The sequence below is a fragment of the Labeo rohita genome, chromosome 4 (assembly GCF_022985175.1).
Source record: "Labeo rohita strain BAU-BD-2019 chromosome 4, IGBB_LRoh.1.0, whole genome shotgun sequence".
Lineage (NCBI taxonomy): Eukaryota > Metazoa > Chordata > Actinopteri > Cypriniformes > Cyprinidae > Labeo > Labeo rohita.
In genome coordinates, this window is record NC_066872.1 from 31,721,851 (window position 1) to 31,839,876 (window position 118,026).

A 118,026-nucleotide genomic window follows, 5' to 3' on the forward strand; every position below is an offset into this window, starting at 1 on the left:
AACAGTAAGATTTTTAATGTTTTTTTTTTGTTGTTTTTTTTTAAAGTCTCTTCTGCTCACCAAGACTGCATTTATTTGATCCAAAGTACAGCAAAACCAGTACAACTTTGAAATATTTTTTACAATTTAAAATAACTGCTTTCTATTTGAATATTTTTGTAAATGTAATTTATTCCTGTGATCAAAACTAAATTTCAGCATCATTACTCCAGTCTTCAGTGTCACATGATCCTTCAGAAATCTTCTAATGTGCGGATTTGCTGTTCAAGAAACATTTTATTATTATTATTATTATTATCATCATCAATATTTAAAACAATTAAGTACAGTTTTTCCAGGATTCTTTGATGAATAGAAAGATCCAAAGATCAGCATTTATGTGAAATAAAAAGCTTTTCGTAACATTATACACTATACCATTTAAAAGCTTGGAGTCAGTATAATTTTTATTTATTTATTTGGGAAAGAAATGCATACTTTTATTTAGCAAGGATGCTTTAAATTGATCAAAAGTGATTATAAAAGGTTTTTAATTCAGAAAAATGCTGTTCTTCTGTACTTTCTATTCATCAAAGAAACCTGAACAAATTCTACTCAGCTGTTTTCAACATAATAAATAGCCTAATGTTTTTTTTTTTTGTTTTTTTTTTAGCAGGAAATCAGAATATTAGAATGATTTCTGAAGGATCATGTGACTGGAGTAATTTTACTAAAAACCAGCTTTGAAATCACAGGAATAAATTACATTTTAAAATATATTCAAATAGAAAACAGTTATTTTAAATAGTAAAAATATTTTAAAAATTTACAGTTTTTGCTGTACTTTGGATCAAATAAATGCAGGCTTAGTGAGCAGAAGAGACTTCTTAAAAAAACATTAAAAATCTTACTGTTCAAAAATGTTTGAGACTTGTAAAACAGAATGATATTCAACACAATAATCAGAGTCATTTATATATTATTTATTAATATTTTAATATTTAGTTTAAGTTGCACTAATTTCGCTTTCATTTTTTTATGAATTACAGCAAAACAGAATTTTTTACAATTTAGTTGTACTCATTTTAATACTTGAACTTATTTTAGTTAGTTGCTAAAGCAAACTCTCTTTAAGTTATCCATCTATTAATGGTTTAATATTCTATTTTAGTTTTATTTCAATGACCAAAAATGATTTTTAATAGTTTTAGCAGTAACAAGACAGAACGTCAACATCAGGTGTTTCTAAATCCCTGGTGGTCAGACGCGGTACCGCAGTCGTTCAAATTTCCCGGCTGCGTTCTCTTCCGGACCGCAGTTTCCTGCGCCTCTCCGTTTATCTGCTCTGAACTATTAGGAACGGAGGAGGCTGTCGGTTCCGCTCATCAAAAATGACCCTCCACACGTAATCGCCGCATGCTAATGCCTTCATCTAAGTGGACACCTGGGAATCGGGACCAAAACATTGCATCGACCCTGCCAAAAGAGCGATCATAATGCCTCAGTGCGCGTGTCCAGAGCCGCTGTCAGCTGTCCAGCTCAAGCGCCTGGAGGAACACAAGTACAGCGCGGCCGGTCGCTCTCTATTCGAGCCGCCCTGCCAGATATACTGGAACTGGCTGGTCCAGCAGATCCCGACGTGGGTCGCGCCGAACACGCTGACCATCATCGGACTCCTTGTTAACATATTAACGACGGTCATTCTCGTGTATTACGGTCCCACGGCCACGGAGGAGGTGAGTGCGGACGCGAGCGAAACTTTGACTGACAGCGTGACGCGTTTCATTCTATTTAAATGCCCTGCCACGTCAGTTTTAAAAATAAACAATCACATTTAGGACCTCACTGCTTTCGGTGGTGCTGAACAAAGACTAAACAGTCTGTAGGAACGCTACGTGCCTTCATGTGTTTGTGCATTTCTGGTTTCTTCTAGCACACAGGTTTATTGATTCACGTTGAGACATTTATGGATTATGCCGTTTTGAAAGCACTGTATGCAGCTAGCTGCTTTATCAGATTTATTGACTGTGCAGACCATGCAGATCACTATTTGTTATTTTAGCTGTTGGCCCTCTCTATTTGATTCAGGGCAGCACTGTGACCCCATGTCACAGTGTCTCCGTGTGTATGTGTGTACATACCCTGTGTCATATTTCCAGAATCAAAGACTATAGTCCACTGACAAAGTCCAGATTCCTCTGTTTATTGGTAGGCAGTTGTGGAGATTGTGGCTGAATGCACAACTTTAACCCACCTGTTGCCAGGCTGGAACACAGATAAAGGGGCTTAGAGTGAACTTTGACCCAGAGACAACTGATTTGGTCAGGCAGCCATAGTAATAACACAGTTATTACAAAATAATATTATAAAGATATTATAATTAAGCAATAAGGTAGTCACATCTGCTATATACTACTACAACACAGTTACGAGGGCTTTTATCACCTTGACTTTGAATCAAATTAGAGGCCTGGAACTCATTTTTTCCTAAGCTTAATTAGTAAGTAGTGTAATTACAATTTTACTGTAAACATTAAGTTTTGCCATTACTGGACAAAGTTACATTTTAATGTACGTGTTGAAATAGAAAACTTTATTTTAAATTTTAAATTTTAATAATATCTCACACTACAGCAGCATCTATATACTGTACATGTTATAGTTATACATGTCATTAATCATAAAAGGCCTGATATTAAAGGGATAGTTTACCCAGCAATGAAAATTCTGTCATTAATTACTCAACCTCATATTGTTCCAAAACCGTAAGACCTTTGTTCATCTTCAGAACACAAACTAAGAAAGCTTTCTGTCCCTGTATAGACAGTTCAAGGCCCAGAAAGATAGTAAGGACATTGATAAAATAGTTCAACTGTAATTTTATGAAGTTACGAGAATACTTTTTCTGTGCAAAACTATTTTTGTAGCTTAGTAAAATGATGCGCACGGCGCAGGTGCACTTGGGGTGTGCCCGCATCCACTTTTGCTATTTTAAGGACGGGAAAAACAGTCTAAAAGGGTTGTCCCTATTCTCTTAATGAGTCATGGGTGTGTTTTGGGCGTAAGGTGCATTAAACCATCAGAGTCTGATCTCTCATTCCCTTTAAGAGCCAACTGTGCTCGCGCCATGATTCACTATTTACACAGCGGAATTTGTAGAACAAGGACTGAACCCTTCCTTGCTGAACGTGATTATTTTCGAAATCGAAAGTGAAACCAAAAAAACAACTCGCATAAGAAAGAGATCGACTATCCATTACGACATGAAGGCATTTCTTTATTTATGTACACAGTAATACACTTTTACATTGTAATCCTTTTATTTTTAATATTTGGCACGTTTGTGTGCTGCCGCACATCCCTGTGTGTAATAAGAGTGTATGTGCATTGTTTACCTGCTTATAGGTGCATATTACTAACGCGTTCTTTAAATAACAAAACAACACTGCGCCACTGACTTTAGACCAGGTTTCAGTTGGTCAGTGGCGCAGTCTATTTCAGTTGCCTCAAAATAGCAACACGTCTGGACACACCTCGTTTCACAAATGGGCGCAAATGCATTTGCTATTTAAACGTGGTGCAGGACATGAAAATGATAACTGAAACTAGCAATAAACACTTGCGTCGCGCCTGGCGCCGCATTACGCCAGCTGCATGATAGGGCCCAATGACTTTAACATATTTCAGTTAGCTGTTAAAGTAAAATTTCTCATTCTTTTTTTTTTTTTTTTTTTTTTTTTTGCCATTTTTGCCTTTATTATGATAGGACGGTTTAGAGCTGACAGGAAGCGAAATGGGATTCGAACTTGGGATGACTGTAGTGCAACAGCGCTGTAATTTTCGTTCAAGTCTTTAAGGAAAATTCTATTTCACCGAAAACAATTTTTCACAGTTTTGGTTAACAATAACAAGACTTAAGCTTAAACAAGACAGAAATCTTAATTTGTGCTGTAATGGGTTTGGAACGACATGAGGGTGAGTATTTAATAACAGAATTTTCATTTTCGGGTGAACTATCTTAGTTGTGTGTCCTCTTTTCCTAACAACAACCTGACAGATTTAGGACTCACATAGTACAGTAACCGACTTAAGAGGGAAAATAATTTCACATTAAAGGCCTTCTGTAGTTTTATGAATAACAAATACTTAAGCTACAACTCAAACACACAGGGGGTTTATTCTGTTTTGTGAATGTGCAGTGAAACCAGATGGCCTGCTTGTAGTCTCTCTGGGAAATCGACCTAGTAGGCCACATGGACCTTTGCCCATATCAGACTGTTACACACACACAAGCTGCCCTTGATAAAACAATTTGTACATTGTCTTCGCATTTTGCTTTATCCACAATTACAAGTCATGTTTAAACACGTCACAATGTCATACTTGTTATTCAGGGTCATCTTTGAACACTTATTATTACATCTTTTGCCCTTGTCACATGTCTGTTAATGTACTAAAGCTTATATTCTGAATGTAGAGGTATGAAATGAATGAAAGGGAGAATTAGTCATAGATAAGCAAGAAACTGAGCATTAAAATAAAGGAGGCAACAATCTAGGGCAGGCAATTACGCCAGACTCCTCTAAGGAATTAAATTATTATATTATGTAGCTACATTTCCTTTTTTTCCACATTATTTGATTATTCTCATTCCGTTACCTTTAAATACTGCTAAAGTGCCTAAAAGCAAGTAAAAGTATGGCAAAATAGCAATGATAACCATATCTATTAAAGGAAAGGAGATAAACCAGCTCCATTATGTCCATATTTGATAAGTTTTCCTTTCGCTCTCGCACAAAATAATACAAGCCATCAGTATCTACAGTTAGAGGTCAAAGTTTCGTCTAAGGTTTTGTTTTCTCTCTTAGCACAAAGCCCTGAAAGCCTGAGTAGCTGAATGCAAATGAATCTCAAAAAAGAACATTTAATATAATTTGTTTGAGCCCAGGCAAACAAGAAGAACCAGGTTAGTCTTGATCAATGTCAGTGTACTGGCCTTTATGTTTTCTTTCATATCTGTCTTTTTCAGCCTCCAGGTTGGGCCTTCTTTCTCAGCGCCTTAGGTCTGTTTATCTACCAATCACTGGACGCCATTGATGGAAAGCAGGCCAGAAGGACCAATAGCAGCTCAGCTCTTGGGGAACTCTTTGACCATGGCTGCGACGCCGTTTCTACAGGTATAACAAGCTAGACAACCTTTCACCATTTAGTTATGAGTAATAATTAGTAGTGTATTTGTAAAGCATCACTATTACTGTTGATCGGAATAAACATCTTTTGTCTCGGTCCAGTAAGCAGCCACCTAGCAACATCTCAGCATTCATACATGTAAATCAAATTGTTGCTTACAATAATAGTTTTTTAATTAGCAGTAATGCCATATGTAATAAAGTAGGTATTAACAGCACCCTAATTGAATTGCTCTCTTAGTGTTTGTTGCAGTGGGAACGTGTATATCCTGTGGGATCGGGACTTACCCTAACTGGATGTTTTTTTGTGGCTTCGTGGGCATGTTCATGTTTTTCTGCGCGCACTGGCAGACATACGTGTCTGGGACACTCCGTTTCGGATTGTGAGTGCATTCACGGCATTCATTGAATTTATCGAACTTGTCTGTGTGATGTTTTTTAAACTTGTTTTGTATTTTTGAATTTTTCTGCAGGGTTGACGTGACAGAAGTCCAGATTGCTATTATTATTATGTATTTGATGACAGCATTTGGAGGAGTGAGTCTTTGGGAGACTAGGGTATGTCATTCACCTTCTTTAGCATCACACTGAGCCTCTAAATTTTTTTTCGCATTCATAACAGTTATAAATTCACTCCCATTATAACCACTGAAGCTGTGCACTGGAAGAGTCCATTGCGGACAATCACATATTACTATCAATTGATGGACACACATATATTTTTTATGGAAGCCTATTTTTAATGTCGTTTAAGCCTATTATTTTATATCTGTTTGAGTACTGAATAATTTTTTTTTAAATGGTAATTGTGACTTTTTATCTCACAGTTCTAACTTTCTTGCAGTTCTGACTTTTTTTTTCCCCTAACTCATAATTTAGACTTTTCAGAATTGTAAATTTATCTCCCATTTGCGTCTTTTTTTCTCACAAATGCGAGTTTGTATCTCACTTTTTTCTTGCAATTGCGAATCTCTTTCTAGCAATTCTGAATTTTTTCTCGCAATGCTGAATTTTTTTCTCAGAATTAAGAGATATAAACTTGCAATTCTGAGAAATGAAGTCAGAACTACGTGATATAAATTCGCAATTGCATGTTATAAAGTAAGAACTGCGAGATACAAACTCACAGTTCAGACTTTTTTCAGAATTGTGAGTTTATATCTCCCAATTGCGACTTTTTTCCTCGTAAATGCGAGTTTGTATCTCACAATTCTGACTGTTTTTCTTGCAAATGCGAGTTTGCATCTCACAATTCTGACTTTTTTCTTGCAATTGTGAGTTTCTATCTATCAATTCTGACTTTTTTCTTGCAATCCTGACTTTTTTTCTCAGAATTAAGAGATATAAAGTCCAATTTTGAGTTATAAAGTCAGAATTGCGAGACGCAAACTCACACTTGCGAGAAAAGAGTTAGTTGCGAGATATAAACTCGCATTTGCAAGAAAAAAGTCAGAATTGTGAGAAAACAGTCAGAATTGCTAGATAGAAAAAAAAGAGTTGAGATAAAAACTTGCATTTGTGAGAAAAAAGTCAGAATTGCAAGATACAAACTCGCATTTGCAAAAAAAAAGACAGAATTGCGAGATACAAACTTGCATTTGCGAGTAAAAAAAAGTCATAATTGTGAGACAAACTCCCATTTGTGAGAAAAAAAAGTCAGAATTGTGAGATACAAACTCACATTTGCATGAAAAAAGTCAGAATTGCGAGATGCAAACTTGCATTTGTGAGATATAAACTCACAATTGTGAGAAAAAGTCAGAATTGTGAAATACAAACTTGCATTTGCATGAAAAAAAGTAAGAATTGCAAGATACAAACTTGTATTTGTGCGAGAAAAAAGTCAGTTGCGAGATATAAACTCGAAATTGTGAGAAAAAGTCAGAATTGCGAAATACAAACTCGCATTTGTAAGAAAAGTCTTCTAAAAGTCTTCTACAAATTTCTAAGAAAGTTTTTATCTCGCAATTCTGACTTTATTTCTCACAGTTGTGTTTATATAACACAGTTCTGAGAAAAGTTATTTATTCATAAAAATAATAATGATAATAATAATAATGCATTTAAGTGAAGATATCACATTTTTATTAATAGTTTTCTTTATTTACATGTGTTTTTACAATATTAACATAATAATAATAAAACACTTTAGTAAATATCTTTTTTTGCATATTTATTCACAATAAAAACATTCTAATATTAAATATAACATAGTTGGGCGCTTCCAGTGTATACACAATGTTAGACAATTCTTTTAAAAGGGTTCTACAAACTTTTTGTAAAATTTATTATTAAAAAAGTAATATTTTTCCAAATCCTCCAAAATGATGAAATCATAACAGAGCCCTATTTTTGAATGCGTTCTTTAAGTAGACCTTCTATCTTTTGCTCTCTGCCTCCTCTTTGAGGACAAACAGACTGTGAAAAGGTAAATATAGGTAGGCTATTATGGCTACCAGTCACCCATAGACATAATCTTGCCAAAAAAAAAAAACAAACAAAAAAATGCAGATGATGCCAACACGCACATCAGTCTTTTCTAACCTCTCCCCATTTTATAAAGCATGCTCAGAGCTTCAGATCCGCCCCTTCCTAGCACCCCTGCTCACATGAGACACAAAAAAAACAGCAATTCTCATATTGAGAGATTGATTTCTCATTCATTCACCCAGATCCCTGTTCTTGGTGTGAATCTGCAAACCTTTCCAATTCTCGGCATTATCGGTGGGTTCCTGTATTCAACCTATAACTACTTCTACGTCATCCTGAACGGTGGCGTAGGCAAGAATGGCTCAACCGTTGCAGTAAGTGCTCTCCAGCAGTGTATGCGTCATAGTTAATAAAGCATTGATTCTTATTGCATTCACGATTTAATGTAACACAAAGTTTAAAAAAGTGATCTTTTCAAGGTAAAAGTGTAACAGTGCACCTGTCTTTCTTAGGACACCAGTGTATTGTCTCCCGGTCTACACATTGGCCTCATCCTCTCTCTGGCCTTCATCATCTTTAAAAAGTCCTCCAGTCAGCTTTTTGAGCACCATCCTTGCCTTTATATACTTACATTTGGCATGGTGATCGCCAAGATCTCGAATAAGCTGGTGGTAAGTGCTGCTGATGGCTATATGAGAAGTCCAAATTGGTATTTGTCCCTTGAAATTATGAGCTTTATCATTTCCATTAGGGGTGGACAATATGACTAATTTTATTTTATTGTAACAATATATACATCACGATATACAGTTGAGGTCAAAAGTTTACATACACCTTGCATATAGTCCACAAGAGAAAATAATAGTTCAATTTATAAAAACGACCCTGTTCAAAAGTTTACATACACTCGATTCTTTGTACTGTGTTGTTACCTGAATGATCCAGCTGTGTTTTCTTTTGTTTGTTTTTTTTAGTTGTTAGAGTCCCTTGTTTGTCCTGAACAGTTCTTCAGAAAAACCCTTCAGGTCCCACAAATTCTTTGGTTTTCAGCATTTTTGTGTATTTGAACCATTTCTAACAAGGACTGTAGGATTTTGAGATCCATCTTTTCACACTGAGGACAACTGAGGGACTCATATGCAACTATTATAGAAGGTTTAAACACTCACTGAGGCTTTAGAAGTAAACACAATAAATAAAGAGCCAGGGGTGAAAACTTTTGAACAGAATGAAGATGTGTACATTTTTCTTATTTTGCATAAATATCTTTTTTTTTTTTTCATTTAGTACTGCCCTTCAGAAGCTACAGATGATACTTACATGTTTCCCAGAAGACAAAATTAGTTCAATTTACCCTGATCTTCAATTTCAAAAGTTTTCACCCCCCGACTCTTAATGCAGTGTTTTTTCCTTATGAAGCATCAGTGAGCGTTTGAACCTTCTGTAATAGTTGCATATGAGTCCCTCAGTTGTCCTCAGGGTGAAAAGATGGATCTCAAAATCATACAGTCATTGTTGGAAAGGGTTCAAATACACAAAAATGTTGAAAAACCAAAGAATATGTGGGACCTAAAGGATTTTTGTTCTAAAGACCAGCGGGCAGTTTAACTGTTCAGGACAAACAAAGGGACTTATCAACTATCACTAAATAACAAAAATAAAAAAAACAGCTGTGGATCATTCAGGTAACAACACAGTATTAAGAATCAACTGTATGTAAACGTTTGAACAGGATCATTTTTATAAATTCAACTATTATTTTCTCTTGTGGACTATATGTAAATATCTTTCATGTGAAATGTCTTATTCAGGTCAGTACTAAATAATAAACAACATGCATTTTCCCTCTTATTTTGATAAAATAATTAACATTTCGCAGATTCCGCAAGGTGCATGTAAACTTTTGACCTCAACTGAAGTTATTTTTGCTGTAAATAAGAAAGAAATGCTACATACATTGTATAAAGTGAGCAAATGCATAAAAACACTGCATATTCTTCACCGTGTAAATTAAATATATATTTCATCTTACTGAAGCTAAAAAAGCAATTTAGTCAAGCGCAGTGAGAGAGATTTTTTTCTCTTTTGTTGTTTGATTAACATAACTGACATACAGAAGGAATATTAGACTGCTGTCACTTTAAGAGCTGCCTGGATCCAATATACTATTACATATGTGATTTCTTCCTCAGCTGTTTGCTTTCACTTTAGACCTAAATTACTGTGTTTATGAGGATACTTGCAGACACAGGCACTTTGACTCAAACAAGTCTGTATTTTTAACCGTTCAAGGCCTATAATGTGGCAAAAAAAAAGCCTCGCTGACAGGGTGCATATATTACGAAATGAATTCTTTTACTGCTAATTGTGTTTCAACAGCTTAAAATCTATTTAAACCGCAGTGGTTAAAAACACATGGAAACAATACATCTTTGTGACCACGCAGCACAGCAACATCACGTGTTTCTACCAGCTGACAAATTTCTACTGGTTAAACGTGTCCACCAATATATCACCCACCCCTAATTTCCATAAACAGTTCCAAAACGCATCAGGTGTTTTCAGGTATGATTTCTTCTACAGGTGGCCCATATGACCAAGAGTGAGCTTCATCTTCATGACACAGCCTTCATTGGTCCTGGACTCCTCTTTCTAAATCAGTATTTCAACAGCTACATTGATGAACACATCGTGCTTTGGATCGCCATGGTGAGCCACAACCATTACTAGGTCAAACCACTAGTGTGGCACCCCTGTGTTTATCCTTTTCAATTGCTTCTAACCACAGTTTTCTGAGCGTGTCTATTTTCCATCTTGATGTTTAGGTGCTGTCCCTGGTGGATCTGCTGCGTTACTGCACAGGCCTGTGCCTGCAAATCGCCTCCCATCTGCGAATCCGGGTTTTCAGTATCACCCCACAGGGCCACGCGCATAAAGACTGACAATTTGCCCGGCGGGAGGAGGAAGCGGGATCTAAAGATGAAGACATTGTCCCGCTTCTCAAACTAGAGCAGGAGAGCCCCACCAACCAAAACCACAATGGCCTTGACAGTGTGACCACCACAAACTAACAGAACTGAACGTTTTGCCAGGTTTGACCAGACCAGCTCGTATTGTTTTTTTAACCACACTACTACTGTACACTAGAATATATCACTGGATGAAAAGAAAGAGTTTAGACAACAAAATGTACAAAACGTGGCCTTGGGGGCCTGAGGGCGAAGTTGCCTTGAAATGGTTCATTCTGTGCACGAACACATTAGAGATTATTGTTTTATTTTGTTTGTTTGTTTCAAAGGATAAGGAAAAATGGGTGGGATTTGAATTGGCCAGCCTAGAATCATTTTCTAAATATAAACCATTTGGATGAGCAAAAGGATCAAAAATAATGGAGGGAACATGTTTGTTTCACAATAGATTTGTACTTTGTTTTTTGGGTTTGATCATGTTTGTCAATTTTTAACTAAAAAGGGAAGCTACAACTGTTTGGGCATCAGTTGCCCAAGTCCATTTTCTACATTGTAATATCCATTATTTCATTCAGGCCCAATTTTATACGTCCGATATTCATAAATACAACAGATGTAAGTATTACAAACATATTTCTCTGATATAGTCGCCAAACTGCCAAAAATACAATAGTTTACACCACAGAAACTTTTTTACTGTTCAGAATTTTTACTGTTGTCAAAAAAGCAGCTATTTGTAGATCATGTGACACTTTATAGAAAAAAAAGCTTCAGAACAGAAAACTGCCCAAACAGCCGTTGTAGCTCGAAGTAAAAGAAGACTTCTTGTGATTGTCCAGTGATTACAGTGTATGTATTTATTTTAATAATCTGACTGAATTTAGTGTGAAATTAAGTCAAGCCTGTTTAAAACAAAATAATAATTGAAACAACTTAATTGTCAAGGAATTGTGGCTGTGTGTTAAAACAGACTCATCTCTCTACCACCCCCCTCCCCACTCACCCAATCCCAGTTTGCTCAGACTTCCTAGAGCTCGAACTGTGCACAAACAGAGCTACAATACTGTTTTAAGGGATTTTGGGGAGGGGGTGGGGTGTTTGATCTTGTGTGCCTGTTTTATGATGCACTCTCTGCCTGCTTAGAATCTTCTCCTCCCTAAAGGGCTAATAAAAACAATAAATTTTGTGTGATTTGAATAAAGCACTGTCTAAAGTTTAGTTCTTTTGTGGCCAAGTAAATTTTGGCTGTATTGCAATATACAGTACATTTTCAAAATCTACTATATATATAGCCTGACCAGTGTTGTCCAATTCAACAGAATTTGTGCAAACTGCTGTCCCACAACCAGAAAACACATTTCAAAAGCATTCTTCTATTAGCTACTGAAACAATACAATAATATTTAAAATATCAGTAAGCTTAATATATATATATATATATATATATATATATATACACACACTACCGTTCAAAAGTTTGGGGTCAGTAAGACTTGTAATAGTCTTTAAAGTAGTCTCTTATGCTCAACAAGGCTGCATTTATTTGATTACAAAAAAAAACAAAAAAAAAAAACAGTAATATTGCAAAATGTTTTTACAATATAAAATGTTTTTTATTTTAACATACTTTAAAATAGAATTTATTCCTGTGATGAAAAGCTGAATTTTTATCAGCTGTTACTCCAGTCTTAAGTGTCACATGATCCTTCAGAAATCATTCTAATATGCGGATTTATTATTAGAATGATCAATGTTGGATAATATCACCAGTTGTGCTGCCAAATATTTTTTGGAACCTGTGATTTTTTTTTTTTTTTCAGGATTCTTTCAAGAATAACAAGTTTAAAAAGTACAGTGTTTATTCAAAATATAAATATTTTATAACAATGTAAATTATTTATTATTAACTTTTAATAAACTTTTAATTATTAACTTAATACATCCTTGGTGAATAAAAGTATTAATTTCTTAAAAAAAAAAAAAAAAGAAAAAAAAGAAACAATAAAAATGTACTGACCCCAAACTTTTGAACGGTAGTGTATATATATATATATATATATATAAATAAATAAATATAAATAATTATTTACTGGGTTGTCCTGAACCCTAACGCCCAGATTTCAACTTTGAAAATTTTTGCACTTCCATTCCATTGTCAAAACATGTTTATTTTTTTTTTTTTAAAAGTGAAGTTCAAAAAAAATAAAAAAATAAATTGTTCTATATTTACTTTCCCTGCTGAAAAAAAAACCTGCTAATACCAGCCTAAACTGGTTGGCTGGTCTCCCAGCCTGGCTAGGCAGGTCAGGTTAGTTTTAGCTGGTTGACCAGATAAGGAAGTGGCCAAAACCCCTCTAAAACCTGCCTGCTGATCAGCTATGACCAGCTAAAACCAGCCAACCATCTTCGTCTGGTTTTTAGCTGTTTTTTCCAGCAGGGTTGAAATCATGAAACTTTGTGTCCTGCATTTTTGTCACTGTATGTTTTAGTCCACTGACTATGACCCGCTAAATTTATGATCAGGAAATATTCCTGTGTCCTCCTCTCTCATAACTACAAGGTGTGATAGGTCCCATAATTGTGAAGCAAATGTATTCAAAAGTCTGAAAACCTGTGTGCAACTTTAAAGAACATTGCTACCAAACACATTTTTTCTGCAATTAAAGGGTTACTCCACCCCAAAATGAACACTGTGTTCTTAATCACTTATTGTGACCCCTATGTTGTTCCAAACCTGTAAAAACTGTTCGTCTTCGGGACACAAATTATTCTGTGTTCTTTGTCAGCTGCACCATGCGTATACGCTGTTTTTATTTAAATCAAAGCGTAAATAACGTAAACAGCATATCCGCATGGCGCAGCTGACACCGAACAGCATACGCTGTTTGCGTTCAGTGGATACACTCCAAAAATTGTGCTAGGTGTGACACGAAGGAGACAAATCATTATTTTTGTTTACTTTGTGTACAAAAAGTATTCTTGTAGCTTTGTAAAATTAGGGTCAGAGAGCTGTCAGAATCCAACAAAAATATCTTAATTTGTGTTCCGAAGATGAATAAAGCTTTTACAGGTTTGGAACGGCATGGGGGTAAGTGATTAATGACAAAATTTTCATTTTGAGGTGGAGTAACCCTTTAAGCACACTTTTTTGAGAGTTATAACATAAAATGTAGTTTTTATGTGTACAACTGTTCAGAACTGTGCTAGCTTACTATGTGCTGATTAGCATCTTTGATCTGGGCACAAAAATATCTAAAATTATCACTACTGTAACAGTCATGACTGAAATGTCATAATTGTTTCGGAAGTGACAAAAGCGAACACATTATCCTCTATTTGAAGGAAATAAACTAAATTTTAGTATGTAAATTTTTAGTAAGTATTTTTACATTTTTAGCAATTTTTAGTTTTAATATGCAAGTTAGAATTCTGTTATGTGATGTAGTTGCTATGATGTGTGCAGTCACAACCAAAACATGGGATGTTTTGTTAAAGATAAAGTCTACTGAATTATCAGCTAAGATGTTATGATGGTGTTTGGTCCAGTGTATGTTTAAACTAATGAATCCCTAACTTTGAAATCACTATAATTAACTTTAAGCCTTTACAAAGAAAAACTAGATTCAAAATACAACAAATCTCATAAACTACACTTTAAATATTGTTTAAACTATAATTGTTATTGATTTACCTCTAAAAAGCATATTAATAAAATCGCAAAAAAATGTATTTACATGGTAGATGTAACCAAAATGTAACCCTTCTTATTAGATTATATATTACTGTGTTTCAGCAGTGACAAATTTGGGGACAGGACAAATATTCCAAAACTTTCTGAAAATACAATATGAGAATTAACTGTACAATTACTAGAAATGTGTACCTTGGATATTATACAATTTGTATACATAAAAATAGCCGCATATATCATACAAACTTGATATACTGCTCAGCCGTAGGTCTTGGTACTGTAGTAGGTACATTTCCTCCTCCTGAAACCAAATATCTGAGACGCATAACAGCTAAAAATGTGATTCAACAGGAACAGCTATAATATTAACCCAGTCAATGAATCTATTAATGCAGGCATGACTTTGAAAGACTTTTAATAACATATTTGGCTGTTTAATTACGGTCAGATTTCATTCTTATTTCATTATCAAATGAGGCACCTGGATAAATTTACAATTGACACAAAAGTGAACAAATTTTAGCAACATACATTTCCAAAATAAAACCAAGATATGCTTGTACATTACAATTACGTCTTTTCCAACACAATAAATAAAAAGTAAACAGAGAAATTCATCCCAGAACAGCATCCATTCATCACGTTTCCTAAACTCAAGCCTGTCTCGTCAAACGCAAGCGCCCTGCAGAGGTTTGGGGTCAGTAGTTGTAACGTTTGAGCAAGCCAAAAAACAATTCCCTTTAAAAGACAAGTGAAGGTGAGGAGTTAATTAATACACACCAGGGCCACTGGCGGCGGCATCTGAATTTCAGACAAAGTCAGTATTTAATGTCCCACTAAGAGACAATCACGTGAAAGACTTCAAGCAAAGACGACATGCAGTTAAAAAGAGAAAGAGAATGAAACGGCTCATTTCTGATGATCCTTGCTCTGATTTCCAAGATTGCCGTTCAGTTTTAAAAGTTTTTGTGTTGCTTTGGAATAAGCAAGAGTGAGAGACAAAAAGCCAAACGCAAGGCAGAAAATGCAGAGTCCGCCGCTTTCATTCATGTGGTAAAGAAAGGCACTGCAAGGATGAGGAAGGAAAGACAGAGAACAAGAAAAACAACCTTTGCAGGTAGTAATTCTACCGTTGACATTCCCTTATAAATTAAAAACGTAATTATTACAATTCAAACACTTAAGGTAATATGGCAACACACTCAATATGGGCCATTGAGTTCAGTTCACATTCATTACGCAACCTGGAGTGTGACGCAGGCAGAGAGAAAGTCGCTCGCCTCGTGGGCCGCAGTGTGTCTCGCTAATGCCCCTTTGTGGAGGAGGCCTGCATTTCGAAGTTTCTTCATCAACTTCATCCGGTCGCCTCCAAATGGGCAAGTTTATCTGACGGCATTTAGAGAAGTACAACTCTGGTACTTCATATTCACGTGACACAACTGCAGAGAGAGGAGTAACCTCAGACCCGCTCAGGGTTCGCATCCTTGGTGACCCTGCGTCTGGGGAAAAGCCGCCGTTTCAACATGATCAGCTGAGGGACAGAGAGAAAAGGAAGAGGAAGGAGTGTCAACCAAACTTGTTATGAATGCTGCTGGGTAACTTGTGACAGACACGTGACGCACACACAGGATAAAGACCAGATCAACATATGATTAAAAGAGGGAAGGAAGAGGAAGCACAGATGAACAAAACACTAGCATTCTCTACTCTTTCTCTATTCGATCTACTCGTTTTATTTTTATTGAAAAAAAAAAAAAAAAAAAAAAAAAAAATCTATTTTTTTTTTAATATAAAAAAATGACCCTCTAACACTAGCGTTCTCTCTTTTTCTATTCAATTCTTTTATTTTTATCTATTATAAAAAATGGCCTTTTAGCACTCGTGTTTTCTATTGTTTTTCTGTTTGATTAACTTGTTTTATTTTTATTTATTATAAAAAAAAATGACCAACTAAAATTTGCGTTCTCTATTCTTCTTCTATTCTATTGACCTGTTTTATTTTTATTCATTATAAAAAATGACCCTCTAACACTAGTGCTTTCTATTCTTTTTCTGTTCTACTTGTTTTATTTTTATTTTTTATAAAAAATTACTAAAACTAGCGTTCTCTATTCTTTTTCCATTTGATCTACTTGTTTTTTTATTATAAAAAATTACTCACTAATACTAGTGTTCTCTATTCTTCTTTTATTCTATCTACTTGTTTTATTTTTATTTATAAAAAAAGACCCTCATACACTAGCACTCTGTTCCATTTCTATTCTGTCTACTTGTTTTATTTTTATTTATTGTAAAAATAACCCTCTGACACTAGCACACTCTATTCTATTTCTATTCAATCTTTTTATTTTTATTCATTATAAATAATTTACCCCTCTAACACCAGCATTCTCTATTCTTAGTCTATCTACTTGTTTATTTTTATTTTTTTATTATATTAAATAAAAAAAAAAAATCTAATGTCCTCTTGTGCAAGTCATTTTGGATAAAAGCATGTGCTAAATGACTAAATTGAAATGTTATGTAAATGTGTAATATTTCTAATATTTCTAATATATAACATAAAAACAATAGAATATTAATAATAATGATTGTTTTCACTGGATTTTAAGTGGCACTTCAATCCCTTTAGAATCCCTAACAAATAATACATTCAAAAACAATAATAATGAGATAAATAAGTGCAGGAATTCCATCAAGAGAAACAGGAAATGGCTATACGAGTTAATGAGGAGGCTATAAATCTGTTCTGAATATTGTAATAAAGCCTATTAATGTGCTTGTCTGTCAGAGATGAGGATGCAGCCAAACATGCCATGCCTCCACATGCATGTACGGCAGCAGAGGAAGCACCCACTGATACTGTATCGCCTCCATATTTGTACTTCTGGTGAGTGTTCACATGACTGTTCTGTCACTAAGGACAGATGAAGACACACAGGTCTTTTAAAAGGTCACCGTGACCATTAACCTCCAAAAGCCAGAAACCTGACCCTCCAATTACTACTGCGACTATTTGTTGCAAGCTGTCTGGTTGATCTCAATCATCAGGATGATATTTTTGCCTTTTCCATTTCCTTAAAAGAACACTGAGGGTTGCTGGGTAAAATCTGATATATTAATTGCTAATGGTAATGAGATTAGCCAGACTCCACTGGACTCGGTATGCATTTCTGGGTGTTTGTTTGTGTGTGTGTGAGAGAAAGCGCAATGAGAACAAAAGAAAGTGGACAATGGGCATGTAAGCCGAACCGCACTGACCTGCTCAGCAAAGAACGACATGACAGTGAAGACGACTAACGTCACCAGCACACAGTGGGTCCAGAACTTCAGCTTGTCCCTGTATATTCGCCTGTGAAGCAAAAGATCAAGGCTGGTTAGTGTGGTCCATTTAGCCTGTCACATGGTAGATGCTATAGAAAACACGATTTGGATCCAACAAGCATTGTAATGCATTGACAACCATTCGAAAGTGTTTTGTAGTCTGATGAAATACAAATTTTAACTGCATCGGTTTTAGCTGTTGTTATTTCAAATAAAGTGTGACCTAAAACTCATTGCTCTGAAACCCCAAAAACGAAGGAAATATAAGGATCGATGTCAAATACATAAAAACATACACTACCGTGCAAAATTTTGGGATCAAAATGTTTTAATGTTAAATCTTTTATGCTCACCAAAGTTGCATTTATTTGATAAAAAATAAAGCAAAACCAGTAATATTTTGAGAAACATTTCAAGAAACATCTCTTATTATTATCAACGTTGAAAACAGTTGTGCTGCTTAGTATTTTTTGTAAAAATGTGATGCATTTTCTTCAGGATTCTTTCTTTTCAAAGCATTTATTTGACATTTTTGCAATATAAATGTCTTTTATGTCACTTATGAACAATTTAATGCATCATTGCTGAATAAAAGTATTCATATAAAAGAATATTAAATATTTCACATTATTTGCATGGAGTTTGATTATTAAGTTTATATTTGACCTTCCCCAAATTGTACAAATGACTACTGTTATTGAAATGATTTCATTTTATTTGTATTTTTATTAATGCATTCATTTTGGTTTATTTTTAATTTATGTTTGTTTTGTTTTTTGTTAAAAAAGGAAAATTGAATGGCAGAGAAGAATGTAACTACATTTGTTTGAAATAATGTTCAGTTGTTTAGGCTGCTATATTAAAAAATTTCAAAAAACAACAACAACAAAAAAAAAAATTAAATATTAAATAAATTAGAAATATATTAGAAATATTAAAAATCAAAACGTGTGTGTGTGTGTGTGTGTGTGTGTGTGTGTATATATATATATATATATATATATAAAAATACATTAAATAAATAATTAAAATATATAATACAATACAATACAAGCATTCACATATATATAGTTAAATAAATATAAGTTAGAAATACATTATTAAATATTATTCAAATCTGAACTGTAATGACTGTAAAAATGTCTACTATTATTTTTTTAAGGTAAATGTATTTTATTTAAATTCTAAAATCTATTTTCTATTCAAAAATCTATTTTTTCTATTTTATTTATTTTAAGCAATTACATTTTTAATTCATTATTAAATATCATTATCAGATTATCTCATTTCATATCAGATTTGACCTTGGCATGCGGCTCTGCAGTCAAACATTATATGATTTGGTGAATAAGTTATTACATATTAATAGACAATTTTGTTAAGTTTTAAAACTATGAATAAACACATGAATAGATTAGATTATTAGTAAAGGGATAATTCACCCAAAAATGAAAATTCTGTCGTTACTTGCAATTTTTTGGAACACATATGAGAATATTTTTGATAAAATCAAAATGTATAATACATAATACATAATAAGAGAAGAGATTGCTGAATAAAGTCATTATTTTTGTTTTCTTTGCACACAAGAAGTATTCTCATAGCTTTATAAAATGAAGGTTGAACCACTGATGTCACATGGACTATTTTAATGATGTTCTTACTACCTTTCTGGGCCTTGAACATGTCAGTTGCGTTGCTGTCTATGCAGGGTCAGAAAGCTCTTAGATTTAATCAAAAATATCTTCATTTGTGTTCAAAGATGAACAAAGGTCTTACAGGTTTGAAACGACATGAGGGTGAGTAATTAATGACAGAATTTACATTTTTGGGCGAACTATTCCTTTTATATAACAGATAATTGAACATATCCCCGTATAGTAACGGTGAGCTCATTCACTGCTGTCAGCGTACAAGGGCAGGAATGGTAATGCTGTCTTAACTCTTGCCAGATTCAAAACAGTATATTTATCAAGAGCGTGACTGACAGTTCACAATGACTCAAGATCTGATGTCACCCCGCAGGCTGTTGGAGGTGAGAGGGTGACAAGGTGACATCATCATCTTTGAGGAACACAGTCCGTTACCCTTTTGTCCCCGGCGTGTTTGTGTCTAACAGAACCAATCTGCAGACACAGAGCTTTTAAAATCAGCCTATGGGGTTGCTCGATCCCAGCAGTGCCCAAAAATAACACCCTGCCCATCGGCCCGGGCAGGTCACACGCCTCTGATGGGGCTTTATGGGGCATCTGGGTGTAACAGAGAACCGCTCTGGCTGGTTGAGCATGAATGGCGAATGCACTAGTCATAATTTCCAGCCCGTAACCCTCCAAAGGATCGACCGATACATACACCCTTCTTCAACCACCTCCCCATTCCCAGAATTCCAGACTGTGTTGACAGCTATCACCCAACTTCACACAAGTGATGACAGGAAGAATCGTTTACCAGTATTCACAGGAGTAAAGCAACAGAAACAGGCTATAAATCAAACACAACTTCCCACAACAAATGTAAACAGACTCATTACAACAAAACCAAATATAACTCTACACAATAAATCATTATATTCAGTGGCTAATGATCATGATAATGAAAAGTTGTGGAGACAAGTTACAAATCATTTAAAAGCTTAAAATTCACTCAAAATGACTGATGAATCAATCAGTGATTCAATTCTCTCACCCTAATGTTGTTCCAAATCCATATGACTTTCCCATATGGCTCTCTTCCATAAAACAAATGAATATATTTTGTAAAATGTGTCAGCTGCTCTTTTTCATGCCACGAGTGAGCCTTAAAAAGGCTTAATATCTGAAATTTTACTACACCTATGTGTTACGTCATCAGCTGGAATGCCATTTTCTCGTGAACACCTGTACGATAGTTAGCGGAAGCTAAAGATACGGTTCATAAAGTCTTAAATATGGATACTTTTCTTACACAAACACATTGATTCACTTCAGAAGGCCTTTACTAACCTCCTGGAGCTGTGTGGAGCACTTTTTATAATAGATGGATGCACTATAATGGATTTCAGAATCACAACACCCATTCACTGCCATTATAAAGCTTAGAAGAGCCAGGACATTTTTTTAATATTAAGACATATATATATACACTACCGTTCAAAAGTTTGGGGTCAGTAAGACTTGTAATAGTCTTTAAAGTAGTCTCTTATGCTCAACAAGGCTGCATTTATTTGATTACAAAAAAAAACAAAAAAAAAAAACAGTAATATTGCAAAATGTTTTTACAATATAAAAAATGTTTTTTATTTTAACATACTTTAAAATAGAATTTATTCCTGTGATGAAAAGCTGAATTTTTATCAGCTGTTACTCCAGTCTTAAGTGTCACATGATCCTTCAGAAATCATTCTAATATGCGGATTTATTATTAGAATGATCAATGTTGGATAATATCACCAGTTGTGCTGCCAAATATTTTTTGGAACCTGTGATTTTTTTTTTTTTTTCAGGATTCTTTCAAGAATAACAAGTTTAAAAAGTACAGTGTTTATTCAAAATATAAATATTTTATAACAATGTAAATTATTTATTATTAACTTTTAATAAACTTTTAATTATTAACTTAATACATCCTTGGTGAATAAAAGTATTAATTTCTTAAAAAAAAAAAAAAAAAAAAAAAAAAAGAAACAATACACACACACACAGACACACATATACATATATACATATATACATATATATACAAATGATTCATGAACCCGCACCGAAGTCCCGATCTGAATATCAAATGATTCATGATTCATGCACTGAAGTTCCGATCTAAATCAAAAGTTTTGTGACCCATGATCTGGACTTTGCAGATCGGAAATCATTTGACTTAGATCGGAACTTTGCATATCGATTCGTGAATCATTTGATTTAGATCAGGACTTCAAATTGCGTATCTCAAATCATTTGATATGAATCATTCAATTTGCAAAATGATTCACTAAACTGTTCCGATCGAAATCAAATGATCTGCGACCCATGCTCTGAAGTTTGTGGATCGGAAATCAGCTGATGTGGATATAGACTTCAAATTGTGTATTGCAAATAATTTGATTTGAATTATTCAATTTGTGGATCGCGAATCATTCGACTCAGACCAGAACTTTGCATAACAATTAGTGAATCATTCGGTGTAGTTGGGACTACAAATCACATGTCGCAAATCATTTGATTTAAATCATTTAATTGGCTAAATGTTTCACAAACCCGTTCCATTCTAAATCAAATGATTCCCAATACGCAAAGTTCCAATCTAAATCAAATAATTTGCCATCTGAAGCCCCGATCTGATCTTTAAGCACCCTATATGAACCCTGTCATAAACACCTAGGATAGCTTGAGGGTGAGTAAATCATGGGGTAATCTTCACTTTTGGGTGAACTATCCCTTTAAAGCTCTTCCTGTTGAGAGTTTCACTAACCTATTCCTCTGTTCATACTTCAGATTTAGTAATAAGGTATGTACACAGACCTGTTTGACTTGTCTTTGTTAAATGCTTATTACGTTTCTGTACTGTGTGACTGTTTGTGACCGAATTCTTACCACTCCTGCAGCTCTGTCATGTGGAGGAAACGGTTTCTATATTCTCTAGGCAGCTCAAACTGAGAGGACAATGGGAACATCGACTCATAGAAGTCCCTCAGTACAGCTTTGACTGTGCTGGCATCCTTATGGCTGTGGTCAATATTGTCATTCAGGCAGATAAACTTCCTGTATGCAAAAAAAAGGGGTTAAAAGTGAGATGAGGCTTTCTAAAGTGCTCGAAAAACAGAAGCCTTTGAACGTACCTAGGGTTCTTCCTGATGTCATCAAGCTGTCCTACTACATGAGAGACGTTGGTCCGTATCATCTTGAAGGCGATCTCCTCTTCACCCATAATTTCAAACCTGAAAAGAACAAGAGCCTGCATAAGTAACCCAGGCTCATAAGAGATGCTGAAGAGCTCAGGCTGAAGTGTAATGAAAAGCCTACTTGTATTTATTCTGGTCCCTGAAGGCTTTGTGAATCCTCTCTGTGATGGGTTTGCAGTGGACTACTAAACCTTTTGTGACAGGCGGCTGTAGGAACATCAAAACACAGATTTTATTCACAGTTCCAACATGTACAGAGACTTTTATAGTGTACAGCCTAAAGTTATGCACGAAGAGAGGTGCTGATCACTTAATAAGATCTAATATTTGACCTGTATAATTGTGTTGGAAGTTTTTTTGAGACTTTGATTAGTGCCTCTTACCATGCTGGGGTCGTAGTAGGCTTCCTGGGTGGGGCTGACGGTATGGAGTTGCGTGAGATTGGATGGAAGAGTCTTTGAGCAGTTTATAAGCATCTGTTCCAGACTGGTCAAATCCTGTTTACAGTCAAATGAACAGACGTGCCTTTCCTCAACACATGGGTAAGACAGACAATCATGTGGTGCCAAAAAAAAAAAAAAAAGGTACGCATGCCCTGCGTTCACTTTTCAAAACCACTTCCTGAGGTTTTGTTGTGTACATTTTTGACTATCCTGCTTCATTTTATTTGATATAAATGTAATAAAATAAATTAATTAAATCACAATTTACTTTCAATTTATTTAAATAATTTAAATTGAAATAAATTTAGCAAAAAAAACCAAAAATATATATAAATTAATTAAACAATGTACTTTTAAAAAACTACTAAAAACTATTAATGATATTTTAAATGGAAATTTGACTAAAATTTAAAAACAAATTGGAGTACAATTAAATTAAATTAAAATTTACTTTCAAATTATTTAAATAACATTTTAAACGGAAATAAATTAGACTAAAATTTTAAAACAAATTAGACTAAATTAAACTAAAATAAAATTGTAAATTAAATTCAATTAAACTACACTATATTTTACATTTACACATGTAAAATTTTACATTTTACAAACAAACTGTATTACATATTCAATTAAACAACTGCATTAATATTAATGCCTGAGGTTTTGTTTGTGTACATATTTGACTGTCCTGCTTCATTGTTAATGGTTTCATTTTTTAATTTAATATAAATTTTATAACATATCTAAATTAAATCACAATTTACTTATCAAATTATTTAAATGGCATTTTAAATGGAAATACATTTGATGACAATTTAAAACCAAATTAGACTAAATTAAATTAAAATTAAAGTTTAAATTAAATGACACTAAACTACATTTCATTCAAATTCAAATTAATTAGACTACATATTTAATTAAACTACACGTTAAATAAAATGAGACTAAATTTTAAATAAAAACATTAACTGAGGTTTTGTTTGTGTACATATTTGACTGTCTTGCTTCGCTGTTAATAGTTTCATTTTTTAATTTTTTTATTCAATACATATTTAATAGTATAAATTCATTACATCACAATTTACTTTCAAATTATTTAAATGATATTTTAAAAGGAAATACAATTTAAAAACTAATTAGATTAAATTAAATTAATTAAATTACAATTTACTTTCAAATTATTCAAATGTCATTTTAAATGTATATATATTTGACAATTTAAAAACTAATTTGATTAAATTAAATTATAATTCAATTTTAAATAGAAAAAAACGCTAAACTACATTTTAAATTTAAAGAAATTATATTACATATTAAATGAACTATATTATAAATAAAATGAGACTACTTTTTAAATAAAAAAATATATTAACTATATCAAATTAAATTAGACTGCATTCAAATTCAATTAAAATATACAACATTTAAAATTAAATTTACCTTTAAAAATAAAATGAATTAGACTACATTATAATACTAAAAGGGTGGTGTGTACCTGAAGGCTTAAGGGGAGTTCATGGATACGTGTGGCCAACGTGCGAATCTCACGATCAGACAGCACGCCAGAATGATCCGTATCAATTTCATCAAACACTTCAGAAATATTGAGTTGCTGCACCGCACTCATCAAGAAGTAGAAATAAGAAAAGGCAAACTGCATGTCCTCCGAGTGACGCACACGGTGGGACGAGGTCTTATCAAACTCCTGAGGAAAGCTGAAGGAGCAAGATATCAAGACCCAAAAAAAAAGAAAATTACTTTTACACTGAAGGAACTTTCAAAGATATCCGAATTGTGACCCTGAACCACAAAACCAGTCAATAAGGGTCAATTTTTTAAAATTAACATTTATACATCATCTAAAAGCTGAATCAATAAGCTTTCCATGAATGTATGGTTTGTTAGGATAGGACAATATTTGGAATCTAGAATCTGAGGGTGCAAAAAAATTTAAATATTGAGAAAATTGCCTTTGAAGTTGTTGAAGATCTTAGCAATGCATATTACCAATCAGAAACTAAGTTTTGATATATGTATAGTAGCAAATTTACAAAACATCTTCATGGAACATGATCGTTACTTAACATCCTAATGATTTTTGGCATAAAAGAAAAATCGATAATTTTGACCCATAAAAAGTACTTTTGGCTATTGCTAAAAACATACCCGTGCTACTTAAGACTGGTTTTGTGGTCCAGGGTCACAATTTCAGTGCTCAAAATGTATGTTTTTATGTGCTGCGACTCTTACGTGTCCTGTAGTTCCTGCATGATGAGTCTGTCAATCATGTGAGGCATGTGGGCGGGCACTTTGCGGGAAGTGAAGCCGAATTGAGCATTCAAGAGTCTGTTGACATAGCGGAGTGAATCAGCAAAAGTGTCCCGCAACCTGCGTCCAGTGGCGGTCCCGTCAGCTGCATACTGCAGTTCTATCTCTAGACGCTCTTGTTCCTGTAATGCATAAAAAAGGTACATACAAAGACATAAGAACGGGAGAAACTGCAATTCTCAGTGTGGCAGCAAGAGGTCCTGCCTTTCACTTACAAGAACCAATTGGCTTTTTGTTTACTTTAGAATAGTTGTTCTTAACCAGAAGGTCAGGGCCCACAAGGTGACCTCAGAAAACCTACAATGGCATAGTGGGATGACATTAAAATTTGATTAAACAAACTATTTACTTTCAATAAAAAAGTATTATCGTAGCTTCATAACATTACACAGTTGAAGCACTGATGTTAAATGGACAATTTTAGTGATGTCCTTACTTCCTTTCTGGGCCTTGAACGTGTCAGTTGCATTGCTGTCTATGCAGGGTCAAAAAGCTTTCGGATTTCATCAAAAATACCTTAATTTGTGTCCCGAATATGAACTAAGGTCTTACAAGTTTGGAATAGCATAAGGGTGAATAACTAATGACATTAAAGGTGGACAATTACTTCAAAACTTTTTTTCAAAAATTTTTTTACATCTCAAAAAACAGTGGTCTGTTTATGTGTGTTTATTTACATAGGAAGTCTTCAGTTAAAAAAAAAAATTTAGGAACCACTGTTACACAACCGTGTCTCACCTCCAGCAGATCCTGAAAGAACTTCCTCTTCTCCCATGGAAGGAAACCCCGGTCCAAGCTGGAGGTGTAATACTGGAGTTTACGACCCACTGGACGCCCACGGAGGTGGGCTACATTTTCCGAATCTCTCTCCTTAGACCCGTTCCCCATCAGAGTGCCGAGAAGCTTAGATGCATGGGGTTTCTCAATGCCAAATGATCTTGATTGACCCTTCGGCATAACACCATCGATCTGGACTGGGACAAAAGTCGGAGGAACACCTGGATCCAATTTAGAGTCTCTTTCCTCATCTTCATTTGCTCTTTTCACCCTTCCAGCTCTTTCAGCCTGATGTTGACTGATTAAAGGCTTCTGTTCTTCATTGGAGTTTTTATTGTTTAGTGAAAACTCAGCTTTGTCTTTGTATGGCCCCAGTAGCACTGCTTTGGTCAAATTAAAGCCTTTAATAGTAATGTCACCTAATATTAGCTTCTCATTCAGCTTTTGTAACTCAAGCCTCACTTCCTCAGGCAAAAGAGATTCATTTAATGCAGGCACCTGCACAATCTCTACATCATCATGGGCTTTCTCTCTAACTCTTGGGCCTTGTTTTTCTTTGGGAACATTTTCAAACACAACCACTGGTTCTGAAGTTACTACGGTCGGTTTGGGTTCCTCGTCTTTCTCCCGTACCGGATCGGACACGTTTGATTTGGGCAGCTCTCGGGTATCTACGGCTACAGAGAAAGTCATGGTGAAGTCGTGGTTGTCAGCGCCCTGAAAAGTGATGTTGTAGTTGATCTGGGTGGCATTGTGTCCGGGCAGCAGCAGCAGGTGGATGGTCTTCCATTTGTTGGCGACGGAAGTGTGACGGAGCGCTGGGCTATCAGCAACCTGTGCCTCGGACACGCGGTTAGCCAGGCCTGAGAAGCTAAAATACGGTCTGAGCTCTCCCTGAGGCAGGGTGTAAAGTGTCCGGTTCCTCCGAAGGACGACACGGTGCAGTTGGTTGAAATTATCTAATAAATGCATAAACAAAGAGAAAATTAGTTCAATCAATTACTACTAGAGTTGTTTGCTTTGTGCATTTGCTCTGATCAGGAGTGTTGCATTGAGCTTGACATTGGTGGGGACATAAAACAGCCCTTAAAGCAATTTCTTGTCATTTACAGTAGGGAGGCTTCTTAATGACACCACTAAATTCTATACCTTCAATAGTTCAGTTAATGTCATATGTATACATTTATATGGATGGGCCTGTTGTGTTAGAGACTTCAGGTCAAAATTGTTGAGAACTGGTCGAGACTCACCTTGTCCGCAGTCACCCACGTCGAATCCACAAGCAAGAACATTGCACGCCTGGTCACAGAATTTATCTGCCAACCAGGAGTTAGCGCAGCCTTGGTTACAGAAGGACACGCCACCCAGTCCCCCGAGACCACCTCCGAACTGCCAAGGCTGTCCGCCTCCGATCACGGCACCGGCCGCTCCTCCAAATCGACTGTTGCCTGCAGTACCTGCCGGGAAAAATCAAGAAATTATGAAACCGACATAAGGATGGGATCAGAAACATGCAATTGGTTCATTAAATTAAACTTGAGGGTGAGTGAGTAATGACTGAATTTTAATCTTGGGGTGAAATGATGGCATCAAAGTACCTTGACAGTCTCCTCCATCCCAGTCACATGCAGAGTTGTTGCAGGCCTTGTCGCAATAGCCGTCTTTGATCCAGGAGCCTGGGCAGCCCTCAGCACAGTTCGGTACAGGCCAGGTGAGATACACCTGTGAGCAGAGAAAGCATCAGAGATTATTATTAGTTGTAATGGAAAGATTATTTATTCATATTTATTATGTTAGAATTTTTATAACGTAATTTAATTTGCAAGACTACATATTTGATCAAAAATACTATAAAACGTTGTGAAATATTATTTCAATTTAAAACAACTGTTCTCTATTTTAATAATATTTTAAACCTAATTTATTCTTGTAATGCAAAGTTGAATTTTCAGCATCATTACTTTAGTTTTCAGTGTCACATGATCCTTCAGAATATTTTTAATATGTTGATTTGGTGCTCAAGAAACATTTATTATCAATGCTGAAAAAAAAAAATATATATATTTTTGTGAAAACCATGAAACATTTGTTTTAGGATTTTATTTTGTTTTTATAAGTACATCTGTTATTTGAAACCGAAATCTTTAACAATGTAAAATGTCTTTACTGCAACTTCTGATCAATTTTAATGCATCTCTTTGAATAACAGCACCTATTTCTTTAAAGGGAACCCAAGGTATTAAGACGTGCATGGCTTAATATAACATAAGTAATGAATTTTACTGAAATATAAAATATAAACGGCAGAGAAAAGAAACACTTGATGCCATCCTGGCAGGATGTAAACATGCCGACGCTCGTCATGAAGCCACAGCCAATGAAGGAGTTTCTCAGAGGCAGATTTCACTCGATATCCATGGGCATTTAAACTTCTTGTGGGGAAAAATCGATGGTACGACATTTAGTCTATGCCATTTAATATTATTTAATCTATTGCCACCTGTAAGGTCTATCAGTAGCTGGGGTCAATGTATCAGTATTTTATTTTCTGGGAGTTATATTAGGCCATACAAGTCTTAATACCCGGGGATTTTTTTAAAAAGGAACCCCAGTGTTTTGAACGGTAGTGTATGTATTCATAGATTTTTTGTATGTATGCAGAATTAAAATAAACAGTCTTTCTGACAGGCAGATAGGCAGTCTTTCTGACCTTTTGACCTTTGGAGTGGCTGTAGAAGTCATCAGGCCACACATCCTTGCCAAACATGACATCATCATTGAGGTAGATGAACTTTTGAGAAAGTCCTGGGATTCGGTGAATGTGGGTCTCTATAGCAGGAGAACTGAATGTAGGCAGGTGAGACTCGTTCTGAAAAATGTCCTGAGAGAAAAACACAAACAACAACATATAAGGCTTGTCAGTTACTGAAGGTTTTACACAAACACACCCAATATTAGTAACAGAATGCATTATAGCACATGCAAAGAAACAAGGCCATCCCTTTTGGAAATTATTTAAAAACGTAAATAATCTTTACTGATCACCCAACAGTTTGCAGAGCTCACCTGATGCGTGATCACTGAAACACGTGGGTTATCCAGGTTAAGCCAAGATGGTATCTGTCCGTTAGTTACGATAAAGATATGCCGCACCCATGGTGCGTGTTTTTCGATGGACCGTAGTGAATAACGCAGCTCCTCATTGTCTTCAAAGCGACTGGCAGATACATCCTCATCCTGTTTAGACTGAAAAAAAAAAAAAAAAAGATGTTTATTTATTTATTTTTTAATTTAAGTTAAATAATCACTTATCAAGCAGACATCAGCTTAGTTTTCTCCCATATGTGAAACTGCAGTGACGTGTACCTGTGAGATGGCGCTAAGGTCCCAGAACAGGTACGCTGGACTGACTGTGAGCTCTTTTCCTTCCAACGTCAGGTTCTTCTTGGCCTGCTGGGTGAGGTCAGTAAAATCCTGTGCTGCATTTAGGTGGAGAAGCGCAATACTAGCCTCCGAGTACAGCTGCAGCTGAAATACATACATATACACAGTCACTTAGAAGCACAGACTAGTTTATGCAATATCTCAATATGTAATATGTGTAACCCTAAATATGTGCACTAGTGTTCAAATGTTTATAGTAACATCATTATGCAAAACAGCATATTTGAATGATTTCTGAAGGACAATGTGACACTAATGATCCTGAAAATACAGCCTTGCCATCACAGGAAAAAAAACCCAAATTAAAATCTAGTAAAACAGAAAACAGTTATTTACAAATGTAATATTTCATATATATTTTATAAATATTGCTGTTTTTACACTATTCATAACTGATCAAACAAATGCAGCCTTGGTAAGCATAAAATATATATTTTTAAAAAACATTAAAAAAAAAAAAACAGGGCTTCCCCAATAACCTTATGACAGTCTTATAAAATAGCTTTATACCCAGCACTGAGTAAAGCTTCTTATTTGCTTTTTTATTTTTTAATAGCTGCTTATCAAAGCCTCACAATTTGTGCCCAGACTTTTTAAATAATTTCGGTCCCACTGCTAAACCTACAGTATTCACACACACACACACACACACAGTAAATTGCACAGAACTAGTTTTACTCTTTTGTATGACGTTAATTTTCCCATGACTTTAAACTTCCTCTATCACAAGGCTTAGAGACACACCACAGCCATGTGACTGCCAGCATGCAGACCAATTCCTGTGATGGTCAGTTTGCTTGTACGATCAGGTTTCCCTCAAAACAAATTTTATCACTTGTCACAATGCTGTTTACAAGCACAGGGTCCTCATTGTTACCGTTCCTATGCCTCCAGTTAATGCCAAACGAAGTCTACAGAGAGTCAAAATAGTTTATCTATCAATAGCATTTACAAAGAAAATGTGTTTCCAGGAACGCCATCACTGACTTCTGAAGAAGGCCTTTTCATTCAGGCAATTCTAATGCCGTCATCACATTAAGAAAAAATGACCTGCACGACACAAATAACTAATGGAGAAATAGGAAATATTTTGTGTTGATATGTGCACATTTTATGCACAGACTAAATGTTTAAAGCTTAAGTAGTTAATTGCTTAAGTAGTTATTACTAACAAAATCCTCTGCATATTTATAACTGAGATAATTCATTTTCCAATTGAGTATATTCCCAAAGGGACAGTTTGCTAGATTTAGCTGACTTCGGGTGACAAATTTGTCCTCAACCTATAACTAAGTAGATTCCCCCACACACGCTGCACTGACAGTATTTCTTGTATAACAGTGTGTGCATTGGATGGAGGTCAAGGGAGAGCTTTCATCAACATTGCAAACAGGCTAACACAGACTATAAATACTAGCCATCTCTCAACGTTCAACTTCTCTCTCTCTCTCTTTCTTTCTTTATCTGTTTCTCCTTTGCTATATTGCCTTACGTCACCCACATTTAGATTGTAGATAAATACAATACTAAAAGAAAAATTTCTCGCCTGTCTTTCTGGAACACAATAATGAGCTGAACCAAACATGAAGGGAAAGTTGTGGAGCTGTTGAGATTTCTGATAAATGGAGGGAATAAGACAAAAAAAGTTTAAGGTAAGAGTTACATATGGTATGCAAGTAAAGAAGCAAACAAAAACAAGAAAGAACAAAAGGAACAAACAAAAGCAAGAACAAACTTTTGCAAGCAAGAATAAAGAAAAAAAAAAAGAGAAGAACAAATTCATTCAAATGCAACAAGGAACAAAAGCAAGAATGAACAAAAGAAAACCAAAGTGAATTAAAGCATGCAAATTAAAAAGTGAGACAAGAAACAACAAAATCAAGCAAAAACAAACAAAAGCAAGAACAACCTTATGGAAGCAAGAATAAATTAAAGAACGCATAGATGAACTGAAGAACAAACTAAATTTAGAGAGGAACAAACTAAAACAAGCAAAGTCGAATAAAAGCAATAATAAATATAAGCAAACAAAAGTGACTGAAAACAAGTTAAATTAGAGGTTAGGTAAGAAACAACAAAATCAAGCAAAAACAAATGAAAGAAACAAACAAAAGCAAGATCAACCATTTCAAAGCTGAAATAAAAGACAGCACAGATGAACTCAAGAACAAACAAAATCAGACAGGAACAAACTAAAACATGCAAAGTTGAACAAAAGCAAAAATAAATAAAAGAAACAAAAGTCAGGCAAGAAACTAAATCAAGAAAAAACAAAGAAAAACAAAGGAAAGATCAATCATTTGAAAGCTAAAATAAATTAAAGAAAGCACAGATGAATTCAAGAACAAACAAAGTCAGAAAGGAACAAACTGAAACAGGCAAAGTTGAACAAAAGCAAGAATGAAAGCAAACAAAAGCAAACAAAGTGATTAAAATCAAGCAAAGTTGGACAAAAGAATGAAAAACGTGAAAAGCAAAATTGAACAAAAGCAAGAATGAAAATAAGTCAAACAAAAGTGACTGAAAACAAGACAAATTGAACAAAAGCAAGAATGAAAGCAAACAAAAGTGATTGAAATCAAGCAAAGTTGAACAAAAGAATGAAAAAAGTGAAAACAAGCAAAGTCGAACAAAAGCAAGAATGAAAAAAAAAAAAAGCAAAAGTGACTAAAAATGAAAAATTGAACAAAAGCAAGTATGAATGAAAGCATCAGTGATTGAAATCATGCAAAGTTTAAAAAAAGGGAATGAAAGCAAACAAAAGTGACTGAAATCAAGCAAAGTTGAACAACAGCAAGAATTAAAAAAAACAATCAAACAAAAGTGAATGAAAAAAAGAAAAGTTAAACAAAAGCAAGTATGAATGAAAGCAACAGTGATTGAAATCATGCAAAGTTGAAAAAAAAAACAAAAAGAATGAAAGCAAACAAAAGTGACTGAAATCAAGCAAAGTTGAACAAAAGCAAGAATCAATGAAAGCAAACAAAAGATTAAAAAAAAAAACAAGCAAAGTTGAAAAAAGCAAAATGAAAGAAAGCCAACAAAAGGGACTGAAATCAAGCAAAATTAAAATTTAGGCAGGAAACAACAAAATCAAGCAAAAACAAACAAAAGAACAACTTTATTGAAACAAAAATACATTAAAGAAAGAACAGATTAACTGAACAACGAACAAAATCAAAGCAAGCAAAGTTGAACAAAAGCAAGAATGAATGAAAGCAAACAAAAGTGATCGAAATCAAGCAAATTCAAAAGTCAAAGAACAAAAGCAACTTAAGCAAGCAAGTACAAAGCAAACAAACAAAACAAGCAAGCATATAAAGTATATGTGAGATATACAGAGCTCTGTGGGGAAATAGAGGAGAGGTAGAGATAGAAGGTCATCTAAACCCTGATGCCTTTTCCAAGCGCAGGCTGGCGCCGGGCCATTTCAAACAGTTGTTGTACTGCTAACCCCCCCGTCAGACCACTCAAGTGTCACTGTAATACCCTGAGCTCTTATCACATGACCGCAGACAGCAGGACGGAGCCCACACACCGCCCTAACAATGAGACAAACACTGAGATCCACAGCACACAAAACACTGATTATTATTTTATAGATCAATGGATGAAAAACAGTTATGCAGCTCGACAGCAAGCAATAGTTCAATATGATAAATCTAGTAACTTCAGTGGGGTTCCTGATGAATAAAAGTTCTCTGCAAGACTCAAACTGGAAATACACAGACAGCTGTGGCTTTCTGATGGATTTTACAATCTTGTGTGCCACCTTGTGGTCATTTCAAACACTGGTTGTCTTTTTGAGAGCTTTTACCTGTTGGATTTTACTGGTCACCACAGCTGGTAGTTTAACCCTGAGCTGCTCGGTTTCCTTCAGTGACGCTGGGAACCCGCTCAAGTAGGCCAGAGTTTGCATGCGGACCAGCCCCGGAGCCTCTTTATCAGTCGTCTGTCATAGAAACACGTTTAGATTCCATGAGTTTCACAAAGACTTGTTTTAAAACAAAACCTTTGCGTTTTACACAGAGATGATGAAAGGTATAATGAACTGAGTTTCAGATAAGGGACATCTATAAAATGTACAGTAATGTGGGTTGCCAGGAACAGGCTGAGGAAGGCAAATAAAACATCAAATAGACATTGTAAAAAAAAAAAAAAATAAAGTTCCTCTTTTTGGTTAAAGCATTACCGTAGATATCATACAGCAGACATCACAACAAAAAAAACACACAGTTCCCTTTTCTGTGAATGACATTGATTGGTAAAGCATCATGAGATTTTAGTTTTGTACTGTTTTACTTAAATGTGGGTGTGGGATATTCCTGCACATTTTAGCAGTTGCAATCCATTGTTTTGGATCATCAAAATCTGTATAATTTTAGTATTATTTATATACTATTGCAGTATTTCTTAATATTTTGAATTAGGTTTTTTATTTTGATTTTTCAGTCTTTATTTTAGTATAATTTTAATTTAGATTTTGTCACTTTTATTAGTTTTTTATTAGCTTTTAGCTTTAATTCATTTACATTTTTATTTCAGTTTTAGTAAAAAGCCATGAGATGTTAGTTTTTATTTATTTTTTAACAAACAGGTGTGGAATTGAAAATGTTGTTTTGAACGAAGTAACAAAATACTAAATAAAAAAATAGTAGTTGCAGTAATCCTCTTCAAGAAGTAAAAAAAGAATTAATAATTAATTTATCAAATGATTAAATAAATACCATCAAATTAACACCATGCAAACATTAATACATTATCAATAAAATAAAATAATAAAACAAAATAAGAGAATAGTATTATGATTAGCACTAGGGATGGTAATAATAATAATAATAATAATAATAATCCTGACCTAAAATAAAAAGAAACCTTATATATTGTTTCTTGTACTATTTAATAATCCATTGGCATGCAGAATTTTTGTACTTATTTAATTTAAATTTTTATTTACTTATTTTCTAAGTTCGAGTTTTAAGTTTTCGTCTAATGTTAACTACATTACGTGTACTATACATCTCTGTTTCTGTGATGTCATATATGCACATCTTGGTGAAGCTGAAACAAGTTTTTACAAGAAGCGAGTTGGAAATTCCAGTGCTCAGAATGACATGGAAAGCAGAGTTAGTCGATAAGAAATGTTAGTACAGCAGTAATTTTTCTCACCAGATAACCTCTGTTGATGGAGTGTGTCAAAGTATCCTTCAAAGCATCTGTATGGGCTTTTTCAGCTGCAACAGGACATAAAACTAACGTTAGACTAACACTAAATCAGTTTTGTTTCTATTAATGGACTATAACGTGTATATAATTCTTAAGAGGTTGCTTATATAAATAATATTTTATTATAAATTTAAATGATATAAACAATTCTATTTTATTCCCAATTCCGGTTTAAAGTGAGACACTATGTGACTCTATATAGTATGTAGAGTCACACTCTATAAAAAAAGTGAGAAGTATGTTATGAGTGTACCTTCACTGTGGGAGTGGAAGAGCAGAACAGACACGCTTGTAGAGGGTTGGAGAGGTTTGGCCACCTGTAAGATTTGTTTTGCAGTGGAAAATGCTGCTGAAAGTGTTGGCAGCTCCTTTAATGTGATGTTGGGAGGAAGCGCTGGATCCAGCACCAGCACTGGGCCCATGATGCAATGGGACAGCAGACATTCTGGCCTATCACAGGGCATACAGACTGAATTAAAGCTCTAGTTAAGATCTAATCTTAATGAGAGATAAGGTCATTCTCACTATTAGTCTTTAGTGTAGCAGCTGTTTCTGACACAGGAAAACGCTGGTGGCATAAAAAACAACTGTGGTTGTGACAAAGGCCCTGCTCACTTTGAAACAGGAAATGCACTAACCGCACAACAGTCAGTTTGCTTCATGACCTGCAGACATATTATTATGATGAGAATTAAACCACTTTGGATAACTTCTATTTATTTAAAACACTCACCTTCCCTTAGGAGCTTCAGTTATTTCAGATGCATTTTTCCCAAGACGCTCCCTTAAAAAAAATAAAATAAAATAAAACACTTTTAAACATCATGAAGCAAATTTTGCACAGCCAATGGTACCAAATAAGGATGGGTGTGTCCCACCATACTTAACATACTAAAATAAAGGCCACAATAGGTTCTGAATAGAAACAGCACATACAAATATTACAACTATAACTTTATTTATATAACTATAAATATTTTTATTTGGTTAAGCTTTGGATGCATGATATCAATTACAGCAGTCAAATCTATAAAAGCTATGAGATGTTAAACATTTGACACTAAAAAAATAATATATAATAATAATAATAATAATAAAAAAAAATAATAATAATATATATATATATATATATATATATACACATACATATACACATATATATACACATATATATACACATATATATACACACACATATATATATATATATATATATATATATACACATACATGAATAGAAACAGCACATATTATTTACATGGGCAGGTGTGGAATTCAGAATATGTTGTTTTGAATAAAATTACAAAAACAAAACATTAAAAAGTATTAAATAAAATAAAATAAATTAATAGTAGTAGTAATCCTGTTCAAGTAAACAAAAATTAAGAATTATGATTTTTTCCTGTCTGATTTAATAATGAATTTATCAAAAATATTAAAATGATACCATCAAATTAACACCATGCAGAATGTTGCAAAGCATGTCACTGAAAATGCACTGCTTTGAATAAAATAAAATAAAATAAAATAAAAATGATTATTAGCAGGGGTGGCAAGAATAATAGTAATAATAAAATAAAATAAGAATCCATGAACATTTTAAACAATGTGTAATTCAAAATACAATGTTTTAAATAAAACAAAAATAAAATAATAAAATAAATGAATAATAGCAGTAGTAATAACAATAATAATCCTGTTATAAAGCAAAAACAAACATTGATTTTTATTTTCTTTAAGGTGTATGAACCTATTAACCAAATGGTTAAATAAATCAAATTCCCACCATACAGAATGTTGTAATTCAAAACACGTTGTTTTGAATAAAACAAAAATAAAATTACTTCCTAAAATAAATTAATAATAGTAGCTGTAGCAACATAATAACAATCCTGATCTAAAGTAAAAACAAATATCATGATATGTATTTCCTTTATGATTTATTAACTCATTATTCAATCACCATGCAGGACATTGTGAACCATGTGCAATTGTTTTGAATAAAATAAAAATACAATAAAATACTAAAATAACTGAATAGTAGTCATTAGTTCAAGTCATGTTAAGTTCATTAGTTAACATGAACTAAGAATGAACAATACTTCTACAGCATTTATTAATGTTAAGGTTAATTTCAGCATTTACTAATGCATTATTAAAATCAAAAGTTGTTTGTTAACTGCAAATTAACTTGAACCAGCAATGAATGACTGCATTTTTTATCAACTAACATTAACAAAGATTAATAAATAGTGTAATAAATGTATTGTTTATTCATGTTAGTTAATACTTTAACATTAACTAATGGAACCTTACTGTAAAGCGTTACCATAGTCCTGTTTTTAGGAAAATAGGACACATCATTATTTATTTTCCTTTAGTGATTAAACAAACACTATCAAATTTCTCCTCAGTCCCAGTCTCTCTTCCGATGAAGATAAATAAATACAATGCTAATGGTGTGTGTGTTTTATGGGTGGGATACCTCAGGGCCTTCTGTTCTTCTTCCAACCGCTGTCTCACAGCACGAAGATCCTTCAGCAGGTCCGTGTCTGTGCCGTTTACCCAGGTGTAAACCACATCAATGGGCATAGGCAGGCAAAGCCTGGAATTGTATAAACACATGTGCATCCAGAAACATACATATGAAAACATGATTGTTTTTTAAATAATGCATTAACACAAATAAATGACAATAATGACCGACTGACACATCAGCTGAGTCATTTTCAGATAACAAACATGAGGTAACTGTGACCTTGTGATCATTATGGCTTTACTACTATGTGTGAAAGAATCAGTAAGGCTGGTTTCATTGATCTGCTGCCCACCTGGTCTGAAAGGACTTTCCTGCAACATTATCTCTGTAGGAATCAAACAAAACATGGTACTGATCTCGACTCCACTCTACCACAACCTGCAAACCAGACAAGACCAACCAGCCAGTTAATACACAACACCAACATCTACCTAAAACTGTCCAAGTTTGATATGCAACCTCTATGTAACAGGTCAGAGTCAGATTGCACAATTGGCTTTGATCAGTAATCAGTGATTGACACAGTGTGTGCAGATAAGAGGATACATGCATGGCCTAAATGCGAAACCCATTCAAACAGTATACTTATGTCATATGAAACTTCCCCTAGTTGGTGTACGTACCTCTCCAAACTGAAAAGCAGATACTATCATGAGGACTAGTCCTCCGAAACACAGGTAAAGTCCATAGCGGTGAGACAGACAGGTGTATGTCTGCCGCTGCAGCAGTTTCAACACCGAATTAATTACCAACATGACTCTCCCCGGCCATAAACATCTCTTCCTCCATAAACATTTAATGAAGACGCATGTTTCCTTCGGTGATATATAAAATAACTCAATTACATTAAAAAATACTGTCACATGATCGCATTCTTAACAATCAAACACTGTAGTTCCTCATTGGTAGTGATCAGGTGATGATACGACGCTCAGTTCGTGTAGATCCACATGCGTGACAGACTCACTGCCGCCTCCTATTGATTAGGAGGACGAACATTTTATAAATTAAACGCTTTTAAATTACATTATGAATGAAATGTTATACAATTAGTTATATTTTTTAAATGTATAATTTAATTTAAATGAACCATGTCATTTAAAAACATAACGTCATTAAAGGGAACATTTAGATTCGCCTATGTAAAATAGTTTTTGTTATTTAACAGAAATTGATACTTCATAGAAGCAAAATAGTAATGCTTATTTAACATATTGTTTAATATAAAATAGAAAATGAAGAAATATTTACATTTATATAACTTTAAAACTACGTGTGTTGTGAACGAACAGAAAGTAGACAGAATAATAATTTAATGCTTTTTGTTTTAATATTTTTCTGTGTTCAGCAGTCACTTAAAGCTATCTTGGTCAAAATTTCATTTGCAAATTGCTGACAAATATCTGAAATACAATTCATTACTTTGGTCATCATGACGAACTGGTTTAAATTACATTATAAATTAAATGTTATATAATTTATACATTTTAAATGTATAATTTAATTTAAATGAACTTTTACGTCATTTAAAAACATAACGTCATTTAAGTTAACATTTAGATTCGCCTATGTAAAATAGTTTTTGTTATTTAACAGAAATTGATACTTCATAGAAGCAAAATAGTAATGCTTATTTAACATATCGTTTAATATAAAATAGAAAATGAAGAAATATTTACATTTATATAACTTTAAAACTGCACGTGTTGTGAACGAACAGAAAGTAGACAGAATAATAATTTAATGCTTTTTGTTTTAATATTTTTCTGTGTTCAGCGGCCACTTAAAGCTATCAAATTGCTGACAAATAGCTGAAATACAATTCATTACTTTGGTCATCATGACGAACTGGTTTAACCCTTTAAGTGTCACCGTCCCACTTGTGGGACGCTTGGCGCTCTTTTTTTTCGTTGTCCCTTTTTCTGTATCAAATATTTTAGTAATCATCATAAATTATATATCATCCTAAAAATCATCCTATGAAAACCATTTTGAAATCGGGCATTGTGTTACCATGGAAATGGTACTGTAAAATCTTTTGGCGGTCTCCTCCCCCCTTAGCGGCGGTATCAAGTGTCACATTACAAAATGCATTATGGTCTTTTAGAAACCAAACTTTTTTAATCTTGACAAAAACATGTCATTGAGAAGGTCTTTTATTTTTGTGATAAAAGTAAAATTGACAGAGAAATTTAGACTTTTGTGACAGAAAAATGGATTTTAAAAAGTTCTATAGAGTTTGTATGGTACCCGGTGGGTGTTTGTGGTATAACGCTCTAAACAAACTTTTACATGAACCTCAATTTTTTTCGTATCAACTTCAAATTTGAAACATAACTTATTTAGACATAAGGCTTCAATTTAAAACCAAATTTAGGGTAAAACCTGTTATGCAAAATATGTGTTTTATATAAAATATCATAAAAATGGTACAGTGCATTTTCTTTTTAGCAAATTTAAACTTCTATAATCTATTAATATTTTATTTTTTTGAAAAAATTCCACATCTGGCATAATTTGCTGACTGTCTTCTATAAAAACATGAATTACAACAAATTAAGTTCGGATAGTGCACTTTCAAGCCTATTTTAAAAAATGGGGGGTGACGGTTAAAAGGTTAAACTATATTATAAATTAAAAGTTATATAATTTATACATTTTAAATGTATAATTTGATTTAGATGAACTATGTCAAATTTACGTCATTTAAAAACAACGTCATTAAAGGGAACATTTAGATTAGCCTATGTAAAATAGTTTTTGTTATTTAATATTTAAAAAAATAGTAATGCTTAACATATCATTTAATATAAAATAGAAAATGAAGAAATATTTACATTTATATAACTTTAAAACTGCACGTGTTGTGAACGAACAGAAAGTAGACAGAATAATAATTGAATGCTTTTTGTTTTAATATTTTTCTGTGTTCAGCAGTCACTTAAAGCTATCTTGGTCAAAATTTCATTTGCAAATTGCTGACATATAGCTGAAATGCAATTCATTACTTTGGTCATCATGACGAACTGGTTGAATGCATGTCAACAATGTGAAGTAGAAAGAGATTTATTTAAAATGTAATCATGTAGAGAAAGGAAGAAAGAAAAAAGAAAGAAAGAACAGCTCTGTGTGCTCTTCACTTGTGCTGGTAGTAATAATCGTTTGGTAAAACAATGAGGAAGAGAAACATAGATTCCCAGTGAACACGTGACACTATAGATACAGTTATAAACGTCGAGTTATTGTTCATACAGCATGTGTTCAGTGAAATATCCGAGCCTGAATGTTTCATCTCCGCTGTCCGTTTTGCTTTTGTCTCCGTGAATGGTGATGCACCGATTACACAGCCCTGAGGAGAGATGGTTTGGTTCATGGAAGGAATGTGCTTTTTACCTACTTTTCTGGTCATCTGGTCATCGAGTACCTTTATAATATCTTACATCATCGCATTAGTTCGACGAGATGTTGATATTATCCTTCCCTACATCAGGTATTGTCGTCTTTTTATCTAGAGCTTGATTTTAGTTTGGTTACACATCTGGACTAGCGTATACGAATTTACAACTCTTAAAATAACACACCAGAAATAGCTTGGAAAGTTATAATATCACTACGAGTCTGTTTTAGGCGAGTATTTATATAAAGCTGCAAGTTTTAAGAATCTGAGAAAAAGTTTTTGCAAACAGCTCGGTTAGTTTCGTTTTCTACTCAGAGGTTAAATGTTGGCTCGAGTTCAAAATCAGTAGTAAGTGCAGGGAACAGGACAAACTAGATGTTTTTGAAGAAAATATAAGATAATATAATATAATATGTCCTGTAACAATGATAACACCCTGCAGGTTTTTTTTTTTTTTTTAATAAAAGTTTTATTTACAAATACACTACCAGTCAAAAGTTTTTGAACAGTAAGATTTTTAGTTTTAAGGATTTTTCTGCTCACCAAACCTGCATTTATTTGATCCAAAGCACAGCAAAAACAGAAATGTTTGTAATATTTAAAATGACTGCTTTCTATTTGAATATATTTTAAGATATAATTTATTCCTGTGATTTCAAAGCTTAATTTTTAACATCATTACTTCAGTCACATGATCTTTTAGAAGCCATTCTGATATTCTGATTTACTCAAAAATATTTAATTATTATTATTATGTTGAAAACAGCCGAGTAGAATTTTTCCAGGGTTCTTTGTTCTCAGAACAGCGTTTATCTGAAATAGAAATATTTTATAACATTATAAATGTCTTTATCTTAAAATAAAAGTATTAATTTTTATAATTTATTTTCCGAAGTTGATATATACACTACCGTTCAAAAGTTTGGGGTCAGTACGTTTTTATTGTTTCTTTTTTTAAGAAATTAATACTTTTATTCACCAAGGATGTATTAAGTTAATAATTAAAAGTTTATTAAAAGTTAATAATAAATAATTTACATTGTTATAAAATATTTATATTTTGAATAAACACTGTACTTTTTAAACTTGTTATTCATGAAAGAATCCTGAAAAAAAAAAAAAAAATCACCGGTTCCAAAAAATATTTGGCAGTACAACTGTTGATATTATCCAACATTGATCATTCTAATAATAAATCCGCATATTAGAATGATTTCTGAAGGATCATGTGACACTTAAGACTGGAGTAACAGCTGATAAAAATTCAGCTTTTCATCACAGGAATAAATTCTATTTTAAAGTATGTTAAAATAAAAAAACATTATTTTATATTGTAAAAACATTTTGCAATATTACTGTTTTTTTTCTATATTTTTAATCAAATAAATGCAGCCTTGATGAGCATAAGAGACTTCTTTAAAGACTATTACAAGTCTTACTGACCCCAAACTTTTGAACGGTAGTGTATATATACACATACATATATATGAAGAATTCAGATGCAAACCAGCTAAAAGCCATCTCGGTCAAAAATGAGATAATGATACTGAGTGAATGCTCTCGACACGTATTATACATCCATCAAATACTTTTACTTCAAACTTGCTAAATTCCAGCCTCAGCCCAATCAGAAGTACCAGTAGTTACATAGAAACCTATACAAAGTAGCCAGAAAGAAATGCTCATTTTAAAGAAATACGTCAGATGGATTTAGCTGGTTTTGCATCTGAACTCTTCATATATATATATATATATACTGACTGCAAGCTTTTGAATGGTGTAGTCTATGATGTTACAAAAGATTTTTGGATCCTTTGATTCATCAGAGAATCCTGAAAGAATGTACTCAACTGTTTTATTATTGATAATAATAACAATAAAATGTTTCTTGAACAGCAAATCAGCATATTAGAATGATTTCTGAAGGATCATGTGACACTGAAGACTGGAGTAAAGACGCTAAAAATTTAGCTTTGATCACAGGAATAAATTCCGTTTTAAAATATATTCAAACAGAAAACAGTTATTTTAAATAGTAAAAATATTTTAAAATTTGCCATACTTCGGATTAAATAAATGCAGGCTTGGTGAGCAGAAGAGACTTCTTTAAAAAACATTTAAAATCTTACTGTTCAAAAACTTTTGACAGGTAGTGTATTTTTAAAAACATACTACTAATAAATATAAGTCAAAGTCATATTAATGTATTGTAATAGTGAGGCTGCACATTTAATAACTGTCAGTAAACTGGAACTGTATTTTTTTATATAAAATATAAGTTTATGATGAAATGTTTCTGAATTGCTTCAAAAACATGAATGTTCTTCTTTTTGTTATTTGTGTGAATGTCTTTAAAAAGTGATACAGGGGCTACTCCACCTGAGAGCTGCGTGTTTAGCTTCATGTCGACAATCACCGCCTTTGCAGGTATGACTAAAAACAAGCCATTTGATTTTAGTTTGAAGTGGTTTGATTTCCAGCACAAATCCCCCCACCGGCAGCTTTAGGAAACTCCTTACGGTTAGAGCTATCTGTGTGTCACAACCTATGGGAAATTGCACAACATGAAATCAGCTGCAAACAGCTTGGTTTTGACATGTGAGAGGAAAGTGGTGGGAATGTCTCAAGTGTACTTTTCTTTACCAACAATGGAATCACACTCATTCTGCTCTCACTTCTCTTTCTGCTGAAAACGAAAACACATTTTTTCCCATCCGTGACACAGCTGGAGTTCAGTGTGCTACAATACAACTCCACAGCCCAAACCTCAACTGCAGAAATGAAACCCAAATGCCAAATCACAGGTTATCAGTGCAACAACCCATCACTGATGTACAATTTCAGTGCATTATTCTACATAAAGTACTTGTGTTCTATAACAGCAATTTCCAATGCAATTTTAACCAATAAAATTGTTGATACTCACTACAGAATATTTGTTTTTCAGCCTTTGCCACTATGTATGCTGAATATAAATTTGTGGAGAGAGTCCATGAGAAAACCGGTGCCGTGTCCCCTTGTCTGAACAAGGTTTCTTTTGGTTTTGGCATCATCTCTTGCGTCGGCATGTGTTTGGTGGCTACATTTCAGGTATATCTAGTTCAACCAACTGTTTTACTGACCTATATGTCATTCCAAACATGTAAGACTTTCTTTAATTGGTGGAACACAAAAAAAGGTATTTCTCAGGTATGTGTAAAATATATTTTTGTCTATATAATGACAGTTAAGGGATCCAAAACTGCTTTGGACTCATTTACTTTTATCATATAGACAAAAACATACCTTCACAGAAGAAAGTCAGTCATACTGGTTTGGAACGACATAAGGGGGACTAAATGATAACTCTGTCTTTAAAGGCGCTCATGTATGTTGTGTCGTAGGAGACAGTGGTGATGGCAGTCCATGATATCGGTGCTATAATATTCTTCACATGTGGGGTTACATACGTTGTCATCCAGAGTGTAATATCGTACCGAGGTCAACCTTACGGATGCTCTAAGTGGATGTGCTATTTCCGTATGTTCTTTGCTGCAGTGGCTGTTATAGCAGTTATACCCAGTATCCTTTTGGTACCAATATGTTCTATTGGTTGACATACTGAATGTAGTTTTGCTAGTGTAAACTAGTGCTGGTCTTGTGAATCCAGCGTTGTGATCACAACATGCTGGTTTTCCATGGGCAGTGTTTACATTTCAGATCTAACAGATTGTCTTTAACACCTCCTTCCAGCTATTTTTTGTGCAGTTCCTGTTGGAACAAGCAAACTTCACTGGAAAACTGATGATAAGGTACAATTCTAGTACTTAAATATCAGCAAAATGTGTTACAGAATGTTTAAAGTTGATCGTCTTGTTTTTCTGCTTTTGAAGGACTACGCACTTCATATGGCGAGTGTTGCGTGTGAATGGATCACTACCTTCAGTTTTGTCCTTTTCTTCTTAACGTACATCAGAGAGTTCCAGGTGAGAATATCCAGTTTCATTAGACTATTATACAGACGTTTGGGGTCAGTGATATTTCACTAACATTTTGTACTTTTATTACACATAGATGCTTAAAACTGAACAAACGTGACATGAAATACAATGTTACAAAAAAAATGTATAATGTTACAAAAAAAAAAAATAAAATAAAAAATCCAGAAAAAAGAATCAAGTAAAAGTATGGAAGCCACTGATTAAAAAATAAAAAAGTAACTTTTTATCTCACAATTCGGACTTTTTTTCTCAGAATTGCTATAATAGAGTTATAATTAATATAATCAAGTCAGAATTGTGAGATAAACTGGCAATTTTAAGAACATGTTAGGCAATTTGAGAACATGTTAGTCTTCCTCTTGACTTTAACTGGACTTAACTCATAATTGCGAGTTTGCATCTCAATTTGGGAAAAAAAAAAAAGTCAGTGTTGTGGGTTTTTATCTCGCAATTCTGACTTTATTTCTTTCATTATTTGGAGAAAAAAAGTTAGAATTGAGATATATAAACCTGCATTGGTGAGAAAAATTCAGAATTATAAGTTTATATTGCAATCCTGACTTTATAACTCGCAATTGTGAGTTTATATCTTACAATTCTGAGGAAGAAAGTGAGAATTGTGAGTTTGTATCACAATTGATCACGCAACTGTGAGGTTATATCTTGCAATTCTAAAAAAAAAAAAAAGTGAGTATTGCAAGGCATTTCTGACTTTATTTTTCGAAATTGGGAGTTTATGTCTCACAATTCTGAGAAAAAAATGTGAGAATTGCAAGTTTGTAACATGCAATTGAGACTGTTTCTCGCAATTATGAATTTATATCTCACAATTTTGAGGAAAAAAGTCAGAAATGTGAGTTTATACCGCAATTCTGACTTCATAACTCGCAATTGTGAGTTTATATCTCAGTTCTAATAAAAGTTTTTATGCCGCAGTTCTGACTTTATTTACTGCAGTTGTGAGTTTATCTCTCTCGCAATTCTTAGAAAGTCAGAATTATACGTTTATATCGCAATTCTGACTTTATTTCTCACAATTGTGAGCTTATATCTCAATTCTGAGGAAAAAAGTGAGAACTGCAAGTTTTTATCTCTCAATTCTGACTTTATTTCTTGCGAATGTGAGTTTGTATCTTGCAATTCTAATAAAAAAGTCAGAATTTTGAGTTTATATCGCAACTCTAACTTTATAACTCACAATTGTGAGTTTATATCTCAATTCTGAGAAAAAAAGTCAGAATTGTGAGATAAAAAGTCGCAATAATCTTTTTTATTTTTAATTCAGTGGCGGAAACTGGTTTTCGTACAAAAGAGACTTTTTTCAAAAACATTTTAGAAAATTTTTACCGACCCCCAACTTTTTTCACATTATTTCAGATCACATTTATATTAATTTATATTCCTTTTAGTGCCTCTAAGATCATATTAACTTTACTTTTATTTCTTTTCACAGGAATTCACACTGAAACTGACTGTTAATATCATAGAGTATTCATGACCATGACATCCTACCGTTACAGTATGTTTTGGAGCGTTTTTAATAGAATTGTATTTTTATACAACTTACTACCTTTTTCACGTTGAAAGATCTGCTGAAGTACTGTGTAATCATTTGCAGTGTATGTTTTTATAGCTTGTATTCTGGTCTAGAAAAAGGGCATAAACCTGTACTTGAAATGTAATATACTCTAACCACTTGATGCCAAACAATTTTTTCAAGCTGCTTGATTTTAGTGATCAACCGAAACAAAATAGTTAAGCACATTCTTATTCGCATTGCTGTCAATCAATCTTCGCTTTGATTATAGTTGGAACTTCTTGCTTTGTTTATGTTGTTTTACTCCATAATCATTCCAGAAATTCTGTGCAGCTGAAAGTGAGCAACAGGTGTGTTTTAATCTTGCACTTTATGAAATGGAATTGCTTGCACAATGTGTGTCTGACTTTGTAATTGTGAAATAAAAACATGTGATGATGATTATGTGCATGACTAAAAAACAGGGAATGGGGAGTAGGGATTTTTTTTTTTTTAAGAAATGACTGCTTTTGTTTAGTAAGGACATATTAACTTGAAACCCTGTTCTTTTGAATTTTGATTCATCAAAGAATCCTAAAACAAAATGTATAATTAAAGCATGATATAATATTTAACAATTTTATTGTTTTTACTGTATTTTTAATCAAATAAATGCAGTCCTGGTGATCATAAGAGAATTCCAAAAACAAAATAAAACAAAAATCTTACCAAACATAAACTCTGAATGGTACTGTATGTTTTAAAGTAACTTCATATCACTGAAATCAGATATAACAACTTTTAATAACAAGTTAGATTTGGAAAAGACAGTATAAGCAAATCTGTAATGACTGTGCAACATGATCAGTATTATTAGAAACTCAACAAATCTAACAAATAGGGCTTTATGTCATTTTTGTTATTGATATTACTGTGATTCAAAGTTGGTTGCAACTTAAGATGATTTTAAAAATCAATTTATGAACAGATATACAAGGCTGCTTGTGTCTATTTCATAAAAAACACTACCTGGCATCTTTTTTATCATTATTAGATGTACATATTATGCATTTAACATGTACATGTCAGGCAAGAGATGAGATATTCATATGAGAGCAGCAGTTAGACTTACAATAATAATCAACACATACATTAGCGATCTCACCTAGTGAGCAAGTGCCCTCATACACCACCACTACAGATGTCAAATCTCCGAAATGTAATAATCTTAGTGCCATCACTAAGTGTCTGTCCTCTGTAAGAACATTCAAGTGCATTTACCCTGCTTTGAGATGAGCAAGGCTCATGCTGGCCTTCACGGGCCAGTCCTACACAACGCTCATTAGCAGTGAGGGGCGGAGCCAATCAGTCGCTGAAAGATGATTCGCTGCCTGAGCTGTCATCATCTTGCTCCTCCAATCCTTTTTTGACACTATCTGGAACAGGTGCGTCAGGGGTACTAAAGGGCAAAATCAATAAATCTTTCAGCTACAATATAAATACTTCATTGTCACACACAGTGACTATACATGTGCATAAATTGTATTATTTTCACTGTTGTTAACACTTACTCAAGCAAACTGGGGTCCAAACCCTCCATTACCATCTTATTTTTAATAGCCATGACTGGAACACCCTGTGCAAAAGAGCAAAATATTAGTATATGCATAAACTTGCCACATCATTACTAGACAATATGTGAGTAGGCATCATTTATTAATGATGAGGTTATGATTTAACTTTTAAAGGACGATTCGGAGAAATTTAGCATTACGTGACTTGCTCACCCATGGATACTCTGCAGTGAATGGGTTAAAATGAGTCTAAACAGCTGATAAAAATATTTGCATGCAGCATTATTATGGATTATGGGACTGGTATTCTGCTCAGAAGCGATGGTTTAAAGTTAAAATGCATTGGTGATGAATTTGTTTATTGTAAACATGCTGTTTTTGCATCATAAGAAGTTAACTAATGAGTTAGTTCTGACGGCACCCATTCGCTGCAGAGGATCCACTGATGAGAATGTGATGTAATGTTGTTTCCAATGAAGAAACAAACTCATCTACACCTTGGATGGCCTGAGGGTGAGTAACTTGTCAGCATATTTCATTTTTCAGTACAAAAAGTGCACATACCACTTGCACCATTTTCAGGTATCTGGCATATCGTGGGTCCTTGGCTACAGTCATCATGTTTTCTGCTGGGGCCTCTGCTTTTTGCTCCTGAGGGGCCACTTGTGCTTGCTGGGATGCCTGAATGGACAAGGACTGTGTATTAATACCAGAAATTGAATGAAGGACCTCAAAACACAGTGGGATAAATAGTTTGACAACATATGGCCATTCTACAGAATTGGTCCAAAGTAAGAATTGGAAATGCCTTGAAATTCCAAAAATAATTGTATGTATGCAAACTGTATAATATTTAAGGTACACACTTCTATTAATTGTGCAGTTAATTATCATATTGTATTTTCAGAACGTTTTTGAATATTTGTTCTCTCCCCAAATTTGTCACTACCAAAACACAGTAATATATAATTCAATAAGAATGGTTATTTTGACCTGTTAAGATTTTGCTTACAACAACACTGTAAATATATATTTTTGCTAATTCATTAAAAATCAATAACAATTACATCTCTAGCAATATTTCAAGTGTAATTTATGAATTTGTTGTATTTTGAATCCAATTTTTCTTTGTAAAAGGCAAAAAGTTGATCATATTGATTTCAAACTGAAGGATTCATTAGTTTGAATATACACTGAGCTAAAAACTATCATAACATAAATTCAGTACGCTTTATTTTTGACAAAACATCCCATGTTTCAGTAGTGACTTCACATTTTCGGTAGTGACAGTAATGCTTTTGTAGCGACCACATCACATTGCATTTTAACCCACATACCAAAATACTACTAAAACATATTAAAATACTAAAAATTTGCATAACTGTACTCTGTCCGTCAAATAAAGGATTATGTGTTTCCTTTTGTCACTACCGAAAAAAATCATGCCACGTTTTGGTCGTGACTCTTTCGGTAGTGACAATTTTATGGGATAACACCCCAAAAAAAAAACAAAGATGTCACCACAGAAACACCACCAAATGTTTTGATAATGACTGTTTTGGTAGTGACAATTATATGGTTAAATAACACCCAGAAAGTGTGCTTGATTGCAGAAAAAAAAAGGTGTACGGTAGTGACATTCCTTAAACTTTTGAACACATCTACCTCAAAATGATAGGACCTATCTACTCAACATGTAGCTATGAAAGAGGGGGGACACACAAATATTTCCAAATCATAAATGTAGGAGTGTAGTTCAAATCATTCTCAGCCAGTGGACTAAAACATTTCCCTGTTTTGGTAAAGACGAAAAATGCAAGACACATGTTTTTACATAAAGTTACATGATTTAAGAAAATAAAAAGCAATTTTTTTAAACTTTACTTTTTAAAAAGAATCAAAAAGACACGTTTAAGAACAACAATGAAACAAAATATTTCAATATTGTTTTCATAAGTTCAAATCTAGGGGTTAGGGTTTGGGACAGTCACCTCCGAATTGAAAGTACCCAAATAAATCCTGATTTTATATATATATATATATATATATATATATATATATATATATTAAGCTTATTGATATTTTAAACATTATTGGTTTCAATAGATAATAGAAGGATTTTAGTAAACATCTAAGATTTGAACACTTAAATGCTTAAATGTGTTTTTTTTGGTTGTGGGACAGCAGTTTGCACCAGTTCTGTACAATGAGGCTCATATATCAGAACAGTTATTACCTCTACAGGAGGACCTGAAGAGGGGCCCGTGGCACGACTGCCATCCGCTGCAGGGCCGTTTGTCTCTGTAGACGGTCTGACTCCATCCACTGTCACTTCTTCCAAACCAGGAATAGAAGCTAACTGCAAAATTACAAACCATGTTTTTATAAATCCTAAAATAGTGAGTGTTCATAAATCTATGCGTGTTCGGAGTTCCTTGACTTAGTGGTTTTAATCATTTAGATGCTGTGGACCCCAAATTTATGACCCCATGCATGTATCAGGGACATTATTTTTGCACGTTTTCTCCAAATATGTTCCACTTGAATCACCTTTGCCTCCAAAATGCTTAGTGTGGTTTCAATCTGCTGAATTCGTAGTGATACTGTTGCAAGTTTCTGAAGGGAAAAGAAAATCATCAGGTCATTAACACTTTCAGGAAATGTGTAAGTTGAGGTAAAGAGGGTAAACGGCGTTTTGACAGGTGAACATACCTCCTCACATACTGTGGAAAACCGGTTCAGGAACCTGACGGTGTGGACGATGAACTGGTTGAGGAAAGCTATGATTCTTCGCTGCTGAATGGCTGGAACCTTAAGAAAGTAAGTGTAATGATTACAGATCGCTACTATGTCAGACGATCATGTGAGCAGCAACTGATGTTGCAACGTTAAAAACATACCTTTGTAAGATCTACTCCTGATCCCACAATGGGTAATCCGTCTTCATCCATGTCAACAACTCGTTTGCGTTTTAACGGTCACCGAGACACAGATTTCTAAGCTGTGAATGTGTTAAATGAATCGGGTCGGTGCAACAAATGCATCGTTGTGAAAATAACACCTCACGTGACTTTAGTGCGACCGCGGCGCTTCCGCGTTGTGAACATAAAAGTCCTCAACTGAAACTCGTCTTTTATTTTAAATGCGAATACTTTTTGTATATTTTAAGTTCTGGTAATTTTATTTAATTTATTAGTATTTAAAGCGTTTTTACATATTAGTTTGTAAGGCGAACTGAATGAAAAAACCTTTAACTTACTTCCGCGTTATCATAATAAAGGTCTCCTCACAAAACAACGAAAAATCGACATGTTTGAGCAAATATAATTTTTTAGTCATTTTTGTGATATTTATAAATACGTGGGTAGATAGAATACACGAAAATTTTACTATTTATAATTATTTACTAAAAAGTAAATAATTACTACTACTTTGTAGTGGGTTTAACTTTTTTTTTTTTTGTTTTTTAACAAGCAATGACACTCCTTTCTGCTTTTTAAAGAGTAAATAATATTTATGGTATTATATAAAATGGATATTCAACAATCCGTAATTAATAGCTCATTTCCATAACTGTTTTGTTTCATAATTATCTTTTGTAGGCTGAGATTACATCAGTAAAATCTCAGACATCAACACAAGCAGAGGATGTTGACCACAGTTACTACAAAAGAAAAACAGATTTTACAAATCTGAAAAAATGACTTTAATTTTGAGTCGAAACAAAACTGGCATATAACAGATTGAGATACATCGTCAAAAAAAGTCACCTTTTGAACAACCACCCAACAATAGGCATTTTTTAAACTGTTCACAAATGAAAGGAAGAGAATAGTGTATATGGTGCAAAATTTAAAAAGCATAAAAAGATAAAACAAGCAGTTGACACACTGACATGAAGGGATCAAGTCAGATTTATCTGAAATGCTGCTCTCAGTCATCAACTGCGAAGTCGAAGGGCTCAAAGTCAGAGCGCACTTGTTTGGCCTGATCCTCTTCCTCTCCTTTTGTAGATTTACACTCTCTCCAGTCGGCACGCATTGGGATGTTCAACAGCGCCTCGCTCGCTAACACTTCCCTGAGGCCAAACAAATAGATACAGCAAAGCAGGTTTTACAAACAGGTCACTCACATTTAAATATCTATAACTTATCTTGATGAACTCTGTCTGTTGAACAACTACCTGCCAAACTGCAAAGGGAAATTTTTCTTGATGCGATAAAACAGCTTGTCGCCTGTATCCAGCTCCACATAAAAGTATGGCGTTCCTGGAGGAGCAATCTGTCATGGGAGATATTAGAGTTAGTCACAGTACATCTTTACACAAAACAGATCTTTTTGGCCTCCGCATGACTTGCTTTCCCTTATTCATGTCATAGATAACTTTACATAGTTGAGCATATCAGAGAGAGTGAAAATGAGTATATTCAGACACAGCACCTAACAAGAGTGCACAAACCCAAACGACGTATGACAAAAATGAAAAGAATGAAAAATAAATGCTTGAAATCCAGTCTGGCCATTTAAAAATGTTTAAATTCTATTTTAGACAGAAAAACTGTAAATAAATGGAATGATTTTTACTGTTTAGACTACAAGAACAAACTACGCTGAGTGGAGTCAGATATGCCAATATGTAAATTTATACAACAACAATAATAATAAGTATAAGTATACATAATAAAAATATTGAATGTAATGAAAAAAACAGTTATATTAACTACACTTAATTTTAAAATAAATTTGCATTACACATTTTTATTAAATTTCTCATAATAAATTAGCACTATATATAAAATAAATGCATACGTTTTACATTATAATAATGTATAGTAATAAAAATATAAAAATAAACTTTACAGTGTACATAATAAACAAGACATTTAATTGAAAAATAATATTTTTATTACACGTTTAAACAAAAATTATATTATTCCATATAATGTAACAAACTACGTAATGTAATAAAAATAACAAGATGTTTAATAAATAAAATATATTATACATATATATACACACACTATAAATAAATAAATAAATATATTAAAAATATTACAAATAATTTATAATATTAATTAATATTATTGTATATAATAAAAAAGTATGTAATGTAATAAAAATGCTATAAATATAAATAGAATATTAATTGACATTGCATACAATAAAAATATCATGTTATAAAATAACAACAAATGGTTATATTAACAATTCATATAATTTCAAATTAAGTATTTTTTACACATTTTTGTTATATTTCTATTGTTAAATTAACTGTATAGGTACAAAATAAACAAACGCATATCATTTAATACATTACAATTTAAAAAAAATGTAAAAATATAATAAACTATTTACATTTTGTGTACATATGTACATAATATAATAAAGAAATTACAATTACAGTATTAATATTATAAATGAATATATATGAATAATAATAAAATACATTATATTAACTGTATATATTAAATAAAATGTATATATTAATAACAAATACATTCTATTAACAGTATATATTTAAGTAAATTGTTTTTATAATATAATAAAGTAGCAATACATTTGTGTTAAAAGTATTATTCATAATAAATAAATTTGAATTAAAAAAAAAAAAAAAAAGTAAAACACAGCTGACAAATGTTGATGTGTTCAGTTTGACAGATGTACCTGTTTGAGGTCTGTATGAGCTGGAATCTCCATCAGTTCCATCTGCTGCTCTTCCGCTTGTGTCATGAATGCCTCCTTGATGTCTTCTGTACTGCACTTCTCCATGGGCACCGGCACTACCTGAGGACGACAAAAGAAGTTTCTGTTAAACCCCCCTGTGAAATGCTTTCTCATATGGATGTCTTTGGAAAATCATGTATTTGGTCATCACTGGGAACACGTCCCTCAGAAATGGTTATTCGTCAGCGCAGACGGGCTGTCCATCTGCTCAGACTTAAACTGATGAAATAATGTTGAAGTCTGTGATTGGTGGAAGGCTGGGGATCTCTCACACTCTCCACGCTGCTATGAGCTTACCAGACTCTCTTATTCATGTATGTGGTGCTGCTTAGACTGACCTGGGATCTGTACAGGTCAGTCCATTCAGGCAGACTCCACAATCTTGTTATGAATGACAATATTTTGTATAGACCTGTAGCTGAAGGTGCTGGCTGCGGTAGTTCCTCTCAAACAGGACGCACCGCCGGCCTCTGCTTTTACAAAACTTCTTGACAGCACTCTTGTATTTCTCCATCTCTTCAACTACCTCCGATGCCAAATCCACCACGGACTGATAATGTCCGATGGGCAGCAGGAGAACATGGTCGGGAGTGAGACCACCCTTAGCAAGAGCCATGTAACACTGGAAACAATAACAGAATGGAAAACAACAGACGATGTATTAATATTTATCAGCTAATACATTTTTAAAGCTTTCTAAAGTGACACTGGGCTACAGAATACACTCACATGTGTTCCGATGCTTATGACCAAGTGCTTCTCGACTTCTGGACTCGCAAGGCAGAACCAACAGGGTCCGGTCGGCTGTGCTGTAATGAGAGAAGAGCAGAGCAAAATTATTCCCAAAATCAGAGTTATGCTTAATGCTCCTACATAAGGTAATAAAAATAGTCCAGTTGAATCCATTAGACCAGCGCGGGGAGCGAAAAGCGTGCAGGTAAATGTATTTACGGGGTTTTCGGGGCTGTTTGGGATAATTAGGTCTGTCTCCATCTGTGTGTCTTTTCCTGCCCTGTTGACGTTGCTGGTGCTGTGGTTTCTTTTCGCCCAGATCAAAAAAGAACTGGGAAGGTGGTTCCTCCTGAACAAAAAGGAAGTTCAAATGAATGTGCTGTATCATGCTTTTCCACAAAAATGGAAGCAGCACAACTGCTTTCAACATTTATAATAATAAAAAAAGTCTCTTTAGAATTTTAACATATTAGAATGTTTTCTGAAGGATCATGTGACACTGAAGACTGGAGTAATGCTGCTGAAAAATCAGCTTTGCATCACAGGAATAAATTATATTTAAAATACATACAAATAGAAAATAGTTATTTTAAATTGTAATAATAAATGTATAAAATTACCCTATTTTTGATCAAATAAATGCAGCCTTGGTGACCTATTTTTAAGTAAAAATTGTACACACAAACCTCTGCGTCTGCCATAGAGGGTGGCGGTTTTTCTTTCTTCCCATCTTTCATAGGTTTCCTGTAGGGATTCTCTGTGACATCCTGAGGTTGCTTGACTAACTCTGCGGGGTCCATGTTTTTCATCGGGACAATGTTGAATGCATACAAATACTATGAGAGAAGATCAAACAGTTAAATCACACATTCAGCCTCTATTTGCCTCAGGTCTTCATTCAAAATCAAGCATTACTTGGGGATGCGAAGATGTTAAAATACACTGCCGTTCAAAGGTTTGGGATCAGTAAGATTTTTACTTGTTTTCTTAAAAAAACAAACAAAAAGAAACTTTTATGCTCATCAATGCTGCATTTCTTTGATTAAAAATACAGTAGTAACAGTAATATTGTGAAATATTATTACAATTTAAAATAATTGTTTTCTAATTTATTGTATTATAGAATGTATTTTATTCCTGTGATGCAAAGCTGAACTTTCAGCATCATTACTCCAGTCTTCAATGTCACATGATCCTTTAGAAATCATTCTAATATGCTGATTTATTACACAACAGTTTTGCTGCTTAATATTTTTTGGAACCTGTGATACTTTTTTTTTTTTTCAGGATTTTTTAATGAATATACAGTTAAAAAGAACAGCATTTATTCAAAACGGAATTTTGTTTCCAACACTGATAATAAATCAGAATATTAGAATGATTTCTGAAGGACAATGTGACACTGAACACTGAAATAATGGCAGATGAAAATTCAGCTTTGCGTCACAGGAATAAATTCTATTTTAAAGTGTATTAAATTTGAAAACCGTTATTTTAAATTGCAATAATATTTCACAATACTACAGTTTTTTTTCTGTATTTTTTATCAATACTATTTAAAAAAAAAAAAAAAAAAAAACTTACCAATCCCAAACTTTTGATAGTGCAGTGCAATTAGTACTTAAAAGTAATTACTAATATTAAGTAATTAGTTTCACGTAACGGGTGATATTAAAGTTCTATTTTGTCCATAATGTAAAAAAACGCTAAAAACTAAAAATCAACACTACAAGTGAATTCAGGCATCACAATATTATAACACGCAGAATGAAAATGGATGTTAAACTTGAGACTGGCTAACAATTAAATTTAAGTGTTAATAAATGTTTGTTTTTAATTATGACCTTAAACAGTGCTGTTATTGTTAACGAAGACTAGGGCTTTTAACATGTTGCTTTTCATAAATAGAGCTGAAATAAAACATAGCAACTGAAAATAAGTTCTAAAATTGCTAAAACTAACACTGAAATAAAACTAATATTCAAAAACTAAAGACAAAAAGCACATAACAAAATTACTAAAACTTTACCCCCCTCCAAAAAAACAAACAAACAAAAAAAACAAAACACAACACACCTTCTTCTTGGCAGGGTTGTTGACTGTTGCCAGAGCAATGAATCTACTGACATGCTGAGCATTCTCTTGAAGAACCACATGATTCCTACAAAATGTACATACAGATTTTGTAAGACAATTATCATTTAAAAAGCAAAACACATCCTGATGCTCTAATACCATACCTGTAGGGCAGCCTCTCATAATGCACCGCTTCCAGTCCCGCAAAATGGTAGCGGGGCTTCAGCTTGTCAGCGAGATCTGCGATGGATGAAACCCCACAAAACTTAGTATCAGTTTCCTACAAAAGAGCAAGAAAGTAAAACACCCTTGAGCACACAATCAGAAAAAAACAGCAAAACTGATCAAAATGTAGTTAGGAACAGTTCACCCAGTCATTAATTACCCATCCTCATGTCATTCCAAACCCATAAGAGCTTAGTTTATCTTCAGAACACAACGTAGGATAATTCAGATGAAATTCAAGAGCTTTCCGAACCTTCACAAACAGCAAGTCTTGCTGTCTTTGTGCACAAAAAGTATTCTCACAGCTTTGTAAAATTACAATTGAACCACTGATGTCACATGGGCTATTTTAAGTTTCTGTACCTCGATCATGCTAGTAACCTTGCTGCCTATGCATATTCAGAAAGCTCTTGGATTTCAGAAATATCTTAATTTCTGTTCTGAAGATGAATGAAGGCCCGTTTGGAACGACATGAGGGGAGTAATTAATAACAGAACTTTCATTTTTGGGTGAACCATCCCTGTAAAGGAGCAGGGCATAGCACTGACGGGACTGTTTCCATACTGCCATACGCCTCGAGGCCACTGTGAGCTCAGGAGAATGTCCACTCCTCGAAATTTGGAGTTCGACAGCAGCGGGGCCGCCAGAGCGGTGATGTCTTTAAATGTGAAGCAGTGTGAAGGAGCAGGCTCCTGCTGAGCTTCTCTGCCACTGACATAGGCGATCTGAAGCCCAGATGCCCCTGTGAAAACACCTCTCCGACCTGCACAGAAAAAAAAAAAAACTCAAAGACAAATTGCAAAGATATACATCTTCTACTGATGGAAGGTTGTAGAGCAGTCTTACCCAAACACGTGATGTTTTCTGCCAACTCGCAGCCATCAGAGTTTGGGAAATACTTCACGGTTTCTTGGCTGGCTGCGCCGAGGATGTACGTGTGAATGGGTGCTGAGGGTTTAGAGAAATCACTGGTTAATCAATTCAGTAGTGTGTTTGGTGTGATTAAGAAATGCATTTAAACCTTAAAGGAAACCTTACCCTTTTTTGCACCAGATTTGTATGCTTCCCATTCTGCTTCAGCCTCGGATGTTGTTCCAAAAAATTCCCCAACACACAGCAGCAACTGAAAAACAACAGGGTGAAGTTAAACCCACAACTCTCTGTTTATAGCTTTTAAAAAATAAAGACACACGTGCAGACTCACATCAAATTGCCCGCTCTTTTTCTGAATGGCGTTCACCCGGTTGAACAAAGCATTTATTCTTCCTTCAACGTCACCGCATGCAAGTCTGTGAGGGGATGAAACAAATCAACGTTGGTACACAAAAAAAACACGTGAGTTTACCACACGCACACTGTTAATAATGACTGTAAGTTAAATCACTGCTTAACATAAGCAACGCGTCAACTAAGATTCACATATACCGCTTTTCAACTCAAAATCAACTTACACTCGTAAAGGCTTGTCTCCCATACCGAATAATATATAAATATTCGTCAAAACTCTTAAAATTAACGTCTCTTGTATCTGAGCATTAACGTTAAATTGTGCGTCGACAAAATAAACCCTGTCACAACAGAGAGTGAATCATTTCGGCCGCTTTATGAATATACACCTTTAAGTAAAACTTAGTTTTTTGGCGGTGGTGTAAATTATTAAACACATTTGAGCAACTACCATGTGTAAAGTGTAGAATTTATAAACGCGATATTGTATTATAAACTTAAAAGCACATTATGTTTCTCTCCGGAGGAAATAGAAAAGTAACACGTATTAAGCGTCTCAAGCATGCGCACTATATTCGCAATGTATGCGCTAGCGATTATCAGGTTGTTGTTTAAAACTATCGGTTAAATTATATAGTTATGATGTATGTAACCAAACAACCTGGAATGTGTTTTTCTAACGCGTTATTATAACATTCACATATTGATTAGAAAACATACCTCTGCGCAAAGTTGGGGAGAGCGCGACGCGACGTGACGCAACGCAAACCACAAGACCAAAACAGGAACTGATTTACATTTGAAAACCTGCACAATGTAATAATAATAAAAAACACAACTGCCGTATTGTTCATACAACAACAAAGCTGCGTTTGAACACAGAAATGGATCGCAAATTAGCTAAATGTGTAAATGTGCCAAATTAAATAACCGGCAGATTAATTTATATTTTTTTAAAAAAATATTCCGTTAGTATATGTACGTTAACTAGATTATCCGTTTGTTTGCGTCTGCACTGCAGACCTTGTTTGCAAATTACGTGACTGTTTATGGAATATATGCATGTACATGAGCTGAATGCGCTCAACATTTCCATATATAGGCTTTGGGAAGGATGCGCTTCTAATCACAGCTGAACAACAACCGCTGATCCCAGAACGGCAGACATGACATCCCCCGAGCAGATCATAGAGATCGTTATGGATGACAAAACGTACAATGTGAGTAAAAGCAAGCTGATCGAGAAGAGCGATTACTTCCGTGCGCTGTACAGCTCAGGGATGCGGGAGTCCGCGGAGGATTCGGTGCAGCTGCGGGGATTGAGCGCCCCGGGGCTCGAGCTGGTGCTGGAGTTCATCAACACCTCCAAAGTTCAGGTGGCTAACGAGACTCTAGAGGACCTGATCGAAACCGCATCCTTTCTGCAAGTCACTTCTATTCTAAAACTGCTCCTGTCGGAAATCAAGCAGGAGAATTGCGTCGAGCTCTTCAAGCTCTCTGAAATCTACGGGATGCATGATCTCAGAAATGCTTGTTTGAAATTCATGAGCTGCTATTATCATCCCATGCTGCGCAGGCCGGAGTTCAGGATGTTGCCAGCTCCTCTGCGAGATCAGATCCGAGACATGCGGATGAAAGGCACGGCCAATTTAGTTGCAATAGGGGATTTTACTGACACCTGTCTGGATTTGGCAAATCAGGACGAGCCTTGGTCTATGTTGAGATATGATGAGCTAGAACAACGCTGGAAACCTCTAGCCAACAATCTTCCTTCAGACATGATCAATGTGCGAGGATACGGATCTGCTATGTTGGACAACTACTTGTTTATTGTTGGTGGATACAGGATGACCAGTCAGGAGATCTCGGTGGCCCATTGCTACAACCCCTGCAAGAACGAGTGGAACCATGTGGCACCTTTGAACCAGAAGAGGTACAACTCACTCTAGATTTGTCCATTTTTTATAGTTTGTCCAGATCTATAAGTGCTCTTTTTGTATTTAGATCCAACTTCAAGCTCTTGGCCGTGAGTGGGAAGCTGTATGCGGTTGGAGGTCACTGTCTGAGTACGGTGGAGTGTTATAGTCCAGAGCAGGACTGGTGGACGTGTGTAGCATCTCTGCCCGATCCTCTCGCTGAGTTCTCTGCCTGTGAGTGTCAGGGCATGATCTACGTCATGGGCGGTTATACCTCTAGAGGTGTGTTTTACTGAGAGATGGGTTCTTTCACTTACACACAAACACTTACTTTCTTATGTTCTTGGTCTTATTGTGATTAATTCATCTGTGCGTTTTTCCAAAGAAAAAAATGTGTGTACTTACGTCACTTGTGAAACCTTTTATCCCGTTTTTTTTTTTTTTTAAACTAGATTTTTTTCTAATTTATCAGTACTGACTATCATAGGATATTTGATAATCTTACTTAAAGGAGAAGTCCACTTCCAGAACAAAAATTTATAGATAATGTACTCACCTCCTTGTCATCCAGGATGTTTATGTCTTTCTTTCTTCAGTCGTAAAGAAATTATGTTTTTTTGAGGGAAACATTTCAGCATTTTTCTCTAAATAGTGGACTTCAATGGTGCTCCGAGTTTGAACGTCCAAATTGCAGATGAAATGCAGCTTCAAACGATCGCAAATGCAGTTGTAAACAATTTCATAAAAATAATACAATTTATATACTTTTTAATGTCAAATGCTCATCTTGTCTTACTCTGCTTGAACTCTGTTTTTTTCCGGTTCATGACAGTTAGGGTATGTCGAAAAACTCCCACCTCATGTTCTCCCTCAACTTCAAAATGGTCCTATATCGCTGTTTTACCTTTTTGGTTTAGGGTGTTTGATCTTTTTTGCATTTTCACATTGCAAAGACTGGGTCGGTACTTCAGCAGCGATGTAGGATGATTTTGAAATGGTTTTTAAAGTTGAGGGAGAAAATACGATTGAAGTTTTTCGTCATACCCTAACTGTCTTGAAACAGAATAAACAGAGTTCAGGCAAAGCAAGACAAGTCAAGCGTTTGAGATTAAAAAGTATTTAAATTGTATTTTTTTTTTTATGAAAATAACAATTGTTTTGTTAGATAAGACCCTTCTTCCTCGACTGGGATTGTTTACAACCGCATTTGAGATCGTTTGAAGCCGCATTTAAACTGCATTTTGGAAGTTTAAAATCAGGGCACCATAGCAGTCCATTATATGAAGAAAAATGCAGAAATGTTTTCCTCAAAAAACATAATTTCTTTACAACTGAAGAAAGAAAGACATAAACATCTTGGATGACAAGGAGGTGAGTACATTATCTGTAAATTTTTGTTCTGGAAGTGGACTTCTCCTTTAAGATATTCTAAAAATGTAATAACTTTTCATTTAACACTTAAATTAATCTTTAAAAACCAGTGCCTTTTAAATCGATTAATCACGATTAATCGCATCCAAAATAAAATTCGAGTATACATAACGTGCGTGTGCTGTCTATATATAAATACACAAATCATATATGAATATGAATACATACATATGTGTAAATATTTATTAAATATATATATGTATGTTTGTGTATTTATATATACAGATCAATTTACACAGCACACGCACACAAACTTTTATTTTGGATACAATTAATTGTGATTAATCGATTTGAAAGCACTATTAAAACATTAATTAGAGTTTTTAGCAAATCACAAAATGAACATCTATTTATATATTGTATATTATAAACAGAGCTGGGTAAATTACTCACAAATTGTAGACCATTACTGATTACAGAATACATGAAACTGTAGTTAGTAATGGACTCTAGGTTACTCATTTTAGGTAATGTATTCTGACTGCTTTTTAGATTACTTTTTATGAGCATTTTAAAATGCAATACACTCTAATTACAAATATTTGATTTCTGACCCTGGACTGGAAAACCAGTCATAAGGGTCAAATTTTTAAAATTAAGATTTATACATCATTTGAAAGCTGAATAAATAAGCTTTCCATTGATGTATGGTTTGTTAGGTTGAAAAAAAAAAATCAAAATATTGAGAAAATCGCTTTTATAGTTGTCCAAATGAAGTTCTTAGCAATGCATATTACTAAACAAAAATTCACTTTTGATGTATTTACGGTAGGAAATTTACAAAATATCTTCATGGAATGTGGAATGATTTTTGGCATAAAAGAATGGTTTTGTGATCCAGGGTCACATTTTTAGATAATTTTTGCCATCATCTAACACTGAAAGATTATTAAAATTCTGGCTGATGCTAAAGTTATTTAATAAATATTTACTATGGTCAATAACCTTTAAATGACCAATATGGTACCAATATATTGTGTGTCTGACCATAAAAACATCTTAAAACACACAAAAAAACAACTTACGATTTTTTTTTTTTATGTAATACTGTGCTAATTATAAATAATGCTTATTATAAATGTTGTAATTCATGTTGGACAATAATCCCTCCTCTCCATCAACCTGTCACTCACATGAGATTGCATCTATTAGAAAACAAGAGCAATCCAGACAATTCTTGAAGGACAAAAGTCTGGTCCTACATTTTAGAAGCTGCTTTTCGTCATTTCCCTACAGTGGCTATTGAACCAGAAGTCTTGCCTGTAGGCTTACTTCCACACTGAAAAATAAGGTGGATGCATCGCAATAGTAAAGAAAAGCAACTGCAATTTTCATTTCATGTTGACTTTAAATCACTACATTTAAATATGATCTAAGATTCCATCATCTCAGTGTTTTTCTCTTAATGTCCTACAGATAGAAACACTAATGTGCTGCGCTACTGCCCCGCCTCGGACACATGGTCCGTGTTCCGTTCCTGTTCGGCTCATGTGCGCAAGCAGCAGATGCTCTCGGTGGAGGACACCATCTACCTGGTGGGCGGCTACACGCACGAGCTAGAGCCTGCAGAAACGGGACGGCGGAGACTCAGCCAGACGGAGGACATGCTGACGGTACAGTCCTACAATGTGCAGACGGGGGAATGGTTGCAACTTAAGGAGAACACATCAAAGTCTGGCTTGAACCTCACCTGCACGCTGCACAATGACGGCATCTACATTATGAGCAGAGATGTCAGCCTGCCCACCAGCCTGGAGCACCGCGTCTTCCTCAAATACAACATTTTCTCAGATGCCTGGGAGGCTTTCAGACGTTTCCCAGCTCTGGGACAGAACATGCTGCTTTGCTCACTCTACCTGCCCAATGTCCTATGAGCCGTATCGCTCAATCTCTGGGGATCTAGAGAAGACTGCAGACTTGTTGTAGCGATCCCAGCCCCATCAGAAATGGAGGTTTACCAAAACGGTTTACTAGATCAGAATGATCAACCAACACAAAGAACCTGTAGGACATATTAAAAGAATAGTTTAGACAAAAAAAGTAAAATTCGGTCATTATTTACTCACCCTCAAAATGTGTGACTTTAAAAGAGTGTCTGGAACATTCTTTAACATTCAGCTTCTGAGTTCCATGGAAGAAAAAAAGTCACATAGGTCTGGGTGAGAAAATGACTAATAATGACAGATACTTTTTGGGTAAAATAGTCATTTAAATGACTATTTCTGAATAAAAGTCAACAGTTTGACTTTGATCATTAAAGTCAGAAGTCAAAAAGCTTCAATATTGAAAGGAATAGTTCACCCAAAAATTAAAGTTTGTTGAAAATTCACTCACCCTCAAGATGTATATCAGATCCTCATCAGAACAGATTTAGAGAAATGTAGCATCACTTGCTCACCAACGCATCCTCTGCAGTGAATGGGTGCCGTCAGAATAAGAGTTCAAACAGCTGATAAAAACATCACAATAATCCTCAAGCAATCCACACAACTCTAGTCCATCAGTTAACATCTTGTGAAGCAAAAATCTGAATGTTTGTTATAAACAAATCCATCGTTAAGGCATTTCAACTTTGAAATACAAGTCCATAATTCATAATAACACTTTCTCCAGTGGAAAAAGTCCTTCCCCTGTTGTCCTCTCAAATCAGAATCCACCAACATATTTATTTGGAACTTTTTTTGCGTGTAAACGGTGGTTGATCTGTGCATATTTCTCTCCTGATTCAGAAGAAAAGCAGTATTATAGACAAAGGAACTCATATTTTTATCCAGAAGCAAAAGTTTGTATTTGAAAATGTTTTAATGATGGATTTGTTCACTACAGATTATTATCATAGATTACTGTAATGCTTTTATCAGCAACTCCCATTCTGACGGCACCCATTCACTGCTGAGGATACATTGAAGAGTATGGAAGGCCGATTCCACCACTGAATCCAAAAATATATATATATATAAAAAAAAAGGTTACTGTGATATTTATTTATTTCACAATTCAGATTTTTTTTCTCAGAATTGCCTGATTTAAACCCACAATTGTGAGAGATAAAGTCAGAATTGCAAGTTATCTTATTTAAAATGCAATTTTAACTTTTTTTCTCAGAATTTTGAGATATAAACTTGAAATTGCGAGTTATAAAGTCCAGCTTTGAGGGGGAAAAAAGACTGATGTTCTCAGAATTGCAATTTCTATCTCACAATTCTGATTTAATAACTCACAATTGTTATAACGTAAGAACTGCAAGATATAAACAATTCTGAGAATTCTGAGAAAAAGTCACAATTGCGAAATATAAACTCGCAATTAAGCCAGAAGTGTGAGTTTATATCTCATAATTTTGAGTTTATTTCTCAGAATTGCAAGTTTCTCAAAATTGCGAGTTTTTAATCAAGCAATTCTGAGAAAAAAAGTCAGATTTGCTAATTTATATCTCGCAATTCTTACTTTGTAACTCGCAATTGCCAGTTTATATCTCACAATTTGTATCACACAATTCTGAGAAAACAGTCAGAATTGTGAGATAAAAATCACAATTACCTTTTTTTTTTTTAATTCAGTGGTGGAAATGAGCTTTCATATGTGAGCAAGTGATGTAATGCTACATTTTTTAAAATCTGTTCTGATGAAGAAATAAATTCATTTACATCTTGCATGACCTGAGGGTGATAAAATTTTCAGCAAATTTTCTTTTTTCGCTGTACTATTCCTTTAATATCTCCATCAGAAGTTCTGCTGAGGTACTCAAAAGCAATTTTACGATACATATATAATTTTATTTATCTTGGCAGAGAGAAAAAACACTACAAGAGATGCACCAAACATTTTCAACTTGCACAGAACCTTCTAATGCCAATGCATGTATTGTACTTTAATAATATATAACATGACATATACAGATTTGCTAATACTAATATACAGATGCACAAGTGAAGGCTTCAAATTTATAGAGCCTGCAGATCAAATTAAAACACTAAACTTGCAAAAGCTAATTAAACATCTTATGAAGCCTAATGAAAGACATCAACAAGACAGTTTACCCAAAAGTGAAATTTCTGTTACCATTTACCATTCACATTAATGTCATTCCAAATCTGTATGAATATGTAAAGTCAGTAGGGTCCGATGTTGTTTTGAACCACACTGACTTTCATTTTACAAACAAAAACTCTTAAAAGTCATTCAAAATATCTTATATAGTGCCTCTCAGAGGACAGAAAGCCATACAGGTTTGGAAAAACATGAGAGTGATTAAATGCTGACAAGCATTATCGTTTTTGGGTGAACTGTGCCTTTAAGATCCAATGTGCCAGAATAAATGGTGATTGTTGAAATGTTATAGACTCTCTGTGCCTGAAAAAGTCGTTGATTTTTGACTTGATTTCACTTTTAATAGTCTTAGTTGAATTATTTTATTCCAAATATTGTATATCTGGAGAAGTGTCTTAAAATGTGCTGCACAAATGAAGCACAAATACATAAGCGCCTGACCTAACCGCTGTGATGTATTTTTGCATTTAGTTGAGTGAGATGACCTGCTGAGATGTTATTTTGAAAGAAAAGGAGATTTTTTTTATTTAAACATTAAGTACTTTATACTTCTGTTCCATTTATTTTTACGTTTCCATTATTTTTCATACGTCGAGCTAAAGTGGGTGATGGTTTTGTTGAGCATTCCCAAGTTGCCTTGAAAACGTAAAGAAGTAAGTTAAATAAAAATGTTCAGGGACGCAAATAAAAGGCTTTATATTATATATTACTCATTTTCTGTGTCCGTTTTCACTTTCATGCATTTGGCAGATGTCAAACTGTCACTTGTGCTAATTAGTGAGGTCACCTTCTGTTGTTCTGTCCTCACGGCTGTCCATAGACTCTGTAGTTAGACATACTGCAACGTCCTGTCAGATCAGCTGTGTCATTGTTGCAGATGCATCAGATGAGTTCACTGGCTTTGAATCAGACCGTTGTCCACTTTCCGTCCTTCATTCATTGTCTTGGCATCTGCACTGTAGACACTATCCTGTGTCTCACAGCACGTGTATGTCCTGGAATGGCTCAGATCACTGGGTATTAATTTTGAACAGATGTCCCAGCAAAGACAAGCCACCTGAAAGACAGGATAGTGGGGCAGTAAATGGCCAATGATTTGCTGGCTAAGGTCAGGGATACTAAATGCCAAATGTGTCATATTAGTTCTAAAACATAGTGATAGAAATTCATTTTCTTAAACAAGTGGCAACATGATTTAGATGCTCAGATATAAAAAATGCAGGTTATGATATACAGTTGAAATCAAAAGTTTACATACACCTTGCAGAATCTGCTAAATATTACGTTTTACCAAAAATAGAGGGATCATACAAAATGCATGTTATTTTTTTTAGTACCGACCTGAATAAGATATTTCACATGAAAGACATTTACATATAGTCCACAAGAGAAAATAACAGTATATTTATAAAAATGACCTTGTTCAAAAGTTTATATACACTTGATTCTTAATACTGTGTTGTTACCTGAATGATCCACAGCTGTGTTTTTTGTTTAGTGATAGTTGTTTATGAGTCCCTTGTTCGTCCTGAACAGTCAAACTGCCTGCTATTCTTTATAAAAGTCCTTCAGATCCCACACATTGTGTGGTTTTTCAGCATTTTTGTGCATTTGAACTCTTTCCAACAATGACTGTATGATTACAAGATCCGTCTTTTCACAGAGGACAACTGAGGGACTCATGCAACTATTACAGAAGCTTCAAACACTCACTGATGCTTCAGAAGGAAAAACGATGCATTAAGCTGGGGGGTGAAAACTTTTTAAATTTGAAGATTAGGGTAAATTTCACATATTTTGTCTTCTGGGAAACATGTAAGTATCTTCTGTAGCTTCTGAAGGGCACTGCTAAATGAAAAAATATGATATTTAGGCAAAATAAGACAAATGTACACATCTTCATTCTGTTCAAAAGTTTTCACCCCCAGCTCTTAATGCATCTTGTTTCCTTTTTAAGCATCAGTAGCTGCGTTTCCATTACCCTTCAAGATGCGCAAATTTAAATTGCGAATTGTTAAAGTTGCATATGAGTCTCTCAGTTGTCCTCACTGTTAAAAAAATGGATGTCAAAATCATAGTCATTGTTGGAAAGGGTTCAAATAAACAAAAATGCTGAAAAACCACAAAGTGAAACCTGAAGGATTTTTCTGAAGAACAGCAGGCAGATTCGGGAAGGTGAATATAAACTTTTGACTTCGACTGTAAATGCCAGGTTATATTTTAAGATTATACATCAAATTAAATGAACAGAGTCTTACCTGATTTGTTATTAGAAGAACATTTCATCCATGTTTCACAGGCATACAACAGATAATTTGATTCGAAAATGTACAAACTTGCTTTCTGCATGATGACAGACTCGAAAAGCATCAGCGTTCTATGAAAAAATGATTGACAGTTTATTCTTGCAAGCATCATGACATTTACTTTAATTTTGTAAAATGGTCAATTAGCTTGTTTCTGCATTACTGGGAGGTAAAATATCAAAAACATCTGTTCTACCAAAACAGCCTTGGTCCTGGTTGTCCTTACATCCTTGCTATAATAATACAGCCACTTGGTGGCACTACAACTTAATTATAGTTTTAGTAATATATATTTTCACCACACACACACACTATTCTGTTATTCATTATAAATGCAGATAATGGAAATGACTAAAACAATTAAGATTATAAATACCAATAACAAACATGCACAATATATACTAGCACCCATATAAAAAAACAGGCTGCAAAGAGTAGTGATTCTACTGTTATACAGTGACCTCTTTTCAAATAGCCAGCAGCGTGATTTGTACTGGTTGGGAATTGGGGGTTGAGTGAGGGGAGTGTGTCTTTTACTGATTTTCTCTTATACATCACGTGGCCAACTGATAACATCTCTAGCAAATCAGAACCCAAGAAATGAAGCCTAGCATTGGCTTTAATGTGTCACTGTTGTAGTGAGCTGACTCTCTGATGGATCACAGGTCTCAAGCTGGAAGAAATGCAGGAGAAACAGCTTGTTTTTCCTCAGTGGCTGATTTAACAAGTCACATCTGCTCTGTTGTATAGCTGTTTTACACATGCAAGACCAGTTAGTCATAAACAATGACAGAATCACACAGTGGATAGATAGATAGATAGATAGATAGATAGATAGATAGATAGATAGATAAATAGATAATTGGTGAACTTAAGGAACTTAATATATACAGTAAAGACGTTTTGGTACTGTATTTTAAACAAACAAATAAATAAATGGTGGACTAAGTATCTATAATATATACACAAAATTGACAGTAAAGACTTTTTTGCTACTGTATTTTAAATTAATTAATTAATTAATGGTGGACTAAAGGTCTGAAATATATACACATAAAATTGACAGTAAAGGCATTTTACTACTGTATTTTAAATAAAATAAAATAAATAAATAAATAAAAGGTGCACTAAAGATCCAATATATACAATCGAAATGGACAGTAAAGATATTTTGCTACTATATTTAAAATAAATATATACACAAATAAACGGTGGACTAAAGGTCTGTAATATATACACTCAAATTGACAGTAAAGACATGTTGCTACTGTAAAAAAATAAAATAAAATAAAATAAATGAATAAATGATTGAATGGTGGACTAAAAGGTCAGTAGTATATACACACCAAAGTAACAGTAAAAATATTTTTGCCACTGTATTATCGATAAATAATAAAATAAAATAAAATAAAATAAATAATGGTGAATTAAAGGTCTGTAATATATACACACCAAAGTGACAGTAAAAATATTTTTGCCACTGAATTATCAATAAATAATAAAATAAAATAAAATAAAATAAAATAAAATAAATAATGGTGGATTAAAGGTCTGTAATATATACACACCAAAGTGACAGTAAAAATATTTTTGCCACTGAATTATCGATAAATAATAAAATAAAATAAAATAAAATAAATAATGGTGGATTAAAGGTCTGTAATATATACACACCAAAGTGTCAGTAAAAATATTTTTGCCACTGTATTATCAATAAATAATAAAATAAAATAAAATAAAAAATGGCGGATTAAAGGTCTGTAATATATACACACCAAAGTGACAGTAAAAATATTTTTGCCACTGTATTATCAATAAATAATAAAATAAAATAAAATAAAATAAAATAAAATAAAATAAAATAAAATAAAATAAAATAAAATAAAATAAATAATGGTGGACTAAAGGTCTGTAATATATACATTCCAAATTTACAGTAAAACATTTTTGCTACTGTATAATAAATAAATAATAAATAAATAAATAAATAAATGGTGGACTAAAGGTCTGTAATATATACACTCCAAATTTACAGTAAAGGCATTTTTGCTACTGTATTTTAAATAAATAAATAAATAAATAAATAAATAAATACACGCTGGACTAAAAGTCTGTAATATATAAACTCCAAAATGACAGTAAAGACATTTTGCTACTGTAAATAAATAAATAAATAATTAAATAAATACATAATCGATGGATGAAAGATCTGTAATATATACATTCAAGATTGACAGTAAAGACATTTTTGCTACTTATAAATAAATGAATGAAATGAATGAATGAATGAATGGCGGACTAAACATCTTTAATATATAAACTATGTAATATATAAGCTACTGTAATGAACAGTAATGAATGCTGAAAAATCAGCTTGCATTTTAAGATAGCGTTACTTCCTTAACACACCTTTAATATAACTTTTTACTGTATCAATCGAATCAATGCAGCATTTTGGATAACAGTTTATAAATCTATTTTTGCACTCTGAGTAGGTTAAAAGAAAAGAAATTCTATTACAGCTTTGCCAAACGTGTGTGCATGAGAATGAGAAGATGAAGGCCAAACACTGTACATCAAAGAAGCCTTCATCATTCCAATCTAATTAATGTTACCTCCTGAAAGAAGTCACTTTGAAAAGATGATATAGAGAGAGCAAAATGAAGAGAGACACATGGAAGAGAGCACGAGAGAGTGAGAAAGAGAGGTAGGTGGAGAAAGAAAGGGGGAGGTGGAGATAGAGAGAGGAGGGGAGGAGAGACAGAGAACGAGAGGGAAACAGGGGAGGACAGTTCGCCTCTGCAGCGCTGCAAGGACAGTGTGAACATCTCTGGGACGCAGACGGACCGAAGCTCTCAAAAATCGCACGCTCTTCACTATGACAACCACGCCAATTACTGCACTGGACTGACAGCTGTCAATCGACACGAGAAGATTAGCAGGATCACCTGCCACAGGAGAGATTACAAGCTACGATAGGAGACTTAAGCGGAGTAATTCCAACTTATGGTTGGTTAGAAGTTGCTATCCAGAGGAAAACTGGCCATTTTTGATCTCTCGACTAAACGGCTGCATGCGTTCACGTTTACATGCTTTAGGGGGAGCGTGTACGAGGTTGTCTTGCTGTGTATCAGGGTCACGGTCTCACTGTGTAGTGCCACAATAAGCTTTATTAGAGGCTGTTTATTGTTTATTTAGCATTTTATCTACAAAAACCATGAGTGAGGGCAAAAAGGACTTAGAGATGAGGGACAAAGCCATCATGCATCAGCAGAGGAGACTGAAACAGGCCACCCAGTTCACGCACAAGGACTCCGCGGATCTTCTGCCTCTGGATGGGCTGAAGAGGTTGGGAACCTCCAAAGATTTGGTGAGTGGCTTTTTTGTTTAACCATATAATGGTTGGGGCAGTTCTGAATATATGTAAACACCGAGTGCGAAATGTGAAAGGATGCATGAATGCTGTTTTACATACATATATGCAAATCAGTAAGCAGTTTCAAATCTTTCTGCTTCCCATCACGCAACACTGACATGATGCATTATTTAGCGCTCCAGTCACAGCAGTGAATGTTTCTGACACATCAGTAGATCCGGTATTTAGCTTCCCCTCCATGCTGGTAGATGAGAGTCACACTTTCAAACTCACATACACACGTCATGGAGCTCCCATTGATTTCTATTGTACTTGAATCAAGTTAATTATTATAATTACTACACCATAACTCTAACTCGTTGAAAGACCTTTTGACATTTTTGCATGAAATTAAGTGATTCATTTGTCCCTTTATGAGGCTGCAAATCACAATTTTGTTTTTGCTGAGTGCAGCCTGTTTCTATTAACCTTTGGCCACATGAGAGTTTAATTTATGTATATGTTTATTATCAAAATAATGAAAAAATATCTGATTAAATATGTAATCAGTTACAATATATAATTAAGTAATGCCACAGGGAATCACAATTGTGCTTATACACAACTGTGAGCATGTCATTGCTTTTATATAAACAAATAGTTATTAATATAAGTAAGTTATTTACATTTACATTTATATATTACGTCCACTTCCGTATTTTTGCTCTGCCTATGAAAATATCGGCAAACACATATATATTGTATATATCAGTGCTCTCAAACTAATTGAATAGCTGGGTGAATAATTCAATGACTCACTCATTTGCATGTTACTTTCTTAAATGAATCAGCATTTTTATGCAAATCAGTTCAGCAACTGTGTCTTGAAATGTCATGCTATCTAAATAGGTACTACATGTGATAAAGAATGTTCTTCGTGACAATAAAAATTATGTATGTGTATATATAGAGAGAGAGAGAGACAGAGAGAGAAATTTTTCTATATAATTCTACAATTTCTATGATTATGAGAGCAAGCAGTATGAATAATTAATGAATTAAATTGCATAAACTGAAATTCCGAATTGAAAAAACGCCCAATGGAAAAGCCAATTTTGCAAAAACTCCTATATAATCGCAAAAAAGATTTTACACTCACATGGTGTTTTTTCAGGCGATTTGAAAGAGGAATATTTTGCAAAACTTTTTTCAGCATTTACAGGTCAGTACGTACAAGTTACATGATCATTCTTTAATGTACTGTCCTCTTTCAACAGGGAAACAAGCCTATGGGTGAGATTTCCGGTTCGTTATCTGCTATTGGGAAAAAACGAGAAGAATAGCATTGTGCAGTAAATAGTAAAACTGTTTGTACTACAAACCAGTGTGTTCATAATTAAAATAATATGGTAAAAAACACCACTTTGCAATATCAAGCAGAAAGCAGAAAAACAAGCTGTTTTGTACAGCTAAAAATAGCTGGATCCGGAAGAGACCGGAAGCCACTCCCATAAAATTTACAAATGCTCACTCTTATGGGAAGAAAGGGGTTGATAAACTCCAAGAAACATCTCATTAGTGGCTGCTCTCAAGTATAAGCCAGCCATTCGTAAATTTTATGGGTCTGGCTTTTGATCTCATCCACATCCAGCTATTTTTAGCTGTACACAACAGCTCATTCACTGCTTGATATTGCAAAATGTAAATCTTACCATATTATCTTACCATTATATCTTAATTATGAGCACACTGGTTTGTAGTGCAATCAGCCTTACCGTTTACTGCACATTGTTACTCTTCTCGTTATTTCCCTATAGCGGCTAATGAACCAGATGTCTTACCCATAGACTTACTTCAGTGTTGAAGAAAAAGGTGGACAGTATACATATTCGGACACAGGGAATGATTCATAAAGTGTAACGATTTATCTTGCAGGAAGAGTCACTGACAATCCAAACTGCTAATGCATAATACTGATTGAGATTGAGGGCTAGAACTAACTGTTATAATTATTAATAAAAAATAAAAAATTAATTTTTGTAGTTTTTATCCTCCAAAAACTTCTGTTGAGGTTACATAAGCGATACAGAAAAATAATAATACACAACCTCTATGGGCTTCCACGCGGTTATGGAGTTGAAATCTCCGTAACGGTAGGCAAATTAATCCTCTCATGAATTTATCAGAGCTGCGTATTTCCACACAAGATTTCTCACAGCTTAGGCTCTCTAGCCTTTTTCCACATACTTCAAGTCATCAACACCAGAAGCTTACAGAGAAATATTGGCGGACACACTCATAATGGTTTAGATAATTATAATATCTTACCCCTAATCCTAATACTTAAGAGACACCTTTTTGCATGTTAGTCCCTTTATGAACTAATGTAGGCACGTAAATTTTTACTACCTAACAAGGTGCCAATAATAAACCAAGAGCAAATGTTCAGTTCAATTACTGGTATATCTTCTCCCTCATTAACAGTCATTGAATTGTACTAGTTCTGTCTTTCCAGCATAATAACTGTCCCGCTGTCATCTCTAGCCACTACTCTGATTAGATGGCACATACCCAAACTCCCAGGGCGCACTCCAAGAAACCTTCAGAATATCAGTGCATGAGTGTGCACAGGCACGCATGCGTGTTTATATGTGTGTGCCTATGATTAGAGAATGCATTTAAATGATCTCTGTGCACAGCAGGGAAGAGCTGAAGCTTGTGTGCACAGCTTACGATGTCAGAGCCTCTAAAAAGTGGGAGCTAAAGATAACCGGCTGTCACAAGAGGTGGAATGGTTTGTCTTAAGAAACCAATTTAAACACTCAATGTTTCTCAAGGAATATCATACTCTGTTTAGTGTTAAAGTCCTTGCAGCTGTTTTTCAAATCGCCATCTGGTTTGTCTTACGTCAAAAAACAGCAACAAAAACAACAAAACAATTCTCCTGCCTGCTTTGTGAAGCTGTCATAAGCAATTATTCACTGGATTCGATCGTGATGCTCACCGATGGCACAGATATGTCACGCTTGTCCTGCCGTGGCGAGAGGGGCAGACAAATACCTACTGACAGTTAGACAGATGGAACTCTACAGTGGGCTGTGTACCTCTTAAGGGTAAAAGGAAGATTATGTCCTACAGTATGTGCTCATATGGATCAAGCGCAGGGTGTGAAATGCAGGCTTGTGCCAGCCAAGCAACTGCCATTGAGTCTATTTCAAAAAGTCATATCCTATAATATTACGAGTTAAATTATGAAGCGTGTTTATATGTGAGGGTAATGATGGTAGAAACGTTCTCAAGTAACCCTGGTTTGCTGTTTACATTAACGTCACGTGAAATTGTTCTTGTTATGTAACCGTAGGTTTGTTTTTTCAGCTCTTTGGCCCTTAGGCCCTCTGCAATCCCTTCTTCTCTCTCTCTCTCTATTCCCTTGTTCTCTTGCCGTAAACGCAGTGAGCATGAAAAGGGCACACTCATGAGGGCACTCATGCGCAGGAGACGTGTATGGAGGGAAAGAGAGAGAAACCTATCTTCCTTACACTGTTTCCTAATGCACTGAAGAACTGTGTGCTGTTTATGCTGCCGTTGTCTGTTGAATTAGTCCAAGGCCGCACATTTGTCACCATTCAAAGGATTCATGTGGGCAGACAATGAATGAATGAATGCGTGTAAAAGAGTTTTAGCATGTTACTCACATGCTGCAAGCCAGTGTCTTCTGCAGAATTTATATATATTCCTACAATAAATGCAAAAAATGATTTTGAACAGCTGAAACATTAAATGTGTATCAGCAATGACACAAAATGACAGAACATTGTTGCAAACGGAGTCAGATGTTGATTCAGTAAACCACTGTTTGATCCAGTTAGGTGTCCATCATCAGATAAAAACAGTAACTTGTCTTTTTAAAGCATTCATTAAAAGAACCAGCTTATGAGAGTCCTTTGTGAATCAGGCTACATTGGCCATGATTTGTTTTTGATTCACTATAAGAAACTGGTACCTAAGAGTCATTAGTTTGGGAATCAGACTACACTGTTTTCGCTGAATGTTTCTGATTCACTAAAAAGAATCAGTGTTTGTGAATCAGACTAAACCAGTCACGCTGAATGTTTCTGATTCACTTAAAAGAATCTACTCCTAAAAATGTTCATTTGGAAATTAGACTAAACTGGTTTCACTAAATGTTTTGGAATCACTAAAAACAGTCAGCTCATAAGAGTCATTAGTTTAGAATCAGACTAAATTGGTTACGCTGAATATTTTTGATTTACTAAAACGAATAAGCTCATAAGAGTCATTAGTTTGGCAATCAGACTACACTAATCACACTAAATGTTTCTGATTCACTTAAAAGAATCCTGCCTAAGAGTCATTTGTTTGGCAATCAGAATAAACTGGTTACGCTAAATATTGCTGATTCACTAAAAACAATCAGCTCCTAAAAGTCATTAGTTTGGGAATCAGACTACATTGATCACACTAAATGTTTCAGATTCACTAAAAAGAATCAACTTCTAAGAATCATTCATTTGGGAATCAGACTAAACCAGTCACACTAAATGTTTCTGATTCACTAAAAAGAATCAGCTCCTAAGAGTCATTAGTTTGTGAATCAGACTACACTGATCACACTAAATGTTTCTGATTCACTTAAAAGAATCAGCGCCTAAGAGTCATTTGTTTGGCAATCAGAATAAACTGGTTACGCAAAATGTTGCTGATTCCCTAAAAACAATCAGCTCCTAAAAGTCATTAGTTTGGGAATCAGACTACATTGATCACACTAAATGTTTCAGATTCACTAAAAAGAATCAGCTTCTAAGAATCATTCATTTGGGAATCAGACTAAACCAGTCACACTAAATGTTTCTGATTCACTAAAAAGAATCAGCTCCTAAGAGTCATTAGTTTGTGAATCAGACTACACTGATCACGCTAAATGTTTCTGATTCACTAAAAAGAATCTGCTCCTAAGAGTCATTAGTTTGAGAATGAGACTAAACTGGTTACATTAAATGTTTCTGATTCACTAAAAAGAATCAGCTCATAAGAGCCATTAGTTTGAGAATCAGACTACACTAATCACACTAAATGTTTCTGATTCACTAAAAAGAATCAGTGCCCAAGAGTCATTAGTCTGTGAATCAGACTAAACCAGTCACGCTGAATGTTTCTGATTCACTAAAAAGAATCAGCTCATCAGATTCATTAGTTTGGCAACCAGACTACACTGATCACACTAAATGTTTCTGATTCACTAAAAAAGAATCAGTGCCTAAGAATCATTCATTTGTGAATCAGACTAAATCAATCATGCTGAACATATTTGATTTACTAAAAAGAATCAGCTCCTAAGAGTCATTAGTTTAGGAATCAAACTAAACCAGTCAGACTAAAGGTTTCTGATTTACTGAAAAGAATCAGCTCATAAGAGTCATTAGTTTGGCAATCAGACTAAACTGGTCATGCTTAATGTTTCTGATTCACTAAAAGGAATCAGCTCATAAGAGTCATTAGTTTGGAAATGAGAATAAACTGGTCACACTAAATGTTTCTGATTCACTAAAAACAATCAGCTCTAGGAAATAAAGGAATGCTCCTAAGAGTCACGCTCATGTTTTTGATTCACTAAAAGAACTAGGTAATAAAAGGAATTAGTTTGGGAATCAGACTAAAATCATTACATTTTATGTTTTTGATTCACTAAAAATAAAAGAGTGAATCATTACATCATCAGTTGGTGTATACTTGCTGTGTTAAGAACAGCTCAGCAGAAAGATGTTTCTCAACATTATTTTGCTGCCTTTTCATGCATCACATTCAATACAAACTGTAAGCTTACATTCATAACTCAGGTAAAATATGATTCCTTTCTTGTAAAGCTAAGGATTTAGCAGCAGGTACCGCTTATCTAAGCTATTATAAAGTGCAATGTCTAGTGCACTTACTAATCAAATAAATTTGTATCTGTTATTACACGGCGCTCCAGAGTACTTGATTCTGGTTGGTCAGCTGCAATATTCTACAGTCAAGTATTTTGTATAATGAATTAAATCATCTCATTTCAATTTTTTATTCATTTAAAAAGAACCCATGTAATAAGCAGCAAAATGTACAGTTATCTGGTCAATATCGCAAAATCAGTGTAATTAGTACCATGTTGTGAAGCATTATCCTTTACCTACTATTGACACAAACACAAAATAGTGTAAAAGTGAGTAATGAGAGCTTTGTGTCCCAACTATAACCCCTCAGCGGCCTCATTGATCCTGTTTTGCTAATGAGAAACATTAGCGCTAATTATTAGGGTTACTTGATGAATGACTGAGCCTTTTTCCCTCACCTCCATCCCTCTTCTCCATCTCTTGAGGATTGGCTGAGATACAACATGTTCCTTCAGGAGAGATGCTAAAAATACCACCTGTGTCAGGGCGGGAAATAAACAGCTGTACAATAGCTTCACAGAAGGGAAAGCAAGGGAAAGGGTTAAGATATACAGAGAGAGATAAACCGAGAGAGAGAGAGAGAGAGAGAGAGAGAGAGAGAGAGAGCAGCTGGCTGTGCACGTTGTGTGTGTCAAAGGATGTCTGGTGCTGGGGCGGGAGATCAAGAAGGGAGAGCAGCCATTAGGGCAGGTCACATGACTCTCTGAATGAGAGAGAGGAGCCTGTTGCCGTCTGATAATTAGCTATTAGGCGGTAATCACACAAAGAGAGAGAAAAAGAGGAATCTCTTTTGGGGCAAAGGCCTAAATCGCTCCCAGGTCACATTTCACCTCAGAAATCAAGACAACTTTTATACTATTTTACATATTATGATACTTTCACATATTATTGCTTATTTCTTTAAAGGTCATTGCTCAATTAGTGGCAACAATATAAACTTATGGAACACAAACGCTATGAAAAGAACACAATACTATACTGCAAACCCAGTCAATTCACCCTTAATAGCCACAGACAGAACACTATTTACCCACAATTCAACAGTACACTGGATTTGGACGTGCTGTTCTAGAACAAACATGTTTTTTTGATAATACAATGATCAGCTCTGTTGGGTCGAGCAGAAATTTTCATTCAGACCAGGGATGACAATCGCCCCTGAATTAGAAATAACACACATCTAATTCACAAGACCTACGCAAATGAATCATGAATCATTCATACGAGCCCTCGCAGCATCCAGAAGTTAAAATGGATTTTTAAATCATTCTTCTGGTGGGGCTGAATAGATTTAGAGGGGAGATTTGCATATAAGCATAATTTGTCCAGACTTCAAAATTAGAATTAGGAAGTCTTTATATAATATTAAAGGAGAAGTCCACTTCCAGAACAAAGATTCACAGATAATGTACTCACCCCCTATTCATCCAAGATGTTCATATCTTTTTTTTCTTCAGTTGTAAAGAAATTATGTTTTTTGAGGAAAACGTTTAAGCATTTTTCTCCATATAATGGACTTCTATGGTGCCCCGATTTTGAACTTCCAAAATGCAGTTTAAATGTGGCTTCAAACTATCCCAAATGTGGTTGTGAACCATCCCAGCCAAGGGAGAAGGTCTTATCTAGTGAAACTAGAAATCTAGTTATTTTCTTTTTAATCTCAAACACTCGTCTTGTCTTGCTCTGCCTTAACTCTGTGTATTCTGGCTCAAGACAGTTAGGGTATGTCAAAAAATTCTAATCGTATTTTCTCCCTTAACTTCAAAAAGTACCGACCCAGTCTTTGCAAAGTGAACGTGCAAAGAAGATCTTAACAAAAAAGGTAAAACAGCGTTATAGGGTGATTTTGAAGTTGAGGGAGAACATGATGGGAGTTTGTCGACATACCCTAACTGTCATGAACCAGAACCAAAACAGTCCAGGCAGAGTAAGACAAGACAAGCGTTTGACATTAAAATTTGTAAAAATTTTATAAATTGAATGAAAATAACCGATCGTTTTGCTAGATAACACCCTTCTTCCTTGGCTGGGATAATTTACAACCGCATTCAGGATTGTTTGAAGCCGCATTTAAACTGCATTTTGGAAGTTCAAAATCGGGGCACCATAGAAGTCCACTATATGAAGAAAAAATGCTGAAATGTTTTCCTTAAAAAACAATTTCTTTACGACTGAAGAAAGAAAGACATGAACATCTTGGATGACAAGGGGGTGAGTACATTATCTGTAAATCTTTGTTCTGGAAGTGGACTTCTCCTTTAATGCAGTTACATTTAAAAAAGAAAAAAAACTGTTCTCGTAATGTTTGGTAACTATTATGTCACACTTACATGACTGTTGTACTTTGACTGTATAATAAGACTCACATTACAAAAGGTGGCCATTTCTATGTCCTGACTAGAGATGTGTGTGTGTGTGTGGTTTTTTTTTTCATCTGGTGTGTCAATGGCTTTATATAACCTGATGCACAAGGTCACGGATCGTTTCAAATCTACAACTATCAGACGCACACAAGTGCATCACGCTATCAATATGACTCAGTGGCTGTAGCGAAAGTCAGCTCTCAAAGAGGGCAAAAGAGACAGAGGAACATAATGCTATGATCAATCCTGTCAGAATCAATCTGCTCCACTGTGATTCAACCCAGATAAAGAGAAACATGGGTAATGAGATTTTTTCTTTAAAACAAGACTTGAGCTGTTTTTTTTTTAATGTATTAAAGAAATAGCTCACTTTCAGAATAAAAATTTCATATAAATTTACTCACCCCCATGGCCATCTAAGATGTTCATGTCTTTCTTTCTTCAGTTGAAAAGAAATTAAGGTTTTTGAGAAAAACATTCCAGGTTTTTTCTCCATATAGTAGACTTCAATAGCGGCCAACGGGTTGAAGGTCTAAATTGCAGTTTCAATGCAGCTTTAATGGTCTCTACACAATCCCAGCTGAGGAACAGGGTCTTAACTAGTGAAACAATTGGTCATTTTCTAAAAAAATATACAAATTTCTATACTTTTAACCACAAATGCTTGTCTTGCACTAGATCGACCTTACGCATTACGTAATGACATAGGCAAAAGTACAAAAAAGGTAAAACAACAAAATGAGATGGAGTTTTTTGCTGTACCTTACCTTTTTGAACTGAAGTACACAGACGAAGAACTAATCACACGTAACCTTTCCAACATGATTACATAATGCATGAATTCATAAACCTGGAGCTAGTGCAACACAAGCATTTGTGGTTAAAAATATATAAGTTTTTACTTTTTTAAGAAAATGACCCATCGTTTCACTTGATAACATCCTTATTCCTTAGCTGGGGTTGTGTAGAGCCCTTTGAAGCTGCACTGAAACTGCAATTTGGACCTTCAACCCGTTGATCCCCATTGAAGTCCACTATATGGAGAAAAATCCCACAATATTTTTCTCAAAAAGCTTAAAAGGGTCATAAACGGTCACATGCAACTTTGCATGGACAGTCTGGTGCTTCTGACTCACAGCCTGTAAGTACATATTCATATTTAAACAATTTGTTGCTGACTATTCAAAAACAAGTATTGCGCAATGTAGAGTAGTGCTTGTTTGTCGTTTCTACGATCACAAACGCAGACATGGTTTAATGTTTACGCATTATAATCAGTAATTATGTCCTCACTGGATGCAACGAAAGCCTCATTTATAAAGGATTTTATTGTTTTTGTCTCGTTGTGCCAGGACATGGCATCATAAGGTCACACGCTTGAGGTATTTGGCCAATCACAATGCACTGGATATCTGGCTAATCATAGCACACCTCGCTTTTCAAAACGATGAGCTTTGTAAAAATCAATGAGTTTCAGAAAGGCGGTGCAGAGAGGAGCAACAATAATGTACGGTATGTGGAAAATAACATGTTTTTTGAACCTCAAACTGCGTAAACACATTGCACTAAACCAAATACACAAAATAATGTTCTATTTAGCAACATCATATGACCCCTTTAATTTCTTTGTGACTGAAGAAAGACATGAACATCTTGGATGACACGGGGATGAGTAAATTATCAGGAAATTTTCATTGTGGAAGTGAACTAATCCTTTAAGACTTGTTTACAGATATAGAAAATAAAGGTGGACTCTTACAAGGACTTTCACAATGCTCTTGTCTCAAGCCTCTTGTCTTAACACCTAATTTTTAGATGTGCATCTGAATCATGAGTCCTGAGGTCACAAGCACTCAAGAGCTTCCATCATCCGTCTATCCACACTTCTCCATTAACCTTCCACTGTTGCAAAATCCCCCCCAACCGCACTGAATATGAATCATCCAGCGTATTTACACACGTACACATGCATGGACACACAACCAATTAAAAAGAAGAGTGTTGTAATGATGTTCATTACAGCACAGTTAACCTGAAGGTTACTAGGGGAAATGAGCTAACGCCACATGCAGCTGACAAACAAACATAATGGATTGTATTGAGTAGTACTGGGTCTACTTGAAATCAATTATTGGTAAAAGTATTTCCTTAAAGTTCATTTTCTGAATGAACATTTCCTGATAATTTACTCACCCCCATGTCATCCAAGATATTAATGTCTTTCTTTCTTCAGTCACAAAGAAAGTTTTTGAGGAAAACATTCCAGGGTTTTTCTCCATATAATGGACTTCAGCGGTGGCCAATGGTTTGAAGGTCCAAATTGCAGTTTCAATGCAGCTTCAAAAAGCTCTATACAATCCCAGATGAGGAATAAGGGTCATATTTAGAGAATTTATAAGAAAAATTGTTATACTTTTTATCCACAAATGCTCATCTTGCACTAGCTCTGCGATGCATATGTGCGACTTCACGCATTACGTAAATCATGTTGGTTCAAAAAGGTAGAGTAGAAAAAACTCCACCTCATTTTCTCCTCCAACATTGTTGTTTTACTGTTTTTGTAAACAGCGTTTGACTTTCTTGCACGTTTGCTTTGTAAACACTGCGTCGGTACTTCAGCCTACATCACGCGTGACCTTTCCAACGTGTTTATGTAATATGTAAGGTCGAGCTAGTGCGAGATGAGCATTTGTGGTTAAAAAGTATATGAATTTGTTTTTTTCTTAGAAAATGACCGATCATTTCACTAGATAAGACTCTTACTCCTTGGCTGGGATTGTGTAGAGCCCTTTAAAGCTGCATCAAAACTATATGGGCTATATGAAGAAAAATCCTGGAATGTTTTCCTCAAAAATTTAATTTCAACTGAAGAGAAAAAACATGAACATCTTGGATGAAACTGAGGTAAGGAAATTTTCGTTCTGGACGTGAACTTCTCCTTTAAGTTAGACATTTAAAACTAATATTCCTACAGAGACCGACAAATTGCATATGATTATTTTCTCAGTTTGAATTAATGAAAACTTCAAGGAGTAAAGGTTCTTTCCAGATGGCGCCTTTTCAATAAAATAAAATAAAATAAAATAAAATAAAATAAAATAAAATAAAATAAAATAAAATAAAATAAAATAAAATAAAATAAAATAAAATAAAATAAAATAAAATAAAATAAAATAAAATAAAATTAAAAATAAAATAAAATAAAATAAAATAAAATTAAATAAAATAAAATTAAACAAAAATGTCCATTTCAGGTTATAGACTAATTTCAACCAAGATTAGTCATCTTGTATTCTATTGTATTATGGTGTTCAGTGACACTAGCTTTCCACATTATTCTTTTCAACAAAATAAATATAAAACATTGTCCACAGCACTCTAAAGGTCTTTTCTCAACTGTATTTTCCATTCAGATATAAATCGAAAGACTTTCAGATATCAGTTTAGACTTAACTCTGTGTAGGATGGCTGATGTCGTCAAAGCTCAGATAGTGATGTAGAACGGATGTTTTTTTAGGCTAAGGCAAGTGTTGCATCATACCCAACATGCATTGTTGTGTTGAGCTGTGATCAAACAAAGGCATTGTTTCATTTTTAAACATGCGTGATCTTACACTGACTATGCTTAACTACCAGGTCAATGCCTAAACGAGGTCATACAGATAGTTTTAGCACAACCTCAAACTCAGCACACATACATTTTTCAGCCATTATCCAGATTTCACTCTGTAAAAAGTAAATTTACAGTTGTTTTGGTAGCTTATACAAGCCTAACCTGTGTTCTCATTCATCAGTTTAATTGAAAGCAGATCAATACAAGGCCCTTATGAATCCAACAAATAACAGAGCAACAGCACCGACGCTGGCATTTACCTTACAGCTTCTCTGTTTACCCGCACCAACCTGCTCTAGCAATAGCCATCCGAGTGAGTCAGAACTAGCTGTGATTAGTCCGTCTAGCTGTAAGACACAAGAGCAATGCATTTGTTTTCAGGCAATGTAATAAACTCAATTATAACAATCTAATTTAACTGTGTTTGGATGTACAGCAGCAATAAAGATCTGTGGCTTTGTCACAGCTGGATGGTTTTTCTCATTTTGTAAAAGGGTGTCAGCAGGAATGTAAGGGCTTTTGTTGGGGTCATCTTATTATGCTGGGATAAAACGAGCTTTGCAATGCTATCTCAGCCTTTGACTTCATGCCAGGATGTAGTTTCATGTAGTTTAGAGATATTGGAAAAATCACCAAGTGTCTGATCACATGGTATTGGACTTTGTAAGGCTCCATGAATAAGAAAGCAGACTGCAGCAACCTCTGACTTTTTATTTGACGGCAGATGAAAATCTGTGAGTCTTCAAGATATATCTATTGAAAAATGAGGCAGCTCAAAGGCTGATCTCACAGCAAAATGTCAAAAGGTACAAAATTCTCATTGTGTCAAGGGATTCTGTTGTCGGCCACGTGAACAGCTGAACTCGTTTTCAATCAATATACAAAAGTCTATTATAAAAATGCTATTACACGCCATCAGACCCACAGCCGCGGATCAATAGTGTTATTGCGTAGCCAGAGGAAATACCTAGTGGTAATCTTTTCGTGAGCTGACACATTTCTAGCACAAATAGTGGTTTATGGCAGACTTTATTTCATTCCATTCCTTTTTATAGACCATTTCTGGGGGGTGTTTTTATTTTTCTGTAACCACATAAAATATAAACTAAAATAAAAATAAAATGCATCGGTTCATGTAGCACATTCTACTTTAAAACAAAATGTTATTGTTATAACATCAAATTATACATATATATATATATATATATAGATCGATAGACCTATAGATAGACATGGATAGATAGATAGATAGATAGATTGTGTAATTTTATATATATATAGTTAAATATTAAATTATATCATTAGAATTATGAAATAATAATAGTAACATACTAATATAATACATAATTCTGTATATTATAAATATTATTATTACTATATATAAGCAACATATTTTGCTATATATTTATTATATTGCATGTAACAATATATTATATTACATGTAAAAAAATGCATGTAACACATTTTACTCATTTATCATACAGCATTTTAAATATAATTTTATTTTATTAAGCCAAATTAAATATATACATATATATAAACTAGAATAGATTATAAAATAGAATGTATTTATACATTTAAATATTACATTCTAATTAAATATTACAATATAATTAGAATTATATAATTGTATATTATATTATATAATTAGAATTATGAAATAATACACACACACACACACACGCATATATATATATATATATACACACACACACACACACACACATATCATTATGATTATGTAATTACACATATTAGACATTAGAATATTAATTAGAATTATATAATGTATAATGAATTAGAATAAAATAATTATACATGCCAATGTAACATAATTATATATGAAGGATATTATTGTTATTACTATATATATATATGCAATGATAAACATAATACCAAACAGAAGTATCCAAAATTGTTATCACATGACATTTATTTTCATAATTCATTTAATAATAAAACAATGCAATATTTATATATGTACAGTTTATATTTTAATGTAACACAGACTTTATACCAATATTTAATACTAACATGAAATTTAATATCACATATGAATTTAATTTAATATTCAATTTTTTTATATTTTATATACATATTCATATTATTATTATTATTACTATTTAACATTTATATCTGATATATTTTTAGTATTTCTTTTCATTTTAAAATCTTTTTATATTTCTATGTACGCATTATTATTATCATCATCATTATTTACCATTTATATATTTTTATAATCATTTCTAATTTTGTCTAATTCAATTTAATATTTGTAATCCTTTCAACTGAAGAGAGAAAGACAAATATTTGTAATCTTTTTTTTCGTTTTTTTTTTTAAACTACTTTACAAAATACAGCTATTATCTGATTTTTTTTTAACAGGATGAGCATATGCTGTACGAGTTACAAAGGAGCAGCACTACATGTAGCAGATGAAAGCGATGGGATAGAAAAGGAAGGAAAGATCTAGGTTTCTCTGTGTATTTTCAGCTTCCCCTTTGAGAATATCTGAGTGGTACTTTCAAGAGGTCCTGATAATTGTATTATTAGAGAGGCAGAGAAAGTTTAAAAGCAGATCAAATTGCAGTCTGGTCTCCTCAGGTCACCCTGCTGTTGAACTGACAGCTGTAGTCTAACTAAGTTATGGGGATAAGCAAATCTCATCGACAGCAACACAGCACCTGCACTATGTATGGCTGCACAGATTGCCTTCTCTATCCAATAGTCTCTTATCTGTCATAAATTTGAGATATTATGCTATCTAGCCAAAAGAAATATAGCAGAATAATAGAATCACTAACATGACAAGGACAAAAAAACACTGTAATAAAGGCGTCGGTTTTGCTTCACATCATGTGCACGACGAACACAAATGAGAAATTTGAGTTACTTTTAGTGTTACACTGGTATTAAACACGTCTGTAAAAGGAGACTTGAATTGCAGCAATTTGTTAAAATTGCACAATTGCTCGAGGAAGGTTGACTTTCCACTTTAGGAAACACTCTGGAAGTTAATGATGTCTTTCGGGAATTAACAATGTTCGTGGCCAAAGCAGACCAACAGATTTCAGCAGTAATTAAAGTGATGGGAGTCATTCTGGCGCCGTCGTGATTGTTAATGGAGTTAACTTCAGCACTCAATGACTCTCTGTTTACTTCGCTTGTTTGCTGTGTAACTTTGCAATGTTGAAAATTGACTGATAAAACATTGAGAACTTGTTTTATTTCCCACAGGCCTTCAAACTGCAGAAATGGGAAAAACAATTAAAGTATCTTTAAAATGCTCAGCAGAATAATATTCCACAAAATTGCTCCACTGGTACTAATAATGTCTGAGTATCCTACTGATAAAATGTAGTTTCTTATAAATTAGAAATAATTTCCCCCAGTTTTCTCATGGGTTAGATAAGATAACATTAATATTAAAAACCTAATGTAAGTTTTATATTGTGCATTTTACTTTGATACTTTAATACTAATATTTTATTTAATATTTGAAGTATACCACATTTTAATTTAATTTAATGTTTCATTTAATATTAGAACTACATATTTATGTTGTGGATATTTATATTTTCATTTAATTTAATATTGCACATATTCAATATTTTATTTAATACTTACTTTACTAATATTCAATTTAATATTAACATTTTATTTAATATTTAATATTTTAATTTAATGTAATATTTAACATTTAGATTGTGCCTAAAGTAATTTATATTTTTATGATAATCTTTTATTATTTTTATACATTAAAAAAGTTTAATAATCGCAGTAATATATACTAATATAATATAATGCATAATTATACATGTTAGAAATATTAATATAATTACTATATATATATGCAGTAATTATTTTAATTTAACATTATACATGTTGTATATTTTAATTTTAATTTTAATTTAATATTAAAATTGTATTTAATATTTAAATGTAATGTAATATTTAACATTTATATTTTGCCTAATGTCATTCGTAAATTTATGATAATCTTTTATTAATTAATACATTTTAAAATTGTAATAATAATAATATATGCTACTATAATACATAATTTTTATGTTAATTGTCATATTTAGCATTTATACACTGCCTAATGTAATTTATAAGTCTATATTTTATTTTTACACATTTAAAATGTAATAATATTAATATATACACGAATATAACAAAACATAATTATACATATTATAATTATTATTGTTTTTACTATATATGTGCAATTATTATTTTAATCTAATATTGTACATGTTCTATATTTAAATTTACTTATTTAACTTACGTTACTAATATCTAATTTAATATTAAAACTGTACTTAATATGTAAAATGTAATATTTATATATTAAATTAATATCTTATATTTTGCCTGATGTCATTTATAAATTTATGATAATCTTATTATTTTGTACACATTTTAAAATAGTAATACATACTAATATAGTACATAATTATGTTTTTTTTTTAAATATTATTATTGCTATATTTTCATTTAATTTAGTATTGTACGTTTATATTTTATTTTTCTATTTTAATTTAATACTTACTTTACTAATATTTCATTTAATATTTTATATATTAATTTAATGTAATATTTAACATTTATAACATATTATATACTAATATAATAAGTATTTACATATATTATAAATATTATTGTTATTGTAATTTTCAATTTATTATTGTACATGTTCTATATATATCTAATTGAATACTTTACTAATATTTAATCTAATATTAAAATTGTATTTAATGTTTAATATTTAATTTAATGTAATATTTAACATTATTAACATAATATTTATTGTAATCTTTTATTATTTTTATACATTAAAAAATTTACACATACTATTTTTTAATAATGTAATACTAAAATAATATTTGACACCAAAGTGGATTGAATGCCTATACATGTTGCATTAAATCCACTTTGATGTCAGATATTTAGTGAAAAAAAATTCAAATGTAGCAAAACATCTATGTGCTCCATGCATACAAAAACCACAGCATACTGTCAAAAACCTACAAACTTCTGAATTATATTAATACGCAATTTCAAACACTGCCATTGCAATGACTGATATCATTTCCTATTCCTATGTGCCCCATACAGCAACCCCATAGCATCGTTCAGCGCCGTCTCCTGGAGGGCAACATTCCACGTTTGCGTGGAGAAGCCCGGGACGTCCCATCTCATGTTCGCTCACCCCTGGCAGACAGCAAAGAGGGCGGAGAGCCAGAGGAGAGGAGCGAAAGCACGGTGGATGACTCCACAGAAGAAAGAGAGTCTCCGGAGGAGAGCGAGAAGAGCCTAAGGTCTGATGAGGACGAGGATGATGAAGATGAAGGAGACAGCAGCGACGCAGGCGGAAAGACAGAGTCCAAACAGAAAAATAAAATGGAAGACGAGACGAAGAAAGGCCTCAAAGAGGGCGAGAGAGCATCCACCCTCTCAGCTCTAGTGGTCCAGTGTAAGGTAGGCATTCACACTGATGAGCCGAGCTCTTTTCAGCCTTTTTCAGCTGTCTGTGCCTATAATAGAAGCGATAACAGCTTGCTGTAATGACAAAACGCGAGCTCTGGCTGCCTATGACTCATGGTTTTATTTTTCTCGCAGCCGATTGTTCTCGACAGTGTGGTTTGAGAGGGTTTTAGAGGGCCAGTATGCATCTAAAAAGCCCAAATCAGTGTAGCACCTCATGCCAAGTTTACAATGCAGATGATGTAACTGGAGCACAAGTGACTCATTGTATGGTGATATAACATCGCTCTGACCCATCATTTTGAACGCTTTAAAAACTTTAACATAAGACACAAGGACCTAAATAATAACCAAAACAAGATATTATTATAAGACATGATTTTGGGTCACATTCCCTACTATTCAAAAGTCTGGGGTCGATAAGATTTTATAATGTTTTTAAAGAAGTTACTTATGCTCACCAAGGCTGCATTTATGTGATCAAAAATTCAGTAAAAACAGTAATAATGTGAAATGTTATTACAATTTAAAATAACTGTTTTCTATTTGAATATATTCTGAAATGGAATTTATTCCTGTGATGCAAAGCTGCATTTTCAGCATCGTTACTTCAGTCTTCAGTGTCACGTGATCCTTCAGAAATCATTCTAATATGTTGATTTGCTGCTTAAATAAATAAATAAAATTCTTATTATTAAAGTTAAAGGAAACCACAATATAAACGGTTGTTTCTTATGCTCATCAAGGCTGCGTTTATATGATCAAAAATGTCAGTAATACTGTGAAATATTATTTCAATGTAAAATAATTGTGTTTTATGTGAATACATTTTAAAATATAATTTATTTCTGTGATCAAAGATGAATTTTCAGTACATTACTCCAGTCTTCAATGTCACATGATCCTTCAGAAATCATTCTGATGTGCTAATTTATTATACTATTAGTATAATATTAGTATTAAACTATTAGTTGTGCTGTTTAATAACAATATAAACTACCATTTGAAAGTTTGTGGTCTTTTCCTTTTTTTTTTTTTTTTTAAAGAAATCAATACTTTTATTTTAGCAAGGATGTGTTAAAATTGCTAAAAAGTGATAGTAAACACTTATATTGATAGAAAAAAATTCTATTTTGAATAAATGGTGATCTTTTTAATTTTTTATATATCTATGAATCTCGAAAAATAGTATCACAGGTTTCAAAAAAATATTAAGCAGCACAATTGTTTCCAACATTGATAACAAAAGTAATAATCAGCATATTAGAATGATTTTTGAAGGATCATGTGACACTGAAGACTTGAGTAATAACTCATAAAAATTCAACTTTGCATCACAGAAATAAATTATATTTTAAAATATTTTAAAAGAGAAAAGCATTATTTTAAACTGTAATAATATTTCAGAACTGTTTTTTCTGTATTTTTGTTCAAATAAATGCAGTCTTGATGAGCAGAACAGAATTCTTTAAAAAAAAAAAAAAAAAAATCTTACTGATCCCAAACTTTTGAACGGTTTATTTAATGAATATAACATAATTTATTTAAAATAGAAATCAATTTAATCATCAAAAAGTCTGACTGACCCCAAAGTTTTGAATGCTATTATATATTTGAGAGGAATAGGACTGGCTAATGAATTTCAACCCAGCTGCACAAAGTTAATCTACTTTTTTTATTTTTTATTAATTTTTAATGTTTTTTTCTTTTACTGAGGTTCCTATTTTTTTAATAGCTAAAAAGACTTTTAGGTTTTAAGTGAAAATTCTTTTAAATTAATTTTTAAATCATCTAAATTAAACTCCATGACTTCTCTGAATGTTCGAGGTTACTAAACAAGAATTAATTTTAAAAAGTTTTAAATTACTATTTTTTTCAGATCATTAACTATTTTAAATTTCCCTGATATTTTAAGGTTTTCCAGCACCACCAATTTCCACCGTTCTCTGCAGACTAAACATCATCAAAATTACCCATCTTGCAAGACCCCGTCTCCATCACGCTCCATTCATGCAGTGATTGAGTGTGGTAAAAATAGACCCTAAATTAAAGTAGATTAACCACAGGGTTGGGCGTGAACCAAACAGCAGCTAATTTCCTCAGCCTACACATGTCAGTTGACAACTCAAGAACAAGAAGACCAATCAATGAAACACTGAACTCAAATTATGTTACCTGATGTGATGCAATGTTAGCTTTTCCAGCTCACAGCAAGGTAATAATAAGCAAAATGCATAGTTAGTAGAGTTTAATTTCTGATTATGACCAGCTGACTGGAGTTTACTTAACTTAAAAATACATTAATTTTAATTAATTGATGTGAAATTAAGATTCAATTAATGTATAATGAGCAAACATGTATAAACAATAGTATATCTATAAATTAGCATTAACCTACACTACCAGTCAAAAGTTTTCTCTTCTGCTCACCAAGCCCGCATTTATTTAATCCAAAGTACAGCAAAAAGTCAAATTTTAAAATATTTTTACTACTTAAAATAATTGTTTTCTATTTTGATATATTTTAAAATGTAATTTATTTGTGTGATCAAAGCTACATTTTTAGCATCATTACTTCAGTCAAATGATCCTTCAGAAATCATTCTAATATTCTGATTTGCTGCTAAAAAACATTTATTATTATGTTGAAAACAGCTGAGTAGAATTTATTCAGGTTTCTTTGATGCATAGAAAGTTCAGAAGAATGCCATTTATCTAAAACAGAAATCTTCTGTAACATTATAAATATTATATCTAACATTATATATATATATATATACACTGACTCTACTTTTGAATGATCTTTGGATCTTCCTAATCATCAAAGAATCCTGAAAAAAAATGTACAACTGTTTTATATATTGATAATAATAATCAGAGGAAAAAATGTTTCTTGAACAGCAAACCAGCATATTAGAATGATTTCTGAAGGATCATGTGACACTTAAGACCGGAGTAATGATGCTGAAAATGTAGCTTTGATCACAGGAATAAATTACATTTTATAGTTAACAGTTATTTTAAATAGTAATAATATTTCAAATTATTACTGCTTTTGCTGTAGTTTGGATAAAATAAATGCTGGCTTGTTGAGCAGAAGACAATTCTTAAAAACCATTAAAAATCTTACTGTTCAAAAACTTTTGACTGATAGTAACTAATGTAAAAAAAAAAAAAAAAAAAAAAAAAAAAAAAAAAAAAAAAAACATTCATTGTTCATAGTTTATGACACCTAATGTTAAAAACTGAGCCTTACAGTATTATGAATTTATTATGTGAGGAAAAAAAAAAAACAGACCGTAAAGTGATACAAGAGACAACTACAAAGGAAAGCTACTGCCAAAAACAAGGTTATAAAAGACTCATATTAAGTTATATGAATGAAAACTGTCATCTGAATTTCAAATAAACTGAATGTTCTGGAATACACACGCAATTGTGTTATCATAGGTGAGCTGAAAGGCGAAAAGAAACCGTCAGAACCTAATTAAAGCTTCGATAATGAAGAGCCAGATAAGTGGGCCAACGATTCTCATAGCAAATCCACCATAGTGGTTCATGCCTCCTCTTCTGGAAAGATAAGTTTCACTTTGAGGCAGAGAAGTCATGCACAATTTTACTCCATGCAGAGCTAACATCATTATAAATATATCACACATGCACCAATGCACCCATATACACAGATACGTAATGGCAGCAATCAAATAAAGACATAACACAACTCACAAAGGGAGTATCTTGCAGAGTTCAACTGTTTTTTATAGTATCCACTAGGAGTTTTCTCCATTTCGCATTTCTTATTAATGCAATTTAAACTCATTTCTTCAATAGCTCAACCAAAAGTGAAAATCTGCTGAACATTCACTCAACCTCAGGCCGTCTGAGATGTAAAAGAGCTTGTTTTATCACTGGAACAGATCTGAAGAAATTTAGCATCACTAAATACGTCACTTGTTTATCAACAGATGCTCTGCAATGAATGGGTGCCGTCAGAATGAGAGTTCAAACAGCTGATAAAAGCGTCTCTGGGATAAATTAATCAATGCATCGCAAAGCGATATATGATTCTTTTCCAAATGCATCGCAATTCTCTCTCAAAATGATTCTGAGCTTAGCATGCTTTAGAAAAAGCCATACACTACTTGTTTCCAATCCCTTACACACACTTCAACCTAAAAGCTTGAAGCGGATGACAAGGGTGTTCACAGTGGACTGTGTTTACGTGAATTTCGCATCAAGCAATCTGAGCAGAGGTGCAGTCGCACTGCTTCGTGAAGCTTAAAACTTTTGTGAACCAGTTGTTTCGAAACAGTAGTTCGGAGCACATATCAAACTGCCAAAGTCACGAAATTTCAGTAAAAGATTTTACATTATGTTATAATTGTTTTGAAACGTGGTTTGCCGTTCTAATTCCTGTAAACTTGTGAATCATGCAAGTTCCAGCGTGTATGGTTTTTACCTGATCTTGAATCAGTTTTATTAATTTATAGACATTTTTACCTATTTAATTTTGTAATTAGAAGGATGAAAAGCAGTTAATAGTTTCTTACTGGCCTCAATATACACAAGCTATCCATAAAAACAAACAAAACAAGCCCTGCAAATTACTACTTTCAATAAAACATTTGCAATGGGTTTTTAAAGGCTGTTTTATCCATGCTTTAGACTGAGTTAGACTGAGACTGAACATTATGGATAGAGGACTCATATATTAGCTGCTATAATGAATGTGCTTCTAATAAACATGCAGCTTTTCATTTCACAATACATTAATTGATGTCGCGTGAATTACTGAGATGGCTTTTTCAGCTGTTTGAATGCTCATTCTGAGGCACCCATGCAAATGATCCATTGGAGAGCAAGTGATGTAGCCTAATGCTAATGCTAAATTTCTCCAAATCTTTTCAGATGAAGAAACAAACTCCTTTAATTTTTATATTCTGACAGGGTGCAGGGATTGACACTCAGAAATGAATAAAGACTTGCATATAGCTGAAGTCAAAAGTTTACATACACATTGCAGAATCTGCAAAATGTTAATTATTTTACCAAAACAAGAGGGATCATACAAAATGCATGTTATTTTTTATTTAGCACTGACATGAATAAGATATCTCACATAAAATATGTTTACATATAGTCCACAAAAGAAAATAATAGTTGAATTTATAAAAAATGATCCCAGTTCAAAAAAAATCCTTCAGGTCCCACAAATTCTTTCGTTTTTCAGCATTTTTGTGTATTTAAACTCTTTCCAACAATGACTGTATGATTTTGAGATCCATCTTTTCACACTGAGGACAACTGAGGCACTCATACGCAACTATTACAGAAGGTTCAAACGCTCACTGATGCTCCAGAAGGAAACACAATGCATTAAGAGCCGGGGGTGAAAACTTTTGAAAAGAATGTAGATGCATACATTTTTCTTATTTTGCCGAAATATCATATTTTTTTTCATTTAGTACTGCCCTTCAGAAGAATCTACATTCTTTTCAAAAGCTTTCACCCCCGGCTCTTAATGCATCGTGTTTCCTTCTGAAGCATCAGTGAGTGTTTGAACCTTCTGTAATAGTCACATATGAGTCCCTCAGTTGTCCTCAGTGTGAAAAGATCTCAAAATCATAGTCATTGTTGGAAAGGTGCCAAATGCACAAAAAAACACTCAATTTGTGGGACTTGAAGGATTTTTCTTAAAAACAGCAGGCGGTTTAACTGGTCAGGATAAATAAGGGACTGATGAACAACTATCACTAAATAATAAAAAACACAGCTGTGGATCTATTCAGGTCAAAATTATATGCATTTTGTATGATCCCTCTTATTTTGGTAAAATAATGAACACTTTGCAGATTCTGCAAGGTGCATGTAAACTTTTTACTTGAACTGTAGCCACAGCTAGAATGAATCTGACAGATATTTGTTGCGTCCAGTGTAGACATGGTGTGAGAGCTTCTTTCATATGGCACGTTGTCACCTCAATGTGTTTCATTCACGGTGTCTCTCACTGCAACGAAAACAACTTACAACACAGCACTAGAAACTCTGCAGAGGAAGGAACAAGTGTGAAACAATGCAAGGAAACCTGTGTGTCTGTGCAAGTGTGTGTGGAACATACCAGTGGGGGTTGGAATAATGTGTGAGAGGGGCTTAACGGTCCCTCATGTTTGCACATTGAGAGACTGGTACTCTGGTGCGTGAGATGGTGAGACCCACCTATTATGTGGTAGGAAAGTGCGGGGGTGACAGCTCACCTTGAGTGACAGGAAACTCAGAGGTTGCAACAAAGCTCTCATCCACTTATTTTCTTCAACCGTGGTACAGTGCTGACGCAGACCTCATCCCTCACTCATTAAACGAGTAGTTAGAAAACAGGCAAAGAGCAAAACCAAAGCTTGACAGTGCTTTAGCTGTGTGTAGGTGGAGCCATATTGTCTTTAAGTCCTCATGCATGCTGAGAGACCATATGTCACAAACAGGCTCCAAATCCCTCAAAATATCTCAGCCGAGGCTTTCTCCCAGACTCCCACGACACTAATTAACTAAATAATAATACTAATACTACTATTATATTATTATTATTATGTATGCAATGAATAATGACTTATTAATAAAATATTAAACTTTTCTAATACATTGTAAAGCACTGACACAACTTTAGGTACTATAATATTAAATATAAAGACTTATATAAATACAAATACTTACAAAAAGCTTTTTTTTGCTGGTCTATAAAAAAAATGGCATTATTATTTTTTATTTTTATTATTATTTTTTTTTTACAAAGCTCTCTGAAATACTTCAAAGAATCAAATATTTTTTTGTTAATTTTTTTTGGCTAATTTACTGTACAGAAGTTTACTTGAAATTATGCTATTATTATCACAATTATTAAATTATTAAAATAAATTGTACATTTAATTTTATGTACAATTAGGATTTTAACAGCATTGACACCTTCAGGTGTTTTAATAAAATATATTTTATAATAAAATATATGTTTCCACCACATCTTAAATATATAAACGTATACAAAAATACAAATGCTTAGGCAAAATACATAAAGATCTCTGAAATACTTAAGAGAATCAATTATTTTTTGTTAATGTGCATATTTACTGTACAAAATTAAGGGCAAATAGACCCTTAAAGGATATCATATAATGATAAAGGATATCATTATTTTTAAAATTATTAATTGTTAAATTAAATTGCACATAGTTTTATATATACTTAAAATTTTAACAGCATTGACACAACCTCAGGTATTTTTAATTCAATTATATTTAATATCTTAAACTTATATTTAACATACTTTGATAATATACTTATAAATACTTATCTTACTACTACTACAAAAGTCTCAGAAATATTTCAGAGCATTAAATATTTTTAATGGCTGTATTTACTGTACAAAATAAATGGCTAATTGACTTGAAAGGATTTCATTATTATTACAATTATTAAACATTAAATTAAATTATACATAATTTTATGTACAATTAAGATTGTAACAGCACTGACACAAACTTCAGGTATTTTTAATAAAATTACATTTCCACTACATCTTAAATATACAAATATATACAAAAATACAAATACTTAAGCAAATATATATATCCAGAGAGACAATTAAACTTTTATATCATTTTATTAAACTTTTATTATTTTATTAAAATATAATGTGCATATTTGCAAAGACAAAAAGCCAATAAAAAAACGTTCTTCTTATTTTGCTAATTATTAAGAAAAAGGCCACTATTATTATTAATAATATTATTATTACAAAGCTCTCTGAAATACTTAAGAGAATTACATATTTTTGTTAATGGCCATATTTAAAAGGTTGTCATTATTATTAATTAAGATTACAACAGGTTGACACAACTTTCAGGTATTTTTAATAAAATTCTAATTCTACTACAATACAAAATATACTTTATAAAAGGAGGGAGAGAATAAAACTTTCATATCTATTTTCCTTCCAAACAAAATGTGCATTTTTGCTCACAGGAAGTAAGAAAAGACTAAATAAAAAAATAATAAAAAAAAAAAACGTCCTCAATTTTTGCTTATCTACTAAGAAAAAAAGCCATAGATAACACACATTAATAGCTGTCACTGTTAAAACAAATGCTAATGTGCTATGACCCAAAACATGTGACAGGATCCATCGGAAGACGAGCTAATGGCTAATGAGTTAAAAAACAATCCACTGATTCTGCTAATATGGAACAAATTATTTACCTATAAATGTCAAGCAAGCGGCATGAACAGGCACTTAAAGCTCCCGAAGAGCAAATGCTGCAAAAGCACAGGGTCATTATTCATCCGACGAGCTCTGAATTCTGCAAGCACTGACGGAATTTCAGGTGAAAGGACAGACTGAGAATAAAACGACTCGGTGAAGCGAAACGTCAGGAATACCTTTGACAGTGACGGTCTATTATTAACCAGAACTATTATCCTCAGACGGTATTAAAATATCAATCCTGATAGTGTCAGACAACGCAAAAACAAAACCTGGCACTGTCTATTTAAAAGACCAAAAGCTAATAGCTTTGCTTTAACATACTGTAGTGTCTCAACTTGGCATCTGCGTGGAACTATAGTTGGCAGACTGTGTTATGTTGTTAGACTCTGACTGATAACGTGTTCCGCTATTTAAAATTCCTGTCACACTAAAGGTGTGGAAAAGACATCAAAAGAGGGGGGAAAATCAGGGAATTCATCAGTTAAGACCAAATGTTCATTTTGCAGTGTGGAGATGCAGAGGTGATGTTATCCATAAACACAGGGTGCCAACACAACCACATCTCTAAAACATGCTGCAGACGACTGGGGTAAGTGTAATATACACACACACACGTTGTATTTACATGTTTTATGGGTAATGGTTTTTATACTGTACAAACCGTATTTTCTATCGCCCTACACCTACCCTACACCTAAACCTAGCCCTCACAGGAGACTGTGCACACTTTGACTTTCTCAAAAAAACTCATTCTGCATGATTTATAAGCGTGTTTCCTCATCAGAACTAAGTGTCTCACCCAAACCATTACCCTAAACCTAACCTTTACCCAATTATAACCTGATTCCTAACCAGTATTTCCCCTACCATTATATTAGGGGGCGCCCTTGAAGGTAAAGTTAATTTTATTTTTAATTTTATTTTCTATATAGCGCCAGATCACAACAATAGTCATTTACCTTTCCTAGTCCATACCTTGTTCTTTTATTAAACAAACTAAACAGCCTTGTGTTATTTATCTTATTTAGTCGACGTCATTTCTATCTCTACATGGATTGATTTTATACAACAGTTCAATAAACAAAAGGTTAATATTAAGAGACTCATTCCAAACACGTCTCTGGGCAACGTGACGATGTTTAGCTCCTGAATGAATCAACCATTTAAATGATTCTATTCAATCGCAATGACTTACTTAAAAGTGACTTGTTGCCACCTACTGTTTTGATTTTACATTTAAAGTAGCCTTTCTTTCATTTTTAAATTATGTTTAAACTATCGAAACATTATTTATGAATTTGTAGATGCAGGTTAAAGCATTCCATGTCTCCTTAAGGCCTGAGCTGCATTAAACAGTGTAAATACATCTAAATGCCACTTCAGATGCAACTTCTGTGTTGCCTCTTCATTGCAAAGATGAATTTTGTTAAAGGAAAAGTCTACTTCCAGAACAAAAAATTACAGATAATGTACTCACCTCCTTGTTATCCAAGATGTTCATGTCTTTCTTTCTTCAGTCATAATGATGTTTTTTGAGGAAAACATTTCAGGATTTTTCCCATATAGTGGACTGCTATGGTGCCCCGAGTTTGAACTTCCAAAATGCAGTTTAAATGCGGCTTCAAACGACTCCAAATGCTGAGGAAGAAGGGTCTTATCTAGCAAAACGATAAGTTATTTTCATTAAAAAAATGCTATTTAAATACTTTTTAATCTCTAACGCTCATCTCGTCTTGCTCTGCCTGAACTCTGTGTATTCTGACTCATGACAGTTAGGGTATATCGAAAAACTTCAATCGTATTTTCTCCCTCAACTTCAAAATCATCCTACATCGCTGCAGAAGTACCGACCCAGTCTTTGCAAAGTAAACATGCCAAGAAGATCAAACACCCTTAACAAAAAGGTAAAATGGCGACATAGGACCATTTTGAAGTTGAGGGAGAACATGAGGTGGGAGTTTTTCGACATACCCTAACTGTCATGAACCGAAGAAAAAAAACAGAGTTCAAGCAGAGTAAGACAAGACGAGCGTTTGACATTGAAAAGTACATAAATTGTATTATTTTAATGAAAATAACCGATCGTTTCACTAGATAAGACCCTTCTTCCCCGGCTAGGATTGTTTACAACCGCACTTGGGAAGTTCAAACTCGGAGCACCATTGAAGTCCACTATATGGAAAAAAAAAATGCTGAAATGTTTTCCTCAAAAAAATATAATTTCTTTACGACTGAAGAAAGAAAGACATGAACATTTTAGATGGCAAGGGGGTGAGTACATTATCTGTACATTTTTGTTCTGGAAGTGGACTTCTCCTTTAATAATACTGATTGTATTTGCTTGGTAACAGCCCAAATGTCTTGTTATGCTAACTGACTGGTTAAATGTAAGAATTTAAGTCTTGACCCTCAAAGAGGCCTTTAAAGGGTTCTCAGAAAGTGGGGACCGGCCAAAATGTCCTCACTTTACAAGAATGTCTTCACTCGTATGGTATAAAACTCAAACCGGCCCTCACACACACACCAACAGACTTTATTTTTTCTTACTTCTGTGGCCTAAAATGACCAAAAGTAGCTCAGAAATGGCGGTATTTTTGTTGTTTTGCAGTTAAAATCTACCAGTCATTATCCACTTATGTAATTTGTATTACTGAAACTGAGCATACAGTTACCTGTAAATATTTTTTATCCAGAATTACTGAAATCAGCTGAACAAACAAACACCTTTTGATTTTTATTTCACTAAAAAGTCTTTTAAGCTCACCCTGAGTGCATTAATTTGATGTAGTAAAGCAGTAATAAAATGCAGTAATATTGGGACATATTTTCACAATTTAAAATAACTGTTTTATATTGGAATATATAGTAAAATGTAATTTGTTTCTGTGATGGCAACACTGAATTTTCAGCATCCACTACTATTCATATATATATAATATACAGTATATATAATATATAATATATACATATATAATATATACAGTATTCAGTGTCACACTATCCTTCAGAAATCATTCTAATATGCTCATTTGGTCTTCAAGAAACGTTTCTTCTTATTATAATTATTAATATTGTATTGTTACAAAAGATATCTGTTTCAAATAAAGGCTGATCTTTTGAAATTTCTAGAATCTAGAATGCAGTTTCCACAAAAGTATGAAAGAAAAAATGACATGATTTTCTAAATGCTTGTTTTTTCTTCAGATTGAAAACCAACCTAGAAGACAAAGCTCATGACAAGCTGCCGCTCAGTGATTTGACAGTGGAGACAGTGAAGTCCCTGCACCTGCAGCTGGGCAGAGAAAGAGTGCAATGCACTGCCCAGGTCATAGGTCAGACTTCAAAGTTTCTCCAGTCACTTCTGAAAATGCACTGCCTGTACTGCCAATACAATGCAATGATTACACCATAGATTTGATTGAAGAGAGAATAGCTGAGAGACTGTCCGATTCTCCTACGAGTCTGGTACTCACAGAACCGCTTTCAACCAGTAATGTCTAAATATAAGTTTAATGCAAACAGAAAAGTCTTATGAGAGTGCAAAAAGGGATATTCATACATATTTCTTTAGCTTGTATTTGCATTCAGCTTTCAGACTGAGCCATTGACCTTTTTCTAATTCAGACAGCAGTCTGGGAATGCTCGGACAAAGAGACGTGGGCAACACAGAGGAATTACGTAACAGACGAGTACACGACCTGGGCACATTGCCGGCCGTGTTTTCTGCATGCACTGCATACAGATGTATTATAAAGCTACTAATGGCTCTAGCTTTAATCGAGCCTCCTTGTGTGCTCTACTAATTAGAGAAAGACTAAAATTGTGCCTAAAGGCGATAGATATTCTCTCTCTGTCTTCCACGTTTTGAGTCTCATCTTTTGTGTGTTCACAGAGGACGCCACATTTGATGTGTGTCTGGGTCTACAGACTCTGCTGGAACTCAAAGTAAGCCCTGCATTTATTAAACCTAATTTTCAGAGTCTTGTAATGTCTGGTTTCTATCCCACTAGTCTTCATACATATAAATGAGACATAATGCAAATTGCAATCTTATATTCATAGTTTAACTGTCATATAATCATAGTTTAATTGCCAGTCTCAAAGACATTTACATTTATTTACATCATTTAGCAAAAGTGACTTATATGATTATGATCATGTTTCAAAGTGACTTGAAGTGCATTCAAAGTTTTAATTTTATCAGTAAATCAAAGCTGAAACCATTACGACAATAAAGTAAATCGAATTACGAAATACTTTTTATGAAAGAATTCTGAGGCAATGTTAGATGGGTTCAGACGCTAAGTGGGTTTGTACATGATGGAGGAGTTATTTTCTGAGCATATATCTAAATATTGAATCAGCTCTGAACGTGGTTTGAGATTATTTCAAATGCCAGGGGGGAAATTTCCCCTTTGAGGTTGAGTAATGAGGAGGAAGCTAAATGCTATTAAAAGAATTGAAAATCCTTTATCAAGTACGATAGAGTGAGGGGATGAGAGAGAGAAGGCTAGAAAATGAAAGTGCGAGGACAGTATCTGTACAAGTATATGCAAATTACTAGTCTTGTCAGAAAAAAAGATAATGTATGCAGGGAGAAGGATCCACAAAACCAGTGCAGGCCTATGTGGAGACAATAAACAGCAGAATAAAACATTTCAGCCACTCTGTTCACCTGGAATATATAAATTCTCCTTGGACAGTGGCAAAACAACAACAAAACATGTTTATCAACAATTTTGCTCAATACAGTATTTACGCTATGTTAGAAAAACTAAGCTGTGATCAGGTCTTCAGACTATGATCTGTCCTGTGACATATGGGTTTGCTTCAGCTATGATTAGATTTAAAGAAGTGAGACTGAAAACTGCTATCAAATTAATTATATTTGAATACAGAAAGACACTGGTCTCAATTCCAGTGTTGCCGTAGTTACTGTGTTCTGAAATGTCCTTGCTCAAAATTCTTATAAAAAAATTAAATTGGAAATTTCATCAAGACAAGCTTTGATGTTTATACGTTTACAATAGTTTTAAAAGCTGGAAAGATACTAGCTTGAAATGTTTGCAGGTCTGACAGACAGACAAAGAGTAAGAGAGATTAAGGATGGTTGTTACGTGGGTGTTCTAAAGGGCTGACTGGCAGTTGTCAGGTTGTTAGGGTTGTTGTATTTCTAAGCAGCTGTTAAGGTGTCATGATTGGTTGCTGGGGCAGAGATAGAGAGGTAGGCAGTTAGGCAGAATGACAGATTGAATGATAGTATTAGAACGACAGAACAATCAAATGACAGAACAACAGATGGATAGATAAAGCAACAGACAGACAGATAAAGAGACAGACAGACAGATAGACAGACAGAGCGACAGACAGACAGAGAGAAAGAGCGACAAACAGACAGATATATAGACAGAGCGACAGAGTCAGACAGATATAGCAACAGACAGATAGAGCGGCAGACAAAGAAACAGACAGACAGACAAAGCAACAGACGGACAGACAGAACAACAGACGGACAGAGAGACAGAGCAACAGACAGAGACAGACAACAGATAGATAATTAGACAGACAGATAGAGCGACAAATACAGAGATAGAGCAGGCAGACAGAGAGCGATGGACAGAGAGACAGAACAACAGATAGAGAAATAGCGCAATAGAGCGACAGACAGACAATGCAAATGGCAGTCAGCGACAGACAGATAAAATGACAGAGAGAGAAAATGACAGACAGATAGATACCAGGCAATAATATTGTCAAGTCAACGTAATAACTAGCGTAATACACTAGATGTGATGCAGTGATCTGCTCTCTGTTCCAGTGCTGTGTGAGACAGCAGACAGAGACAGAAAGACAGATAGATAGAGCAATAGAGTAACAGACATATGGACAAAGCAGACTGATAAAACAGACTGATAAAACGACAGAGAGAGAAAATGACAGACAGAGCAACAGACAGAGAGATAGAGCGACAGAGACAGACAGACATACAGAGTGACAGAGGCAAAGATAAAGCGGCAGACAGAGAGATAGAGCGACAGAGACAGACAGACAGACGGCAGACAAAAAAATGGCACACAGACAGAGCAAAAGACAGAGTGACAGACAGAGCAACAAACAGACAGAGACAGACAAAAACACAGAGCAACAGAGAGACAGACAGATAAAGTGATAGACAGACATATAGACAGATAGAGCGACAGGTACAGAGACAGATATAGCGACAGGTTCAAATAGAGCAACAGGCAGAATGACAGTCAGAGACACAGACAAATAGACAGAGTGACAGAGATACAGATAAAGCGACAGACAGACAGAACAGCAGATGGACAGAGAGAGAAATAGACAGAGTGACAAACAGACAGACAGAAAGAGCGACAAAGACAGAGATAAAGCAACACAGACAGGTAGAGCAACAGACAGACAGAGACAGACAGAAAGGCAGCGCAGCAGAGAGACAGATAGACAGATAGTGACAGAGCAAATGACAGATAGAGACAGACAGCAACAGACGGACAGAGAGACAGAAGACAGACAGATAGATACCAGGCAATAATATTGTCAAGTCAACGTAATAACTAGCGTAATACACTAGATGTGATGCAGTGATCTGCTCTCTGTTCCAGTGCTGTGTGAGACAGCAGACAGAGACAGAAAGACAGATAGACAGAGCAATAGATAGAGTGACAGACATCCAGACAAAGCGACAGACTGATAAAACGACAGAGAGAGAAAATGACAGACAGAGCAAAAGACAGAGATAAAGCAACAGACGGGTAGAGCAACAGACAGACAGAGAGACAGACAGAAAGGCAGCGCAACAGAGAGACAGATAGACAGATAGTGTCAGAGCAAAAGACAGAGATAAAGCAACAGACGGGTAGAGCAACAGACAGACAGAGAGACAGACAGAAAGGCAGCGCAACAGAGAGACAGATAGACAGATAGTGTCAGAGCAAATGACAGATAGAGACAGACAGCAACAGACGGACAGAAAGACAGAAGACAGACAGATAGATACCAGGCAATAATATTGTCAAGTCAACGTAATAACTAGTGTAATACACTAGATGTAATGCAGTGATCTGCTCTCTGTTCCAGTGCTGTGTGAGACAGCAGACAGAGACAGAAAGACAGATAGATAGAGCAACAGATAGAGTGACAGACATATAGACAAAGTGACAGACTGGTAAAACAACAGAGAGAGAAAATGACAGACAGAGCAACAGACAGGGAGACAGAGCAACAAACAGAGACAGACAGACAGACGGCAGACAAAAAAATGGTAGACAGACAGAGCAAAAGACAGAGTGACAGACAGAGCAACAAACAGACAGAGACAGACGAAAAGACAGAGCAACAAAGAGACAGACAGATAAAGTGATAGACAGACAGACAGACAGTGACAGATAGAGCAACAGACATATAGACAGACCGAGCGACAGATACAGAGACAGATATAGCGACAGAGTCAAATAGAGCAACAGGCAGAATGACAGCCAGAGAGACAGACAAATAGACAGAGTGACAGAGATACAGATAAAGCGACAGACAGACAGAACAGCAGATGGACAAAGAGAGCAATAGACAAACAGATAGAGTGACAAACAGACAGACAGACAGAGTGACAAAGACAGAGATAAAGCAACACAGACAGGTAGAGCAACAGACAGACAGACAGACAGACAGAAAGGGAGCGCAGCAGAGAGACAGATAGACAGATAGTGACAGAGCAAATGACAGATAGAGACAGACAGCAACAGACGGACAGAGAGACAGAAGACAGACAGATAGATACCAGGCAATAATATTGTCAAGTCAACATAATAACTAGCGTAATACACTAGATGTGATGCAGTGATCTGCTCTCTGTTCCAGTGCTGTGTGGATCTGAACTCCAGAGTGCTCCGGCTCCACAGCACAGAGCAGGAGCTTCCCTTCCTGGATCCACCTGCTTGCAGCCAGTGCCATCACCATGACAACAACAAAAACATGTGACCTCGGACCTATGTGCCCAACAGCCGCCATGACCGTACCCATGTAATCAGAGAGGAAGTCGACAGACGGACGCCTGCATCTGGACTGTAGTGTTCCCTTGTGCCAGATCAACATACACAGGCCTCTCCTCTCTCATCTTTCCTTCTTTATTCTTCGTCGTTTGTTTCTGTGCTATTACAGAAATCTGCCAACTATGATTTTTTTATTATTATTATTTGCTGTGCTAAATTAGTTTTGAATAAATGTAATAAAGCTCAGGAGGAGGAAGATTGTGTTATGACATTTAAAATTGCCTTTATCGAAATGAAAAATGGGGTACACAGCTAATCTTTCAAAAATTTAATTGATGTTTAAAGACTGATGAGTAATATTCTCTAACTGGTGATTTTAATTACAGTACAAGTGAATTATATTCTTGTAAAATAATGTAACAAAGAGTTCACAAGAAGCTGCACATTTTGGTATCTCCTAAACAATCACCAAACCTGATTTTATACTTTTAAATGTCTCAAAAAACTAATCAGAAAGTTACTTTCGCAAAACCTAAATTTTAGCTAAATCTCTCACCCAAAACTGCCTTTTACTAACAAAGACTGTGTTTTCAGACCTCATTTCCTTTTAGAAAGCCAACTCTGCCCTTAGATGATAAGAAGGACTTCAGCCAGCCCAATCAAATGTTAATTGAGCCCTTGGGCTGTAATCTAACTCAATGACCCCCAAACCAAGCAAAACACTTCATGTGCATGATTTTATAGATTTCCCTCTTGTGTTTTTTCTGTTTTCGGTACATCAAACTGTGTAGGACCGAGTAAATGCATTCTGATTGTCACCTGCATGTGCTTTCTGTTAGAACGACTGAATTATGCTCAGTCTGTCCTCATAACCATTTTCTCCACCGCCCACACTTTGCTTATTGTCCTGTTTGTTCGCTCACAAGCACAACTACAACTGTCTTGGTACAGCCAAAAGCTCCCACTAAAATGCCAGCCCATGACCTAAAGGTCATCTATGTCCCACACAAACTCAGCCTAAACGGTGCGGATAATTAAATTGTTGGCACACAATGCTCAATTACCGTAATCATCCAGCCTTTTAACACTATGGATGACCTTTTAGTGGAGGACATATATTTGCTGATTTTATGTTCTCTTTCTTTCTACGCTGTGTGAAGGCCAACCATACGAAAAAGAGTTTATTTTTGGTGTTTTTTGGTTTCCTTTTCTCTGAACAGTATTTTCTCTGCCTAAACAAAATAAAATATGTATTCTGGCTATGAAGGTCTCTACTTGTCCTCAATCTTGATAGATAGATAGATAGATAGATAGATAGATAGATAGATAGATAGATAGATAGATAGATCAACAGATGATCAACTGGGCAACAGATGGATAGAGAGACAGAACGACAGACAGAGATAGAGCAAAAGACAGACATAGAGTGACAGAGACAGAGCAACAGACAGACAGGGCAACAGATGGATAGAGAGACAGAATGACAGACAGAGATAGAGCAAAAGACAGACATAGAGTGACAGAGACAGAGCGACAGACAGAGATAGAGCAAAAGACAGACAGATAGAGTGACAGAGACAGAGCGACAGACAGACAGACAGGGCAACAGATGGATAGAGAGACAGAATGACAGACAGAGATAGAGCAAAAGACAGATAGAGTGACAGAGACAGAGCGACAGACAGGGCAACAGATGGATAGAGAGACAGAACGACAGACAGAGATAGAGCAAAAGACAGAGATAGAGTGACAGAGACAGAGCGACAGACAGACAGACAGGGCAACATATGGATAGAGAGACAGAACGACAGACAGAGATAGAGCAAAAGACAGAGATAGAGTGACAGAGACAGAGCAAAAGACAGATAGGGCAACATGGATAGAGAGACAGAACGACAGACAGACAGAGCAAAAGACAGACAGAGATAGAGAGACAGAACAACAGACAGAGTGAGAGTGACAGAGACGGAGCGACAGAAAGACAGACAGGGCAACAGATGGATAGAGAGACAGAGTGACAGACAGACAGACAGAGCTAAAGACAGACAGATAGAGTGACAGAGACAGAGCAACAGACAGATACAGTGACAGACAGAGTGACAGTGAGACAGATAAAGCAACAGACAGAGCAAAGGACAGAGCGACAGACAAATAGTGAGCGACAGAAAGACAGACGGCAACAGATGGATAGAAAGACAGAACGACAGAGAGACAGAGACAGACAGAGTGACAGACAGGGCAACAGATGGATAGAAAGACAGAACAACAGATAGATAGATAGAGCGACAGACATATAGAGCGACAGACATATAGAGCAACAGAGACAGGGCAACAGATAAAGCAATATAAAAAGACAGACAGGGCAAAATATAGAGACAGAACAACAGAAACACAGATAGAGGCAGACAGATAGAGTGACAGACAGAGAGATATAAAACAACAGACAAACAGAGCAAATGACAAAGCGACAGACAAACAGACAGACAGAGCGACAAAAAGACAGACAGGGCAACAGATGGATAGAGAGACAACAACAGACAGAGCAAAAGACAGGCAGATAGATAGAGCAACAGATAGAGTGACAGACAGACAGATAAAGCGACAGACAAGTTAAAATGACAGCGACAAACAGATTGACAGGGCAACAAATGGACAGAGAGACAGGATGACAGACAGACAGATAGAGCAAAAGGCAGAGCAACAGGCAGAGTGACAGACAGATAAAGAGGCAAACAAACAGAGCAAATGGCAAAGCAACAGACAGACAGAGTGACAAAAAGACAGTGCAACAGATTGATAGAGACAGAATGACAGACAAACAGATATAGCAAAAGACAGACTGATAGAGTGACAGACAGATAGAGCAACAGAGACAGGGAGACAGAGTGACAAACAGACAGATGGAGAAACAGAAAGACAGACAGAGCAAAAGACAGATAAAACCACAAACAGACAGATAGAGCTAGATAGAATGACAGACAGATGAACAAAGAGAAAATAAATATGTATTCTGGCTAGAAGGTTTCTGCTCGTCCTCAATACATAGATCATGGAAAAACAACACTTGCGCTACTGCTGACAAAAACAGTGCTGCTCCTCACTCTTGCACTTAAAGATTTTACACAGAGGTTCATGTGGCTGTAAAGTTGGTTTGCCCGAGGCAGTAAACAGGCTATTTTAGGCTTCTTTCATCCGATGATGGAGGGAAACGATGTTCCCACAACCATACAGAGCCACATGGGATGACATCATTGACCCTCCGCTGAGGGCAGGCTGCTCCTGTTCCAACCAGCATAAGGACTAAAAACATAAAAGCCAAAAATTGCTCTATTTGTCACAGTCTAAGAAACATAAAAGCCACCCATTCTTTGAAAAAGCAACGGAAAGATACTCTAATACACTAAAAATGAAAATTCTGTCATTAATTACTCAGCATAATGTCATTCCAAAGCCATATTTCTGATGAAATTTAAACGCAATGATATGTTCAGTGCCCAGAAAGGTAGTAATAGCCCATGTGCCATCAGTGGTTCAACTGTAATTTTATGAAGCTACAAGAATACTTTTTGTGTGCAAAGAAAGCAAAAATAACAACTTTATTCCATGATGTCATAGTCCTATATTATTTACCACCGAAAATTTGTTTCATTCATATATGTGTCTATTAAATGCATTGTGAATGCCTTTTGTGGTCTTTATAGGAGATTTAGGATAGAACACAACATTAAATCACTTCATAAACACATTTGCTACAGCACAACAAGACAGCAGTGATATATAAAACTCTGTTCATCTGTTCATGACCAGGTCGCATGCTGTGCCCCATGATGCCTTTCTGTCACATCCAGTGATGACCTCAGAACGAAAGCTAATCGTGTAGAGCCTCTGTGCCACACAGAACAGAACAAAATGCTTTTTGTTTTTATTATTCAGGCAGTGCTCACACAGAGATGGGTTCTGCTGCTACATAACCCACTGTGCAACGGGGGGCCTGTGGCGTTTTCTTCTGACTCAGTGAACATGCCACATCCTGTCACAGTTTTAAAAGACACGTCTTATCGTAGCAGCGCACCAAAAGGCGCGGATTTACAGAACAGCATTGTAACCTCTGACGCGTACAGTAGTTGTACGCACTGACACGCTTGCAAAATTTGCAGGAAATTTAGCGTTTATGCAAATTCTAGCAAAGATTTTAATTTTAAAATGAATGAAATGCATGAAAATCTAATAACATGCCAACATTTTAAACTAAAATCTACTTAAATTTAATAAATATTATATAAACATTATTTACATATTATTTATTTATAGGATTTAACATTTATTTCAAATATTTTTGTATAGGTGTATACATATAATCATTAAATCTTTAATTTATTAATATAATATATACAAACATATTATTAGAAATATATAATGCCCTAAAATAACAACTCCAGTAACATGCAAGCATGCATGACTGCAATAAAATATTCTTATATTTCAAAATAAATAATCTAAATATAATTCATTTTAAAATAGTACTTTAATTTATATGTATATATATTAATAAATAAATAAATATTATTAAAATATATATTGTTCAAACAAAATATATTTAGAATAAAAATTATACGATACATTTTATATAGATAGATAGATATTAATTTAATATTTATTTCAAGTATTTTATTATAGCTGTGTATATATATTCATTAAAGCATTAACATTTTAATGTTTTTAGATATTAAAAAAAAAAATTAGAAATACATACTGCCCTAAAAAATTAAAACTCCAGTAAAATGCAAACATGCATGAGTGTAATAACATACATATATTTTCAAATAAATACAATTTATTTTAAAACAGTAATTTAATTTATATATTTATAAATAAATATTATTAAAATGTATATTTTTTAAACCAAATATACCAATAATAAATATAAAAAATATTATTTACAATATATTTTATATAGATAGATAGATAGATAGATAGATATTGAATTAATATTTATGCCAAGTATAGTATTATAGATGTGTACATATAATCAGTAAAGTATTAATATATAAATATAATATATAAAAATATATAATTAGAAATATATACTGCCCTAAAAATAAAAACTCCAGTAACATGCAAACATGCATGACTTCAATAAAATATACTTATATTTCAACATAAATAATATATATATATATATATGTATATATATATATATATATATATATCATTTATTATGTAGTACTTTAATGTAATTAAATCATATTAATTATGCATTTATTATTATTTATTTTTTATTACAAATAAATAAAATATTATTATATTTTATTATTATTATTATTATTAATTAATGACTTTATTATTAATTGATTAAATTATATATTAATAAATACATATTTTTAAAATGTTTATTATTAAACCAACATATAATAAATATTAAATATATTATTTATAATACATTTCATATAGATATATATTGATGTAATATTTATTCCAAGTAATTTATTATAGGTCTGTATATAGTAAACATTAAAGCTTTTGTATATATTATATATATATATATATATATATATATATATATATATATATACTTTCCTAAAAAATAAAAACGCCAATAACATGCAAGACTGCAATAAAATAAACTTATATTTTAAAATACATAATGTGAATAAAATTAAATTTAAATATATATATATATATATACACACACACTTTTATATATTAATAAATATTATTATTATAATATTTTATATATAATATTTATAATATATACTATTTTATTATTACAAAATATACTTATAATTAATATTAAATATATTATTTATGACACATTTTATCTAGATAGATAGATATATTGATTTAATATTTATTGTAAGTATTTTATTATAGGTGTGTGTATATATAATCACTAAAGCATTAACATATTGCATGACTGCAATAAAATACTTATATTTTAATATAAATAAATAATTATAATTACTTTTATAATAGTAATTGAATTTATATTTTTATATATTAATAAATAAATATTAAAATGCATATTATTAAAACAAAATATACTTATAATAAATATTTATATAGATAGATAGATAGATAAATAAATAGACAGAATTAATTTATTTACTTAATTGAAAACGGGCAAGACACTTTTAGTATGGCTGTTATTTGAAGTGTGAACAGGAAATCCAGTGGGAAAGCAGCAGATGTATGAGGCTAAGAGGCAGGGAATGAGCTTCCTCACAGCACACAGGTGAGGTCAGGGGTCAAGCTTTGACTGACACCTTGATAGAAAACCACATAAATAACCAGAACTGTGCATGGGCAATCTGCCAGCCCCTTCTCCACACCAATCCCATCCACCTTCAAAAGCACTGCGATATTTCCGTCCCCTTGCAGAGCTCTCCCCACAGGGATCGGGAAAAAATCCGCCTTAAGTGTGCAGGTGGAAAGAGAAGCATTGATTAGAGGCAAAGACTCAACATGATGGACACCAGATTTGCAAGTCCAACATGAAGCGAAGAAGGAATAAAGATGGAAAGGGCATCCTGTCCGTAATGAACACCGCCAAGAGCTTGGAGTTTTCACAGAATCGCAGCGGAAGGACCACAGCGGTGTTTAATATCAAGATCTAATGAGCTTTGCACCTCTAACGGCACAAGCGACGGAGGAACGCATTAAACAGCCTCCCCGCTGCCAGCGGGATAAACATAGGGGCTTATTAAAACTGCCATTTGTGTTTCCATCGACAGGAGCACCTCAGAGGGGGCTGATGAGATGATAGAATGAGGGACTATTAGGACCAGCACTAGAGGAGTTAAGTGTCCATTAAGAAAATGGCAGGAAACGGAGAACGAAGAGGCCGGCGTGCCGAGCATCTTCAAGATACTGCCTCGCTGTCAATCAGCGGGCTGGAATCCCTCTCTGTCTCGCACGGACGCAAGGGAGGAAGAGAGACACAGGCATTAGTTACAGGGATTTGGAAAGGCATAATCTGTCATGATTCACTCCCTTCCCACCACGATCAAAAGTGACTGGGTTAGAAGAGGCCAGCGGTATTCGCCGAGGGCTCTTCTATCGCACATGAAGAGGATGTGTTATTATGAAATAGCTTTATGAAAGATAAACACTTTTCAAGTAAATGACCCTGATGTGAACAAAATAAGAATAGGAGGCTTAAGACGAGGACTTTGGACCACTGATATCATGCAAAACACGCATTTGGACTTTTCACACATTATCCTGGGTTAATATTGTATAATACAGGTTTGATGAATTATGATTGATTACATAAACCAATGACATTTGTTTAATGTTTAAGTTGTCCCTTTGCAAAAACACGCTTTCCTTAGTTGTCCATGTCCATGTTGTCCAATGTCCAACAAACAATGCCGCTCTTACGCTACACAGTGAAAAAAAACAAAGAGGAAACTGACAACACGCCGACAGACAAGACAGAGCAGGTTACTTTAGGTATGAAACAAGGTCTCCGCTTTAAAGAGGTCATCGGATGCCCATTTTCCACAAGTTGATATGATTGTTTAGGGTCTTAATGAAAAGTTTATAACATATTTTGGTTAAAAATTCTCAATGGTTGTGTAAAACACCCTTTTTACCTTGTCAAAATGAGCAAAAATCATCCCATTCTGATGGATTTTTCCTTTAAATGCTTCTCTTTGTGGAGTGACGAGCCTGTTTACTTTAGCCGCATTTAGCGCGTTTAGCCACGAAACTTGCTAACTAGCATGTTATTAGGAAAGGTGATTACAGAGATTCATAAAAAAATCTTATACTCACTTCTGCTTTGGGTAAAGCTGGATCACGAATGATTTGCGCAAACATAGACACATTTATGTAGATTGGGATGTCCATTCACCTCTGTTTTTGCTTTCAATTTTCAATCTAATTTACATCAAAAACTGCTCATGCTATACAGTATGTGGCATGTTTGTTTGGATCATGATTAAAATGCAGTGGTTTCATGCATTCTGTTTTATATAAAGACACAGACACAGTCAGGGAAAACCCGTGATAAACCGTCAAACTGCCAGAAGCCTAAAAAATGTGATACAAATTTTTGGTCAAGCCACCCAGCACTAACCATATTTTTTTTTATTATTATTATTTTTTCCAATCAGTAATGTTTACACACTTACAGCTAATTCTATATTAGCAATATCACCTCATATAAAGACCACATTTGCAGTCCTCATTACATTTCAACAAGATAAAACCGTAATAAATGAGTCATAAGACCGAGCAAAATTGAAATGAAGTACAATCAACTACATAGCATGAGTCACATTCAGGCACCACAGACAGGAGACATTTATTGATGCAATTAACCTTGATGTATTACAAACGGCATCAGCATGAACACAAACATATGACGACACGCTTGCACCTACACAAATCCTTGTAAGGTTTACAAACAGGCCAACAGGCCTCTGGAGAGCTCGGCTCCTGGCTGTCAGTTGCCATAGTCTCCAACTCAGCTGACAAGCCTGGATTACTCCCTCTAGCTCTGCCACACCATTCCGGAGACCAGCGAGAAGCCAGCAAACCTATTTTTACTCCTTTACCAAAGCTTCCCAGGTGCATTCGTTTCATCTTTGCAAAGTAATCTTCTCGGACCCCTTTTGGCCCGCTCAAACGGTTTTGAAATGAAAGCAAATTTTGCCGTGCCCCGAAAAATTGAAATGATGTGTATGTGGCAGAACAGCCTCTTGAACCTCTGTAGTGGAATTCACACAATAGCACACTAAAAAGAGCAGGATCCGGCAGCCCTGCTGAAAAAAAAAAAAAAGCTGGTTGGCTGGTTTTAGCTCGTCATCCAGGCTGCTCTTAGCTGGTCAGCAGGCTGGTTTTAGAGGGGTTTTGGCCACTTCCAGGCTGGTCTTAGCTGGTCAGGCTGAGAGGCCAGCTGGAACAACCAGCTAAAACCAGCCTGACCAGCTTGTCCAGGCTGAGAGACCAGCTAAAACCAACCTAGGCTGGTTTAGCAGTTTTTTTTTTTTTTTTTTTTTTTTCAGCAGGGAGGGGCTGAGGGGTTCTGACTACAATCTCAGTTATTGTCAATGGGCCAGTACCTTTTAAAAGCTACTATACATACCATCGATGTAGTAATATTTACACTTTAGGTACTAATATGTATCTTGAAGGTACCAATATGCACCCTTTAGTTGTAAATAAGGTACAAAAGTTTAACTTTTGTAAAGGTACCGCCCCAGGACAGCTTTTGTACCTTTTATCTAAAAGAAAACGGACACACAATATGACAATGTGTGATATTTGCCAATATTATTGTACTTTTACATATACAGACACTACATATCATTTTGTTTTTAATTGCCTATGAGGTGAATTAGTGAAATAACATGAGAATACATAGCGGCATTTGTAAAAATTGCACTATAATTTGATCTGCCCGAATTTTCTTAGGCCTAATAAAACAAAAATGTGTACTATGCATCAAAATAATAACTGAACATTTGTGTTGAGTACAGGCTAAGCTAAAAGACTTATTTGAACATTTATAACCCAAGCTATCAGACACATTTACATATTTGCATAGGGACTTACCTAATCTTAAAAGGCTAATTTGAACATTAGTGCGGGATTTGTCTTAGCTAAATGTCTAAATTCAACATCTGCCAACCCTGGTGAAAAAACCAGCATATGCTGGTAGGTATGTTTTGATGCTGGTTTTTCAGCAAAGGACCAGCTTAAACCAGCATCAAAACCTACCTAACCAGCATTCCAGCATCAAAACATACCTACAAGCATATGCTGGTTTTTTCACCAGGGATGCAGTTAACAGCTAGCTTAATAAAACAATAACAAAGAATGATAAAGGTTTTAAATGTATTTAACAATGTTTAGTTTTATTTCACAATCATGTTGGTTAATTACTATTCTTTGTAACAATTTTAAAATATACATTAGACATTTTTTCACACTGCCCTGCTAAAACAGCAATAGAAACCATCAAAGAATTTGTAATGGTTTTACTGGTTATAATGTGAACTGTATGGGCTATAATGTTCCTCTACTGGTAATTGGTCGCCTTCTATTGGCGACTTTTTAAAACCACTAAATCCTAACGGAATAGCTACCAAAACACACTACCGGAAAACCATTTTAAATGGTTTTAATGGTTAATGGTTCATTGTTTACAATGTCTGTAATTGCATTTGTGGTGGAAACCATTAGAATTTCTGTGCTGGTTTCTATTGTTTTGTTTTTTTTCAGCCGGGTGAATAGAGTACCCATTAAAAGTTCTTTCAGCCAATGGCTCAATTCAATGACAACATTTTTCCTGGCACTTACACGTAAATATAGCATGCAGCAGATGATCAGTGGCATTCTGGGAATTTCTAGGGAATGTTTTAGTGCACTGGACCGATCCAGTCCTAGAAAAGGTCAACCCCCTGGGAAATGCACATGGGATTGAGGCACACCCATTGACGGTAATGTAAATGACAGAAATTCTTTGCTTTCCGCTGCGTAAATACACAAACACTAACACCTGAAACCTCTAATAAACTCACACAGCTGATGCCTACAGCGCAAACAAACTCTCACAAAGCCAACTTTTATACTTTCGGCTGGAGAGGCTCCCATGGGAGGTTTGTTCCCAGGGTCAGCTATCTGCTGGCTCCACATCATCAAGTTTTTTGCCCAATGTTTTCCTACAGCTTGGCAATGAGTTCAGTTCACACAGAATTAATCCAACGCGCCTCCCATTTAGAATTCATGATGACAGTTTCCATGCTAAAAACTAAAAACGATCAATAATACACAGCCAAATCCACCACGGACTTCACATGTCACATAATGCCACTAAATTCACAGTGTGACCCTGAGGAGTAGGTTTCTCTGATGGCTACTGTGCCCAAATATGGTAAACCAGGAAGTCGCTTTGACAAGACCGACGAGTGTGGACCATTCAAGTCTTTTTCCTTCTCTGCACTTTTAAGGACAAATCATTTTGTGCATGGCTTTTTTAGGTGGCCGAGGGATCAAACTACATTCCAGTCTCTGAACTGCTGTCATATTTCTCAGCACAGTAGATTTTATCCTGTTACCATTAGATAATGGACACAGCAATTTGTTCCGTAATGAAAAGCTTTATACAATAGTACCTCTTTAAAAAGTAGTTTAAAATCACATTCATCATGTTTTATTTTACATGGGGTGGCCATTTTGAAATCACAAAGTCCATTTCTGCCAATGAAAAAGCAAACAAACAACTTTTTATCTCACAATTCTGACTTTTTTTTTTTAGAATTGCAAAATAATCTTGCAATTCTTAGATAAAACTCTGAATTCTAAAAAATAAACTCCCAATACTGACTTTTTTTCAGAATTGCGTGATATAAACTCGCAATTGCGAGTAATAAAGTAATAATTGCGAAATATAATCTCGCAATTCTGACATAAAACTTGCAATTCTAAATATTAAACTCGCAATTCTGACTTTTTTCAGAATTGCACGATATAAACTCACAATTACGTGTAATAAAGTCATAACTGCGAAATATAATCTCACAATTCTGAGATAAAGCTCTGAATTCTAAAATTTAAATGTGCAATTCTGACTTTTTTTCAGAATTGTGTGATATACACTTGCAATTGTGAGTAATAAAGACATAATTGCAAAATATAATCTCACAATTCTGAAATAAAACTTGCAATTCTGAGAAATAAACTCGCACTTCAGAACTGCATGATATAAACTCACAATTGCGAGTAATAAAGTCATAATTGCGAAATATAATCTCGCAATTCTGAGATAAAACGTGGAATTCTGAGAAATAAACTCAACTCACATTCTGACTTCTTAGAATTGGGATATAAACTCGCAATTGCAAGTTATAAAGTCAGAATTACGAGATAAAAACTCGAAATTCTGAGAAATAAACTGACTTTTTTCTCTCAGAATTGTTTTTATCTCGCAATTGTGACTTTTTTCTCAAAATTGTGTGATTCAAACTCACAACTGTGACTTTTTTTCTCACGCAATTGATATAAACATTCTGAGTACAGTCTTTTTTTTCCTAAAAAATATAGAATTTTATAGAATTGTGAGAAAAAAGTCAGAAATGCTAGATACAAACTATCATTTGCAAGAAAAAAAATTATTTCTCAGAACTGCACGTTTACATCTCGCAAATTGAAATTTTGTATCTTGTAATTGTTTTATATAAAATCACAAAGTTTTTATTTATTTATATGCTTTACTCAACTACGGAAAACTGTCTTCCCCAGAAATAAGTGATGTTAAAGTTTAAAGACTAAAATTACTAAAACTAAAAAAAAAAAAAAATTCAAGCACTTAAATGAAAACAAAAAATTAAGCTAACTAACTAAATAAAAAAATATATAACACTCAAATAATAAATTACTAATATAGCATTGCGCAAGACTAGGGAAACCAGCAGAATACTGTTTACTTTTTGTTGTTTTTTGGTACTAATTTTGTATGTTATTATTATTATTAAATAAAATCAATTATTTAAAAAAATCAAATTTATTTTGGTTTGAAAGACTGTTGTAAGGTGTACTGATAATCGTTTGTGTTGTTTTCGTCAATACATGTTGAGAGAAAAATTTTAAATGGTAAAAGCCATGCATATAAACACATTAAGGTTATAATTTCAGGTCTTTAATAATCGGTCCTTAAGACTCTCAGTTGCTGACCGCTAGTGTGTGAACTCCTGAAAGGGTAAAGCCGTGTTTGTGTTCAGTGAAGTACATAAGCTGTGTCTGGAGAACTCATAAATCCCCAGTGTTGTGTGGTGAACTGCAGTGCAGAGCTCGGATATGCCTCAAGGGCAGACACACATGGGACTGACAATGTTTCAGTACAACCGAATTTGCAGACACACACTTCAATCTGTCCTGCCTCCTCAGCAGCGAGAAACCCCACAATGCATAATGACACCTGAGCTGAACACTGCTCCTGCCCTGAAGTAAACACACGCAAACACAAAAGCTAAAATCAATGTGTCTTCCTCTACTCCCTATAGCAAAGCATCTTCATAACGCATCGATAATGCATGAAGCTCCACAGGCTCAGAGCAGGTGGTGGGACACTGAAACCTCCCCCCAGGCTTTTCCTACATTACAAACACAAGGTTTCCAGTCTTTCCCTGGAAAGCATATGCCTACTGCTCGATACCTGGCGATTACTCATCACCTGGAGATACGCATCACTCAGTAATAATCAATACTTCTGAAACCGAAACTATACGAGACATTTACCTTTTGAAGTACTTCTATAAAAGACTTTCACCACAATTTTAGAAACAGCCTGGACAAGCTCAGACATTTCGACTTTATTAATTATTTACAAAATGACAAGAAATTTAACAGGGTGGAACCTAAAAATAAAGAGCTAATGTTAGTCAGGCAGTGAGGGACTGAGAACTAGCTTACATCAGGATGTCGTCTTAAAGGTCCCTGTGCTATTTTTGAGCAAGTTCTGATTACTTAAAAATGCTTTCTGCAATCTTCTGAAATGGTTTAGAGTTAAGTAATCCAATTAATAACACAAAACATCAAAGATTCAATCTATTGCTAATACAGATGTTTGTGCTGTTGTCTTCTAATCATAATGATGTCACTAAAAAAAATTATTAATCAGGCA

The 118,026-nt window shown here is 34.2% G+C and overlaps 7 protein-coding genes across 8 annotated transcripts; 4 read left to right on the top strand and 3 right to left on the bottom strand.

Moving 5' to 3' along the window:
• Positions 1–1,289: 1,289 nt before the first annotated feature.
• On the top strand, positions 1,290–11,785 carry chpt1 (choline phosphotransferase 1). The gene is made up of 8 exons (XM_051107786.1): positions 1,290–1,715; positions 5,009–5,156; positions 5,410–5,551; positions 5,642–5,726; positions 7,841–7,972; positions 8,111–8,269; positions 10,182–10,307; positions 10,424–11,785. The coding sequence occupies exons 1-8, from the start codon at positions 1,476–1,478 to the stop codon at positions 10,538–10,540; spliced, it is 1,149 nt and encodes a 382-aa protein (XP_050963743.1). The 5' UTR covers positions 1,290–1,475; the 3' UTR covers positions 10,541–11,785.
• Positions 11,786–14,656: 2,871 nt separating this feature from the next.
• On the bottom strand, positions 14,657–38,147 carry gnptab (N-acetylglucosamine-1-phosphate transferase subunits alpha and beta). The gene is made up of 21 exons (XM_051107779.1): positions 37,836–38,147; positions 37,505–37,590; positions 37,159–37,278; positions 35,407–35,457; positions 34,927–35,123; positions 34,617–34,681; positions 33,265–33,399; positions 29,370–29,531; positions 29,070–29,249; positions 28,714–28,884; positions 27,602–27,725; positions 27,254–27,460; positions 25,965–26,962; positions 25,149–25,348; positions 24,394–24,613; positions 22,839–22,952; positions 22,577–22,662; positions 22,393–22,491; positions 22,148–22,315; positions 17,520–17,610; positions 14,657–15,789 (listed from the first exon to the last, which is right to left on the bottom strand). Exons 1-21 carry the CDS (start codon positions 37,965–37,967, stop codon positions 15,718–15,720), a joined length of 3,678 nt encoding a protein of 1,225 aa, XP_050963736.1. The 5' UTR covers positions 37,968–38,147; the 3' UTR covers positions 14,657–15,717.
• Positions 38,148–40,401: 2,254 nt separating this feature from the next.
• dram1 (DNA-damage regulated autophagy modulator 1) lies at positions 40,402–46,567 on the top strand. The gene is made up of 7 exons (XM_051107788.1): positions 40,402–40,702; positions 42,969–43,036; positions 43,557–43,699; positions 43,993–44,170; positions 44,342–44,400; positions 44,482–44,574; positions 46,043–46,567. The coding sequence occupies exons 1-7, from the start codon at positions 40,572–40,574 to the stop codon at positions 46,085–46,087; spliced, it is 717 nt and encodes a 238-aa protein (XP_050963745.1). The 5' UTR covers positions 40,402–40,571; the 3' UTR covers positions 46,088–46,567.
• Positions 46,568–46,890: 323 nt separating this feature from the next.
• On the bottom strand, positions 46,891–50,755 carry washc3 (WASH complex subunit 3). Its single transcript, XM_051107789.1, has 7 exons — positions 50,580–50,755; positions 50,392–50,490; positions 50,230–50,295; positions 49,916–50,038; positions 48,244–48,360; positions 47,677–47,741; positions 46,891–47,564 (listed from the first exon to the last, which is right to left on the bottom strand). Exons 1-7 carry the CDS (start codon positions 50,628–50,630, stop codon positions 47,471–47,473), a joined length of 615 nt encoding a protein of 204 aa, XP_050963746.1. The 5' UTR covers positions 50,631–50,755; the 3' UTR covers positions 46,891–47,470.
• A 612-nt stretch (positions 50,756–51,367) lies between these two features.
• cwf19l1 (CWF19 like cell cycle control factor 1) lies at positions 51,368–59,149 on the bottom strand. Of its 2 annotated transcripts, none has more exons than XM_051107784.1 (14): positions 57,889–58,179; positions 57,642–57,726; positions 57,476–57,560; positions 57,284–57,385; positions 56,986–57,200; positions 56,376–56,491; positions 56,212–56,296; positions 54,822–54,971; positions 54,355–54,484; positions 54,133–54,212; positions 53,816–54,025; positions 53,344–53,463; positions 51,863–51,960; positions 51,368–51,757 (listed from the first exon to the last, which is right to left on the bottom strand). In XM_051107784.1, the coding sequence occupies exons 1-14, from the start codon at positions 57,909–57,911 to the stop codon at positions 51,613–51,615; spliced, it is 1,644 nt and encodes a 547-aa protein (XP_050963741.1). In that variant the 5' UTR covers positions 57,912–58,179; the 3' UTR covers positions 51,368–51,612. The 2 variants fall into 2 exon arrangements, with proteins under 2 accessions (XP_050963741.1, XP_050963740.1); XM_051107783.1 differs by lacking the exon at positions 57,889–58,179 and adding an exon at positions 58,921–59,149 and having other exon boundaries at positions 51,369–51,757.
• A 26-nt stretch (positions 59,150–59,175) lies between these two features.
• On the top strand, positions 59,176–62,885 carry klhl42 (kelch-like family, member 42). The gene is made up of 3 exons (XM_051107307.1): positions 59,176–59,597; positions 59,669–59,862; positions 62,428–62,885. Exons 1-3 carry the CDS (start codon positions 59,176–59,178, stop codon positions 62,883–62,885), a joined length of 1,074 nt encoding a protein of 357 aa, XP_050963264.1.
• A 7,231-nt stretch (positions 62,886–70,116) lies between these two features.
• nrip2 (nuclear receptor interacting protein 2) lies at positions 70,117–105,658 on the top strand. The gene is made up of 6 exons (XM_051107787.1): positions 70,117–70,737; positions 87,768–88,130; positions 96,897–96,979; positions 99,595–99,722; positions 100,283–100,335; positions 104,266–105,658. Exons 1-6 carry the CDS (start codon positions 70,585–70,587, stop codon positions 104,383–104,385), a joined length of 900 nt encoding a protein of 299 aa, XP_050963744.1. The 5' UTR covers positions 70,117–70,584; the 3' UTR covers positions 104,386–105,658.
• Positions 105,659–118,026: the final 12,368 nt, after the last annotated feature.

Coding starts and splice junctions, on each gene's coding strand:
- gnptab (XM_051107779.1), bottom strand. CDS start 37,967: ATGTTGGTAATTAATTCGGTGTTGAAACTGCTGCAGCGGCAGACATAC. Junction 37,591..37,835: donor CTGCTTTTCAGTTTGGAGAG/GTACGTACACCA, acceptor TCTGGTTTGCAG/GTTGTGGTAGAGTGGAGTCG. Junction 27,726..28,713: donor GCCACTCCAAAGGTCAAAAG/GTCAGAAAGACT, acceptor CTCTGCTCACAG/GTGTATCTCACCTGGCCTGT.
- cwf19l1 (XM_051107783.1), bottom strand. CDS start 59,021: ATGAACTCCAGCACCAGCTCGAGCCCCGGGGCGCTCAATCCCCGCAGC. Junction 57,561..57,641: donor AAAAGAGCGGGCAATTTGAT/GTGAGTCTGCAC, acceptor GTTGTTTTTCAG/TTGCTGCTGTGTGTTGGGGA. Junction 53,464..53,815: donor GCCAGCACCTTCAGCTACAG/GTCTATACAAAA, acceptor TGTCGTCCTCAG/GTAGTGCCGGTGCCCATGGA.
- nrip2 (XM_051107787.1), top strand. CDS start 70,585: ATGAGTGAGGGCAAAAAGGACTTAGAGATGAGGGACAAAGCCATCATG. Junction 70,738..87,767: donor TGGGAACCTCCAAAGATTTG/GTGAGTGGCTTT, acceptor TGCCCCATACAG/CAACCCCATAGCATCGTTCA. Junction 100,336..104,265: donor AGACTCTGCTGGAACTCAAA/GTAAGCCCTGCA, acceptor TCTCTGTTCCAG/TGCTGTGTGGATCTGAACTC.
- klhl42 (XM_051107307.1), top strand. CDS start 59,176: ATGCATGATCTCAGAAATGCTTGTTTGAAATTCATGAGCTGCTATTAT. Junction 59,598..59,668: donor GCACCTTTGAACCAGAAGAG/GTACAACTCACT, acceptor TTTTGTATTTAG/ATCCAACTTCAAGCTCTTGG. Junction 59,863..62,427: donor GGGCGGTTATACCTCTAGAG/GTGTGTTTTACT, acceptor AATGTCCTACAG/ATAGAAACACTAATGTGCTG.
- washc3 (XM_051107789.1), bottom strand. CDS start 50,630: ATGGATGAAGACGGATTACCCATTGTGGGATCAGGAGTAGATCTTACA. Junction 50,491..50,579: donor CAGGAGTAGATCTTACAAAG/GTATGTTTTTAA, acceptor TACTTTCTTAAG/GTTCCAGCCATTCAGCAGCG. Junction 50,039..50,229: donor TAAGCATTTTGGAGGCAAAG/GTGATTCAAGTG, acceptor GTAATTTTGCAG/TTAGCTTCTATTCCTGGTTT.
- chpt1 (XM_051107786.1), top strand. CDS start 1,476: ATGCCTCAGTGCGCGTGTCCAGAGCCGCTGTCAGCTGTCCAGCTCAAG. Junction 7,973..8,110: donor AGAATGGCTCAACCGTTGCA/GTAAGTGCTCTC, acceptor TGTCTTTCTTAG/GACACCAGTGTATTGTCTCC. Junction 10,308..10,423: donor TCGTGCTTTGGATCGCCATG/GTGAGCCACAAC, acceptor CTTGATGTTTAG/GTGCTGTCCCTGGTGGATCT.
- dram1 (XM_051107788.1), top strand. CDS start 40,572: ATGGTTTGGTTCATGGAAGGAATGTGCTTTTTACCTACTTTTCTGGTC. Junction 40,703..42,968: donor ATTATCCTTCCCTACATCAG/GTATTGTCGTCT, acceptor GTCTTTAAAAAG/TGATACAGGGGCTACTCCAC. Junction 44,575..46,042: donor CGTACATCAGAGAGTTCCAG/GTGAGAATATCC, acceptor TTCTTTTCACAG/GAATTCACACTGAAACTGAC.